Consider the following 120,187-nt stretch of genomic DNA (forward strand, 5'->3'; position numbering starts at 1 on the left):
CCCCAAGTCTGTGACACACTTTCCTAAGAGGACATATGGGGTGCACAGGAAGGGGGGCTCCTACTTAGAGCACAAGTGATAAGAGGGTAAGCACAGCTACTAGCTACTAAAAGTCTTTTTTTCCTGTGGGGAGATACTCATAAAGTTCTCTAAGCATGGCATAACTTCTGCTCCCCCCTTATAGAGTCCTGTGGTTGTCTTTCCTCAGGATACTTAGCAGATTCCTCATTGTGGATGTAGAGACAACACCAAATGATGCTGTCCCAGAGCCACTGCAGGATGCTGATCCACTGGGGTTCTGAGGTTGAGGGCCATCAAAGGCACTCTCTTCCCCCACAACCTCAGGTGGTTGGCTCTCCTTTCTACCACCAGAGACTTGAAACAGGACCATTAAGTTTTGAATTGATGGGATGCTATATACAACCCCACCCCCACCCCCAGGGCATGAACAAGTATCTTCCACCAATAGGAGTTGTCTTGTAATTGTCCTGGAGGATTCCTAAATGGATAGAGGGTTTTTCATGTCCAATTAAAATGCCTTTTGATTGACTAACTAGAGGAAGCTTCATGTAGGTGAGCTCATTCCTCTTAGGTGGGGAATCAGTTGAGTGGACCCAAACCATTACAAGTATATTAGAGGGCTGTCAAACAGAACGATCTGGGACGTCCATTCAAGGCCACAGCAGAGTTGAGAGGTTTTCTCACACACAGACACAGACACAGACACACACACACACACACACACACACACACACACACAGACACACACGGGAGCTGACACTTGACAGTCCTTCCAGGTTGGCTTCAACAGCTTGAGGCACTTCACACACAGATGGATGGGGCGGGTACGGGGAATGGGGGCCATCCAGGTTGTCCAGAGAATCAAGTACACGGAGGGGATAAAACTGGTGGAGTTGAGGGAGAGCAAATGGAAAGAAAGGAAAGTGGACTTCATTTCCATATCAGTGCAACCACCGGTCACACGTGGACCCCAAGAGCTCCTGGTGGCTATTGACTGAGTAGGAATCCCAAAGCATGTAGGCCCTCAGCAATGGCCTCCTGGGAACCAGCCTACATTCCTCTGTGGGATTACTCAAATGGTCTGCCCGGCTTACAAGGGTTGGGGGGGTGGGGACCACTTCACAACCCGAGGACTTTTCCGGGCCTTATTTGTTCATGAATCCTTTTAGGCTTTCTCAGGCCCTTGGGAAGAGCTGTCTTGATGTCTCTAAGCACTCCTCCTTCAAATGAGTTTGATCCCAGCCACCGAACACTCTTGGGGCCAGGACAAGGCTCGTTTGGCCCAGTTAAGTGAGCTCTGCCAACTAGACCAGAAAGCTCCTTGTGGTGCCATCAGATTTTCCAGCCAGTGATCTTCCTGTTTGAAGTAGGAGCTAATGGGGGACTTTTTCTTCAGATGATCTCAGTTCCCAGAGACTGCATCGTATAGCAGAGCCAGAAAGGACCTTAGAGACCATCGATTCGCTCCCCCTTATTTTACAGAGAGGAAACTGAGCACATGATTCGACCAAAGTCACGCTGCTTTGACAGGGGTTAAGGTTTAAAATGATGTTCCCAGCTCAGTGTCCTAACCACTGTACCACACTGTTTTTCCAACTTATATTGAAAGCTTGATCGATATTTTTGTTAGGAAGAGGTCAGTGATGAAACAAACCACAGGATTCTGGGTGCTGCTTTCTCTAGGATGGAATTCCTTCCACGGATCCACTTCCCTCCGAATCTCAGGCTTGGCCTCCCATCCATCACTGGTTCCTAGGCACAGATTACAGATCCTATGCTGCATTCTTCTGAGAGAGAACTAGTAAACCACTGCAGTATCTCTGCCAAGAAAACCTCAGACGGGGTCCCAAAGTATCAAGCATGACTGAAAGACGACTAAAACAACAACACGTTTCCAGGATAGAAGATTCTAACTGTGAGTCATCACCTGTGCATGTACAAAGGCCAGGAACATAGCATAGCAGCTGGCTGAAAGAATGACCTCATTTCCTGGGCATAAGTTGCTTCTGCTCCTTTCTTCCATCCACTCAGTGAAATGGGCAAATAAGAGCGACTTTGAGTTTATAACTTGGGCAACCAGGAAGCCCAGAGCTCTTTGGCCATTACCTAGATTCTGTCCAAGTCTCCAGAGCTGAAAACTGGACAGTCATCAGAAGGCAGCGTGAGGTCTCCGACTCATGGGCTGAGCCCATTTGTGCTTGTTGGTGGATCCCTGTAGCTTGGCGTGGCCTAGGAGTTAGGAGTTGGCTTTGGGCCCAGATGATCTCCAAGGTCTTTTCTGGCTCTGATATGCTTTGATTCTGCAGTTCCTGGTGCTAACAACAGGCAGCTGATAAAGAAACTTGAGCCAACCAGCCTGGTGGAGTTGCTTAGCTCACTAGGGGACAAGTAGGGAGACAGAGGTGTAAAACGAAGAGTGAGAAAATAGGAGTCGCAGGTCCTGGGTTTGAATTCTGCCAGTTTCCTCAACTGTAAAATGAGGGATTGGTCTAGGAGTCTCTGCCATCCCTTCCAGCTCTAAATAATAGATAGAATTTGCATGGAGGTTTCCAAAGCAGTTTGTTACCATTCTCACAACAACCGAGCCTATCTATGATCTCCCATTTCTAAAGAGGAGCTTAATGGAAGGGCTGGAAGATGGGTTCTTACAGGCAGCAAGGGTGGCGGAAGGCCTTCTTGCCCCAAGGAATGGGGCTGGACCTAGAAATCAATGATTTTTCACTTGGAGGAAGAATTTGGCCAAGGAGAGTCTTTGCAGGAGGCGCGTTGACTTCCTTCCGAGCATCTTTGAGTCATTTTCTTCGAAGTCTGGAGAGAGCTCGGGAATCCCGTTTAAGGAAAACAATTCCAACAATTTCCAGCATTCTCTCGGTGATCTCACAAAGAGGCAGACAAGGAAAACATTCACTGCAGGTTTGGACAGTTTGGAGTTTCAGGGTTCGGGTTTCTGGAGCATTTGGAGAATGCAGGAAGAATCTGAGGGAAATGCCAGCCTGGACTGCCCAAGGTCCAGGAAAATGGGGGAGTGGTCGGGGCAAATCCATCTGAGAAGGGCAGGGGGCACGGCAGAGGGAGCCTCCCTTGCTCCTTGTGAGCGGTCACGGATTGTGGTTAATCAGTGAGTGATTAAGAAATCCTTTTTTGCTTGTTTACTTACTCAGTTCTCTTAGTGGAAATAAGCAAAAGACTATTGGGGCAAAAATCCAATTTGGGTGCAGCTAAGTGATTCAGTGGATGGAGAGCCAGGCCTAGAGACAGGAGGTCCTAGGTTCAAATCTGGCCTCAGACACTTCCCAGCTGTGTGACCCTGGGCAAGTCACTTCACCCCCATTGCCTAGCCCTCACCACTCTTCTGCCTTGGACCCAATACACAGTAGTGATTCAAAAATGAAAGGTGAGGGTTATACAGAAAATCCAATTGGTGGGCCTGACTTTGTCTGCCTTCTCTGCCTAGAACTAGGATCAGCCCCAGAGGGGTTATGCAGAAGTGGGAATGCTGCCATGACTGAAATCAAAGGACTCAGGTGGGACCAGGAATCTGATTTTGAGGTGAAATCAATCCTGGAGGACCCCTCATGGTACAACTGGAAAAAAACTAAAACCTGGAGAGGGCTAAATATGTGTAGGTTGCATAGTGGTTAGAACACAGGAAAACCAAGTTTAAATCCAGGTTCAAATATTCACTAATCATGTGACTACAGGAAAATCACTTAACTGCTCTGCCTCAGTTTCCTCAACTGTAAAATGGAGCTAATAATTGTGCTGTATTGAGGATTAAAGTATGACAATATTTTCAAAGTGTTTAGGTCTGTGTCTGGCACATAGTACAATAATGACTTGTTCCTTCCCTTTCCTTTCCAAAGATCAGAGATAATGAGTGGCTCAGCAAAGTTTTGAATCCAAATTCTCTGAACTCCAAATCCTTAATCTTCCAATGGGTTCTATGGTCTCTCACTCACTATCTGTGTGATCTTAGGCAAGCTAAGGCCTCTTGCCTTGTAATGTGAGGAGTTGGACAAATGAGACAACCACAGCAAACAAAGTGAAGTGACTTACCCAGGGTCACACAGTTGGTATGTGTCTGAGGTGGGATCTGAACTCAGGTCTTTCAGACTCCAAGTCCAACACTCTATCCACTGTACCATCTATATCCTGTTAATGTGGCCCCTGGAAGTTCGGCAGAATCATATCTTTACAATTAAAATGGGAAATTATGAGATGGTGACCCAGATTGAACTTCTCTCCTTGGATCGAGTTTAAAGCCTGCCCCAGACATTTACTAGCTGTGTGATCAGTCTCCGCCTCTCTAAAATAGGATAATAATCCCATCTCTCTCCTAGGGTTGCTGTAAGATCAAATGAGATAATTTCTGTAATTGTTCTGTCCATTCTAAAGCCCTATGTAATGCTAACTCATCCCTTGTTGCTTAGTTGTTTCAGTCATGCCTGACTCCTCTTGACCCACTTCTTGAGGTTTCCTTGGCAGAGATACTGGAGTCATTTGCCATTTCCTTCTCCAGCTCATTTTACAGATAAGGAAAATGAGGCAAACAGGATGAAGTGACTTGCCCAGGGTAACACAGCCAGTAAGGATCTGAGGCTGAAATTGAACTCAAGTCTTCCTCACTCTGGGTCCTACGCTCTCTCTACTGAGTCACCTAGCTGCCCAAGCTGTTATTTTACCCCTCACCTTCACAGTAGGCTAGCTATTTTCTTTTCTTTTTTTTTTTAAACCCTTACCTTCCGTCTTGGAGTCAATACTGTGTATTGGCTCCAAGGAAGAAGAGTGGTAAGGGCTAGGCAATGGGGGTCAAGTGACTTGCCCAGGGTCACCCAGCTAGGAAGTGGCTGAGGCCAGATTTGAACCTAGGACCTCCCATCTCTAGCTCTGGCTCTCAATCCACTGAGCTACCCAGCTGCCCCCAGGCTAGCTATTTTCTGGTGGTTTTTTGGCCCTCAGAGGGCTTCCTGTTGAAGGGCTGGAGAGTCACATAAAAGAATAATGAATGCTCTTGAATGGAACATAACTCAGTGGTAAATGGCTTGGCTTCTGCCTAGTGCTTGGCCAAGGGAGAGCCTCCTTCCAGGGCTTCCTTCTTTGCTGCGAAGGCTCGGAAGCTTGCCTACACATTATGGAGCTCTGGAACAGCCGTCAAGGGCTCCTGCCCTACTAATTGTCTGACTGTGTGGATACAGAACCCTTGGCTTATAGCCTGAGTGGATAACTGGCTGCTCTCCTGCACACTCCCCAATACACAAACGCGGCTCATTCAGTTAACTGCTTTCCTTCACCCACTGGAGAGTCTTGGATGGAGCCAACAAACCATAAATCTCTAGCCAGACAATGAGGCTATTAATGGGCTGGAGAGCCATTTATTTCCTTTCAGCTTGTGAAACTCACATTCTCCCTGGTTAGTGTCACTTGTTAAAGCAAAAACTTTCGAAGAAAAACTACCTGCCTAAGTCTCTGCAGAGACATGGAATGCTAGAACTGGAAGAGATCCTTGGACCAAACTGCTCATGGTGCAGAGGGGGAAACAGGGCCAGAGCAGTAGAATGGCTTGTTTTAAGTCTATAAGACTTGTTGTTCAGCCACTTTAGTCATGTCCAACTCTTTGTGACCCCCTTTGGATTTTCTTGGCAAAGATACTGGAGTGGTTTGTTATTCCTTCTCCAGCTCATTTGACAGGGGAGGAAACTGAGGCAAACAGGATTTAGTGACTTGTTCAGGGTCACACAGCTAGGAAATATCTAAGGCTAAATTTCCCTCTTTATTCCTTGATTTCTAATGATCTTTAATAAACCTCTGTAAAATATAATACTTTTATTATTAGAGATTATTATTTAATTTTTACAACTTGAACTCAGGTCTTCCTGACTATCCACTATGCCACAGAGCTGCCCATAGAACCAGCCTTTAGGCTATAATCTGCTATTTAGATTTAAGATGAAGAAGGACCTTATGGGTGATGTAATCCAACCACTCCATTTTGTGGATGAGGAACCTGAGGCATAAGAGAAGTGGCTTATCCAAGATCAAAGAACAGGTGAGTGGTAGAGTCAATATCTGAATCCAGACCTTCTTACTTAAAACCCGCTATTCCAGGGGCCTTGCTTCCTCTAGGATTCCCACTTAATACCAATGGGGGCATCAGAGAAGAAGCTTCTAGTTATCCCTGTCCTATCCTTGGCATCCCTTGTGTCTTCTCACCAGGGGTACCAATTGACTCTAAGTCTTCTCCTGAAGCCAATGAAGTCAATCTACTCTTTTGCACCAGAATGGATTAGTGCTGAAGGGAGAAGGAGGAGCAGGAGGAATCCTTGTTATTTCCCAGGCAGAGGCCTTGGGAGACAGAACCATCTGTATTCAAATTCTACTGCAGGAGCACCTGGGTTGTACTTAGTTAATTATCCACACAGGAAAGACCCAGTGGATGAAGAGTGCTTTTTGTCTAGTAGGCCATTTGCATGGATAGCCCAGACCTATCAAATATCTTGGGTGGATACCCAAGTGGGCAGGGCCCAGAACTGAGGTGGAGCAGAGTAGATTAGAGAATTGTGAGGAACTTTTAATGATGCCACACATCTCCCTCCACCATCTTTAGTGCAGCGACATCTTTCAGCAATGCCATGTGGCTGGGATTTGCAGAATTCCTTCCAAAGACTCCAAAAGGTTCAATTTAAAGGTCCCACAAAGATCGATGGAAGAATAGATAGTAAGTACATTGCAAGAGATTTTCAAGCAAGAACTGAGCAAGAGAAGTGATAAGGAAGATGAAATCATTAGAGAGATGCAGGACTGAAAAAGGAGATTGACCAAGTCATGTGAGAGGAACAGAGTCACAATCAATGGATTGCTCCATGAATGAGTTCCATTGTTGTCTTTTTGATGTGAAGATATGTCTTTCCCTCTCTAAGTGACCTTCCATCTATTCTTCATTTATCTTGTATATTCTTATCTATCTATGAATCCATGTATCTATCTGTCTAGCTATGTGTCCATATATCCATCTATCCATCCCTCCCTCCCTCCCCCTCTCCCTCCATCTATATATGTATGTATCCATCTGTCTGTCTGTCTATCTATGTCTGTTTTGCTATCTGACTGTCTATCCATCTATCCATTTATCTATCCATCTATCCATCCCTCTCTCCCTACTCCTCACTTGCCATCTATGTATGTATGTATGTATGTATGTATGTATGTATGTATCTATCTATCTATCTATCTGTCTATCTACATATCTATCCATCCATCCATCCCTCTCTCTCCCTACCCCTCACCTTTCTTCTATGTATGTATCCATCCATCCATCTATCTATCTATCTATCTATCTATCTATCTATCTATCCATCCATCTATCCACTCGTCCATCCATCTATCCATCCCTCTCTTCCTACCCCTCACCTTCCATCTATGTATGTATACATCTGTCTGTCTGTCTATCTATCTATATATATATATATATATCTGTCTGTCTGTCTATCTACATATCTATCCATCCATCCATCCCTCTCTCTCCCTACCCCTCACCTTTCTTCTATGTATGTATCCATCCATCCATCTATCTATCTATCTATCTATCTATCTATCTATCTATCTATCTATCCATCTATCCATTCATCCATCCATCTATCCATCCCTCTCTTCCTACCCCTCACCTTCCATCTATGTATGTATACATCTGTCTGTCTGTCTATCTATCTATCTTGCCTCCCCAATTTGAATGTAAGCTCCTTTAGGGCAGGGACTAGCAAAAGCCCTTTCCTTGCATTCTCAGCACCTAGCACAGTTCCTGACACATAGTAGTGCTTATCAATTGACAAGAGCTAGAGGAAACCTCCAGCGTGATGGGTGAGGTCCCTATGTTTTTGTTATGAAAGGGAATGGACAAAACTAGCTCAGGCTGAGAAGGTGTAGACAGGTTGGGATAGTCATTATTGTAGGGAGTAACCATATCAGTGAGATCATGGGGTCTCTGAAAAATTGAAGGATCCGATTGTGGTGAATTTTGCATTGCATTGAATTATACTGAATTCCATTGTACTGGGCTGTTGGGGCTTGTGTTGTCTTGAGATGTCGAGGCCCTCCAGTTCCTGAACTTCACTTTCCATTCTGCTGTTTCCTTCTCAGTTCTTCCCGTCTCCTGAATTTTCTCATCTTTTGTGGGTGACAATTTCTCAAAGCTGTCTGTGTGTACACATGGATATGTACCCAGCTGGACATATGCATTTTCCGACCAATTTAGGAACTTGATACTGGCCAACAGCTGGTTACAGCTAGAAAATGAAACTCTTAGTTTGGGGAAATTCTACATGGGCCATAACAAACTGGGGAAAAGTCTCTATTGTAGACTTGCATATGATTTGACTTTGTCTATATTCCTTCTCCCAACAAAGATATTCCCAAGAAAATTCAAGTTGACCTGTGATGCTGAGAGGAAAGCACCCGGTCAGAGACTTCATACCTGTCACTCTCTCAGACCTAGGAGGCAACTTTCTGTCTTCTGTCTTTCTGTCTTCAACAATGAAGAGGGGGAAGAGAATTCAGAGAGGGAGGAACAGAGTGAGTTATTAAAGCAAATCCTTCAGAGAGGGGAAAGTATGGAGTAATATTAAAGCAGACTCTTTTGAGAGAGAGGAATACAGAGAAACTTAAAGCAGACCCTTCAGAGAGGTGGGATCGTAGCATAATTTATTAAAGCAGGCCCTTTAGAGAGGGAACACAGTGGAATTTATTAAGGCAGATCTTTCAGAGAGGATCAAAATATAACTTATTAAAACAGACCTTATAAGAATGGGGTCTGCTTTAATGTTCTCCAACAAAAACCAGCCAAATGGGTCTCTGACATTCCTTCTGCCTCTAGGTCCCTTATAGGATAGGGCTTTTGTTGATTCCTCTAGCCCTCTGGCCATCTTCAGTCATGCCATGATGCTTCACTCCAAAGTGGTGCTCCAGTTCCCTTCCTCAAGTCTCTCCCTGGGACTCTGAGCTTCTGACCAGTTAGTTTGCCATGGCAAGCTTAACCCAAGCTCAGCAAGCTGCTCTCTGGCCATCTTCATGCTATTCTATCACATGGTATACTCTTTCCTGCTTTCTCAATCAACCAGAAGACCAACCAATGAATGTTTGCCAAACACCAGCCATATGCCAGGCTTTGTGCTAAGCCCTGGGGATATAATCACAGTTCTTGCCCTCAAGAAACTCACAGTCTAATGTGAGAGACAACATGGCAAAAACTAGGTCTATACAAGCTATTTGGAGAGTTGTAGAAGGTGATGGGTTGCCATGTTGAGGCTAGGGAAGGGATATGAAGGAAGGAGGAATCTCCTACCTGCCCCAATGTCATTAAGGATACTAATCCCATCCCAGTTCCCCTAACCAAGCCCACTACAAAGTAGTTCTCCTTTAGAGATAATATTGGTCAAGTTTTCTCACTCCCTGCTCTATGGTTCTGCCTACAGAAAACACTGAAATGGGAGGGAAGACTTAAGGCCCAGAGTAAGCAGCAATGCCTTGAACTCAGTCCATCAGCACCCACAGAGAAAGAACGAGCTGCATTCAGGGACCTTTGTCCCTACACCCCCCTACCATTATTCAGACCCCTATGGAAGGCAACAGGGAAAACGGTAAGGGGACATTGCTGCCTCTTCCATCCAGCTCCTAGATTCTGCCACTGGGCATTTGGCTACTTGCTACCAGCTCTCAATACCCGCTGTCTCAGCTTTAATGTTTCTGGCTGATGGTGATGCCCATTTCTCATTCAGATGACTGGGTGCTGGGGTGTAAGAGAGCCCTTGGGTGACATGGGACTCTGGTCCCTTTTCTTCCATGATTATAGAACTGAGACTGGAGGACAGGATTGAGTTTTCTAAGTTGTGCCCCCCCCCCAATCTTTGTCCTTATTAGTATGGCCAGTCCAGGCCCAAATGGGCAGAATTTAAGACAGGGATCTTTTAGAGGAGATGCGCCCTATATGGCGACCAAAGAAAGCTATAATTAGACAAGGAAGGGATATGCTGGGTTGTTTTTTTAAGAGAATGGGAAGAAATCCAATTCTGAATTCTGTTACATGCTTTGAGCTTTGAGCTAGGTGGCTTGTGTCAAACTACTGGCCAGTTAAAAAAAGCTGATATTTTTGACATAGGACTAAAGTGGTCAAGCTCTTTCCAGCTGTTACCAATATGGGCTAACTCCACTAAACCTGGATCATCATTCTCCTCTGCCTTTGGGGCCCAGGAACCTGGAACCAGGCCACCTCATCACTTGCTGGCTATTTCTAAATCATGCCCCTCCTTCTCACCTCTCCCCCACCCACTGAGAAAGCAAGCAATATGACATCAATTATTCATGTGTAGTCATGTATTTCCGTGTTGTTGTTCATCCATTTCTGTTAAGTCTGACTCGTTCCTCACTCCCTTGAGGTTTTCTTGGCAAAGATGCTAGACTGGTTTGCTATTCCTTCTCCAGCTCATTTTATAAATGAATAAACTGAGACAGTGTTAAGTGACTTTCCCAAGGTCACATTGCTAGTTAAAGCCTGAGACCAGATTTCCTCCAGATGGGAGGTCCTGGATTCAAATCTGGCCTCAGATACTTCCTAACTGTGTGATCCTGGGCCAGTTACTTAACCCACATTGCCTTACCACTCTTCTGTCTTGGAAAAAATATACAGTATTGAGACCAGACTTAAACTCAGGAAGATGAGTTTTCTTGATTTCAGACCCAGGACTCTTTCCACTGTACTACCTAGTTGCCCTATTTCCATATTAGCCATGCTGTGTAAAAAATAGACTCGAATACAGGACTACAATCCCCATGAGCCTTTGCTCCACTTCCCTAGAATGCCTTGTAATCTTACCTGGGCCAAGATCGAGAAGGGATTTAAACTGATTCAAAGGCTTTTGAGGGGCTCTCGGCTCTTTTGGACTTCCGTTTGGAGCAGGCGAGTCTCTTGCGTGATGTGAGGTTATTTTGTCTAGGCCTCTGGCCTAGGCACATGTTTCTTACTTGTATATTCTTTAATCTTTAGCCTTTAATAAACCTCTAAAAAATATAATACTCCTTGCAGAGAGAACTAATTTCTACCTCATACCGCAGTCTCCCCATATTCCATAAATTTTAATCTTTACAACTGTTAAAATAAAGTAAGAACAAGTGAGAAATATAAAGAAAGTTGAGAAAAATATGTTTCAAGCTGTACTTAGAATTCATTAGATCTCTCTGGAGATGCATAGTGTCCTTTTAGTATTTGGTCCTTTGTAATTGTCTTAGATCATTGTATTGCTGAAAATGGCTGTCATTCATAGTTGATCATCATGCAATATTGTTTCTGTGAACAATGTTCTCCTGGTTCTGCTCACTTCACTTTGCATCAGTTCATGTAAGTCTTTCCAGGTCATCCTGTTTGTCATTTCTTATTGCACAATAGAATCACATCACAATCATGTACCACAATTTGTTCAGTCATTCCCCAGTTGATGGACACCCATGCAATATCCAATTCTTTGCCACCACAAAAAGAGCTGCTATAAAGGTGTTTGTACATATGGGCCCTTTTTCTCTTTTCTTTGATGTCTTTGGGATATAGACCTAGTAATGATATGGTTGGATCAAAGGATATGCACAATTTTATAGACTTTTGAACATCATCCCAAATTGCTCTCCAGAATGGTTGAACTAGTTTACAACACCACCAACAGTGCATCAGTGTCCCTATGTGCCTACATCCTCTCTGGCATTTGCCATTTTCCTTTTCTGTCATATTAGCCAATCTGATAGGTGTGAGGTGGTACCTCAGAGTCATTTTAATTTGCATTTCTCTAATCAACAGTGATTCAGAGCATTTTTTCATGTGACTATTGATAGTTCTGATTTCTTCTGAAAATTGTCTATTCAATATCCTCTAATCATTTATTAAATGGAGATGGTTCTTATTTTTATAAATTTGAAACGTTCTCTATATATTTGAAAAATGAAGTCTTCAGCAGAGAAATTTGCTGTACATTTCTTTCCTCCCCACAACTTCCTGTATTCCTTTTAACTTCAGCTGTATTGGTTTTGTTTGTGCAAATACATTTTAATTTCATGTCATCAAAATTACCCCTTTTACTTTCTATCATCCTCTCTAACTCTTATTTGAATATAAACTCTTATCTGTAAATCTGACAGGTACCATTTCCCAAACTACCCTAACTGACTTTGTGATGTCATCCTTTATGCCTAGATCTTTTGTCCATTTTGAACTCATTCGGTGTAAGTTGTAAGATGTTTGTCTACGCCTAGTGTAAGACTCTAAGGCTTACAAGACTCATCCACAGGGTCGGCCAGTCCTGTGACATCCTGTTTGGGGTAACGAAAAATGAAGAGTAACAAAAGAAGAAATGGACACTATATGAAAAGAGAGAAATAGTGCCAATTTTATTTGCTTCACACAGAACTTTTATAGGCAAAGACTACTTAGACAAAACCCACAGGAATTTATGATTCTTCATTCCAGAAACCCTAACCTAGGTCCAGGGATAGGTAGGTGTTCAAAGGTTAACCTACATTCTTCGTTTATTACAAATACAAACAAGGGGAAGAGGGGCAGACAAGGGGATAGGCGCCCACCTAATCGCAATTTGCCTCTCATAAATGTTATCCCGCAGCCTTCATGTTTACTGTTCCATCCTTGGTCCCAGGATGGGTGAAGGTCAATCCTCATCTTTGTCTGAAGCAAAGACAAGCAAGTCCACAACTTTATCTTAAGCAAATATAAATAAAGAAAAGAGGAGGTATTCCTCGACTACAGCCTAGTTTCTGCCCAACAGCTCTCCAATTTTCTAAGCAACTTTAGGCAAATGGTGAATTCTTGCTCTAAAAGCTTGGCTCTGGGTTTATCAAACACTTGATCAGTGTGGCCATTTACTGCTGTGAATTGTAACCTAATCTCTTCTAATGCTTATCTGGTACCAGATTGTTTTAATAATGACTACTTTGTAACATAGTTTGAAATACGGTATTACTAAGTTACTTTCCTTCATTTTTGTTTTGCATTCATTCCCTTTATTTTCTTGACTTTTGTTTTTCCAGATGAGTATTATTATCATTTTTCCTCAACTCTTTGGCAGTTTGATTGGTGTGGCACTAAGTAAGTAAATGAATTTAGGTAGCATTGTGAGAGCACTGAAACTTATGAAGAATTCTATTAAAGTTAGAGTGATCACCACCTACTCTGCTAAAGGAAAGATTTTTTACCAATTCAACATTGCTCAAAGGGACAAATAGGAGCCATAGTGATGGCCAAGAGTTAGGATGACATGAGTTCAAATCTCGCCTCAGACACTAGCTTTAACTGTGTAACTCCAAGCAAGGTCTCTTAATTGCTGTTTGCCTCAGTTTCCTCATCTGTAAAATGTGGACTCTAATTGACTGTTGTGAGAATCAAATGGACTAATACAGGTATCCCTTCATATCTTGAGAGTTAGGGGCACAGGACCCCCTCCATTTGGAAAATCTACATAAGAATTTTGGCCGTCCCTTTGTACCAGAGAAGTCTATTCCCCCCCTTTTTTCTTTTATGGAGTGTTTGCAGTCCCTTTTTGTAAAATTTGGGATAAACTTTTGGGCATAGACTTTTATGCTTTTCTGAGTTTCTAAACTTTTCCTGTGTTGTCCGCTGGCTTTCACATGTCATCTGTGGCTCCCACAAAATTCTCTCCATATTTCCATTTAATTTCTTATGCCCACCCATGATATATTGAAACTGTGATTGGGAAGGTCTCCATGTGGAGGGCACATTGTAATTGTAAAGCACTTCACAAAGAATCTGGCACATAGTAGGTGCTATATATATATAAATGTTAACTATTATTTTGTTATTATTATTATTATTATTGATTGAATGAGATAATATCTGTAAAGTGTTTTGCACAGAGCCTGGTACATAGTAAGTACTTAATAAATATTTGTTCCTTTTCCCCTTGAAATGTAAAGAATACCATCATAGAATGCAAAAATAATATTTCTCTCAACAACCTAAAAGACAAGCAATTGGAAGAGCACACAAATGAGTGGCAAAGGGATGAACAGCATCTATCCATTCATGTAAAGGCAAGGATTGGAGCTGTGTATTAGGAACTCCCAGGTGAGTAAATTCCTTTTGTCAATGCAGGTTGACACCATCTCTGTGATGTAGAGGCTTAGACAGTGGCCCAGAGCTTATCTGTCTTGCCCAGGGTCTCATAGCCAGTATGTGGTAGGGGCTGGACTAGTATCAAGTCTTCCTGGCTCTAAGATCAGTTCTTTATGATTTTGTCTTTTCAATCAATCAATAAATAAACCTGGGTTAAGTGCCTACTATTTGCCAGGCATTGTGCTAAGTGCTAAGGGATACAAAAAGAGACAAAAGATAGTCCCTGCCATCAAGGAATTTACAGTCTAATTCCAGATCATGCAATGCACAATTATTTGTGCAAAATGAACTTGTTGGCTTTTTGGTAAGAAGAAAAAAATGGGCTTTTTTAGCTTATTGCTTAGTTGAACTGAAACCCTCAAGGATGTGGTAATCCCCACACAAATCAGAAAGTTATTGCCCACATCTTTAGAGAAGAGCGATCTGAATTTTTGGTGACTCGGTTTGTTGTTTAGGTTTTTTATTTTTGTGGGGTTTTATTTGGTGCTAGCTTTATATATTGGTAGTTTGGTACAATTTTCCTTTGAAATTTTGCAGTTCAAGCTTCCTTCTCATTCTTGACATCTCGTACCCTGGTTCCTGAAGAATTCTTCAACTCTGCTGTGTCAGACACGCACGTGCATGGGACAGCTGCTGTGGAGGAATCCGGATGGCTTCTGTCGCCATCCTTCCTTCAACATTTCCAGCCTCAATCATGGGCCAATGTCCTGTGTGAAGTAGCTTTGAATGCCAAGTCTAGTGGGAAGCCAGTGTGGTGCATGACACCCGGCTGTGGCTTTTCCACGAGGGGGCCAAATAGCTTCTTGGCATGTCTGTGCAGTGTCACTGTCATAAAAATGCGCAGTAGCGTCTGCTTCTATGCATGAATGCATATGGTGCCGAGAGCCTCCAATCACATCGATGGCTCGGCGAGTACTGCTTAATATGTGAGCTCGTGGGGGCAGTTCAGCCCCACTGCTCTTGGGTGGCCCAATGGGCCTTTCCTGACATCCTCCTTAGACGCTCTCTCCAAGTAAATTGAACAGGGAATGCCTTTGCCTCCACTAGGATTCGGTGAAAGATGCCCACCTCCATCCACACTCAGCTTGCAAATCAGAAATCCCAAAGCAGAGCAGGCTCAAACCATGTGACAAGGGAATACAAATGAGGCCAGTGGAAGGGGACTTCTCTGTAAAAAGAGCCATTGACCAGGCCAAGTCATGAGAAATCTCCCTTTGCCCAAGAGAAAGAAGAGCAACAACAATCTGCTGCCCTCATGAGCCACTGTCACCTTTGAAGCAGGCAGCCAGGTAGTGCAATGGCAGAACACTGGCGTTACCAGTCAGGAAGACCTCAATTCAAATGTTCCCTCAGCCACTGTGGAGCTGGGTGACCCGGGCAAGGTGTATAAGCTCTCGGGGCCTCAGTTTCCTCATCTGTAAAACGAGGATGATACTAGCACCTGCCTCACAATGGCCATCTGAGGATCAAATGAGATGAAGCACTCTGAGAAGGCTGGCTACTATTATAGCTGGAGCCCCCCCCCCCATCTTAGCCCCATCTGCCAGTTGAAGCCCCCCAGATTTCAGGGGGAAGCTTGGCATGCTGAGTCCTGGACCTCTCTGTGGCCTGTTTACCCTATGGGACGCCCCCTTTCCCTGCTCTGACCCCGCTCTGGGAGTGTCTCCCCAGGCTTGGTGGATGCTGCTGCCTGCCAGCCCAGCTGTGCTCCCATGGCAGCGGAATGCAGAAGCAGAGACCCGGGCCCTGGGCCACCCAGATGAGAGGTTTGAGTTCTGAGGTCCCTATATGGCTGTGTTAGCCGGAGAGATGAGGCTCAAGCCTGTCTCTGTTCCTTGTTTGGGAAGCCAGTGGGAGGAGAGCAGGCCAAGGGACTATATAACCTAAGCGCCTTCAGCTTTCCAGGACAAACACCCTTCCCGAGGAGCAGCCAAGCCCAGCAGCCAAGCTCGGTCCCGGTAAGTGCCATCGGCCCGGGAGGGGGACTCGGGGACCCCTGGAGGCCAGGGGCCGGGGCTGGGGCCGGGGCAGGGGCAGGGATGGGTGGGGGAGAGCATTCACATGCTGGGTGTCTGCATGGAGTTTCACTGGGAAAATGAGTGTGGGGGGAGTGAGTCCTGGAGACTTGGGGACTTTGGCCAGGATGGTCTGGGGGCAAGGAAGGTGGGGCTGGGCCATGCACGGCAGCTGTACATCTCCAGAGCGGCTGCCAGCAGAGAGCAGAGAATGCAGCCAGCTGTGTGGAGGCTGGCTGAGGTTTCAGGGAAGGCTCCCGCCCCCTCCACTGGGTTTCAGTCAGGCTGAGGCTTACATTGAGCAGAGAAGCTTCCACCAATCTGGCGTTGGGGCTGGCCTTCCCCCGGCTTCTGGACATGAAGGGCTCGTCTCTGTCCCTGCTGTCTGGTAGAGGTCCCGGGATCTATCCTCTACTAGGCTGGCATCTCTCCATAAGGGAGTGCCAGGGAGCCAGTGGTTAGAGTGCTGGGCTTGTGTTCAGATCCCACCAGGGCACTTCCTAACTGTGTGGCTGAGCAAGGAAGTCACAGAGCCTCGAGGACCCTCCCGTCCTCTCTGCCCAATGGGAATCCTAGTTGTCGTGGTACCCAACCCTACCAGGCTGCCAGGGGCTCCCATGAGATGATGAGAACGAGGTGGCTGGAAAGCTTTTAAGCCCTCAGGAATGACTGCGAGTTCCTAGGAGGTGGATGGCGAACATTCAGCCAGGCTTGGCTTCTGGTGGTGGGACCTCTCTGAGCTCATCTGTAAAATGGGGCAAATCCTTCTCATAACTATGTGGAGTGGTTTGCAAGCCCTGCATGCCTGTCAGATGGTAGGAGACCCCTGGAGTCTCTAGCCTCGAATCTGGAGAATCGGAAGCCCTGGGTCCTGAGCTCCTATCCAAAGCCCCAAGTCCCAGCCCTGCCTCTGGCTGTTCAGTCTTGGGCAAGCCACCTGCCCTGGCTGAGCCTCAGTCTCTCCAGTTGTAAAATAAGGGGACCAGCTCTCCTGGTCTCTGATGTCCCCCACAGCTATAAACGACTCAAACGCTAAGTGTTGTGGATGAGGTTAGACACTGTACAAGAAGGGAGGCGGCCAATGGATGTGGAATCCAGGGTTCCAGCCCTGGTCCATAAATGGCAGGGCTCACCTGTCAAACAAAGGGGCTGGATAGCTCTCCCCTGAGGCTCCTGTGCCCATCCTGTGATGCTCCTTTGGGTGCTTCCTGGGAAGAGTGGTGGCTCACTCCTGCAGGGGGCCTGGTTGGGCTCCTGCTCCTAGACATTGGGACTCCTGATGGGTGGCTAGACTGGCCCAGGACAGGGCAGGGCAGTCCTGAGCAGCAAGTCAGACCTTGGCCTTTTTCATGAGTTGATTTCTTTCTCCCTTTTCCCACTTCATGCCTAAATATGGTTTGCTTTTGGAGCCTGGCAAGCCTGGGGCTTCATGCAGCATTCCCTCCCCTCCTCCCCAGCCTGCCCCCTCCCCACCCCACCCCTCTCCCCTCCTCCTCTGCATCCCCCCTCCCCCCCTCCCCTTGGGCTTTCTGGCACAGGCTGAGCTCCAGTTGGTTGGAGTAACCCCACCCCTCCACCCCCTGCCCTGGAACTTGGTTCCAAAAGCCGAGATTTCAGCGCGGATTGCCTAATTAGGAAGTGGCTGGGCCCAAACCCGCCCCCGCCCCCGCTCATTCAGGTTAGCTCCAGCCCTGCCCCGCTCAGTGAACGCCTGGCTGGAGGCGCCCCTCGCCCCTCCCCTTTTTTACTGGACAGCGACCAGAGCTCGGGAGAGCCTCGGGAGGACCCCGGGGAACCCAGATCAGCAGTCCTATCTTGTAGCCGAGGAAGCGGGGGCTCTTCCCCATCACACAGTGGCTAAGGCTCGGAGACCGGGCGCGAACCTGCCATTCTGCCCTGCGATCCTAGTCCAGCCCATTTCAAGGAGCCATTCATTCCCCAGCTGCCTCGCCAATAAAACTCCCTGAATGTTGTTTGTGAGGTTGGCCTTTCCTGAATTCTCTGGGGTGGCTGGACAGCACATAGACCCTGCAGCAACCTGACCCGGAGGGCCCTTCCTTGGAGCTCTGCTCTGACATCCCGGGCAGGGCTTGGGGAGGGAAGAAGGGCAGAGGGAGGGGCTGGTACTTGCTAGCTGTGTGACCAGGTTTAAATCTCTTGACCTCTCTGAACCTCAGTTTCCTCATCTGTAAAATGTATCCACTCCCAAACAGACTGGACTGATCAGGGAAGTGCTTTGTAATGATCAGGGAAGTGTTTTGTAAGTCGTAAAGAGGCACGGAAATGGAGGCGTTCTCATTTCCATAAAGATTCTAAAAGGTTTAATCCATGCCTTTTGCTCTAGAATAGACCTTTCCTTGGGGAGAGAGCCCTCCCCCCCCCCCAGGCATGCCTGGCAACAACACATGTTTAAAAGGGGGAAATACAAGGAGGCGACTGCAGTGTTTGGGGATGAGCCTTGGCTCTCACAATTCCACAAAGTATTTTCATTTGGAGTTCCCCGTCCTGTGTGTGTGTGTGAGGGTTAGTGTGAGTCTGCCGTGTCTGTGTGTGTAGCCTTTGAATCCTGAGCCACTCTGGGCTTTTGTGACGCTGGGAAAATCCGCACCACACACCTGGGTACCTCAGTTTCCTTATCTGAACAATGATGGGGTTGGGCCAGAAGATGCTAATGGGCCTTTTACCTGAATCCGGGAGCCCAGGATCTTCCCTCTGTTCTCTTCCTCTGCGGATCAGATCTAGCCAGGAAGTGGGGCAGGGCTGGGGCCAGTGAGGGAGGGAGCCGGTGTCCAGTCAAGCCTGGGATGCTGGCAAATCAGCACTTGATTAGGGTGTGGTGTAGGGCTGTCTAGACCTAGGAAAGTGGCAGGGAAAATACTAATAATGAAGGTGCAACTAAAAAGTGGGGCATCCTCTTGGGGGTGACAGTTGATTGTTAAACATTTACCAGTGTAGTCCTGGGTGAGCCAGGAAGTGGGGCACGGAGGAGCGGGCAGCGTTGTGGAGGGGAGTTTGATGGGGAAGGGCAACAAAGCATTAAAGGAGCCCGGAGGTTCTTGAGGGTATTTTGGAAACCCAGTGCTTTTCCTAAAAAGGATATTCTCAAAGGGAAATGTGTCCAAGTCTATTTCTCTGGGGGCTGATTCTCCTGCAGGGGCAAGAACCCCTTTGCTGTGGCTTCAGACCTTGGGTCTGCTGCCTATTTATTACCACTGTCATCTTGGCCAGTCTTCAGTTTCCCGGTCAGTAAAATGGGTGTAATAATATGTGCTGAGCTTGTCCCAGACAGATGAACTGAGTTATCTATATAAATGTCAACTGTTACTATTACTAGTATCTTCTTTAGTCCATAAGTCTACATGTTAGATCTGTGTTAAATGATGGGTACAGCAAGACAGAAGTGAAACAATGCAACAATGCCCCCTCCCCCCCCCCCCCCCCCCCCCAGCTTACACTGGCTGGGCATGTATAAAACAGGCAGTGACTGTAGTGATACTGGAGGTTTTCCCCAGCCTCCAGCCTAATGCCTGCTGGCACCTAGTGAATGCTGAGGACATATTGTCTGAATGTGCAGAATTTTTACTTATTCTCACAAAGTACTGAAGAATTTTGAGAGATTAAACTAGAAAGATCACTCTCTCCTGCTGCTTGTTTGGTTTCTTTTTATCTTCATCTTTTTTTTCTCCTTGTCTTCATTTTTCTTATTTTTCTTTCTTTTTTCCTCCCCTTCTCTCTTTTTATTTTTGTTTCTTTATTCCTTCCTTCCTTCCTTCCTTCCTTCCTTCCTTCCTTCCTTCCTTCCTTCCTTCCTTCCTTCCTTCCTTCCTTCCTTCCTTCCTTCCTTCCTTTTTTCCTTCCTTCCATCCTTTTCTTTCCCACCTTCCTTCTCCTCTTCCTCATTTCTTCTTCCTTCTTTCTTATACTTAACCCTGATCCTAAACTGACTGATCCAGAAGAATTTTTTTTTAATTATCTTGTGGGGGCAGCTAGGTAGCTCAGTGGATTGAGATCTAGGCCTAGAGATGGAAGGTCCTAGGTTCAAATCTGGCCTCAGACACTTCCCAGGTGTGTGACCTTGGGCAAGTCACTTAACCCTCATGGTTAGCCCTTATTACTCTTTTGCCTTGGAACCAATACCTAGTATTGATTCCAAGATGGAAGGTAAAGGTTTAAAAAAAATTATCTTGTGAAAGGAAGTGCTCCTAAAGCTTCAGGCTTCTGGCTCCCTCTGGGACCACTTTTTGGATCTATGAAACCCATCATTATCCCATTCCCCAAACTGAGTGACTTTTACATTAAAGTGGTCTTCCCAAAAGTCACTTTAACCAAGTCACTGGTAGCCCATCCTGCTTAAAGAGAAGAATGCTTAAAGAAAGAGCATTGACTTTGGCATTAGAGACCCTAGGTTCAAATCCCATCTTTATGAAGTTAAAGTCACTTAAACCCAGCTCTTCCTCCATTTCCTCCTCTGCTGGACTAGATGACCCTGAGGTCCCTTCCAGCTCTCCAGCTAGGATTCTATGACCTGCCAAAACCTGAATTCTATGGTATTAGTGGCAAGACTTTTTTTTTTTCTGTTTTCAAGCCTTTGCATGTATCTCTTTTCTATTCCTGTCCAGTATTGTGGGAGGGGTAATGATCTGCAAGTCAAGAGCTTTGGATCCTAGGCATGACTCGCCACTAACTTGCTGTACCACCAAAGACAAATCCTTTCCCCTCTCTGAACTTTGCTTTCTTTATCTTTAAAATGAGGAGGATGGACTTCATGGTCCATTCTGGCCCTGTCATTGGCCCCACTCTATTCCTGCTCCTTGAAAGTTTATTGAGCTATCCTGCCATTAGCTTGGGATTTTAATGAAGTGGGAAGAATATCAGTCATTTATTAAACAAACAAGCATTGATTAAATACCTCTGTTGTTATTTGGTCATTTTCAGCTCTTTGTAACACCGTTTGGGGTTTTCTTGTAAAAGATCCTGGAGTGGTTTGTCATTTGCTTCTCCAGCTCATTTTACAGATGAGGAAACCAAGGCAAACAGGGTGAAGTGACTTGCTCAGAGTCACACAGCTAGGAAGTATCTGAGGTGGGATTTGAACTCTTCTTAGCCTGACCTGGCACTCTATCCATTGTGGTGCCACATAGCTGCCCCCTGCTAGTTACTGGTGAAACAGAGACCATGAACAAAACCATCCTTACTCACACTGGGCTTACATTCTAACAGGGAATTGCTCTGTCCTGCAAGGATGAACGGCAGATGCTCAGATAAGAAAATACATCCTCAGAGGGTGTTGCTTGGGCTGTTCTTGTGCCTGGAACAGTCTGAATCCTGGTGTTCATTGGTTTTCTCATTATTTAGCTTCCAGGGTCCAATATCCATGCCACCTACTCCAGGTAGCCAGAACTGATTCCCTCCCAGCCAGTGCCCAGTCTCACAGTTGGATCACATAGAATGTTTTGTTTGTGCCTGACACATGTCCTACTTGACTGGAGATGATCAAGGGCCATGTCTGGTCTCAACTTTGTATGTCTCTTGGTGGGCATTTCGTCATGTTGGTTGAAATGAATTTAATTTTTTTGCTGCTAAATTGACCTGGTTTAGTCAAGGTGAAGGATACAACATTAAAATGACTTCTTCAGTACTTAGATGGAAAGGTAATGTGGCATGATGGTTAGAGAGCTGCCTGCTGAATCAGGACAACCTGGGTTCAAATTCTGCTTCTCACACATCTTAGCTGTGTGATCTGGGGCAGGACATATCACCTTGCAATGCCTCAGGCAGGTCTCCAGGACTCAGAATAGGAGCTCATCTGCATTGGCACACAGAGTCTTCACACACTAAGAAATCAGGGTCTGAAATGGAATAATTTAGAGGAGATTTTACTTTTTAAAAAATACGTTTTTCTGCCTTTTATACATGTATTGGTTTCCAAACACTAAACTTTATCTTCCTTCCTTCCTCCCTACCTCCTTCCTTCCTTCCTTCCTCCCTACCTCCTTCCTCCCTACCTCCTTCCTTCCTTCCTTTCTTCCTTTCTTTCTTTCTTTCTTTCTTTCTTTCTTTCTTTCTTTCTTTCTTTCTTTCTTTCTTTCTTTCTTTCTTTCTTTCTTTCTTTCTTTCTTTCTTTCTTTCTTTCTTTCTTTCTTTCTTTCTTTCTTTCTTTCTTTCTTTCTTTCTTTCTTTCTTTCTTTCTTTCTTTCTTTCTTTCTTTCTTTCTTTCTTTCTTTCTTTCTTTCTTTCTTTCTTTCTTTCTTTCTTTCTTTCTTTCTTTCTTTCTTTCCCCATATTCTAAAGTCACCTGGCTATTTGTTGGAGTATTTCTTTAAATGAAAAAAAAAGAGGGAAATAGCGAATCAGGTCTTGTGGCCAGGTGTTTTTCATGGCTACAAACAATGTTGTGAATGGCTCTTTCCTAGAGGGCTTTCAAGTTTACAAGGTGCTTTCCCCACTACATCTCTTGAAGGGAAGCATCCTTAACCCCATTTTTAAGGTAAGGAAACTGAAATCACAGTGACTCATCTCTGAATTCACACAGCTAGTAAATCTTCAAGCCGGGAGCCACAGCCAGGACTTCTGACTCCCAAGACTTTTGTTCCCTTTGTTGATTCTCCACGTGTGGAGGGTTGCCTCACCAAAAAGGCTAGATGGCCAATACTGAAGTGGTTGACCTCTCAGGTCCTTCCTAGCTGTGAGGTAGGTCCTGAGGCTGATTTGGGGTCTGCTCAATCCGCCTGTGACTTACTCCCATCCAGGTCTGGTCCATCATTCCAGTATGGCTAGTGAAAAGGACACTTGGTGCCCATCACGTGACTTGCCCTGAGGCTGATCATTGACAGATGGGCTGGGTTTCTTCTCTCTCCATGTAGGACTGTGTGAACACAATAGCTGTAGAAGATGTGTGAAGAGGAGGACAGCACTGCCCTGGTGTGCGACAATGGCTCTGGGCTCTGTAAGGCAGGCTTTGCTGGGGATGATGCCCCCAGAGCTGTCTTCCCTTCCATCGTAGGGCGTCCCAGGCATCAAGTGAGTAAAGGCCTCTCTGCCTATCAGGGAGAGTGAAGGGCTTCAAACATTCCCATAGATCCAAAGTAGCAATCTGACCTCTTCTTGGCCCCAGAGGGGAAAACTGGGACAATGCCTGGAAGGTCAAGGGATTGAAGAGGAGGGGATTGGGATTAGTGTTGGGGAAAACGTCTGACCAGGGGGAGTTGGCTTCTTCACCCCTGGGGAGCTCCAAGCTGGATGGTCATTCTGGGAGTTTCAGAGGGGATTCTGGTCCAGGTATGAGATGGGCTGCTAGTTGGCCAGTTGTGAAATGTGGACGTGTTCAGCAACCCACAGAGACACACAGACGCTTTCCAACTTCTGCCTCCAGGAATCTAGCTGATTTGGGGGTTTATTTCTAAATTACCTGGCGAGTGCAGCCAGCCCATTTGAGGTAGGTCAGTGCCTAGCAGATGCATGTTAGCCAGGGATTAACTGGAGCTTTTCATCCTATCGTCTCCTCCCTCACTCTCTGACACTGCATGCATCACAGTCACCACCAAAAACATTTACAGATTCTTCCAATTTACTTGGCCCTCTCCTAGCTATGGAAACCCACTTTCCTCACCCTGAAGAGCTGACTTAACAGTCATGTTATTGTGCATTGACAAAAGATAGCCACGTGCAACATCATTTTGGTTTTGAGGGAGAGAGAAAACAGAGAGAGAGAAAGCAAAACGTTTGAGGAAGTCATCAGGGGACCAACACCATTCATGAATGGAGCAGGCACAAGAGGCAATGTGAATCAGCACAACCAGGGCATGGGAATGGTCCAGGGGCAGCTCAGGGCTGGACTGGGGGAGGTCGCCAAGATTTCTGTCTCTAGTAGGGCTCAGGTATTTGAGGAAGACAAGCAAGACAGCCCTTTCCTGGGAGGAGCTGATCAGCCCATTGCAACTCTGAGCATGATGAATGAAATAATGGTTGGAGAGGAAAGGATGGGATCAGGTGGGACTCCTAGGGCAGGAAGGCAGCACATCTGCACTAGGCCTGAGCCTCCAGAGAATTCTCTTTTCCTATGAATACTCCTACTATGACATCCTGGGGCAGCCCTAAATATGGCCGTGCTATGGAGATCCCCATAGAGGCCTCAGCAGAGTAAGCCCATGTAAGGATGTTGCTGGTAGTATTTCTGTACCTGCAGGTTCAGCAGAAGCTACTGATCTGAGTGGTAAGCTTGGCCTCTGCTCCCTCCTCACAAAGAGTTCCTGATCCTAGCTAGAGACATGATCAATGGAATGGTTCTAGATCTTGGTATCAGAACATTGCCCCCTAATATCTATATTTAAGAGAAAGATTTTTTATATATTGGGATTAATATCTTTTCTTTATATCATTACATTACATTCCTGGGGTCAATAAGAACCCAGGATCACTGTCATGCCACATAACACATAAGACTCAAGGCCTGCGTTTCAATGTTGGCCTTGGGAAAGTAATTTCCTGCTCGTGGATCTCGGTTTATTCATTTGAAAAATTGAGGATTTGGATTACCTGGTCTTAATGGTCCCTCCCCACCCCAGTTCTAGATTTCCAACCCTGACTTTGCAGTATTTTTGTTATCTGGGGCTGCCATGGTGGCCAATGTGGTCAGTGCAGCTGGTTGTATAACAGTGACAAAGAGTTGACTTGAAGATTGGGACTAATGTTGAGCACAAAAACCTCCTGCCCCAGCCACACACTCCAACAAGATTTGGAGGCTCTGACGTGGGCATGCTCTCTCTTGGTGTCGTCCATGCTCAGGGCTGGAAGCACATCCCAGTATTTGATGGCAGTAGCTAATCAGGGGCCGTCTGAGTTCCAGGGGGAATTGTTCTGGCCCTCCTCCTTTCAGTCACGTCCATTTCCACATGCCCCATAGCTTTTTCAGGAGCTCATAAGAGTCCAGAGGCATCTGATGACCCTGTTCCCTTTGGAATTGGGGATTGAAATGTCCTTCCTTAGAGAGGTTCCACTGCCTTTCACTGATGCCTTGTTGTGAGACTGAGATGCCCCAGGCTCTCAAAGGCATCTCATTGACCTAGTAGAACACAACCGGAAAGGTGTTTAGGGCTAATGACTTTACCCAGGGGTTGTTGCATGAAACTTCATCCAGAGGTCTTCCAAGAATAACTTTCCCTTCCTTGTACTTCTCAGGGGGTGATGGTGGGCATGGGCCAAAAGGACAGCTACGTAGGGGATGAAGCGCAAAGCAAAAGAGGAATCTTGACCTTGAAATATCCGATAGAGCATGGGATCATCACCAACTGGGACGACATGGAGAAGGTACTGGCAGCTCCACTGAGGGCTCGGCCCATTGTGAATGGGCAGGTTTATTTTAGCTCTGGTCTCTAGGCTGGTTGGCTCCTGGCCTGCCACTGGACCAGTCTTTAGCTGACAGTGAAAGTCATTTGAAAAGATTTCTCAAGGGAAGTCCACCTTGTTCAACTCAACTCAATGAGTGTTTGTAAAATTTCATGGGAATCCAGAATGAGGCTGGGTTCTTGGGGTGCAACACAAAAGTCAAACAGGCTTTGAAGGACTTGGTTCTCTTGGGAGGGATAGAACACATACAGAGATAACTAAACACAAAGAAAATCCCCCTCCTAGAGCATGACTCCCCCCTTTCTAGCATCCACTCTTCCATGTCTTCACTTAAGGGTCATTGATGAAGTGTCAGCTCTGTTCAGCCTTAGGCATAGATCAGACTGGCCCAGGATGGCAGGCAGCAGATGGGCTGCTATCTGCCTCTCCAGAGGGAATGACCACAAGCAGGAGATCACAGGGTCATCCAAAATAGGGGAACATTTAGCTCTTAGAGGGAAGGAAATGTATTTTTTTTTGGTCAATTTACCCATGGCATCTAGCACAGTATAATAATAAAATAATCATTAACGTTTAAGCTTAATAAATGATTGGTGTGCTACTATGTGTGAGGTCTTGGGAGGTGTTAGAGGGTTCACAAAGAAGAAAGCCCCTGCCCACTTGGAGCTTCCAATCTTGTTTTTATTTACTTAAATGTTGAGTTGATGCTCTAACCTCCCAATGACTCATTCCACTCCATTCTTTAATAGTACACTCTCTAGTAACAAAGTAGTAAAACTGAGCTAAATTAATCAACCTGTTGACTGTGTCTGGCAACATGTGCCTTCCTCCCCATTCATAGGGTGCTACCTTGTAACAAGAAGCAGGAGACAGAGCTTAGAACCCAATGGGGAAAACAAAGCACAAAATCTCACTTGTAAAATGGGATCAATACTTCTACCACCTACTCACTTTATGCCATACTACATGACAGCCTGTTTTAAAGCCCAATGGTGATGCCAAGATTAGATGGGGCACTTCCCTGCCCCCTGGGGCCCCATCAGGATCTCCTAAGGTTGTGCAGCTGACAATCACTCCTGATTTCTTTTTTTCTCTTTCCTGATTCCTGGCAGATTTGGCACCATTCCTTCTACAATGAGCTGCGTGTGGCCCCAGAAGAGCATCCTACTCTGCTCACTGAGGCACCCCTGAACCCCAAGGCCAACCGAGAGAAAATGACCCAGGTACAGGATAGCCTGGGACCCTTCATTCAGTCTTTTGTGCGAGAGTGATAGATCTTATGAACTGGGATTTGTGGCAGGGGAGCAAGGGTAACTCAGCTAGACACAGACTGTCAGCTGGCCCTCAACCCCTGGCTCCCACCTGACCATGGTAGGCAGGTCCAGTTCCCAGAACAGGAGGGTGGATGCTTGGTAGTCATCACTGGGTGGTTTGCTGCCTCAGATTGAAATTTTACACATTCTAGATACTTGGCCTTTGTCTTTCGAGCACTCACTCCAGTTCCACACCACTGTATTCTCCAAGGCTGGGAGGGAGCTGGGAGCAGGGAACATGTTCTCTACCCCCTCCCCACTTTGGTTGGCCAGAAAACTAAGGATGATAGTGAAAGAATTGTTAAAATACCCCTACCAATTCACTCCAGGACCTGGCAGAGTGCCTGGAATATTTATAATAAATGCATCTTGAATTCAATTCAAGAAACATTTATTAATGACCTCACATAATGTGAAAAGATAAAACAATCACCTCTGCCCCTCCTGGAGATCTCATTTTATCCCCAGGGAAGGGAGATTGGTTCTTTTTGTTTTTCTTCATCAAATAACTCATGGTCACTTGAAAAAAAAATGACTATGATAAAGGGCAGCTAGGGGGCTCAGTAGATAGATAGAGCCAGGCCTAGAGATGGAAGATCCTGAGTTCAAATGTGACTCAGACACTTCCTAACAGTATGACCCTGAGCAAGTCACTTAGTCGCAATTGTCTAGTTCTTATTGCTCTTCTGCCTTGAAATGGACATTAAGTATTCATTCTAAGACAGAAGGTAAGGGTTAAAAAGAAAAAGAAAATGACCATTACTGAAGTTTTCACTTTTTTCAGATTATGTTTGAGACTTTCAATGTGCCAGCCATGTATGTGGCCATCCAAGCTGTCCTGTCTCTCTACGCTTCTGGACGTACAACTGGTAGGTGAACAAAAGGGACCAAGTAGCCAGTTTGGAGGAAGGGACAATTCTTATTATATTGGCTATAATTACACATGGGAATCTCCCATAGTGTACCTGTCCAATAGCCCATTGTGTCCTAGAGGAGAGGCTGAGCTCTTGGAGGCTCCCCCCAGCCCTGGATCCCAATTCTAGATGCACCATTCAAAGAGCAGCAGCAGAAGTTTTTGGCCAGAGCAATTCAGAAAGGTAGTCCACCAAGCTGTAGAGGGGTAGTAATCTGCATTAGTGAATAAACTGTCCACACTGACAGATAGAGAGCCTTAAGGAATTCAAGTCAAGAAACATAGGATGAGTTGTTCACGAGGCGTAAAAAGCTTGATGCCTGGCCTCAAGATCCACCTGGAAAACAAAGCTCTGACCAGTGAAGGGCCTGGGCTAAAAGTATTCCATCGGAGGAGAAAGGGCCTCCACTCCCTTCTTAAGCTCCCCATGATGATGCCCCTCTCTGTGGCTGTCTTCTCAGGCATCGTGCTGGACTCTGGAGATGGTGTCACCCACAATGTGCCCATCTATGAGGGCTATGCTCTGCCCCACGCCATCATGCGTCTGGATCTGGCTGGCCGTGATCTCACCGACTACCTCATGAAGATCCTGACCGAGCGGGGCTACTCCTTTGTGACTACTGGTATGGAACACTTGCCTCGACTCCTTCGCCACTATGGAAAAAGAATTAAATGTTTATTGACATCTTTGTCTCTTGGATTGACGTCATTCCCCAATATCTGTGTGCCGCCCTCCCTCCCAGACCTTTGTTGTAACAAAGAATGACCAGGAAAGAGGGGAGGGAAAAAGCAACTGAGAAAAACTCATCAATACATGAAGTCTTACAGTTTATGCAGTGTTCTGCATCCATGGTTCCCCACTCTGCAAAGAAAGAGCTAAGCTTGGCTACTATTATTTCCCTCCCCACTTTCAGGGTTCATTTCCTCTGTGGGAAGGAAGGGAAACATCTCCATGTACTTGGCCTCATGGTGTCATGAGAGATAGAGAGAAAGAGAGAGGGAGAGGGAGAGAGAGAGAGAAGGAGAGGGGAGGGGGAATCAGAGAGAGAGAGAGAGAGGGAGAGAGAGAGAGTCAGAGAGAGTCAGAGAGAGAGAGAGAGAGAGAGAGAGAGAGAGAGGAGAGAGAGAGAGAGAGGGAGGGAGAGAGAGAGAGAGAGAGAAGGAGAGGGGAGGGGGAATCAGAGAGAGAGAGAGAGAGAGTCAGAGAGAGTCAGAGAAAGTCAGAGAGAGAGTGAGAGAGAGAGAGAGAGAGGAGAGAGAGAGGAGAGAGAGAGAGAGAGAGAGAGAGAGAGAGAGAGAGAGAGAGAGAGAGAGAGAGAGAGAGAGAGAGAGAGGAGAGAGAGAGGAGAGAGAGAGAGAGAGAGAGAGAGAGAGAGAGAGAGAGAGAGAGAGAGAGAGAGAGAGAGAGAGAGAGAGAGAGAGAGAGAGGAGCTAATATTAGGCATGTACATCAGGGCTCTTCTCTCTGGAATACTGAAAGTTGACTCTTGTTGACAGCTGAGCGGGAAATTGTGCGTGACATCAAGGAGAAGCTTTGCTATGTGGCTCTGGACTTTGAAAATGAGATGGCCACTGCTGCATCTTCCTCCTCCCTTGAGAAGAGCTATGAGCTGCCTGATGGCCAAGTGATCACCATTGGAAATGAGCGTTTCCGCTGCCCAGAGACCCTCTTCCAGCCTTCCTTCATTGGTAAGAGCCTCTATTGGGGCCTTTCTTGGGCAGCAGCCTTGTCCCTTTCCTTTGTGTGCTTAGTAGAGTGCTTGGCACATAGTGAGCACTATCAGAATGTTAGTTATTCTTATTTCCCACAATTCTCTATATTCACCATTGCTGTTATCCTTGATGAGGAGGAGGATGCTGTGAGGAGTCACCACTTTTTAGTCCTCAGTCAGGCTGGCTAATTGGGACTCCTGTTTCTGGAATGCTTCAAGATTTGCACAGTATCTTTCCTTGTGGGTTAAGCTAGCCAAAGATTGTTATCCTCACTTTTCTGAGGACTCTGTGGCTCATAGAGGAAAAGGGAGTAACCTACAATCACACAGCCAGTAAGTGTCAGAGGTAGGATTTGAACTCAGCTCCTTGACTCCAAGTTCAGTGCTTTTTCCTCTATGCCATTCTGAATACACTGGGTAGTAAAGAGAGAATGAAAGGCTAATTTTGGGTTTTGTGCCCTTTTCTATAGCCATAAAACAAATCGAGGGATTTTTAATTTTTTTATGTAGTGGAGATCCAGAAATGATTTGTCTAATTGAAAAAGTGGCTGTTCTCCCTTGAAAGGAACAGGATTATCCTAATGTTAAGCCTTCTTTTTGACCTTGTCCATATTCCAGCCAAACTAAAAGATTGTTTGTTCCTCTGCCTGGAGGGGTTGCTGTATCCACACCTTTGCTCTATTTCCTCTGCGGGGAATTCACTCACTTTCCTTCATTGCCTATTGAATTCCTACCTCTGAAATCTAGTTCCAAGTCACCCCCTCCAGGAAAGCTTCCCCATGTCCCTCCCAACCCTTTGCTGCTACTTTCCTCTTGGGATTTCACCTAGCATTTGGCTGCCTCCTCTCCAATGCTCTTAACAAATGTGTAATTAGACAATTGTGTGCCCTTGAACTATATCTCCCAGCATCCTTTTCCTCTTTACCCCCACGTTTGTGTTTGTGACTTGTGCCTATAGTTCTGTAACTCTGCCCTAGCTCTTTCTCTTTTCCCGTGTTCATTGCTGGGTGAGCTCCCTCTTGTTCTCTAGCTTTTGATTTTCCTTTTTGTTTCAAGTTATTATTAATAAATCTTATTAAATATAATCCTTGGAGTATTGTAGAGATTTTTTTAATTTTATTTTTTAACTTAATTTAATTTATTTTTTTTAATTTTTAAATTTTTAATCTTACATATTGTTGTACAGCTGGCAGGGATCTCAAGGCTCACTAAATTGAGCCACCTTATTGACAGGTGGGGAACTGAGCCCCAGAGGAGAAATGTCATGCCCAAGGCCCCATAGGTAGCCACATGGGCTCTGAAGACTCTAAGCATGTAATAAGTGTTTGGTGGTGGGCTCTTTGGTAAAAAGAAATCCTCTGACTTTGTAATCTCTGTCTATGGACAGGCTTACTTTTCTTACTCTGACTTCCCAACCTCCTCCCATTACTCACTTCTGGCTGGGATGTTTGCTGTTCCACCAGAGCTTCCCCCCACCCTCCCCTCAATGACATGGCCCCTGTGGCTGTCTCCTCCCAGGGATGGAGTCTGCGGGCATCCATGAGACGACCTACAACAGCATCATGAAGTGTGACATTGACATCAGGAAGGACCTCTATGCCAACAATGTCCTGTCAGGGGGAACCACCATGTACCCAGGGATCGCTGACCGGATGCAGAAGGAGATCACAGCTCTGGCACCCAGCACCATGAAGATCAAGGTAAAGAAAGATGTTTTGCCCCCCCCCCCCAGTCCCCTGCCCCTAGAGCCCCAACTCTGCAAAATCTCACCCTGAGCAGAACTCAAAAACCACCAAGGGGACCCTGAATGGTTTGTCATCATGCCAGAATGAGAAGAGAAATTCTCAGAAACCTTAACAGTATCACATGGAGAATGGGAAAGGAACTTAGAGATCGACTACTTGGGCCTTTTCTTTTTTAGATAAAGAAACTAAGGCAGGGAGAGAAAGAGACAGAAATGGGGGGGGGGAGACAGACAGACAGACAGACAGACAGACAGAGACACAAAGACACAGAGACACAGAGACAGAGTGATAGAGACATACACACACACACACAGAGAGAGAGAGAGAGAGAGAGAGAGAGAGAGAGAGAGAGAGAGAGAGAGAGAGAGAGAGAGAGAGAGAGAATTTTATCCATGGAGATATATCCTGTAAGTAGCAAGGTAGAATTTGAACTCAGCTCCTCTGAATCTGAATCCAGGATACTGGAGACATTGCACTATAAGGAAATTGAAGCCTAAAGAGCTTCAATGATTCTTTGGAAAATGCCAGGTCTATTCTGAGAGAAGTCATTTTCATCAACAAGGAATGAGTGTGTGGTCCTCAGACTTCTGAAGGAGTTTGGATAGCTTTGGAAATCAGTGACATTTGGCAGGGTCCTTAGATAAGGGCTGCAGTAGAGGCATGGTACACTAGAAGGAGTCCTGGATTTGGAGCTGGGAGTAAGGGGTTCGAATCCTGCTTCTCCCATTGACTGCCTGTGTAAACTCAGGAAAGCCCTGAACCGCCTTAGGTCTCAGTTTCCTATTCTGTAAAATGAGGAGTTTGGGCTAGATGAGTGTTGATCTAGAACCTGAAGAGAACTCAAGAGACTACATAGTCCCAGACTTTAAAGCTGAGGAAATTGAGGTTCCTTCTTGCCCAGTTAAGCAGGTAGCCAGTAGCAAAAGAGGGTCCTGGAGCTGGTCGCCAGGGCTCCCAATCCCATATTTCTTGGAATGTGCCCCACTGGCCTGGAGGCAGCGCCCTCTCTCCATCAGTTCCCTCTCTCTGTTCTTGCCGTCTCTCCTACCAGATCATCGCTCCCCCAGAGCGCAAGTACTCCGTGTGGATCGGCGGCTCCATCCTGGCGTCCCTGTCTACCTTCCAGCAAATGTGGATCAGCAAGCAGGAGTACGACGAGGCCGGCCCCTCCATTGTCCATCGTAAATGCTTTTGAGCCCATGCCCTTTGCCGCCCGTCTGTCCTCTGCACACAACTGTGAATGTAGTCAGGAATCCCCGCTTGCAGCTCCATTCCCAAACTTTCTGAATAAAGGCTCTCACTGGACACTGCGTGCGTCTTAATTGGCCCCCAGCCATGAGCCTGGCAATGAGCATGATGGCTCCCTGCCATCCCACATCCCAGCCACTGCCCTGGAGGCGCGCCCTCTTGTGGAAGAGCTGTGGACATGACACCAGCAGGTGCCTAGACTTAATCTGGGACTGAGGGGGGCCACACCCACCCCAGTAGTACCAGAGATTTTCGCGTGAGTCTTAGATCCCCACCCCCAAGGGCCTTGGGTGCTGCTACACTGCCTCTGTGACATGCGGAGGTAGAAGTGCCCATCGTGATGCAGAAAAGCATCTTATTTAACATTCGTTCTTACATTGCAAATCTGACACACTTTACAGATCAGAAAACGGAGACTCAGGGGAGGGAGGAAGGAATTTTCCTGAGGTCACACAGTTCAGAGGATCAGAAATTTAGAGTTGGAAAAGGCCTTAGAGATCATCAAATAAAAACCCCTCATTTTACAGGGGAGAAAACTGAAGAATTCAAGGAGATGAAACCACTTGACCAGGGTCATACAGCCTGTGACTGAGACTGGCTTTGAACTCATATGCCTAACTCCAAGTCTAGTTCTCTATATACAACTCCAGCTAGAATGTTAGTAGCAGGGCTAGAATTTGAACCCCAGGCTTCTCTGATGGACATGCTCAGAGCTCTTTTCATGGTGCCATGACTCCAGGGCTGATTGCCTTGTCTCCCCTTCCCCTTACTCATTGTATTCACGAAGAAAGAATCTAAAGGGCCCCTCACCAGGTGTCTTCTTTGTCTACCAGGTAGACAGGACACTTTCATACACTGACTACAGATGAAATTCTATTTTATCAGCCTATTCTAAAATGATGAACTTCAGGCTATATCAACTCCTTAAAATATATGTGAAAATCCACAAGTAGCCTGGACTAACTGTCAGATGAGACCCTTTGAAATCACTAGCCTGTCTGACTCTCCCCAGCAGGGAGGCAGGCATTGATGCTGTTCCAGTGGGAGGAAGCAGAGGCGCCTTCTGGTAGCTTTTCTCTCTCTGGGAGTAAGCTCTCAGTCCCAAACAGCTTTCTTCAGGCTCACAGAGGTACAACCAACTTCTCAAAGTTAACTCTCACAGATAGTCCCAGAGAAAAATCTCCAGCAACCTGCTTAGAGAGAGAGTTCAAGAGACAGGCCAGGAGTTCTGCAACTGCTTTCCCAACATGCAAATTTTCTTAAAGTGCCCACAGCGATTTCCCCCCTGGCCTTTCTTGCCTTGAAGGGGACTGGGCAAAATCCTTTCTCTGGTATTAATCTCTGCTTCTAATTAGACTAGATAACTAATTAAAATCAACAATGCTGATAGTGGAACTCACTTTGCAAACATTAAAGCACCAAGGGGAGGTCAACTCCAATTCCTACCTACACAGAAGCAATCACGCATACCCTCAGGAATTTGATGCAGAAAAAAGTAAAACTTTTTCCTAGAGAGGGGAGAAACAGCTCAGCTGCCATCCATGTGGGGAAGTCATCAGTATTATCTATCTATCTATCTATCTATCTATCTATCTATCTATCTATCTATCTATCTATCTATCTATCTATCCATCTATCTATCTATCTATCTATCTATCTATCTATCTATCTATCTATCTATCTATCTATCCATCCATCTATCTATCTATCTATCTATCTATCTATCTATCTATCTATCTATCTATCTATCTATCTATCTGTCTGTCTGTCTATCTTATCTGTCTGTCTATCTATCTCTCTATTTATCTATCTGTCTGTCTGTTTATTCATTCATCTATCCCCCCTCTTTAATATAGACTCAGATATGTATACCTATATACACATATATCTGAGTCAGGTTCCTTCAAGGGATGACTAATGCAGCCTCAAAGAGCCCAAGGGATATGAAGAGCTTGAGTGAATCAGACAGTAGATAGCCCTTCTTTAACATTAACCCCCTCTTGGCACAGTGGATAGAACTTTGGGCTGGAAGTTGTGAAGATCCCTTTCCTCAAGTTCAAATCCTGCTCCAGATACATACTAGCTGTGGGGCCCTGGGCACCCTTAACCCTGTTTGCCTCAGTTTCCTCAAATGTAAAGTGAGCTGGAGAAGGATTCAGCAAGTCCCTCGAGTATCTCTGCCAGGAAAACCCCAATGAGATCAGTCAGACACAACTGAAATGGTTGAGCAACAGGTTGGACAGAAGAGGATAGAGGATATGCCTCCTTCAGGGGAGAGAAGAGTTCCTCTGTTTCCTCCTCCATCATCTCTAAGTTGCTCAGGTTGCCATTTCCTTGTTGAAACAGCAGAATAGAGACCAGGATGGGACAGCCAGAGCTCTGCCCTGAGGTACTGGCATAATCATCCAATCAAGCAACACTGATCAGTGCCCGCTATGTGCCTGGTAGTATGTTGGGCACTGAGGATGCAGCAGTCCCATCATGCCTTTCAGGTGAGCCTCTCCACTCTCTCTGAATGCCCAAACCATTTCTATGCTAGGGTTGTCTTGTTAAAGAGCAGCTCTTTCAGTGAGACAGCAGCCCTAACCCAGAAGCTTGCAGCTTCCCAGGGATGCTCCCTAGGCTGGTTGCTGTGGAAACAGTAATAAATAACGTCAGGCTTCTTTCCTGGAGAGATCTATTGCCTGGCTCTACCGAGTTATCCCCTTTCAAGCCAGAGAGGGCAGCAAAGAGCCATGCAGGCAAGTCCTCGAGGAATTTCCCCATTCTCAAGCTGCAGAGTGCTGCCGACAAGCCCAGCCAGCTCTTCACACAGAAGTGGATTCTGCTTTCTCCAATGAGCTCCCACTTTTACAAAGCTCTCCTCCAATCAGAACCGCCTCAAGGCTTGTCTGTTCTCAGTCAGTTGTCAAGCTGTAGATGGCGCTGGAGAGCAACGTAGAGAAGCTCAGCCTTCCTCCACACAGCTCTCGGCGGCTCCAGGGTTCTCCGGGGAGCTCGAAGCACGAGCGACAGATCCTGTCTGGCTTCCGGCAGTTCTAGCAGCCGCTCTGCTCTATTGTGCTCTTCTCTGTCTCCGCCAAGCCCCAGAGAGCAGTTTCTTCTCTTGGCTCCTGCTCTCTTTCACCTTCCCACTGAGCTTCTCACGGGTTCCCCCCCCCCCCCCCACGCCCCGCCCCGCCCCTCTCCCTGCGTGATCGGCAGGGAGGCAGAGCTGTGGCAAGGAGGAGCTGGTGGCAGGATGCCAGGGAGGAGCAGGCCCCCACCATGGGCTGGGGAACTGGGAGGGATGCGGGAGTGCTTCAGTGCGAACGCCTCCACCCTGGAAACTGGCAAGTGCTACACGTCAGTGATCTAGCCCAAAATGTGAATGATGCCGATTAGAGTGAAAAGCATGTCTTAGAGCTGGTTGTTAAATATTTATGAGAATCCCCCCATCCCCTGCCGGAAGGATGGCCCTCACTGGCACAGTTTAGGACATCCTTGTGACCCTGGCTGAATCACTAAAACTCTCCGACCCGCAGTGCCCCGCTCTGTGATGGGAGAATAATGCTAACAGCAATAGTACCGGCTTCACAGGATTGTGGAGAGGCCCAGGCGAGACAAGGCTCCTAAAGCGCTCTGCCGGCCTTAAAGGACACAAAGCCCAGCCATCATCATCTCATTAAGTAAAGATCCAGAGTCTCTGCGTATGCATTGTTTCATCCCTGAAATGATTCACAAGCAAAACGCTTCATTTGGTCCATGTGGCAAAGGGATGAGGCCCCAGGTTTTGAGCAGGAGAGATGGGATCTCTGAACACCTTTCAGAGACAAGAAAAGGAGGGCCAGAGAGAGGGAGAGACAAAGAAGCCTCATTCCTCTAGCTTAGCCAGAGAGGCTGAGTCCAAGTTCATTGGAATCAGCATCATTGACTCTCAAATATGGAACAAGCCATAGAGGCCTGCCATAGTGAGGAACCCCTCTTCCCTAATATCTAGGACAAATAGCTCTCCCGATTTTTCTTTCTCTTTGTCTGTCTGTCTTTTCTTCTTTCTCTTTTGTCCTCTCTCTCCTTCCCTCTCTTTTCTGTCTCTTCTCTCTGCCTCCTCCCTCTCCTTCCTGCTCTCTCTCCTTTTCTCTCTGCCTCTGTCTCTCTCCTGTTTCTCCCTCTTCTCTCTTTTTGTCTCTCACTGTCACTTTCTCTTCTTTTTGCTTCTCCCTTCCTCCCTTTCTCTTCTTTTTCTCCTTCTTCTCTCTTTTTTACCTCTCTCTTTTCATCTTCTACTTCTCTATCCCTCTCTATCTCTTTCTTTCTCCTTCTCCCTCTCTAACTGTCTTTCTCTTTCCACCTCCCACCACCTCTCTCTGCCTCTTTTCTTTCTCCTTTCTCTGTCTCTGTCTCTCCTTGTCCTTCTTCCACACCCCAACCCTGCCTCCCTCACATCTGAAAGAACAGAATATTTGAGGAGAAACATGTTTCACTTTCCCATGCCCAAGATGGATGTACCCATTGCTCTTTATATTGAAAAGAAAAGTTGGGGCTCAGCTTCCTTGACAAATGCTCATTGACTTATTAACTGAATTGAGTTTTAAATAGAAAACAATAGGGTCTCTTTATTGGGAGGTGATAGGGAGCCATAGGAGTTCTTGAGCAGAGGGGTACTTTGGTTGGATGTTTTGAGGCTCACAGGAATGAATGGGCAGCAGAGTATGTAAGGCTTGCTTGTTAATGGTAGTGTTTGCCCTGTCTTAATGAATTGGCACAAAGCAAGCAGTTACTTGTCACTTGCGGTGCTTGTACAGTCTTCGACAAATTGCCTTTCCCCCATTTGTCAAATGCTTGCCATGTACATGGCTTGGTGGGAGTGAGCCCCCTCTGCCTCAAGAGCCCCACTGAGAAGGAAGGGGAACCTCTGGGGTAGGCAGCCCATCAGTTCACTCCCTTCAAATCTTTCTTACTAACAGGGAACCTCATTTTCATTCAAATTCATAATTGGCCTATTCAAGCTGGCTCCAGCATGCTCCTGACTGGGGTCTTCCACCGTTCTGGTTGTTCTTCTCTGGACACCAAATATTGATGTGCTCCCTCAAACAGAGTCCACAGAACAGACCATGGCACTCCAAGGGGGCAGGTAGGTGGCTCAGTGGCTAGAGAGCCAGATGAGAAATCTTGGGTTAAAATTTGGTATCAGACACTTCTTAGCTATTTGACCTTGGACAAGTCACTTAACATCCATTGCCTAGCCCTTACTGCCTTGAAACCAATAATTTCACAGTCTTGCTTCTAAGATGGAAAGAAGAATATGGCACTCCAGTGGTAGCTGAGTGGCTCAGTGGATGAAGAGTTAGGCTTAGAGATGGGAAGTCTTGGGTTCAAATTTGACCTCTGACACTTCCTAGCTTCTGTGACCCTTCCCCCATTGCCTAATCCTTACCACTCTTCTGTCTTGCCACCAATCAATACACAGTCTTGATTCTAGGATGGAAGGTCAGGGTTTTAAAAAATAAAGAAGGAACAAGGCACTCCAGGTATGGAAAAGCCCGGCTAGAGAACACTGTCCAGCTCTCCCCAAACTGGACAGTGTGCCTCTCTCAGTGTGAGCTAAGTCCCCTATTGAAGAAGTTTTGTTGCTCCCTAGGGTCTTTGGGGTGAAATGCATTCAAAGCCCTTTGCCAGTTGGCTCCATTTGATCTTTCCAGGTTGATTCTGGGGTACTGCCCCTATTGACTCTAGGTTCTGGCCAAACTGGCCTGCTTGCTGCTGGTCCACAGCATTGTCCCTGCCCTGCTTTGCAGTGCAGGCATGGGCATAGCTTCCGCCATCACCAGAAGATCCTCCTTCCTCATGTCAGCCTCGAAGCATCCCCAGCTCCTTCCAAGCCCTGCTTGGGTACCAGCTGCTGCAAAGGATATGTTGTGCTCCTCCCAGCTCTTGTTCTTGCCCTCCCAATCAGAAGTTACTTAATAGATATTTTGTGTGGATTTCCCTGTGAAAATGTTTCCCCTCTGTAGAATGGAAGCTCCTTGAAGGCAGGAATTGTTTCACTTTTTGTGTCTGTGATGCCAGCAGCTAGCGTAGGTGTAGATGAACACAAAGCCACTTAATAAATACTTGTGGAATCGAACTGTTAGCTTATTTTGGCCAACATATCACAGCATTGATACATCCTGAGCTTGCAGTCCACTTGTCCCTCCAGATCTTTTTCAGATGAACTCTTATCCAGTTACATCTTTCTCACACTGTACTTTAGGGCATGCAGGTATACAGTGAATAGAGCTCCCAGCTGGAAGTCAGGAACACTCATCTTTCTGAGCCCCAAATCTGGTTTTAGACACTTTCTAGCTGGGTGACCCTGAGCATGTCACTTAATCCTGTTGGCCTCGGTTTCCTCATCTGTTTTGTGAACTGGAGAAGGAAATGGCAAACCACCCAGTATCTTTCTCACAAAAATCCAAAGAGGGCCACAAATTGTCAGCCATGACTCAAATGACTGAACCATGACAACATATTTTACTTTGGAAAGTGATTTCATGTTAGTAGATTTGGCCAACATTCCCTATTTTGTGGATCCAGATTGCAATAGTGTGTTGCCCATGATGACAATGTGTCATCAGTCATGGTGATATGTTGGCTGTCATGACAGTGTGCTATCATGATATGATAGTGCACTAGCTTTCATGGTAATGTGTGGACCATCATGCAGTTGTGCCAGTTATCATGCCAATGTGCCAGCCATCATGATATTTTGCCAATTATCATGACAATAAGTGGGCTCTCATGATGGTGTTTTGGCTTTCTCTCCTTCCTTTGCCATCTCCTACCTCAATGGACTAATCTTCTGTGCCTACAACACATTCTCTCCTCATCTCTACCTTTTCAATCCTTCTGTTCCTTCAAGGTTCAACGTAACTGCCTTTATAAAGTCTTCCATCATTCTTCCACTTGGAAATGGTCTCTCCCTTACATCATACCTTTCAAATTCCTTTGAAGCACTTGTTAGGTTTGAAATTGTTGTATTTTTCTGAAATACACAAGAGGATAGGTTTTAAAGCTAGAAGGGAGCTCGAAGGTCATCTGGTCCAATGCTCACACTCCTCAGGTAGGCTAATAGAAGCCCAGGGAGGTTTCCTAGAGAAGGAGATAACTTAGGTCAAGGCAGGAGTTCTCCTCTCCCCACCTTCTAGGCCACCCCTCAATGGAGGGAGTCACTTTTAGCTCTTTCCCTACCCCAGAGTAAAGAACCAAAAAGCAGCTACCAAGAGACTCGGAGCCACCTCTCTAGTTCTCAGTCAGATGCAGAAGGTCCCTGCTGAAGGACAAAGTCATAAAACATCTTTTTTTGGGGGGGTGTTGTAGACACTCTGAGGCAGCCCCAGATAGACTTTTGCCCTTTGGGCAAAAAAGCACATTTTTCAAAAGAAGAAAACATGTTGTCAAATTTCTTTATCCTGTGTCTGGATAGTATGCTTCTGTCCTGCTTTGGTGTGCCAACCCCCCCCACCCCACCCCGCATTCTTGATAATTACTTGGTTTTTGGCAATGCTTGTCATTTATCAGTCTCTTCTTAGGCCCACCTTAGGGTTTTGAACTGGAAGAGACCCCAGAGGCCACTGAGTCCAATTCTTTTCATTGGTATTCTGTTGGCCTTCCTTAAAAGACAACCTTCTCAGAACTGACCCTAACAAAGCTCTACTAGAAAGTCTGGTTAATTAGGTTCCCCCTTCCCCCTCCCTTTGTGCCACAATTTCAGGGCTGTCTTTAGAGGGAGTTGCCAAGAGCAGCAGTATGTCCACTTCCTTTTCAGGAATCAGAAAAGTTCTACCAGGAGGAGGCCAACTCTCTCCTAATTGGCTCTTCCAACGGGATGCTGGTGGCTTTACCTAGCAGCATCCCTATGCCTCCCTTGTGGGTCTCTCTGGAAACCAAGAGGCAAAATGTTCTGGCTTTTCCACTCATTGGTGTTGGGCCTCTTGTTCGAGCTCCTCACCAACTGTTGTTGTGCTCTCAGCTTCTTACCTTCCAGATCACAGCCGTTTCCGGGACCAGTAATAATAACTGGCTGTGAGAGATCGAGAGTGAGAAGAGATGGACCTCAAAAGCTATCTCCTACCCCTTAGGTGTGAGCTGTCACTTACACTAATGATGGAAAGAAAATCTTTTCTCCTTGAACTTTAATCAGGACACCAGGGAGTTCAGCCAGATTTGGGTGCTGAAGGGGCAGCCAGACTTGGGTGCTGAAGGGGCAGTCAGACTTGGGTGCTGAAGGGGCAGCCAGACTTGGGTGCTGAAGGGGCAGCCGGACTTGGGTGCTGAAGGGGCAGCCAGATTTGGGTGCTGAAGGGGCAGTTGGACTTGGGTGCTGAAGGGGCAGTTGGACTTGGGTGCTGAAGGGGCAGCCGGACTTGGGTGCTGAAGGGGCAGCCGGACTTGGGTGCTGAAGGGGCAGTGGGACTTGGGTGCTGAAGGGGCAGTCGGACTTGGGTGCTGAAGGGGCAGTCGGACTTGGGTGCTGAAGGGGCAGTCAGATTTGGGTGCTGAAGGGGCAGCCAGACTTGGGTGCTGAAGGGGCAGCCGGACTTGGGTGCTGAAGGGGCAGTTGGACTTGGGTGCTGAAGGGGCAGCCAGACTTGGGTGCTGAAGGGGCAGTTGGACTTGGGTGCTGAAGGGGCAGCCAGACTTGGGTGCTGAAGGGGCAGTCAGACTTGGGTGCTGAAGGGGCAGTTGGACTTGGGTGCTGAAGGGGCAGCCAGATTTGGGTGCTGAAGGGGCAGTTGGACTTGGGTGCTGAAGGGGCAGCCGGACTTGGGTGCTGAAGGGGCAGCCAGACTTGGGTGCTGAAGGGGCAGCCGGACTTGGGTGCTGAAGGGGCAGCCGGACTTGGGTGCTGAAGGGGCAGCCGGACTTGGGTGCTGAAGGGGCAGCCGGACTTGGGTGCTGAAGGGGCAGCCGGACTTGGGTGCTGAAGGGGCAGCCAGACTTGGGTGCTGAAGGGGCAGCCAGACTCACATACAGAGGGGACAGCAGACTTGTGTGCTGAGATCTCTCCAGAAAGACATTGGGGAGCTCGGAGGGGCCATGCAAACCAAGGAAGCCACATTCCAAAGCTCTTTGAGTATGGTGGCTCTCTATCCCTTTCACTTCCTAAGCTTTCCAGTCTTTGAAACCAGCTAAGAGGCCAACAGGGGGGATGCAGAGACTCAGCAGGGCTGTCCACCTCTCATTTAATAGATGAAGAAAATGAGTTGCAGAGAGGGAGAGGGTGAAGCATCCCCAAGTACTGAATGGCAGAGGAAGGATCGGAACGTGGATCTCCTGACTGGGTCTACTGCTCTTGACTGTCTGTGTGAATTGATGAGATAACTCTTCGGAAGAGCAGAAAGCCTCCTGTGTGCATTCCAAAGGAGGGGGCTCACCCTTACTCCAGATGGCACTGGATAAAGGTGGGGGGCTATAGGTGAGGCACACGGTGAAGCGCTGTCCAATACAGCAGCTGTGTTGGCAGGTTCTGCTGAACTTTTTTCCTCTTTCCTTTAGGCTTTGTTATAAGGGAGGGATGTGGAATGACAGAGACAGAGATGGAGAGAAAGATGGGGATTTGGAATCAGAGATAACATGAAAACTGAACAGAACAATAAAAGAACTTGTAAAAACTGCAATGAACAATTGGCTGGAGAATGTAAACTGTAACAGATGCCAGGGTAGCTGAGCAGAACGATACATAATAACAGGGCAGGAAAGCCCTCTCTTATCTTCCCACTCCTCTCTGACTTTAGGTCACAGAGTCCCAGAACCTTTTTGCTGAAAGAGACCTTAGAAATACTCTAGTCCTGATTTAAAATCCAGCTCCAGATATTTACTAGCTGTGTGATCCTGAGCAAGTCACTTGATTTCTCCTAGCCTCAGTTTTCTCATCTAAAAAATGGGGACAGGGGGCAGCTGGGTAGCTCAGTGCATTGAGAGCCAGGCTTAGAGACAGGAGGTCCTGGGTTCAAATTCCCAGCTGTGTGACCCTGGGCAAGTCACTTGACCCCCATTGCCTAGCCCTTACCACTCTTCTGCCTTGGAATCGATATTCAGTATTGATTCTAAGATGGAAGGTGAGGGGTTAAAAAATAATAAAAATTAAAAATGGGGACAAAAGAGCATCTATCTCACAAGGTAGTTGTGATTGAATGAGCTGATGATCATCATCAAAGTTCATGAACTTATTAAAAACATATTTGATAACTATTTCGACATAATTGGATTCCTTTGAAATCCCTGAGAAGGGGATCATAGGCTTTACCAGACTGCCAAAGGGGTCCCCGGCACCCAGAAAGATCCAGTCCACCCCATCCCTGAAAGTGGGTCCCATTTACCGGGTCTCCTACAAGCAGTCATCTAGCCTCTGCTCAAAGACCTTGGGGGACGGGGAGCCCCCCCCCCCCCCCCAGGCAGTCCACTCCACTTTGGGGCAGTTCTAGTCATCAGAAACTTTTTCTTTTTCTTTCCATTGGCCCTAAATTAGCATCTTTGCAGCATCTACTATTCCTCCTTCTTCCTTCTGGGGCCAAGTGGAATGAGCCTCTTCCTCTTTCCACAGTGGAGCCCTTCAAGCCTTGAAAGCCAGCCAGCACGGAGGGACAAAATCTTCTCTTCCCTCGATTTGTCTTACCATTCCATATTCTTTTTTTTAAGCACTTGCCTTCTGTCTCAGAATCCATCCTAAAGATCTGTTCCAAGGCAGAAGGGTAATAAGGACTGGGCAATGGGGGGTTAAATGACTTGCCCAGGGTCACCCAGCTAGGAAATGTCTGAGGCCAGATTGGAACTCAGGCTTGGCTTTCTATCCACTGAGCCAACTAGCTTCCCCAAAAGATGGAGAAGGAAGCCCTTGGATCCTTTTCTCTACTTTTTTAAGCCCCATTTCTTGACGAGGCTTGCAGGTCTCTCCCTAAACATTCTGGTGTCCATAGACATGAAGTATCTCTTTTTAGGGGTTCATCCTTTGGCTATGGGGAGCTCAGCTCCAATTTGGATGCCTCGAAGCCGGAAACTGAGCAAAATGGTGGCAGAAGGGCCTCAGGGTCCCCCATGAGATGTCTTCCTGTTCCCCCCTCCCGCGAGAGCTGTCCAGGGTATTTCCTCAGCAATTTCATTTAACTCTGGTTTAACACTTATCAGGGCTGGGGGCTGGGGGTGGGGGGGAGGCCAAGACCTCAGTGAAACAGCCCAAATCTCCCATGGAAACCCCACTGCGACGGTGCTATTTGCCACTCAATTTATTATTCTGGGTACACTGCGGGAATTCCAACTGACCGTTACCACCAGCTCCACCTCGAGTTGGATCATTCCCAAAAGAAAAGAGCAAAATGTCGGAGAACAATAAATACCAAACCATCTGATCTAAACGTACAAATATAAAACGTCAGTTCTGGAGACATCTTGGGAAAGTCTGGCAGCCGCGTGTCCACAGGGGCTGGGCATCTGCCTGGACGCGTCTGTCCATCCATCCTCAGGCTGAGATCACCTGAGATCCAGCAGTGTGATGCTGCGATCTTGGTCCACCACATGCTGGCAGGTCTAGGCAAGAAAACAATTGGTGAGAGGTTGACAGGCCCCAACCCCGGATCTGCCAGGGTTTCAATCTAATACTAAAGAATGCGGCACCAACAGGCTGGTTTTCCTCAGGGGGGGAAGGGTGGTGGGGAGTGAGCGAGTGTGTGTCCTCCTTACAGCCAGGAGAAACATGGATTTCTACCCAAAATATAGTGGCAAAGTATCATGGGGGTGGATCTGTGATTTTATTGCTGAAGGAACTTCCAGGCCAGGAACTCCCTTTACCAACGAGGCCAGCACCTTTTCTGGACCTCCTGGTCTTAGAGAAAGGTCTAGAGCACCCAGGGTCACCCAGCCAGTGGGAGTTAGAGGCAAGACTGGAACCCAGGACTTCCTAGCTAGGAGGCCAGCTCTCTCCCCACTATGATACACTTAAGATTGATGCAAATTCTGTGCCTTTTCTCAGATGGTGTGGGTGGACTGGCAGCATCCAGACCTCCAGGAATCTGATAGGTAAATGGCTCTTGGGTTCTATGGGAAGGCTGCTCAACATTACTCCAAAGCAGGAAGAAGAAGAAAAAAGAGGAAATGGCGTCCGGGAGCAATCTGCTTTTATCTTCATGACACCAAGGAAGCATTTTTCACATTATGAATACATCCCCCCCCCCCTCCCTCCCATGTAATCTGCTATAGCCTCACCACGGAACTAACCCTCCTCTGTTATGGTACTTCACCTAGTGGCATGTTTCCATGAAGCCAACCACCAACACTGCGCCAGGGTGGTGGAAGAGTAGGCCTAGAACTGACTCACTGGGGGCCACTAGGTCAGAAACCCATGATGGGAGACATGAGGCAAAGGGCTGCGTCACTGTGAATGATGCCACCCATTCAACAGCAATGATGGTGCCATATTGAATTGCTCACCACACAAGGGAGCTTAGTTTAAGCTCCCAGGTGAACATCTCCACTATAACAGACTGCAAATTGTCTTTGCTTCAGCAGGTAAGTTCTAGAGGGATTTGCTTAAGACACAGAGGGAAAGTCATTTAACTAGGGACACTTAGTGGGATTTGAACCCAGGGCTTCCTGGCACTCTAGCCTCCAGAAAGGATCCGATCCTCTACTTACACTGAAGAGCCTGGGATCCTTGGTATGAGGATGGAAGCCCTTCTTTTTACAAGCAGAGACCTCCAGCATGCCTGCATTGGTGAGCCTGAAGACACCGGTGCTGGAAGGAGAGAAAAACCTCTGATCTATGTACACATGCAGTGAATAAAATGCCTGCCTTCAACGAGCTCCTAGTCTGACTGGCCTCTGCCATGGGCCTAAGTAGATGCAGACCAGATGGAGACTTGGGAGATGGAAGGGAATTTCAGAGAAGGTTACAGGGGGAGAGTTTCTGGTTCTTCTCTTTTCAGAGGTCAGCTCAGGAGAGAGCAGCCATCGTGGCCACAACTGGCCATGGCTGGTGATGTCTACCCTATATCTCCCAGGATTATCTGATCCAATCTGACTCAGCAAACACTGATTTGGGCCAAGGCTCTTGGCTGGGGAGTGAGTGCGGGGAAGGATACAAAGACAAAATAAAACATGGCCCCATTTTTCAAGGGATTTCCATTTGTTTGGGAGAAACCACAGGCCCAGAGAGGAAAGATACATGCACTCATCTTAGGAGGGAGAAATCAGGGAAATCATGGGGGACTACCTGTAGGAGGTGGCCCCAAGTTCCTTCTTTGAAGGAAACATGGGCAATAAGGAGTGGGTGAATACCACTTATTGGGGACAGCCTGTACAAAGGCCAGGATGTGAGGAATAAAGTCTGAGGAAGAGCAAGCAGATCTGTTTGGTTGAAACTTAATGAGGAATAATGAGTAATTAGTCAGTCTGGGAAGGAGCCAGACAGTGAAAGCTGCTGTTCTCTGGGGCCACTGATTTAGAGCAGAAGTAGTGGACTGACTACTTCCTTTAACCGAAAAGGAAACTGAGGCTGGGCACAATGGAGAGAGCGATGGGCCTGGATTCAGGAAGATTTGAGTTCAAATTTTACATTTACCACTTAACCCTGGTTTGCCTTATTTTCCTTATCTGTAAAATGGGTATAATGACAATAGCAGCTCCCTCTCAGGGTTGTTGTGAGGATTGGAGGAGAGAATAATTGTGATGTGCTCAGCACAAACACTTGTCTGAGGTCACTCAGGAGCAGATGTAAGAGGCCACTTTTGACCCCAGGTCCAGTCCGTTCTCTAACCCCCTACCCCTCTCTGTCTCTCTGCCTCCATGCAGTCCCCATGGATGGACCTCCATTCCCAGGGGGCCCCCAGACTCACTCCTTATGTTTGGGTGCACAGACTATAGCGATGGCCTCTGGCAGCATGAGCTGGTAGGAGCAGTGGGTGTGAAGGTCCACACTCGACAGGAATGCCGTCTGCGTTGGGTGTGTCTATGAAAAAACAAGGAAAGCTTTTTCTTGAGAAAACCCTGGGGGGGAGGGTTCCTTTTCCTCTGTGAATTTTACTTTTACTCCACCCTGCTTACTCTTTAGAATTCTAGCAACCAGGAATGTATACACCCCCACTTAAGGATTGAATGTCTAGGAGGATGGCCTATGACTGACATGTGCTAGCAAGTGACAAATCAGAAACATCTGACTGACCTCCTGGGCTGTCCTAAGCCAAGCTTAAGCTACTTGTACATGTGAGACACAGGAAGTGATGTAAAGAACTGCCTTCATATTTCACGTCACTTCCTGTGAGTGAGAGCTTTTGGTGGAGTTGTCCCTGGAACTTGAACCTGGAGGAGCCCCTCAGACTGCTTCCTTTTAGATGGTCACATGGTGAGTGATAAGACTGACTCACTTTTCCCCTGGCTTTCTGGAGAGGCCCCTTGGCCAAGGCCTCTGAATTCCTGCTTGGCTCAGACTGGGCCAGAGCAGTCCAATTCCCTTTCCTTTCTCTCTTCTTAATTTCTTCCTACTCTTGTAATTAAACTACCATAAAAATCCCAAACTGACTTGAGTATTTTATTGGGATTGAATTAAAATCCCTGGTAACCACTAAAATAACATATTCAGTCAACAACCCTAATTTTACCCCTAACAGTCTGGCTAATCTATGAAGGTTGTGACAAGTACCCTCAAATCTCTGTGAAAACTTTCTTTCTGCTTTCTCTCTTTATTACCTTTTTTAATCAATCAGTCTTTTAAGCATCTAACTCAGCAGTTCAAAACACAGCTACGAGATCAGGTGAGTATAAAACATTTTTCTCTTCTCCATAATTTGAATTGAACACAGCTGTTTTTTAACCATAATTGGCAGGACCCTGAGGTCTTAGCTGGGGAAGCTGTTTCCAGACCTCCCTTCCCTTAGGGAGCAAACAACCCAATTAGCCAACCCTCACTGACAATACTAGCTGGCTAGGTTATGCTTAACTAGCAGTGAGAAAAACCTGGAGGAAGTTTTGACCTTGTCCTGCTCCCCACGTGTCTCTAGTTTTTAAAAATTAAGTGAAAAGTAAAAAACCTGGTGAGACCAGCTAGGAAAAGTGGAGGCTTTGTTCAAAGAGGGAAACCCTGAAGAGGAAAAAGAGAAGGCTTGTGACCCCTCCCAAATTAAACAAGAACTCAGCCTTAGCTTCAGGCAAAAGGCTTTGTTTTCTGTCCTTTTTTTGGCCTATATAAGTTGATTGGATTAAAAGGCTCTTTTAAAGGACACTACACCCATATCTTTTGTTTTCACTCCTTGACTTTAACCCCTAGCCAGTAGTGATATCTATTAAAACCAGAATTATAAATTTATAAATATAAATATACATACACACACATATATATAAATGAATACTACATTCTACGAAATTTTCATGGTATTTGAAAAATCAGGGACATTAAAGATTTCAGAATGCCTCCCAATTCTTATGTTTTTAGGTCATTTCATTTTTATACTACTAAATATTGTGTCAAGAAATGCTACCTTGAGAAAATTTGAAGCTAAAATTCAGAAAAAACATACAAAACCACTTGGATAAATACTTCTCACAGGATCAAGTGGCAAATACTGAACCAAAACATGTCTGACTCTTACAATCCTGTTTCTGAACCTCTAAATGAGGCAATTCCTTTGCCCAAAATGGAGATGGAAGACACCTCTCCTATAGCTCAGCTGTTGGTCTGCTTCTCGTGGTCTACAAAACTTGGCTGAACTTACTTCCCAAGACCCTTCTCCTGAAATCCCAACTTCTGAAATCCCAGTTTCTCCTGTTCCTTCTCCCACCCCAAAACCAATTCGAGCCCCAAGGAAATTTTGTCCTTCTAAAGAAACTATTTCTAGTCTGACTCACACGTACCAAGTTCAACTAGAGGCCTTTTTCCTCTAAGAGAAGTACCTGAAATAGGACACAATGGGGATATGGTGACTCTAAGGCACCATATACTGTTTAATCCCCAAGAAATAAATGAATTCACACAAAATGTTCCCACATATGAAAAACATCTCTTTATGGTCATGAAAAAGATGGCAGACATATTTTTTCAGTATAATCCATCTTACAAAGATGTTGAAAACTTACTCCAGGCTTTCTTAACTGAACGCGAGAAAAATAAAATAATTTCTCATGTCAATAAAGTCTGGGGGTGCAATGCAACCCACTGGCCATCTCGGAATGCTGAATGGGACTATAACAACTCTGAGGATTATTTACAACTATATTGTTATAGGGAGGCCATTTTAACTGCTATGAGAGAGTGCTCTGAGAGCATGGATAAATGGATGGAATTTGAAAAAAATTAAGCAAAATGATGACGAGTCACCCTCCAGATTCATGGATAGAATAATTGAGCTATCTAGATTTTGACCTTTCTAAAGAAAATTACATAAGACAAATTAAAAGGCACTTTGTCAATAACTCTTGCAAAGTGATCAGGGATTACTTTAGAATTCATTGCCCAAGGTGGCCTGAAATGGATCTTGTGTAAGGGGTAAATTTAAAGGTTTTTGACTAATATGTTATACTAACGGTAACCAGGGATTTAATTCAATCCCAATAAAAATACTCGTCAGTTTGGGAATTTTATGGTGGTTTAATTAATATAGAGGGAAGGAATTAAGAAGAGAGAGGGAAAGGGGTATAAGATTTCTCAGGCCTAGCTAGGCACAAGGCCTCCTCAGAAGATAAAAAACAAACAAACACTAGCTTGGCTTCCTAAGAGGATAATGTTTTTGGAAGGTAAAGGAAGAAAAAAAAAGGAATCAGTCTAAACTCTGAGAGAGCTCAGGGAAGATGCCTCACCTGACCCACACCAAGACACCAAGATGCCAAAATGTCTCCCAGCACAAAGAGCCAGCCAGAGCAAGGTCCCCATGAAAGACTCAGAGTTCAACGCCTCCACCACCAAAGAGGCCGGCAAGAGGAAGTGATGCAAATATATAGACTTTTTTTTCACATAACTTCCTGTGTCTCACATGTACCAATGGTAGCTTAAGCTTGACTTAGGACAGCCCAGGGGGTCTGGCAGCTGTTCCTTATTTGTCACTTACTAGCACATATCTGTCATAGGCCATCCTCCTCAACACTTAATCTTTAAGTAGGGGTGTTTACATTCCTGTTTGTTAGGATTTTTAAGACTAATTAGGTATCTCAGTGGATTTAGAACCAGAGCTAGAGACGGGAGGTCCTATGTTCAAATCTGGCCTCAGCCACTTCCTAGCTGTGTGACCCTGGGCAAGTCACTTGACTCCCATTGCCTAGCCCTTACCACTCTTCTGCCTTGGAGCCAATACACAGTAGTGACTCCAAGACAAAAGGTAAGGGTTTAAAAAAAAGACTAATCAGGGCATAGAAAATTTAAAATTCACACTTGATGATTTGAGAAAAACTGCTATATATGTTTCAAAGGGAAACAAAGAAACAGAGGAAGAGAATAATAATCTCATAGAGAAAATGGGGAAATAATTGAACTATTTAAGAGATAAAATTGATAAACTGGAAAAAGGGCATGATACTCAACCAATGGCACTTGCCCCTCTCCAGGAATCTATCGATCCATTCTGCCAATTCTGTGAGAAGAAGGGCCACAGAATGACAGAGCATAGAAATTTATTCAAGGTAATCAGAAATAATATGCAGTTTAATAACAACTACAGAAATAATAATTCTAGAAATAACTTAATAATGATAATAGAAACCACAACTTTAGGAATGATAACTATAGGAACAGAAATGAGGGAAATGATAACTCAAACCAAATGACTCCACAACAATATAACTTAAGTGGAGCTTGTCCAATAAATAGTAAGAGTGCTACTGCCCCTCCATGTGGGACAGAGGGTGGTGCCCCTTAGATTCTATTGTTTTTGTAGATATTAACCGTTTTTAGTTTTGTCTCTCCTCCAAATAGTAGCAAAGAATAAGGAAGATAGAAGAAATGGATTTTTGAATACAGCACCCCTGTGATTATGAAATATATACATTTTAAACATTTTTGTTTTTCTTCCCTATTGATGGACCTGTACTATTTCATTGCACTTTACTTGTGCCATACAGTATTTGATTTTTTTCTCTCATTTTTTGCATTTGAATTTGAAGCAAATGTCACCAGTATTGAGACTGATTGACTGTATCCTATCACATGCATTGGAGATAATAATCCATAGACAAGTGGATACTGTTTTTGTGGAGCACATAGAATTTTTGAATTCTATTTTATTATTGCTTTTCTTTTGATTAAAATACTTAATTCCCTTTCTCATTTCTTGTACTTAAGGTACATACAATCAATATTATTATTTTTTATTCTGCAGTAATATAAATTAAAAAAATATATATATATGTGTGTGTGTATGTATGTGTGTATGTGTGTGTGTGCTGCAATATTAATGCATACCCAAAAGTTTTTCATTTATTGATAAAATGTTATGGGACTGTGATTAATGTTTGTGTCTGATTCTAGGAAATGGGATCAAAAAGGAGCTCAGACTCATCTATACAGTGCCATAGGAGCACATACTTAACCTGAATAGTGCCAAAAAGAGCACACGGGTCAAAAACAAAGAAACCAATCCAGGTAGGATTGATGAACTTCTAAACCATTACAAAGGGACTTGAACCTCGTGTGAGACTCGAGGTTGCGATGCTTGACATATGTTAAATCGTAGGACTTCCTTGTATCCATACTCTTTGTGAAATACTCACAGACAAGTACCGAAGTTTGGCTATCATTCTGGCTCCCCCTATCCCTGAGAATGACAAAACAATCAGACCAAGGAATGACACTTCCCTACCACACATAAAATTCTAGTCTTTTTCTCTCTTATAGTATGACAACTTCCTGTAGTCTTGTCTGCAAATGGGTAAGTGAAATATTACTGCATTCTGTCCTACAGACTTGTGGAATAGAAATTGCTTTAATTGGACCCTAATACAAGGGCTTGTTAGAAATTTATTGGACCCTAATACAAGGGCCTATTATGAATTTATTCTTGTTTACTCAAAATTTTATATACATAGATTTTGATATTTTGATTCTGATTTTGAATTTTTTTCTTTCTCCCAAAAATTTAACTTTCTTCCATTTTTCCTTTATGTTTTTGGTATTTTTTCTTCTTTTCTTTTGATAATTGACTCATATATCCCCATAACTCAACATTGCATCCAGAGCTGAAATGGGTGACACCCACTTCAGGGGGAGATTGTATTTTAATAAAAATCCAAGATTTAAAATTTTTGTTCCAGAAAGATCTTCAAGGAAGGAAGCTTGCTAACTCCTAAATCCAGAGAATGAATTGTTTACATAAAGATGCCTGAAAAACCTACACTATATCAAGAAGATCGAGAATGAACTTTGGGTGTGAACTGAAGGTTGTGTGTGTGTGTGTGTGTGTGTGTGAACTTGAACTGAAGGTTGATTGAACATTTATTTTAAATGCATACTCTTATGCCAAAAGGGGACTGCTCCCAATTGGTTTTTGTCAATGCACCCTGCAAAACATTGGTTTTTCTGTCTCTTCTATTCCCTTCTTCTCTCTAACTATGTCGTTTCCTCTTAGAAGGTAAAATTTGGTATGCATCTGCAGTTAGAAGAATTTAGAGGTGCAGGATGATTATGTTTAGTGATCAACTGGGGAAACTAGTCCCCCAATCATCATCAGGGGGGATTGTGAATTTTAGTTTTACTCCACCCTGCTTAGTATTTAGAATTCTAGCAACCAGGAATGTATACACTCCCCACTTAAGGATTAAGTGTCAAGGAGGATGGCCTATGACTGACATGAGCTAGCAAGTGACAAATTAGAAACATCTGACTGACCTCCTGGGCTGTCCTAAGCCAAGCTTAAGCCACCATTGGCACATGTGAGACATAGGAAGTGATGTAAAGAACTGCCTTTATTATTTCATGTCACTTCCTATGAGTGAGAGCTTTTGGTGGCGTTGGCCCTAGAACTTGAGCCTGGAGGAGCTCTTCAGACTGCTTCCTTTTAGACGGTCATGTGGTGAGTGATAAGACTGACTCCCCTTTCCCCTGGCTTTCTGGAGAGGCCCCTTGGCCGAGGCCTCTGAATTCCTGCTTGGCTCAGACTGGGCCAGAGCAGTCCAATTCCCTTTCCTTTCTTTCTTCTTCTTAATTTCTTCCTACTCTTGTAATTAAACTACCATAAAAATCCCAAACTGACTTGAGTATTTTATTGGGATTGAATTAAAATCCCTGGTAACCACTAAAATAATATATTTAGTCAACAACCCTAATTTTACCCCTAATACCTCTCAGGTCAAGGTCTCTTCCAAGGGGAGATGGAATGGCAGCTCCTCCTGCTCCTCCTGGTAAAAGAAGGGACTGTTTCCTGCCATACTTCAGTTTTCTGTCCTCAGGAGAGAAGCCAAAACCTCTGGCATGGCCAAGGGCTGTGTAATGCATCTGTAGAATGGGCTTCCCCAGGCTAGAGCAGACAGTCCCACTGGAGCAGTAGCCATGTGTTTGCTGCTAGGCAGGGAGGCTGTCCTGTCCATATTCCTCTATACCCCACTTTTTCCTTCCTGGCTTAGGACTGTCCTCCCCATGTCTAGGGGCTGGCACTAAGGAACTATCCATCAATGGTACAGGAGGAAGGAGTAAAGTCCAAAATGGTGGTTAAGCCAGGGCTGAGGGAATCAGAGCCACAGATGACCCTCTGATCCCTTCAGGAGATCCCAGTGACTTCCCACCTTAACATTGTGACCCTTTTTTATTCACTTTTTAAACATCTCCTGGGCCCCTTTATACACAAAGACTGAAACCCAGACACCAATGCCTTCCTGTAAGGTGCCTCCATTGACTCCCTCCGTGGAATTTATGAGAAAGAACCCTATCCACATTCAAAGGGAAAATTGTGGGAGCAGAAATTCAGAAGAAAAACAACTACTTGATTGCATGGGTCAGTGGGGATATGATTGAGGATGTAGACTTTAAATGATCATCCTAGTGCAAACATCAACAACATGGAAATAGGTTCTGATCAAAGACACATGTACAACCCAGTGGAATTGTGCATCAGCTATGGGAAGGGGTGCAGGGAGGGGAGGCAGGGAAAGAATATGATTCTTGTAACCAGGAATAATGTTCTAAATTGACTAAATAAATTTTTCAAAAAATAAAATAAGACAAAAGAAAAGACTCCCTCCTTAAACATTTTCCACTTGGATGTGCAGGATGGAACAATTGCTCTGAAGGAAGGGAGATGCATTGGGGCAGCAGCATTGCTCAGATTCTGACCGAATGCAATGACATTATGTCCAAGTTAGTCAAGAAGCTGCTTCAATCATTTCAAGTGAAAATCTCAAAACTGAGTGAAAACTAGCTGTGCTGGACCTTAGATGTTTGTGCAATAACACCCTCTCCTTTAATTGGCATCTTTCTGGGGGTATAAATTGACCAGAAATGATTTAATTTAATATTAAATATAGTAGTCAAGTATTAGAGAGAGGTCTCAATGACTGTATCCCTCCCCTCCATTCCACTGCCAAGGACATGTCCTCATCCCAAGATGATGAAAAATAACTTTTACAGGAATCCTGAAGAAGAAAAACCTGCCAAAAACCAACAAAAAACCATCCAGGACCCTTTGTTTTACAGTAAAAAAAGGGGCAGATGAAGAAATGCCTCAAGATCTTTTCTGATGTTGCTGTTAAGTTTATAAACCTGGTTACTATTGGTTTAAAATTGAATGCAAAGGGAAGCCTTCTCTCTGAATGGTGGCCCCAAGCTGCTCTTGTCATAAATAGTCTCTTCCACAGTAGTACGTAATTGGAAATCTTGTGCCTTTGAACTACATTTCCCTGGAGCCCACTGACTTCCTGTTATTATGTGTTGACGTAGATAGGAGATAAACTGGGTGGTCTTCCGTGGCTAGCTTTCTTTCCTTCCTGGGCTGAGACATTTGTGGAGCAGGTTGTTTGAGCATGTAGATTAGCCATGGGCACGTGTTTTTATTTTGTTACTTCTAGTGATTATTAATAAATCCTATATAATATTTGAAGTTATTGTATATTATTGTATATTGTTATAGGGACAACATGACTGTTTGGCTTGGGGATGTCACCGATAGGACATTTCTCTCTGAGGGACAAGGCAGGTCAGTGTCCCCGAAGAAGTCACCCAGGACTTCCAAATAGCTTTATCTCTAAACCCGTGGATGGAAGCCAAAGCTGGTTCATCTTTGTGGCTAGGCAGACCAACTTCTGCATCTGAAGCACCCTGGGCAAATACATGGTGGGAGTGGGCCCAACTTTAGGAACCCATAGACGAGGAGAAGCTCCTGGCTATGCTTCAGAATTGGCTTTCTTCAGGAACCACCATTCTCAAGGACTTTGATTCTTGGAGAACTGGCTGGCCATTCATTCGTGAAATGTACAGGAAGGTTTCCAGGGCTGAGTGGACATTGCATGGAGAATTCAGGAAACTAGTTTAAGTTCTTCTTCTGATGCTTACTGCCTGTTTAACTACAGGGATCACTTAACTGTCCCGTGCCTCAGTTTCCTTTGCTGTAAAATGAGGGTGATTGGGCTAGATAAGCCGTTGGGTCCCTTGAGTGTTAGATCAAGGGTCCTCCAGTCCCATGAAAGGACAAAGGCCAAACAGCATCCCCTGAGCTGGAAGGTGCTTCAAAGACAATTATCCTAAGCTGTATCTGAACAAGAAATCCCCTGTATAGCATGAGCCATTCAATAACCCACTTTAAAATAACAACAAACCCCAACTTACCTTCCATCTTAGAATCAATACACTGTATTGGCTGCAAGGCAGACGAGCGATAAGGGCCAGGCAAGAGTGATAAGGGGTAAGCCCCAAGTCACCCAGGTGGGACTTATATTCCCCATTTGGCAGAGAGGGAAATTTTCTGGGGTTCGGAATAGAGAGCAGTCTCTGAGGTTCGTCCCAGCTTTAGATTCTGTGCTTCTGTAACATGCTTGTGAGGAAGGTCCTGCGGCCATTATTACCCCTTTTTACTGAGAAAGAGGTTCCAAGAAATGATGGGACTTATGTCTGTGGGCATCTATCTGGGAATGGCTAGCAAACTCAGGCTTTCTCTAGGTCAAGGCTTTGCCACTATGGGTCACTGTGGCCTCTCCAGCATTTATCTGAAGTAATTATCGGGAGAACTCAAAAGAAGATGGCTCTATCTTACCACCATGACTTCACGGGCAAAACTGGCAAGACTGAAGGTACAACCCTGGACATTGGGGTGGTGGGAAGTGTGAAACTTACATGGATCCATCCCAGGGTCAGAAGGCTGTGCTGGTCCTGGACGCTGAAGAGCTCTTCCACGTTGGCTACGTCACAGTAGTCTGGGCCAGCTGACTGCTTTGGCACAATAACGTGGGTGATGGCAAACTCATTATGGGTCTGGGGGAAGGTCAGTGAGAAGGCACTCATCAGAAATCATCCTCACACCAGAAAACAAAGGAGCATTGTCTCCCTGGGCAATTGGGAGAGAACCCTGTCCGCTGCCAAGGTTAGGTGCCAGCCCAGGAAGTACCCAAGGGATAAGAGCCTTGTACCCAAGATCTGAGGCAAAGCTTGTCATTCAAGGGGTGAGTCTCCTGTGTGACCCAGAGCCATGCAACAACATCTCCCGCCCACCTTTGTTTGATTCCTTCCTTCCTTCCATCCATCCATCCTTCTTTCCTCCCCTTCTTTCTTTTCCTCCTCCCTCCCTTCCTTCCTTCCTTCCTCCCTCCCCTCCTTTCTTCTCTTCTGTACTTCCTTTTCTTCTTCCCTCCCTTCCCTACTCTTCCTCCCTCCCTCCTCTCTTCTCTCCTTTCTTCCTCCTTCCCTCCTCCCTTCAGGACTATTTTATTCTGCAATACTGGTTTTGAAAGCTAAAGGTGTTCACTATCTTCCTTATAAAAAGATTTTATTTGTGATCATTCCATTAGTGATGAGGATACAGCCTTTGCAGCCTATTCCCTAACAGAGGATTTGAGGCTAGATTGTGAGCACAAACAAGGAAGCTTGTCAGCCCTTTGCTAAGCTTAAAGGACTCCTGGGAGGTCCATGCTTACCACCATCACTAGTGGTAGCAGCACCCTCTGCTCTGCGCTTCCCACAGTGAAGCTCAACACCCTGCCTGCACAGAGGAACGTACCAGTTTTCCACAGAGAATTCCACAGGTTTCTATCCCCCTCACTGTGTTTGACTCAGCCAGCAGCAGGAAGCGGGGGCAAAGATCCCTGGGCAACAGGACACATCGAAGACCCTCCACCACCAGGTCTAAGAGAGAAAGGAGAAACGAGGACCTCAAGGCCAGGCCCATGCAATGTCCTGGATCATTCTTAGGGCAAAGCACATGGAATGAGTACCCCAGGCAAAGCCTAGTCCTAGTTCCTACTGGATTTCATTTTGTGTTAAAGAGTGCAGAGTAGGGGCGGTTAGGTGGCTCAGTGGATAGAGTGTCAGGCCTAGAGATGGGAGGTTCTGGACTCAAATCTGACCTCAGATATTTCCTGTGTGACCCTGAGCAAGTCACTGAACCCCCCTCCCCCCAACCTCCTAGCCCTTACCACTCTTCTTGCCTTGGAAATGGTGCTTATACAATTCTCTCTCTTTTCTCTCATCTTCCTCTTGTCTCTTTATCTCTCCCTTATTTCTCTTATCTTTCTCTCATCTCTATCTCTTTCATCTCTTTCTCTATATGTCCCTTATTTCTCCTTTTCTTGTATCTCTTATCTCTCTTATTGCTATCTCTTTTATCTCTTCTCTTTCTCTACATCTCATATCTCTCCTTTTCTTGTATCTCTTATCTCTATCTTTTATCTCTCCCTTATCTCTCTTAGCTTTATCTTTTTCTCTCATCTCTATATCTGTCTTATTGCTCTCTTATCTCTCTCCTTTACCTCTTTCATCTCTCTTAGCTTTATCTCTCATCTTTATCTCTCTCCCTTATCTCTCTCATCTCTCTCTTTCTCTCATCTCTATATCTCTTGTCTCTCTCCTTTATCTCTCAGCTTTATCTTTCTCTCATCTCTCTCTCCTTTATCTTTCATCTCTCTTAGCTTTATATCTTTCATCTCTCCCTTATCTCTCAGTTTTATCTTTTTCTCTCATCTCTATCTCTCTCCTTTATCTCTTTCATCTCTCTTAGCTTTATCTTTTTTCTCATCTCTATCTCTCTCAGCTTTATCTTTCTCTCATCCCTCTCTTTCTCTCCCATATCTCTCTCATCTCTTAGCTTTATCTTTTTCTCTCATCTCTCTCTCCTTTATCTCTCATCTCTCTTAGCTTTATCTCTCTCATCTCTCTCTTTCTCTCCTTATCTTTCATCTCTCTTAGCTTTATATCTCTCATCTCTCCCTTATCTCTCAGTTTTATCTTTTTCTCTCATCTCTATCTCTCTCCTTTATCTTTCATCTCTCTCAGCTTTATCTTTCTCTCATCCCTCTCTTTCTCTCCCATATCTCTCTCATCTCTTAGCTTTATCTTTTTCTCTCATCTCTACCTCTCTCCTTTATCTCTCTCATCTCTCTTAGCTTTATCTCTCTCATCCCTATCTCTTTCTCTCCTTTATCTTTCATCTCTCTTAGCTTTATATCTCTCATCTCTCCCTTATCTCTCAGTTTTATCTTTTTCTCTCATCTCTATCTCTCTCCTTTATCTTTCATCTCTCTCAGCTTTATCTTTCTCTCATCCCTCTCTTTCTCTCCCATATCTCTCTCATCTCTTAGCTTTATCTTTTTTCTCATCTCTATCTCTCTCAGCTTTATCTTTCTCTCATCCCTCTCTTTCTCTCCCATATCTCTCTCATCTCTTAGCTTTATCTTTTTCTCTCATCTCTCTCTCCTTTATCTCTCATCTCTCTTAGCTTTATCTCTCTCATCTCTCTCTTTCTCTCCTTATCTTTCATCTCTCTTAGCTTTATATCTCTCATCTCTCCCTTATCTCTCAGTTTTATCTTTTTCTCTCATCTCTATCTCTCTCCTTTATCTTTCATCTCTCTCAGCTTTATCTTTCTCTCATCCCTCTCTTTCTCTCCCATATCTCTCTCATCTCTTAGCTTTATCTTTTTCTCTCATCTCTACCTCTCTCCTTTATCTCTCTCATCTCTCTTAGCTTTATCTCTCTCATCTCTATCTCTTTCTCTCCTTTATCTTTCATCTCTTAGCTTTATATCTCTCATCTCTCCCTTATCTCTCAGTTTTATCTTTTTCTCTCATATCTATCTCTCTCCTTTATCTTTCATCTCTCTCAGCTTTATCTTTCTCTCATCCCTCTCTTTCTCTCCCATATCTCTCTCATCTCTTAGCTTTATCTTTTTCTCTCATCTCTATCTCTCTCCTTTATCTCTCTCATCTCTCTTAGCTTTATCTATCTCATCTCTATCTCTCCTTTATCTTTCATCTCTCTTAGCTTTATATCTCTCATCTCTCCCTTATCTCTCAGTTTTATCTTTTCTCTCATCTCTATCTCTCTCCTTTATCTCTTTCATCTCTCTTAGCTTTATCTTTTTCTCTCATCTCTATCTCTCTCCTTTATCTTTCATCTCTCTCAGCTTTATCTTTCTCTCATCCCTATCTCTTTCTCTCCCTTATCTCTCAGTTTTCTTTCTCTCATCTCTATCTCTCTCCTTTATCTCTTTCATCTCTCTCAGCTTTATCTTTTTCTCTCATCTCTATCTCTCTCCTTTATCTCTTTCATCTCTCTCAGCTTTATCTTTTTCTCTCATCTCTATCTCTCTCCTTTATCTTTCATCTCTCTCAGCTTTATCTTTCTCTCATCCCTCTCTTTCTCTCCTTTATCTTTCATCTCTCTTAGCTTTATATCTCTCATCTCTCTCCCTTAATTCTCAGCTGTATCTTTTTCTCTCATCTCTATTTCTCTCCTTTATCTCTCTCATCTCTATCTCTCTCCTTTATCTTTCATCTCTCTTAGCTTTATCTTTCTCTCATCTCTCTCTCATTCCTTCCCTCCCTACCTTTATCTCTCTCATCTCTATCTCTCTCCTTTATTTTTCATCTCTCTTAGCTTTATCTGTCTCTCATCTCTATCTCTTTCTCTCCCATCTCTCTCAGCTTTATCTTTTTTTCTCATCTCTATCTCTCTCCTTTATCTTTCATCTCTCTCTGCTTTATCTTTCTCTCATCTCTCTCTTTCTCTCCCATATCTCTCTCATCTCTTAGCTTTATCTTTTTCTCTCATCTCTATCTCTCTCCTTTATCTCTCTCATCTCTCTTAGCTTTATCTCTCTCATCTCTATCTCTTTCTCTCCTTTATCTTTCATCTCTCTTAGCTTTATATCTCTCATCTCTCTCCCTTAATTCTCAGCTTTATCTTTTCCTCTCATCTCTATTTCTCTCCTTTATCTCTCTCATCTCTATCTCTCTCCTTTATCTTTCATCTCTCTCAGCTTTATCTTTCTCTCATCCCTCTCTCTCCCATCTCTTAGCTTTATCTTTTTCTCTCATCTCCATCTCTCTCCTTTCTCTCTCTCATCTCTCAGCTTTATCTTTCTCTCATCCCTCTCTTTCTCTCCTTTATCTTTCATCTCTCTTAGCTTTATATCTCTCATCTCTCTCCCTTAATTCTCAGCTTTATCTTTTTCTCTCATCTCTATTTCTCTCCTTTATCTCTCTCATCTCTCTTAGCTTTATATCTCATCTCTCTCCCTTAATTCTCAGCTGTATCTTTTTCTCTCATCTCTATTTCTCTCCTTTATCTCTCTCATCTCTATCTCTCTCCTTTATCTTTCATCTCTCTTAGCTTTATCTTTCTCTCATCTCTCTCTCATTCCTTTCCTCCCTACCTTTCTCTCTCTCCTTTCCCTCCCTGTCTCTGTCTGTCTCTGTCTCCTTGGCTCTCTGGCTCTCCCCCCACCCTTCCTCCTTTCTCTCTTAAAAAGAAAAAATGATGCTTAGCCCTGATTCCAAGATGGAAGGTAAAAACGTATCCGAGCTAGATGAACAACAGCCCTGAAGCACACGCACACATGAGGGAGGAGGCAGGCAGAGAGAAATGAGCGAGCGCGAGCTCATGGTCACGTGCTCAGCATAGGCCAGGGGTGTCCAGCTGGAATAGAAATGGTGCCACCAGGCCACACTAAGGCCCTGCCGTCACATACTGAGGGAGCGAGCCACAGCTGAACATTGCTCTGAACAGCTCCCTCTGCTGGCAGGTCCCCCCAACTCCCCCAGTTTCCGGTCCATTTCTGTGCTTAGCGGCACCAGCCGGGGTGTGGAAGGGGTCGTTATTCACGGTCCCATTGGAGCCTGGTTCTGGCCCGCTCCGGGGGGCCCCAAGGAAGCCAAGGCTCCAGCAGGCTCGGTCCGAACCCCGCCCCCCATCCGCGCTAGAGGCGCACCAGTATGGCGCCCACAGCATAGGGCGGCCCCTCACTTACTGTGCACGGCGCTCAGCGTGGCAGCGGGCTTCAGGGCTCTGGTGACCGGCGGGGACTGGCCCGGGTCACTCTTCGGGGACTGGTCGGGGCAGACACCGGGCCGCCGCGGGAAGCAGGGCAGCGCGTTGCCGTCGATCTGTTCGGCTAGCATGGCCGGGGCGTCGGGGCCGCGCAGCTGGTCCCGCGCCAGCTCCTGCTTCTTGAGCTGGTCCTCAAAGAACTGGAATTGCTCGGTCTCCAGCTGCTGCTGCCGCATCTGGGCGATACGCCTCTTCTCCGCCTCGATAAGGCGCTGCTGCTCTAGCCTCTGGGGGAAGTCGGCGTTGTAGCGGTCCTGAAGGGAGCCAGGCTGTCCTAAGCGGCGGCCACTCCCCAATCCCCACCTTCGCTCTGAGGGGCGTTCCCACAGAGACCCCAAGCTTGCATCATCTTTCTTACACAGGAGGAAACTGAGGCCCGGGGGGGCGGCGGTTTCCCGGATTCACAAAGGGCTAGAGGAGCTGGGCTCAGGTGTGAGGATGCTCCGGGGGTAGTTGGCCATAGAGCTACCCCAGCGGGCAGGAGAGCGGGCGGGCGGGCGGGCAGGAGAGCGAGCGGGCGGGCAGGCAGGCAGGCAGGCAGGCGGGCAGGCGGGCGGGCGCAGGCTCTGCCTCTCTGGACCCGCCTTCTCTCCCGGCTGGCTCTAGGGGTCTCCGGGCTCTGGTAGAAGCTCCTGAGGGCAGGGATTGTTCCCGACTCTCTTTGTATCCCCTGCCCGAGGCAGGCAGGCAGGGACCCTGGAAGCCCCAGCCCCAGCCCGGTGGCTAATCCATGGATTGGTAAATATTGATTAAGTGACTATTAGGTGCCAAGCTCCGAGCTAAATACCCGCAGAGCAAATAAAGGGAGAGGCGGTCTGTGCCCTCGAGGAGCTGCCAGTCTAAGGGGGAGACATTATGCAAACAAAGATAGACAAAGCCAGCTCCACCCCATGGATGCTGAGACAAGATACCCAGAGCCCAGGGGAAGAGGGAAAAGCCAAGGAGACCCGAGTTCAAATAACCCCAGATACTAGCAGTGTGGTCCTGGCCAAGTCACTTTAACACCTGCCTGCCTTTGTTTCCTCAACTGTAAAATGAGGATCATCATAACACCTCCCCCCCTTCCAGGGCTTGTTATGAGGGGCACTCTTAGCACAGAGAAACCATTTAATAAATACTGGTCAAAAATTGTTTTTTAATTAAATTTAAATTTAGAGCTAGAAGGGACATTAAAGGGCATCAAACCCAACACTCACCTTTTATCAATGGGAAACTGAGGTCCAGGGAGAGCCCCAGTAACTGACTGGCTCAAGTCTCACAGTAGTAAGACAGAGAGGCAGGATCTGAACCCAGATCCTCAAACTGAAAACCCAGCATTCTTCCAACTGAACTCTGTTGCCTCAGTGATCTCACAACCACCCAAATCAGCCTTCCTGCTGGTGGTCTATTAGGGCTTCTTTCCCTCTCACTACCTTTTGAACCTTTGGCAGGATGGCTTCTCTCTCCTTTCAACAGATCAGGCCCCCATATCCCTTTCCACTTGGACTAGCTGGTCTCCCAAGTGGCCTCCACATCCCTCCCCATCCCTCCCAACAAGCTACCAAGGAGAACTGACTGAAGAGCAGGTCTGATTGTATTGCCTCCCTCCCCACCCCAGCCTCCCATGGCTCCCTATTACCTACCTACCTACCTACCGAGAGCCAAACTTTTTTGGCTCTCAAGCTCAGCAGGATCTGGCCCCATTTTGGCTTTTCCCGCCTCGTCCCCATTTCTCCCACTCCCACCCCGCACTGGCCTCCTGCCTTTCGCCCTCCATCTTTCCATCCCTCCTCCCTGGCATCTCTTTTCTCCTTCTCTCCATCTCTCACCAGCCCACTTCCCTTCCATAATCGAGGCCAGGGTTGCCTCCTCCCCGAGTCTGTCCTGAGCCTCCTCTGCGCCTTAGATTCTCTTGGCTGCGCGGAGGGGCCAGAAGCCCTCCGAGGTCAAGGAGGGTTGGGCAGCTGGATGGAGGGCGAGCGAGCACTTCACGAAGGCTTGTGGAAAGGGTGGGGCCCAAGTCCATGTGGAGGGGCTGCTGTGACAAAGCGAGGGAAGCCTCCCATATAGCGTGCCTCGGGGAAATGGCAAAGCAAGCGAGGTCCTTCGTGCTGGGGAGTCTGGGGTCTTGGCAAGGGGCCACTCTCCTTCCCCCTCCGCCTGGGTCAGGCTTCTGTCCCTGCCGGCAGGGCCCAACGCCCAACCTAAACGCTGCCCTCGGTGACTCCTGACCCACCAACGGCTGAGCCTGTCATGAGCCGACGCTGGCTCTGGGCTCCCTCCTCTCCATCGACCCTTGCACCAGGGGGCAGATGGGGCCGATAGCCTTTTCCTAGCGCTTGGCTTTATTGGCTGCAGGGAGAGACCAGAGCCGGGGGAATGCCGGGTCTCCGGGGGGCCTCCGGGCCTCCGGAGGGGGACGCTGGGCCTCCGAAGGGGGGACAGGGGTCTCTCACGGGCGTGACTTCGTCCCGGAGCTCCTTTTTCCTCAGAACACCCGGAATTGGAGCTGCGCATCCCGCAGGAAGGAAACGGAAAAGCCCGCGAGCGGGAGGCCGAGGCGGTGCCACTTACTTGGCTTTGCAAGCATTCTTGGTACTCTACGCTATATTTCCTTAAAAGATCCTTTTTCAGCTCGTCCGTCCTCGGGAAGGCGACCTCCTTGAGTTTCTTTTAAAAACACACACACGTGAGCGGTGGTTAGTGGGGACCCAGCAGCCGGGGAGGGCAAAGGCAGAGGCCACGCTGGACCGCCCAGGGCTCCCAGCGAGAGCTTGAGGGGGACTCGGGGAGCCTGGAGTCCAGTCCTTCTCGCACAGAGGGGGAGGCAGACCTGGGGGGCTGGGACCGGACTCAGAGGGGTTAAGAGGACTCCTCCAAGGTCACAAGCCGATGAAATCGCCGAGGTAGGATCTGAACTCAGGACCTGGACTCCAGTTTGGCTTTTCACAGTACAGCTCAGACTCTACCAGGTGGTGAGCGGCAGGGATTCAGGCTTGTTCTGATTCTGACTGGCAGCCTCCTTCCCCTGGCTGGAGGCCGAGGGACGGAGGGCCTCTGGCCAAGGTGTCAGGAACAGATGAGAAAGTTCCCTTCTCTGATGGGTTCAGCTAACATCCTGGGACAGGGAAGTGACTCATCCAGGGTCACAAGGACTATGAGCCGGGTTCAGAGATGCCATGGGCAGACCCAGGGGCCACTTGGACCGTGGACTTCCCTCTCCCATAAAAGAACCACCTGGGGAGAATGGAATAGAATAGCCGAAGGAGCCCCGGAGGAACGACTTCATATTTACATTTAGAAGCATCCTGGCTACCGAGCTGGCCTTGGAAGTGGGAGGTCTTGAGTTCAAGTCCTACGTCGGACACCCATGGGCTGTGGCATGGGGCCAGTCACACAGCCTGTCGGTGCCCCAGAGTGACTGACTCTAAACTGCAGAGAAGGTAGAAGGCGTTTCCTCAAGGGGGGTTCTGGATTCTAGTTCCGACACTCCTGGATCCCCTCCAGCCTCGGGGGCCTCCCCCAGCCCCAGACTCTCCCCGGCCAGCCTCGGTGGGAGCTCCCTGAGGGCAGGGGCTGTGCCTCGTGCTCGTGTGCCCGGGGCCCGGCTGGGCGCTTCGCTGAAGCCTCTCGGCCTAGCGGAGAGAGTGGACACCGGCAGGTCCCTCCCTGGACACGTCTGGGTCTCTCTGCAAGGCTGGAGGAGGATGGCATCGAGGGCCTGGCAGAGGGCATCCGGGCATGGCAGGGATGCCAGGGGACGTCAGCCTCTGGAGAGCCGGGAGGGGCTGCCTGGGGTTCTCCCCGCCGGCCCTCCCCGAGGGGTCCCCCTTGCCCTGAGGAGCCCCTGGGGGGCTGGAGGGGGGGGCCCAGTCCGGCTCTGCCCTCCAGCCTCCTTCCAGCCCTTCAGCCACGTCTGCACTCTGGAACACAGCTTGGCTCGGCCCATTGTGGGCTTTGGGGCGCCATCTCACGGCCCCGACCTCCTGAGGGAGGGGGCCGGCTGCGAGTGCGAATGGAGCGAGCGGAAGGAGGCGCCTCCCTCCCTCCAGTGACTGACTGGCCGCCCTCGGGGGCCCCTGATGTCTCCCCACCCCGGCCCAGGAAAGGGGGGCGGCAGGCAGCGGGCTGGGGGCCGCCGTACCTTCATGATGTCCTGCTTCTCCGGGATGGCGCATTGCTGGTAGTCGCGGTGGCCGGGCAGCTTCTCCACGAACAGGCTGGACAGGGAGAGGAGGGAAGCGGCACCGTCAGGCGCACGAGCCCGGCTGGCTGGGCTTGTGCCGGGGGGATCCCCTCCCCGGGGAGGCCGGGGCTGGGTGCCGGGGGGGGGGGTATCCGCTCCCCGGGGAGGCTGGGGCTGGGTGCCGGGGGGGGGGGTATCCGCTCCCCGGGGAGGCTGGGGCTGGGTGCCGGGGGGGGGTATCCGCTCCCCGGGGAGGCTGGGGCTGGGCTTCGGAGAGAGAAGTCCCGGGTTCAAGTCTGTTCCCTTCCTCTCCCCGCTGATGGCCCAGCCCGGAGGCTGGAGTTCCCTCCTCAGAAGCCGGGAAGGGGAAGACGGTTCAGGGACAGGCAGCTTCCCCAGCCAGGTGGGGAGGCGCCCCTTCCCTGAGCCAAACACCTGGGAGGTGAGAGGCCCGTCCAGGCCTCCTCGGGCTCCCCTCAGCAGGGCCTGGTCTTGCTTTTCTGCTCTCTCTCCGGCCCCAGGAGGGCAGCAGGGATGCCCCCCTCCTAGCATGCCCAGCAGGGGCCCCGCTGGCCGAGGGACGTCCCCAAAGCTGGCCACCACCACCACCATCAGGCCCAGAGCCCGGCCCATGGGGGCAGGATCTGAACTCGCCTCACAGATCTGAGCTGTCTCCCAGCCTGCAGGGCTCCCTCTCTCCCCGCCTTGCCTCGGTTTCCCCATCAGTCACAGGGGGTGACGATGGCGGCCCCGACTCACGTGATGAACTTGTGGTAGAGCACGAAGGCGTTCTCCAGGTTCCCCTCCTCCAGGTACACAGCTGCCATGCGCTCCATCTCCACCCCGGAGCGGAAGTAGCGGCGCGGCGTGATGTCCTCGTTGATGGACACGTTGCGGCCCAGCTTGCTCAGCGCCCGCACTCGCTCCTCCGGGCTCAGCGACACGTCCGTGTGGTCCGGCCCCGCCGCCAGCTTCTTCTGTAAGGCAACAGAGGCTCAGAGTCGGGGATCCCCCCCCCCCTGGGACCTTGGGCTGACGGCATGACGGGGACACGCGGCAAAGCCACGCCGGCGTCTCCAGAGAAGTCGGGGAGGGAACACTACCGGGCAGGGAGGGAGGAAAGCTGCATCTTTGTTTAAAAATCTCTACTGGGGCTGCCCCTTCGCCTTCTGGGCCTGGGTTCAAATGCTACCGATGGCGATGCCCAATGCCAGGTGATCGAGGCTGTCCTCACTGGTAAAGTGGGCCAACTAGATGGCCTTAAAACCAGATTAAAACACGTCAAGAGCTCTTCAGGGTTCTGGGGGGCACCCAGGGGGCCTGGAGGGGGCCATCTCATCTTCCAGAACTCAATCCGGCCCCAAACACCACCCAGCCGTGACCCTGGTGAGCTGCTTCCCCTCCTGCTGCCTCTGTTCTATGATCTGTAAAATGGGGCTCACGAGGGCAGCATCTCCCTCCCAGGGCAGTGCTGGGATGTGGGAGGGTGCTTAGCGCACAGCCCGAACACAACAGAGACCTCGTCCATGCCACTTCCTTCCTTCTCTCTTCTGAGGTGTCCGGTCCAAGCTGGGGGGCCCCAGGCTCCTCCCAACCAGGGCTCCTGAGCCCCCCCCCCCCCCGCAGGGGCAGGATTGCACAAGACCTGGGAAAGCCCTTTCTCCCCCCTCCCAGGGGAAATATGTTATCAAAATGAAAAACAAAAATATTCTATCTTGTTATCAAAATAGAAAAGAAACAAACACAGAGAAAAGGCAAGTCCGAGGCCTGAGTAGGAATTCTGAGTCATCGGATCATCACAGTAACCCAGAGGGGGAAGCCATGGAGGTACCCTTCGTCCCATTCTACAGAAGAGGACACTGAGGCGACTATCAAAGGCAGGATTCACATCCAGGCTTTGATGGCCTCCAAAGGAGCCACCTTCTGCAGGGCTTCTCCGTCGCTCACTCGAGGCTCTCAATGAAAAAGCAGCTCCTGCAGGCCTGGAGGCTGCACCTGGGCAGGGAGTTTGCTGTCCCTTCCAAGAGAACTAAAACATGGGCAGCCACAACGGCATTTGGGGAGGAGAAACAACAGCGGGTGAGCCAGGCTCGTCCTGGCAGGGAGCTGGGGAGCTGCTTGGTCAGGTTTCGGAACCAGGGCTGGGAGCTGGACTTTCTTGCTGAAAGAAGCCAGGCTCCCCGCCTGGAAGAGGTCCCTGAGGTGCCTGGGAAGGGTCTGGAGCGGCTCTGGGGGTGCCAGACCATTTGGTGAGGGTCTCAAGACACACAGATCATTGTGGCCCATCAGACCCCATGACACAAGCCCCCCCCCCCTCACTGTCATGTGGAAGAAAGAAGGAAGGAAGGGAAGGAAGGAGGGAGGGAGGGGAGGGAGGGAGGGAGGGAGGGAGGGAGGGAGGGAGGGAGGGAGGAAGGAAGGAAGGAAGGAAGGAAGGAAGGAAGGAAGGAAGGAAGGAAGGAAGGAAGGAAGGAAGGAAGGAAGGAAGGAAGGAAGGAAGGAAGGAAGGAAGGAAGGAAGGAAGGAAAGAGGGAGGGAGGAAGGAAGGAAGGAAGGAAGGGAGGAAGGGAGGAAGGAAGGAAGGGAGGAGGGAGGGAGGGAGGGAGGGAGGGAGGGAGGAAGGAAGGAAGGAAGGAAGGAAGGAAGGAAGGAAGGAAGGAAGGAAGGAAGGAAGGAAGGAAGGAGGGAGGGAGGGAGGGAGGAAGGAAGGGAGGAAGGGAGGAAGGAAGGAAGGGAGGGAGGGAGGGAGGGAGGAAGGAAGGAAGGAAGGAAGGAAGGAAGGAAGGAAGGAGGGAGGGAGGGAGGGAGGAAGGAAGGGAGGAAGGAAGGAAGGGAGGGAGGGAGGGAGGGAGGAAGGAAGGGAGGAAGGGAGGAAGGAAGGAAGGAAGGAAGGGAGGAAGGGAGGAAGGGAGGGAGGAAGGAAGGGAGGGAGGAAGGAAGGAAGGAAGGAAGGAAGGGAGAAAGGGAGGAAGGGAGGGAGGGAGGGAGGGAGGAAGGAAGGGAGGGAGGAAGGAAGGAAGGAAGGAAGGAAGGGAGAAAGGGAGGAAGGGAGGGAGGGAGGAAGGAAGGGAGGAAGGGAGGGAGGGAGGAAGGAAGCCCCCAGGAGTGACCATTCTCTCCCTGAGAGCCAGACTCAGGCGCCTGCAGCCTTATGCAGAGCAGCCCCGGCTATTTTTAGTCCCAGGGAGTCGGCAGCAGCATTATTAATCACTTCCTCAAAGGAGGAGCTGGGGAGGGTGCCAGGTGGCTGCAGAAGCGCTCTTAGAGGCAGCCTCATGGCAAGAGGGCAAGAGAGAGGGAGAGTGGGAGGGGCAGAGGGAGAGAGAAAGAGACCCATACAAAGAGGGAGTGGGAGGGTGAGAGCATATGTAAGCACGTGTGTACGTGTGAGAGGACAGGAGAATATGATGCGTGTGTGTGTGTGTGTGTGTGTGGAAGCGCATGCACAGTGTCACCTTTTGAACAAGGCCAGCACGAGCTGGCGACATACCAGAGAGCTCACAGTCAAAGGCTGCTCCATGATGGTGGAGGCTCAGTTTCTTTTCAGGCTCTGCATCTGCTGACAAAAGACAGAAGCAGGGAAGTCAGTGCGAGGCCAGGAGAGCAGGGACCGCAGCAGTCCTTTGCGGAGGGTCTGCTCCACGCCAGGACCATGCTGGGGTCTGGGGAGAGAGCAGAGGCCGAAGGGAAGACGCCGCTGGCCTCCAGGAACCACCTTCTCCTCTAGAAAGCTCTGACTGGCCAGCAGGAAGCGGCATCGGCCCTCGATTTATCTCTGCTCTGAACGTTGCTACTTTCTAAATGAATGCAGGGGATGCCCAGCCTGGGCCGGGGAGGGGGAGACCCTGAGGCTCGAGTCCTGGGCAGGTCACCTCCCTTCCCCGTGGCGCAGGCTGTAAGAGGTCCAGCCAGTGGGTGCAGCCTCTCCCTGGGAATACATCAGATGATCTTAAAAAGAGATCCGAGATCCCAGCGATACGGAAATAGGTCTGGATTGATGACACCCGTCACACCCAGGGAACTGCTCGTTGGGTGGAGGGGAGGGAAAGAACACGAAGCCTGAACCAGGGAAAATCCTCGGCAGCCCCCTCCCCGGCACCTTTGGGGGCGGCTCTCATCACGAGGGCGTTTTCCTTACAACCAGCCCTCACTGAATGCCCTGAATGCCCGCTCTGCATCGGGCTCTGGGCTGACCCAACAGGAGGCCAACAGCTGCTTCTGTGGCCGTCCTGAGTCTTCTCCAGGCTGAAGCCCTCCAGATCCTTCAGGAGACTCTGACAACGCCAGCAAGAGCCTCCCTCCTCCCAACCTTGCCAGCTCCTCCACTGTAGGAAACTGAAGCCTCCTGGTCCAAAGCCGGATGGTCTCGGTCCAAAGCCAGAAGCTCAGAACGTGCCTCAAGGAGGCCAAGGCTGAGAGCAGATGTTTGGAGGGCTCTGTGTGGGCGGCCGCAAAGGAAGGGTGCGATTTGGATGAAGAGGGACCTCACTACAGGAGAGAAGGGCCCAGGGGCAGGCCCAGTCCAGAGCAGGGACTCCAGTCTGCACCCTTCGGCCCCATCAGCCTGAGGCAACCTAAAAATAGCCTTTGGGCCCAAAGCAAAGCTGACTCAGGTCTGGGAGCCCCAGGAAGCCAGGCCAGGGAGAGGCCTCTGCTAAAGCCCACCCTTCTAGCCTTAGTGAGTGCAGGCAGGCAAGTTTGGGGAAGTAAGACCTCCAGAGAGGGGGAAGCTTAAATGGGCCCAAGAGTCAGCCCTATACTGGAGGCGCAGGGGAGCTTTGGGAAAAACCTAAAATGGAGGTTCCTTCCCTTCTTCCCTCCCTCCCTCCTTCCTTCCTCTTTTCCTTTCTTCCTTCCTCTCCCTCCTTCCCTTCCTCCTTTCCTTTCTTCCTTCCTCTCTCTCCTTCCCTTTCTTCCTTCCTCCCTCCCTCCTTTCCTTTCTTCCTTCTCCTCTCTCCCTCCCTCCTTTCTTCCATCCTTTCCCTCTTTCCCTCCTTTCCTTTCTTCCTTCCTCTCTCTCCTTCCCTTTCTTCCTTCCTCTTCCTCCTTCCCTCCTTTCCTTTCTTCCTTCTCCTCTCTTCCTCCCTCCTTTCTTCCATCCTTTCCCTCTTTCCCTCCTTTCCTTTCTTCCTTCCTCTCTCTCCTTCCCTTTCTTCCTTCCTCTCCCTCCTTCCCTTTCTTCCTTCCTCTCTCCCTCCCTCCTTTCTTCCTTCCTTTCTCTCTTTCCCTCCTTTCTTCCTTCCTCTCCCTTCCTCCTTTCCTTTCTTCCTTCCTCTCCCTTCCTCCTTTCCTTCCTTCCTCACCTCTTTCTAATTTCTCTGCTGATCTCATCACTCAGCTGAAAGAGTCCTCTCCAAGATTACCAGCAGGCTCTTCATGGCCTTTTCTCATCCTGGCTCTTGTTTCCCTCTGCAGCATCCGGGACTCTAGCCCACTCTTGCCTCATGGACCCTCCCTTTTCCTGTGGTTTTCAGGCCTCTGTTCTCTCTTGCTTCTCCTCCTCCCTGGGGGAATGATTCCTTCTCATTCTCCTTTGCTGGTTCATCATTCACATCATTTATGACAAAGTGGCCCACAACACTCCCAAGTGTGGCCCAAGCCAGATTAAAATGTGATTGGAAGGGAGCAGCTAGGTGATTCAATGGATTGAGAATCAGGTCTAGAGACAGGAAGTCCTGAGTTCAAATTTGACCTGAAACTCTCTAGATGTGTGTCCCTGGGCAAGTCACTTCACCCCTATTGCCTAGCCCTCATCACTCTTCTGCCTTGGTATCAATATACAGTATCATTTAACCTCAGCCTGCCTCTAATTCCTCATCTGTAAAATGGGGGTAATAATAGAACCTACCACACAGGCTTGTTGTAAGGATCAAATGAGATAAGAACTGTAAAGTGCTTTACTAACTTGAAAGCACTATGCAAACGTGAGCTATTAATAAGAATTAATTCAAGCCTCGGTGCCCCCCTCATCCCATCTCCTCTAGCCCCCCAGCTTCACATGCAGATCTTTTCCCACAGCCATCCCCAAACTTCAGTGCTGGAGAGTAAAGCCACCACTCCTGGCTTGGTGAGCTCCGAGGCTCTTCCTGCTTCCCCCTGCCTCCATTTCTCCCTTTCTTTGCCCCTGAACCTGAAAGTTCGCCCAAGCAGGGAATCCAGGAGGCAATTTGCCTTCTCTGGGCTCTGAGCTGGCCACATTTGGGCACTGCTGCCAGGAGAACGGACCTGGGGCACGCCAGAGATGAGGCACGTGGAAGACACCTCGCCAGCCCACCTAGGGCACCCCCCTCGATGCCCCAGCTCTACCGCCTCCCTGCCACAGAGACGGGTCTCTGGGAGCAAACTCGGGGGGCTGGGGATGGGCCTGGGAACGAGGGGATTTCTCCATGTAGGAATCCCAGTGAATGACTTCCCTGCTACTGGAATTTGGTTAATAAACGAAGGGGGCAAAGGCTCTTTTCCTGGGTACATGTTGGATATGGAAGGGATGAGACTCTGAGGGATCCCCTCCTAAATTAGCTGTTTACTAACTTGGGGTGTCCTGGGACCTTCAGGGGAATAATGAGCCCCCCAAGTATATCTTGGCACCTGCTTGTGTCACTGGCCGATCAATAAATGGATTTCTTACCCCAAGTCAGTCCCTCAAGGAGAGAGGGAAGGAGGAAGGGGGGAGGGAGAGGTGGGGAGGGAGAAGTTAATTAGACGATTCCCCGATTTCTCGTGTGCCTGCAGAGGGAGGAGCCTGGCATTCCGAGGTCACAGATGGTGAACCAGAACTTTGGAGAGGCCACCCAATTCAGTCTTGTCACTTCAGCTAAGGAAACTGAGACCAGGGAGACGGAGCCACTTGCTGCTAATGGTCACTCACATGGTGAAAGCTAAGGCCAGTCCTGGAATCCAGGGCTTTGGCCTTCTAATTAGGGCTCTCACCACGGCCCGACCCTAGCACTCTTCTCGGAGGATCATAGACATCGCGTTGGAAGGGCCTTGAGCGGCCATCGAGCCCAGCCTCCTCGTTTTACAGGTAGGGGCCCCAGGCACCCAGCTCTGATCTGTCCCATCCCAGGTCAGGCTAGTAGCAGTAGCCAGTGGCTGCGGACCTTGGTCTCAGGAGGCCCGGGTTTGAGTGCCGGTCCTGCCAGGCCCTAGAGGAGGGGCCTTGAGGAAGGTCTCTTACCTCTAAAATGGAGCTAATGCTGGGGAAATGCCCTCCCAGGCGCCTGGGAAGGACATCTGTGAATCTTGCAGCCCCACAGAAATCTGATGAGAGCCTTCCGGTTCCTTTCATTGGCATTCGGGCCACAGAAGAGTTTCTTGAATAAGAAAAGGGGCAGGACTTGAAGAGCATAGAGGAGAGAGCCTGCCTGAGACAAGGGTGGCCAGTGTAGAATGGGAGGGTGCTGGCCGGGGGAGGATGTCTGCAGAGTTCCTTTCCTGCCGGCAGAGCAGGGGCCGGCCACGTCCTGGGGGAGCCATCCTGCCTGCTCTCTGGGGAAGCTTCGGGCAATGACTCCCTAGGAAATACTGATCAGAGGTCCTACGGCCAAGGGGACTCGGGTCATGGAAGCACCCTTTTAGAGCTGCAGGGAATGGAGAGCTCGTCCAGTCCAAACTTTAGAAGACAGAGACTCAGACTGATATTCCTCGGATCTCACAGTCAAGAAATGGCTGAGGTGTGTAAACCTTAAAATTTCTTAGACTTATAAATGTTGGAAATTTCACCATTGGGAAATTTCATACTTGGAAAATTTCTTACTGATAGTCTATTGGAATGTGAACCCCATTGGCATGGGAGGTTCCTTCTCCTCCCTACTTAAGATTACTTTAGGACAGAAACCTTTTGCTGAACAATGGAAAGGGCTTTGACCTATGCTTAAGCATAGAACAGGAAGTTCTTTGAGTCATGATTGATTTTAGAATTGATACAATAGAGATACTTGGAATGACAGAACCAGGTCTTGGAAATTAGAATCTCCACCCTACTCAGTCCTAACAGGATTTAGGAAGGGCTGCAGCATAGATAAAAATTTAATTATTCCAATCTCCACCCTACTCAGGGTAACAGGATTTAGGAAGGGCTGTAGCAAAAGATCAAGATTTAATTATTTGAGAATATGACCTTCAACAGACATGTGCAAAGCCACAGACCTCTGGGCAGTTTTGGGTTAAGGTAGAGCCACCATTGGCACAGGGAAGACATGGACAGTGATTGGTAGATGTGAGAACTGAGGGGAGGGAACTTGGATGGCTTCCTTAAAGATAGCGGGGTCTGAGGATGAGAGGGTTGGTTGGAGAGTTTTTGCTCTGAGAGGTTGTGCTCTGAGAAGCTTGCTCTGAAGGAAGCTGGAGGTGGAGGCCCCTGAGACTGTTTCTCCATTTTGGTCACGTGAGTGATAGGGACTGATCTCCTTTCTTTGCCCCAGCTATTTAAGGGCTTGGACCTTTTGGCCCAGCCTAAACAGAAGGGGTATTTAAGCCCTATTCCCTTCTCTCCCCTTTCTCTCTCCCTCTCTCTCTATCTCTAATACCTTTCTTCCTCCTGTTTGTAATTAAACTCCATAAAAGGTTGACTGCTGACTTGAGTTTTCATTTAGGAATTACATAGCTGAATTCCTTGGCGACCTTAAATTAATATATATCAGTCTTTTAAAGTGATTTCCTTGTCACAGGTGGAATCTGAACCCAGGTCCTGCGACAACTCTCCCTGAAAGCTCCCTCTGAAAGGGGTCAGGCGGCAGGGAACCGTCATGAAAAGCTCCCTCTCCCTCCTTCGCCCTCCATCTCTGTCCAGTTCCAGATTCCCTCAGTCCCCATTCCCTTGACAGGCTAACCCCACTGCCACGTAGTGCAGAAGACAGCCTGAAGGGAGAACCCAGCTGGAGTCTACACTGTGGACCAAACACCACCATGTCCTTGTGGTCCATTCAGCTATGAGGCTCTCCGAGGCACACAGTGGCGTCACTGAAAATGCCAAATTGCCATGATGTCATCCACAGGGGATTGTTGGCAGCAGCCCCGGCCCTCAAGGAGGGCCTCTCGTTCTAATGGAGAAGCCAGCATGCCAACAAACAACTGTACATACAAGATGGTGACGGGGAAGGAAGGAGGTAGGACTGGAACAACCTGGGCTTAGTCTCCCTGTGGACACTCTGTTTCCCCTCTGTAGAACTGGATGACCCTTAAGACTTCCCCCTGCTCATGGCTCCTGGTTAGAGCAGAAGGGACCGGATTTGAGTCTGTACATTGCCACTAAGCCCTGAAGTTAGACCTTGAGCAAGACCTTTCCAACTCTGAATTGCAGTTTTCCATGAAGCGAGTGTGGGTGGGCTAGATGCCCTCGAAGGCCCTTTCCATTTCTCCCAGAGGGCTCTATAAATAAGGAAGAATGGAAAATTAGGTGGCCTGGGGGAGAAGCAGGCAGCCCTCTGACAGGAAGTCTTCTAACAGGAGGATGTCCTGTCCCCCGGGGGAGCCAAGGAGAACGAGGACACAAGCCTGAGTCTCGGTCTCTTGGAAATCACCTCGGAAGCTGGTGATTTTGGATAGGAGACACCACAGCCTGAAACAGAGCCAGCTGGCGGTCACAGCCCTCTTCCAGGGATGCTGGGTGGCTGTAAGGCACAGGACATCCCACACCTGGAAGCCTTAGAGTCAAGGGACCCCCAAAGGACCCAGCTCACTCCCCCACAGCCCAGAGGATGCCCAAAGAGGAGCCAATGAGGCGATTAAGTGAGATAACGGAGACGAAGCACGTTGTAAGCCTTCCTGCACTGGACAAAAGGAGCTGTTCATCTCACGACTATTTCTACTCCTCGGCCTTCGTCTTCCAGGGGAGAAGACCCCCTGCTCCCCGCTCACAACAACATGTTACATGCAGGAAGTGATCGTTCTAGCGAGATGAATCAAACCACAGAAATCCTTCAAGTCTGGGGTTTCAGGCCTCCTCCTGGGGCTGTGAGCTGGGGGGGATGGATGCCGAAGAGGAAGGGAAAGAGAGAGGAGAGAGACAGAGACAGAAAGGGGTGGAGTGTAGAGGGAGAGAGAGAGACGGGGGAGAGACAGAGAGAGATAGAGGGAGTGAAAGAGAGAGAAAGAGAGGGGAGGAAGAGAGATCAGGGGAAAAGAGAGAGAAGGGGAGAGACAGAGACAGAAAGGGGTGGAGTGTAGAGGGAGAGAGAGAGAGACGGGGGAGAGACAGAGAGAGATAGAGGAAGTGAAAGAGAGAGAAAGAGAGGGGAGGAAGAGAGATCAGGGGAAAAGAGATAGAGATGGAGGAGGAGAAGAGATGGAGATGGAGGGGGAGAAGAGATGGCAGAAGGAAAGAGAGACAGAGAGAGAGAGGAGAGGCAGGCATGGATGGGGGAGAGCCAGAGCCAAAGCCAAAGTGGGTGCTGGTTCTCTCTGGACCCTCGTGGTGACAGAACAAACAGGAAATTTCCCCACAGTCTGCCTGGTCATGAGGAAGGGTTAATGAAAAATGACTAATGGCAGATCTCCCGTTTCAGAGTGAGTGGAGATAGTCCAATCAGACAATGTGGAGGAGGGCCCGGTGCCCAGTCCATTAACCAGCAGGGCTAATGGAAAGGGTGTGTGGCTGACTCCCTGGAGCATGTGTGCAAGGGAGGAGGGGCCCTTTTGGGAAAATAAAGTCATCGGGGGCCCTTATACACAAGACACGATTTCTCTGCCTTTACCAGAAAGAGAACAAGGAAGGATCCAATGAAGGGCCAGGCGCGCTGGGTTGGAGCCTTTCCTGGGCTGCCACGGAGATAAGGGGGGCCAGCCTGGCTCTTCTTGGCCCAGAGGGAAGGACCAGGAACAATGGTGGAAGATACAGAGATTGATTTGGGCTTGGAGCCAGCAAAAACTTCTCGGCACTTAGGGCTCCCCAGAGGAGTCTTCAGTCAGATACTGGTCGCACTAGGTAGCCTCAGTGGGCTACTGTCTATCTGATCCTGGGCGACCATAGACAAGCCCTGTAACTTCGCCAAGCCTCAGTTTCCCCATTGGCAAAATGAAAAATTTTGTCTCGATGTCCTCTGAGGTCTCTTTCAGCTCTCAATCAATGTCACAAGTGACAAATTCTGGAAACCTCAGCATCCTTGCATGTAGAATGGGGTTCACACTTGCTTGGTCAACCTCACAGGGTCCTCTAGAAGATTAAGTGCATTGAGATCCTATTTGGGAAGGAGAAGTCTGATCATCATCAGATTGAACCTTCTCTTCGATGTGGCTTGCCAGGAAAACTGCAAATTGAGTCCCATTAAAGATTTAGGATGAGCAAGAGGATCCTGAGGCTGAATCAGGAGACCTGAGCGTTCCAGCGATCACTGATGAAATACTGAGATCATGAAACCAAAAGGGAGTTGGTTCCGGAGGCAGAGGAATTGGGTTCAAATCCAGCCTCTGCTACTTACTGTGTGATTTGGGGTGAGTCATTTAACTTCCTTGGCCTTCATTTTCTCACCCATAAAATAAGGGATTAAACTACTGTTTTAATAACTATGTAAAGAATTTTTAAAAAGAGCAGACGTCCAAGATGACATCAGTCCATGAGGACAAAAGCATTAAGAAATTAAAAAATGCAAAGGGTCAGTTGAGACGAGCTTTCATGCTTTTTCTAGTTCTAATCTCAGACGCTGTCTCCAAACTCGAACTCAGTCTTCCTTCTGCTCCCCAAAACCAATCAAATCAATTTAATAAAATGCTTGAGGCGCCTGCCACCTTCTAGGCGCGCTGGTAGGTACGCGGGGTCCAAAGGCAAAACCCAAACCATCCCTTCCTGGAAAGGTTTCACTTTCCCTGCCTATGTCCTCTCATTTCAGTCCGGGGAGGCTCCTGGGGAGCACCCATCGCCACCTCTCTTCCTTCCAATACATCCCGTCCATGGCAACCAGATGCCTCGTGCTACACATTCTTCATCCCCCGCACCCAGTCAGGGAAGCAGAGAGGCACAAGGTAGCCCGTGAGTCCCTGGGCTCGTCTCCTGTCCAGGGGCAGCAGGCATGGACGCGATGGGGTTCCAGAAGAGCTCCGGCTTTGGCCGCCATGACACCCTGCCCAAGGATGGCCCAGATCTCAGGGCTGGAAGTGACTGCTAGTCTGGCCTGTCCCTGAAAAGGGATCCTCTCTATCACACTCCTTTATTCCAAATGCATTCATTCACCAGGAGAATCACGCTGGGAGCCAGAGTGCAAAGACCCAAACCAAAGCACCCTTTCCTCCAGAAGCTTCCATCCTACTGAGGCTTGGAAGCAGACCCTGAGAAATAAACAATGCCACAAAGTGGTGAAGCCCAACGGGATGCAGAAAGAGCCGCCTACTGTGGGGTGGCTGCCTGGGAGCCAGAGGGGCGTGCATCCCTGGCTTGGGGCACACGGGGCCTTCAGGGATTGAAGGAAGACGATTCATCCTCATGTGAATCCAGTGCTGCCTTCTGTGTTTTAGGTTCGAGTCTGCCAGAAAGGCCTTTATTTAAGTGATTTATCAAATATCCCAGCATTTCTAGCATGGGGAGAGGCCAGCAAGGAGCCCAAGCCTTAAGGCACGCCTCTCTCAACTAACAGTTATAGGAATCCTGAAGAAGAAAAGTCTCGACACATAAAAATACAGTTTGGGGGAATGTATCGCTGAGCATTCGAGCCACCATTCTATCCCTTCCTGGGCTCCTCCTCTCCGGGGACCGATGGGGGATCCGTACTGGGGCAGAGGAGACCCTCCCCCTGGGATGGATCAGAGAACACTTCCTCCGAGTGGCCTTGGCTCCACCTGCTTCAAGGGTGTTTGGCTAGCCCCTTAGTCCATTTCTCCAAGGCAGGCCACCTTTGGGTCCTTCCTGTGGGCTTGGCCAAGGATCTTGGAAAGGGAGTTGTAGAGCCAACCAATATCACCTCTTAATAAGGGAGGCTTTCAGGACTGCTTCCAACACAGAGAGCAGGAAGTAAGTTAGTTTGATGAGAAGGGAGATTGCATGGATGACTGACATGTGGGAATCCAAGACCTTCAGGGAGGGGTTCTTCACAAGCCCCATTACCTAGTGACATACTCTCAGGGCCCCTCCTCATCCTGACCGAAGTCCTCTGAACATCCCCAGCTTTTCAATGCCTTTCCCAAATGGCGGCATCCAGAAGGAAATCCATCAGACATGGTCTGATCAGGCCAGAGGACACTGGCTCCTCCCACGTTCTGAAATACTAACAGGCATGATAGAAGGAATGACCACAGGCAGCCCACGGGAGACGATGCCTTTCCATACTTTTGGGCTGGCCCTTGAAAAGGAGACCCAGTCAGTCTGTCTCCCAGCTCATCCTGGAAGCCTCTCGGCATTGCTAAACCCAGCAGAGTTTGTGAGACCTCTGAGAAGAGCTTCCAAGAACCCTCGGTGACTTCCTTGGCTACCTCCTTGCCCCAATGGCCCATCAGAATACAACTTCACTCCATATTTGGCTTGTTCTTTAGTGCTCCGCCATTTTGCAGACTATCGTCTATGAAGTCCTGTTTTCTCCATCTCGGGATATGGGAAGTGATTTTTGGGGACCAAAGTATAAGACTTGCTCTCGCTCCGTGAACTTCCACTGCTCTGACTTGCTAGACTCCTTTGGGATCATGACGCCATTGCCCAATATGTTACCCATCCCCTAAGTGCCTTTTCAACATCCATAACCTCAACAAGCCCGCCATCTTTATGCCTTTATCCAGATCACTGATGATAATGACAGAAACAGGCTGACAACCATCCATGAATTAAGCCCCTCTTGTTACAGGCATTTGAACAGCTTCCCCAGCACCTAAGTGTGCAGCCATTGCCCTTCAGACCTCCCTCTAGTGCCCACGAGAAGAGCATGAGGGAACGAACTGGCCAAGAGCTTTGCTGAAATCTTGGCTTTGAAGAGGATACGAGAAAATGCGTTTCTTTCTTCTTGGTACAATTGGGGGACGTTGGGAGTGAAACATGGCATACATGTGCTTGGCATGTTGGTTTATTTAACTGAAATGCTTGCTTCTTTTTCCCTTTTAAATTCTTTGTTACAAGGGATGGTTCCCTGGAGGAGGGGCCTTCAGAAATAAGAGCAGAAAAAGTAGAAATCCATACAAATGTTGAAATTGGGGGAAATTGGAGCAAACTTCAAGGTGATTCTAAAAGGAACACAATCTTAAATCTTCTTAGAGAGTCTTGGATGAGGAGTTGAGACCAAAGAGGAGTTAGGTGACTCTGGAAAAGTCATTTCTTTCCACAAGTCTTATTTTCCTCACCACCAGAGCTCCCTATTACTTGTCAAATTACATTCCCTTTCCTGGCCTTCAAGGCTCTCTAGAGCCTGGTCCCATCAGACCCATCCAATCTCCTCTGTTCCATCTGTCCTAAGCCCACATCTTCAACTCTGATCCATCCCACCGTCAAGCCTGCTGAATTCCACATAGAAGCTTTGCTCCTCCCCCAAATATTCTTCCTTTTAGACCTTTAATTCCTACTTGCATCAAATCCACAGGCTGATCTCTGCTCTCAGGAAGAAGCAGCAGATTTTAAAGGTAAGAAAACTGAGGCCCAGTTAAGGTCAATAGTTCACCCACTGGTACAGTGAGAGGATTTGAACCCAGGACCTTTGAGTCTGACACTTGAGCTTGGGAATCAAGGGATGTTGGTTCAAGTCCTCGCTTGGAGTAGGTGTGGAAAGAAGGATGGGCTTGGAGTCAGAAGAGACAAACCAGATCCCTGCTCCAACACTCACACATTATGTGATTTTGGGCCCCTCCTGGAGTCTCTAAAGCTTCGGTTTCTCCATTAGGAAAATGGGGATATAATCCTTTCACTATGAGCAGCTCACTTGTCCTGGTTTCTTCATCTGTGAAATGGGACCGTAACACCTCCCTCAAAGAGCCTGGGAAGAATTAAAGCCCTGTGGAGAGAGAGAGGCCAGCAATGACAGGGGACAAAAGGAAGAAACGCATCCTTTTCAGGCTGAAGGTGGCACAGCCTCATCTCCAGGCAGAGCGACATCCTGCTCCTCAAAGGCAGTCATTCATGTTTTTAGAGTCTTTTTCATCTGACAAATTATTTTCCTGAAAGAACTTTGAAGAGGCAACTTGGTACGACGAACACTGCTAGATTAGGAGTCAGAGAACCTGAGTTCAAATCTCCGCTCTGCCCCTTGCTAGAACAGTAACCATGGACGAGCCACTGGCCCTGTCTGGGTCTTGGTTTTCTTACATTTAAAGTGATGAGGTTGGACCCTGAGGTCCCGTCCACTGGCAAATCTAGGATTCTTGAAGTCAGTAACAAAAGGGTTCTATCTTCATTCTCCTGATGGAGAAACTGAGGCTTCAGAGGCTTCGTAAGTGCTGGAGTGGGAGTTTGGACGTGTGGCTCCTTCTGCCTCAAGCCCACCCTCTTTGCACTTGGGGTCAGGCTTCTGCCATGATACTCGTCTCCGGCACGCAGGTTACCAAGGAGGCACAAACCTCACCCTGAACCCACGTCGCTAAGCAACCTGCACCGATGGGCCAAAATCATGTGGATTTGGTTATTTTTAACTTTAGGAGTAATTATGCAGAGAATTTTAACAGCGAACTCTGGCTGGGAATCGTGGCCTACAGCCTCCTTGACAAGTGGCTGAATCAGGGCATGTGGGGGGTATCTGTAGGGGTGGGGGTGAATGGGTCCCCCTGCCCAAAGGCCTACACAAGGAGAACCATTTCTGAATAAGAAGGCCATGTGGGTTGAGAGTGCTGGCTCTGACAGTGTGACCCAGTTTCAAATCCCACTTTGTGACCTTGGGCAAGTCACCTAAATTCCCTAAGCCTCCATTTCTTCATCTGTAAAATGAGGGGTTTGGACAGGATGGACCTCGAGGCCTTTTCTGGCTCTCAATCTCCCTGGGAAGGGGAGAGCCCATCGGGCCCCCTCACACTCCCTTCCTGGATGCAGATGTGCCAGAATCTCTGGGATTCACATTCAGTCAATAAACCTTTCTTAAGTACCTACAAGGAGCTGGGTTTGAGGGTGATATCTACTGAGAAGCCCTCTGGGATGGGTGAAGAAGACCTGGAGTCCAGGCTTGGTCCTGGCCTCCTGACACTTAGGAGAATGAAAGGGCACTGAGGCTATTGATCTGAATTCCAATTTTGCTACTTAGTCCCTGTGGGATGTTTTGCCTCTGGCCATGGATTGGACTAGAAAACCTCCAAAGCATCTTCCAGGTCCTAAGCATGTGATTGTGGCTTTGTGACCTTGGATAAGTCAACCCCCCTCTCTGAGTCTCAAGGACCTTCTCTGTTCCATGACCCATGGGGCAAGGGGAGATGGCTGTGTTTCCTAGTTAACCAGTGATGGCCGTGGAAGAGAGTTTGTCTGAGTACATGCTTTAATGCCCCGGCTTGTGAATCCCTGAAGGGGGAGGAGAGGCCCACTGTGGCCATGGGACACTTAGAAAGGCACAGGAGCCTTCAGTCAAGATTTCCCCAAAGAGGCATCCTTGTCCTGAGGAAAAGGCCCAGGCTGGGAGTTAGGATGCCTGGGTTCTCAGTCCAGCTCTTCCATGGGCAAATCTAGGATTCCTGAATTGATAGCAAAAAGTTTATATCCCCATTGTTCTGATGAAGAAACTGAGGCTCTCGAGGCTCCGAGAAGTGCCCAAGTTACATGTACTGGAGCAGGGATTTGGCTATCTGTCTCCTTCTGCCTCCAAGCCCACCCCTCTTCCACTTATTGCCAGAGTCTAGCTCCCTCCCAACTCTGGGCCTCCAGGTCAACCCCTGCAAAACAAGGGAGGGCTCCGATCCAGCTCCAAAATTCTATGCCGGCCTGGCCCCAGAGTACTGCCGAGGGAGCTAAATTTAGTGGCGGAGCTCCCAGCATTAATTGGAAAGTGGCTCCAAGGCCCAAGAAAGAGAAGGAAGGATGGAGAGAGGAGAGGAGAGAAGAAAGGCAGGGAAAGCAGGCAGAGAGGGAGGGAGCCGGCCAGAAGCCCAGACTTGGGCACAAGAAATGGAAACGAAAGCAGAGAGACAAGAAGGAATAGAGGAGTAAAACGCCAAACTTTGGGGAGAAAAACTCAGCAAAACTCCTGGCCATTTGCTGTTTACTCCCCTCCCATAATAGGAAGGCCCTGGACCCAGGGCTGTGGCAGGGTGACCAGCAGCATTCAGGGCTGGGCGCTCCATCCAGAAAACAACTCGCGCCCCACATCATTCAGCTCGCTGGCCAGCATTGTGCTCACGCGTCAATAACAGTTCTGTGGACCGGAGTACAAGATCATTCTCCACGCTGCCTCCAGCTCCTGACTACATGACCTTGGGCAAGTCCCAAGCCCCAAGGAGCAAAGCGGGAGGGAGGACTTGGTGAGGTCAGGCTGCCTCCCTGCTATTCTGCGCTAATAAAATATTAATAACACGAAGAGGCTTTTTCATCCCCAGGGGTGGAAGCTTTGGAATCGAAGGCAACAACACAAAGGGGTAATTTCGAGGCCTCCAGAGAAGTCCCAAGTGAACGCTCCTCCGGCGTCTCCGCGGAGACAGTCCTGACGGCGCTCAATTAGTGTTTAAATTATTGATCGGGAGCAGGAGGAGCCGGGAGAATGGCTCCGGGACTGCTCCGACCCGGAGCCCAGGGACCTCTTCTCCCCGCCTCTCCTCACACTCACATCCTCTCCTCCACGCTACTCTCACACACTCATAGCCACACTTACTCTTACACGCACACACGCACGCACACACACCAGGGCTGGTCCGGAGCGTGGCAGGCTGGGTAGCAGACCCAGCCGGGCTCCCCAAGGGGCCGCAGCCCGCTCGCTTCCCTCCCCAGAGCGGCCACAGAACGGCTCAGCACCGGCTTGGGAGTTGAGCTCCGGGCCTGGCTCACGCGTTCCTCTCTCGGGGTGTGGGTGACCTTGAGCAGGTCCCCTTCCCCTACTTGGCTGCCTCGCTTCCTTGCCGGGACACCTGGGTACTCCGTAGCCACCCAGGAGGGAGGAGGGAGCCGCCGGCACTGCGCACACTTCCGCGCCGCTCCTCTCCTCTCCTCCCCTCCCCCCGAGCCCCCGCCCGCAGAGGGCCCGGCCCCCGGCCCTTCCCCCAGCCCCCCCCTCAGTACAAGGACACACGTGCAGAAGTTCGGCGGACAAGCGCCCCCCGGCCCCACGCACGCACACGCACACTCATAAACATAGGCACACGCACTCACACGTCAGCTCACCGGCAGCCCGGGATGCGCAGAGTCCCTCGTCGGGGCCCGGGGGCCGGTCAGTCCCCCGCGGGCCCGCCGGGCATCAGAGGGCCTCGGGGAGCAGAGGAAGAGCCGGGACGCCTAGCCGCTCCCCAGTCCGCCAGCGGCCGCAGGATCCCGGGGCGCCTACTTCTTCCTCCCCTGCTCTCGGGATGGCAATAGTGCGTCCGGGCCGGCCCCCACCCTCGCCTCCGGCTCCAGCTCCGGCTCCGCCTCCTCCCGGACCCCTGCCCCGAGCAGCTACCTGCGCCAGAGGCTGGCCAGGACCAAACCTCTTCCTCTGCAGCCAGACTCCGGGTACTCCCGGGCCCCCCGTCCGGCCCCGCCCCGCAGCCGCCTGAGCCCGGCCCCGCCCCTGTCCGCCCGCCTCCTCCTCCTCCCCCTCCCAGGGGCGGGGCCGCCCCCTCAGCATCTCGAGGCCTCCAGCAGGTAAATGGAGGTACCTTCCTCGGGCTCTGGGGCTGGAGCTGAAAGTGGCTCGGATAGGGAGGAAGGGGCGGGGAGGCTCCGGGAGCGCTCCTAGCCCCAGGACGGAGCGGTGGGCTGCTGCTGAAGATGAAGCAGCCCGAGGAGGGAGGTTGGCCTCCAGCGGGGCAGCCTGCACTGGCGGAGGGACTTTCCTGTTCTTTTCACTCTCAAAGTCACCAGGCAGTCCCTAGCTCGGGCCCCCGTTGTTCCCGGGGTCCGAGCCCGCCTCTGCTCCCTAAAGGCTCCTTCATTGTTGGAACCCGCCTTCGTAGTACTTTCGTCTTCAGAGAAGAGCCTCGACGGTCGCCTTCCCACCGCCCGCTTGGAGGTTAAAGAGGAAAAGAAAACTTTTGGGCCCCAAAGCCGGCTGGTCTGCAGCTGGAATCCAGAGCCCCGCAAGAGCGGCGGAAGTCCTCAAACTGGCTGTAAACGAGGCGGCGGGACGGCGCAAGGTGGGCAGCCTCGCTCTCTTCCAGAGCCCAGCGGCCCGGAGCTGGCCGGGCTCAGAGGATGACCTGGGGGGAGCGCAGCCTTCTTGGCTGGGGTTCTTCTCTTGCCCGTGCCTAAGGCAGGCACCCCGCTACCTCTGGCGGCTTTGAGACCTGCCGGGTACCCTCGAGACGGCTTCGCCTCCCTGCCTGCCCTGAGGGTTTGCCTGGCTGTGGCTGCTGTAAACGCTCCAGCTTCTTGGCTGTCAGGTGGACCCCCCCCGAAGGAGAAAAGTGCCCCAGAAGGGCTTGGCCAGCCTTCCCAGCAGACGTTGGGGTTACTGCCTAATCCCTGGCTTCCTGCTTCCTCTGCCTGCGCTCTTGCCCAGTTTTTGTGTCTTCCCGGGTTTCCCGGAACCCCCCTTTTCTCATTTCTTTCATTTCTTTAAACCTTTGCCTTCTGTCTTAGAAGCAGTGTGGGGTCCAAGGCAGGAGAGCAGCAAAGGCTAGGCAATGGGGATTCAGTGACTTGTCCAGGGTCACACAGCTGGGATGGTCTCCCGGTCCAGCTGCCTCAGAGAGGTGAGGGGGAAAGTGAATGAGCTGCCCAGCTAACCCCGAAATCCAAAAGCTGTGATTTTTACACAAGTCCTTGCAATGAATGGAGACGGAAATCCTCTCTAAGGAAGCTGGTCTATTCAGTGTTTAATGACTCATTTGAAAAGACCACCAAGAAGATAATTCAGGCAATCAGCAAGCCCAGAGTAAATATTCTAGGCGGGGAGATGAAAAGACAAGAAGGAAATGGGCCCAGTGTTCTCTGGAGGAGGGAAAATGTCTACGGAGATGTAAGTGTGAACAAGACACAAAGCAAATCCCAGTATCTGGGAAGTTGGCACTAGCAGCAGAGGGAAATCAGGGAAGACTGCAAAGAGGAGGTGGCATTTGAGCTTTGAAAAAAGCTCAAGACTAGGGGGAGATGCGCATTGCAGACATCAAGGAGGAAGTCACCTGAGATGCAGTGTTCTAAATGAAGATTATCATAGCTTAGACTTCAACATCTAGGGCCAAGGGTGGAAGGTAAAGGAATCCTACAAAGCATTTGATAAGGCAATCCAGAATGAATCCAGGCAATAAATAAATGTCATAATACCTCCCTTCTTCCAGATAAAGTAAAACCAATGTCTTTTTTTTAAAGGGATCTTCCTGTCTTAGAATCGATAGCACATATCACTCCAAAGAAAGAGTGGTAGGAGCTAGGCCACTAGAGTCAAATGACTTGCCCAGGGTCACACAACAAGAACATGTCTGAAGACAGATTTGAACCCTGACTCAAGGCTTAGCATTCTATTTCTTGAGCCACCTAGCTAGCTGCCAGCATCTTAAGAAATAGGAAAAGTAGTCTGCATGCAGTTAGACCCTTAATTGATTAGAGATAAAAGAATCTGTAGAAAATAACAAAGATAAGGAAATGGGGCTTAATGTTAAAGAAAGTAGCAGAGTAGGATGGAAACAGTGGCTTTGAGTCAGAAGTTTGAGTTCTGATCCAAGCCTCACCAATGTACTACCTTGAGGAAGCCACTCTATAACCTCATTTGTAAAATAAGGAACTGGACCAGGTAGCCTCGGAGTTCTCTTCTAGCTCTAAATAGCTCTAAAAACCATAAAATAGGTCAATCCAGACCCACTTAAATGAGATTCTGAACATGGGAAATGGATAAAGTAACAGATAACAATGGAGACTATCACCATTTACAGAGTCCGGCTACTGCAGTTTCCATCACAAGCAGGCCAACAGAACCTAGAAACCAACCAGCAAATGCTTGTCCCCTTGCCAAGTGGAGAGATATAGCAGCCAACAGGGGACACCAATTTAGAATATAAATTGATTGGCAAAATCTCATGGAAGAATAAAATTGTGAAATCATGAATAACCCTGACTTAAAACAACAAGGAATGGTGGAGTAAAAAGTGATTTTGCAGAAAGGTTGGCATGGAGCCCAATGATTTGAGCCAGATCATCTCCTTGTAGGATGAACCTAGAAGAAAGACAAAAGGACAAAAAAGGGGATGATCCACTGACGTTTCTCTAATATTTTCTTTATCCATAACAGTGGAGTCACTACACTTGTCCTTTGTTGTTGCTAAGTCATTTTTCAGTTGTGTCTGAATCTTCATGGCGCCACTTGGGGTTTTCTTGGCAGAGATACATGGTTTGCTGCTTCCTTCTCCAGCTCATTTTACAGATGAGGAAACTGAGACAAACAAGGTGAAGTGACTTGCCCAGGGCCACTTAGCTGTTACGTGTCTGAGGCCAGATTTCAACTGAAGAAGATGAGTCTTCCTACCTCCCTGCAATTGCTCTATCCACTGTGCCACCTACCTGCTCAAGTCTACTTGTACTATGGGGACAAAATGGTGAGACAGCCAGAGTGGAGGACTAGATTGTTGCAGAGGATGGAGGGAAGGTGTGGGTCTGATGTCTAGGACAGTCAGTCAATAAAGTCACCTAAATGGGTCAGTCTGCTCATACTCCATCACCAATCAGTGAAAGGGCCCTAGAGAAGGGGATATTAAGTCAGAGAAGGTGCAGGCTGTGGGACAAATAGCAGCAGTCTTCAAAGTGTTTGAAGGAATTCCATATGGGGCAGGGAGCAGTCGGCCTTTTTCTGCTCAGCCCCAGAAGGCAGTCTAGGAGCAGAGGTGGAAGCCATCCAAAGGAAGCTGTCGGTTGGATGTCAGGGAAAACCGCATCATACTCTGAGCTGTCCCAAGGACCAGTGAGCTAGCGGAGGTCTTCCATCCTTGAGTCAGATGGTCATTCCCTGGCAGTGCTAGAAGGGGATGGTGGTTCACATATAGACCAGTGCAGACTGGTGACGGGAGTCCCCTCTGACCTCCCTGCCTGGGATATAAATGTTCAAGTTTGGCTGGCCTTGTCCTCGGGCCTCTGTTTTCCCTTTGGGATCTGTGGGCTCTTCTATTCATAAATAGAGACATAGAGGAAGCACCTGGGCCGGAAAGGGATAGCAAGTCCCCCCACTGTCCCTCTGCATGGGACTTCCTAAAAAGACACAAGTTGCTTGCTTGGCTATTGCTGATGGCTTCTGGGATGGAGTTGGGAAGACCTGGCTTCCAGACATGCCTCCCCCAAATGTGTGACCCTGGGTAAGTCACTTAATCTCTTAATGCCCCCCAGGGCCACTTTCTAAGATTTTATCACATGTGAATTACTGGTTTACTTTTGCTTTAGCAGAGGGACTTTCCACTTGAGGAATGCTCTGCTCTGTGAGCTGGAGGGCAGGTTCCTTGCCTTTTGTTGAATGCCCAGCTTTAGAATGGAACAGAGTAGGTGCTTTAAGATTGCCATTTGATTGACTCTCTGCCCTTTTCCTCCACCCTCAGTCCCTGAGCTTGGTACCAGGGACAGCCCAAAGGTTAAATAAGAAGATATTCCTGATCTCCTGGAGTCTACTAGGGAGAGGTGGCTTACGTGTGTGTGCATGCATGTGTATGTACACACACAATTGCAACACACATGTTCTTTTATAGTTGCATTCAAGAAATGACAGCAAAGTACTCCGCTCCTGAGGGGAAGGGCCTTTGCCAACTCCTAGGCCTGTGGCTTTTACCCTCTGGGCCACACGGCCACACCAGGCTGCTCTCTAAGCTTTGCTCTTCCTGCCTCCTGGTCACTTGGCTTCTCTGTTGTGTCTGGAAGTTCTGGCTCTGGACCCGTCCTCTTATTGGCAAAATGGGCACTGATGGACAAAGCCCACGGCCATGACGAATGGCCAGCCACCAACCGCACCAGCTCTTGTCCTCAAACCTCCATTTCCTCCCCACATTTCCAATGACAAAAGTATCCCGGCCACTCGGGCTTTGGGGCAGATTTACCTCCAGCTCTAGTCATTAGGCAGGACCATTTCACAAGCGCCTTCCCACCACTTCATTGGACCAGAGGGTTGGAGCTGGGAGAGGCCTTCCAGTCGCAACCATCTACATGGAGTTGGGGTTGGAGGGACCTTAGAGGTCAGATCCCTTCTTTTCCTGAGCAGAAACGGAGGCCTGGTAGGCAAAGGCATTTGACTATTGGCTCTGGCATGCACGAGGACACAAGGGAAAACTCACAGATTCCTTGCAAGTCCAAGAAACATTCCATAGTTTTGATTTTATTCCAATCAAGTCACCCGTCCTGGGCTGCTTAGCAACTGAGCGTCCCTCCAAGAATGGCGAGCCAGAGTTCAGCCTGGGTGCAGAGAACCACAAGGGCCAGTTGGTGGTGGGATCCTCATGGGACTTGGAGGGGCTGCGGTGGGGGAGTGGATCAGTGATTGCAGCGGCTACAGGGCAGGAGGACTTTGGGGGCAAGATGGTGTGGTCCAAGCTGGCTTTCTCTACCAAGGAAAATGACCTTCAGACTGGGGAGGAAGAGGGAGCTACAGGGATCTTCCAGATGTCAATGAACGAATGGAAGAAAAAGTGTTTATTGAGGACTTACCATGTGCCAGGGACTGTGCCAAGCTCTGGAAATGAGACTTCACATTCCATTAATGGAAGACAACCCATGTAAGAGGTCTCAGCCGGGTGTCAGAGGGAAAGTCTTCAAGCCCCTTCTGCTGCTGGGTCATCTGCACTAATAAAATCTTCGCAGTTTCTCGTCCTGAGCCATTTGTCAGAGCCACGGACCAGGGTGGCCAGAGCCTTCTTTCCTTCTGAGTCTTCAGTAGCTGGGGCTGCTGGGATAGGTGCTGGGGAGCAGCTACTTGCATCTCCGCAAGGATGGCTCCCTGGAAGATATGTGAGTAAAAAAGGGCAGAAGAGAAATGGTTAATAGGAAATGGAAAGGCAAATGAAGTGAGGAGGGACTCAGAGGATTGCCAGCTGTCTTCAGTGAGTTCAAATCTCGAGCCTGGGGAGAATGACATCTAAGGGACCCAAAGGACTGGTCTGTGATGAGCTTTGAAAACAATGGAGAAGAAGGAATGAGAGAAGCTGCACTGGCCAAGAGAGGCACCAATATCTTTTGTTTATGAGAGAGGTGACTGGTACATCTCGCATATTTTATGCAAGGATTCAAGTGGGTTTGTTTATTAATTTGTAGAACTTTTTTTCAAATTTACATTAAAGTTCTCAATTTGGAAACTATTCTTGGAATTAAAGAGTTTCTCAATTTGGGGAGATGATGAATATAAATTGGTATCATGTTAAATAATAAAATTGTTCTCATTCAGTGCTTTTGGGTATTCCTATGCTGTAATCATACTTTGTATTCAAACGGTTTTCTCTTTGTTTTTTGCCTGATGTATTCGGTGTCCTCCCCCCAAAAATTCACAATTAATCCAACCATTCTGGAGGGCAATTTGGAATTATGCCCAAAGGGTGCTAAAAGAAGGCCTTCCCTGTGACCCAGTCATAGCACTGCTGGGTTTATACCCCAAAGAGATCATAAGGGAAAAGACTTGTACAAGAATATTCATAGCTGCGCTCTGTGTGGTGGCCAAAAATTGGAAAATGAGGGGATGCCCTTCCATTGGGGAATGGCTGAGCAAATTGTGGTATATGTTGGTGATGGAATATTATTGTGCTGAAAGGAATAATGAATTGGAGGAATTCCATGGAGACTGGAACAACCTCCAGGAAGTGATGCAGAGGGAGAGGAGCAGAACCAGGAGAACATTGTACACGGATACGGATACACTGTAGCACAATTGAATATAATAGACTTCCCCACTGTAGCAATGCAATGGTCCAGGACAATCCTGAGGGTCCCATGAGAAAGATGCTCTCCACATCCAGAGAAGAATGGTGGGAGCAGAAATGCAGAAGAAAAACATAGGATCGATCACGTGGTTCGATGGGGATGTGATTAGGATTTTGATGCTAAAAGATCATCTACTGCAAATATGAATAACATGGAAATAAGTTTTGAACAATGATACATGTATAACCCAGTGCAACTGCTTGTCAGTTCCCAGAGGCAGGAGAGGAAAGAAGGGAGGAAAAGAACATGAATCTGTAGCCATGGAAAAATATTCTAAATTAATTAATTAATTTAAAAAAAAAAACAGACGAGTCATTAGAATAAAGCTTTGTTAGAAAGTGAAAAAAGAAATTCATAAAGTTAAAAAAATGATCATCAAACAGGAGACAAATATGGACCCTATAAATGCTTAGCATACAGTAAACACTTAATAAATGCTTGTTGACTTTGGTCAGGGAGCTTGACTGATTCTTAGCAAAATTTTAGAAAGGAAAACACTGACCATTGAGAACCAGCCTTTCTTGTTCAAGAACTAGTAAAGCCAGATTAAACTCCTTTCCTTCTCTGATAAGGCTCCTAGACACAGATTGGGGGATTGTGTAGTCAGTTTATTTTGATTTGAGCAATGCATTTTTGACTAAATCACTCTTGCTGTCGCTGCAGCTAGGAGAGAGAGATACAGGCTGGATGCTAATAGAAAGAGTTTGGGCCTGGCTGAATGGCTAGACCCATTGATAAAATCATGCCCACCTGGAAGGAGTTCTCTGAAATGACCCAGGAGTCTTCTTGGCTATAGATTGTTTGATGCTGACATAGTGACCTGGATAAAGAGAAGGGTGCCATGTTTCTTAAATTTGCAGATGCCACAAAGTTGTTTAATAATAGAATCAGGATCTCCAAGGAGTTTGATTGGGTAAAAGTTGAGTTCGATGGAATCACATGACATTTAAGAGCTATAAATATAAAGACTCACACCTAGGTTAAAAAAGCCAGCTGCATGCATACAGATTGAGAGTGTCAGGGCTAATTCCCGAGAAAAAGTGAACTTCAGACACATTAAGAGTTGACAGGAAAGGAAAAGAAAATGGTGAACTCTTGGGCTCCGTTGATCCCAGCCATTGAGCCCATATGGGAGTTGGCCCTGAAGGTGTGGACTGATCTCCCCAGAAGGAATGAGGATTTCAGGCTTCATGGGGAGCAGTGGAAAGGAAACCCCGGAACCCCAAGGGAGCCTCGCTCATGCTCTGAAAGGGGAGCCCATAGTATTCTTCTCTCTGCCTGCCAAACCCAAGCACCAAGTCCAGTGCTTGGTGTCACCTTGTGGAATGGACATCGATAAGCTGGAGCAGAGAAAGGTGAATGGCCAGAAGGTCAAAGGCCTGGAATCAGGAAATCCAAGGAACTGGGGATGGTTAATCTGAGAAGACTTGAGCAGGGAGGGCCAGGGAAGGGAGTACCACATCTGGCCTTCAATATGGAAGGGCTGACTCATGGAACAAGGATTGGGCTCCCCCTGCTTTCATCCTTTAGGGCCGAATGAGCAGCCCCAAAGTGGAAGAGCCAGCCTCATGAGGAAGGGGATGAGTTCCTCATCAGAGACACTATCACCAGGAAGCTGTGTGATCATTGTCAGGGCGGCTGGAGAGGAGAATGGGCTAGACTAGATGACCAGATGACCTCTGAGGTCCTTTCTAGTGCTGAGAGAGAGCGCCTGAGTCTATGAAGGCTAATTCGAGGGAGGGAGTCATGTTAGGTCAAACCAGAAGGCATTGTGGCTAAATAAACAAAGCCAAGGGGTGAGATAAGTGTTGGGAAAGGAGGTCAAAGCTGAGTGAGTCAGCTCAGTCACACGTGGGAAAATATTACCCAGGAAGAAAGGCAGTGAACTGCCTCATCCAACTGTATGTCCTTTTGGGGTCGCCCCATGCCAGTCATTCTCTCTCTCCCTCTCTCCCTCCCCCTCTCTTTCTCTCTCTCCCCCTCCCTCCCTCTCTCCCTCCCTCTCTCCCTCTCTCTCTCCCTCTCTCTCTCTCTCTCTCTCTCTCTCTCTCTCTCTCTCTCTCTCTCTCTCTCTCTCTCTCTCTCTCTCTCTCTCTCTCCCCCTCCCTCCCTCTCTCTCTCTCTCTCTCTCTCTCTCCCCCTCCCTCCCTCTCTCTCTCTCTCTCTCCCTCTCTCTCTGTTTCTCCCTCTCTCTGTCTCTCTGTCTCTCTGTCTCTGTCTCTCTCTGTCTCTGTCTCTGTCTCTGTCTCTCTCTCTCCTGGGTTGGCATCCCTGTGACATATACACATGCACTGTCTTCTCCATGAAAATGGCAGGGACTATTTACCTTCTATCCTTGTATCCCCAGAATCTAGGACAGTGCCTGGAATGCAGAGGTGCCCAAAGGATGCTTGGTGATTGATTAATGTCCATTCTGAATATGCTTATATATGTACTAGAATGTAAGCTCCTTGAGGGCAGGAACTCTTCACTTCTGGCTTTGTATCCATAGCACCTAGCACAATGTGAGTACATAGTAGGTGCATCATAAATGCTCATTGATTAATGGATAAATTGGCCCAAATCGTAGCTTGCATCACTCTGGATCTAGGTCTTTATTATAAGCCATCCATCTAGAACCAAATCTGTGCCTCCCTACAGTGACCATGGAAGGAGAATAATTCCTAATCAAGGAAGTACCAGACGCTTGGAGGTGTTGGGGGCAGGGCCGTCGACCTATCAGAGGAGAGCTACCTATCAATTCCATATTTCTGAACTGGCGAAGGAATTCCATTGCCACCAGCTCAACCAATGGGGCTCCAAGAACCAGAGTGACATTCCAGATTAGGAGGACAAATGGTACCCACTACTGTGAGCAGCAACCAAATGCATGTGAGCTGATCAATGGTGCTAGAGCAGAAAAGCCTCATTGCAAAGCCCAAAAGATGGGTCTCACTCCCTGTGCCCCAGTATAAAAGGCAGAAGATGCTTCAGCCACTTGTGACAAGTGAATTGGCCCCAGGACCGGTTTTTCTTCTGCTCTAGAACTTGCTGTCAGAAGTGACAAACCACTGGGTTAGATTTGGAGTTCCATGAACGATGTGACTTTGGAAAAATAAATCATCATGTCAGTGAGCCACTCAAGATGCACAAATTAGGAGAGCCTCTATTTCTTCATCTGTCAAATGGATGTTTGGGGCTGGGTGACCTAAATCTGTGGCCCTAACAATTGCCTCATCTCCTGGCTCCCGATTTGGCTCTTTCGACCCTGATCTGATAAGGAGAAAGGAGAGAGTGCTTCAGAACCTATTTCACGATTTAAAATGTTATTTAAGTAGCCATTTCACTCTGGGTAAATCATCTTCCCTCTCAGAGCCTCACCTTATACATATTTGAAATGGGCATAATAACACTAGAGAACTACTGCCTGCCTCTCAGGGTTGTGGTGAGGATCAACGAAGATTCCAGTGATTTACAAAGCTCAGAGCACACTCTAGGGTAGGTGTGATTGAGTAAGTGGGGAATGGAGAGGGAAAAGAGCTGATGGAAAAAGAAAAGAATCGAATAAAGTTCCTTTTCAAAGAAAGAACCTTCGGTAGCTCCCAGTTGCCTCTAGGTTCTTCCCTTTGGCGTTCACAGTCTTCCATGATTAGGCTGCAGCTGGTCAGGTACCTTGCATGAGACTCCCCTTCCTGCACTGTCTGGCCCTGTCCCACTGGTGTCTGAACTTGCTATTTCTTCTCTGGCATCAGCCCTGGAATGTGCCTCCTTCCCCTCTCTGCCTCTTACAGTTCTTTGCTTCCTTGGAGGCTCAGCTCTTAGGCTTCCTCCCACAAGAAACCTTTCTCCGCCCCCCTCATTTCCCTTCTCAAATTCTCTTACACCTACTTATCAGTTTCCATATTTTGTCCAACTAGTAGATTAGAAGCTTCCTGAAGGCAAGAGTTCTTCCACTGGGGCAACTAATGCTGGACCTGGAGTCAGGAAGATCTGAGTTCAAATTCAACCCATTATACCTATTAGCTATATGACCCTGGGTCAGTTACTTATCCTCTGTGTGCCTCTGTTTCCTCGACTGTAAAAAAAAAAAGGACAATAACACCACCTTCCTCCCAGGGTGGTTATGAGGATCAAATGAGAGAATATTTAGAACTACACTTAGCACGGTGCCTTAGTAGACACTATATAAATGATCATTCCCTGTTTCCCCTCTCTGCCTTCATATTGCTGGCATCTAGCATGGTAGGTATCATATGTTTTGTTGTTGTTCAGCATTTTAGTCATGATTGACTTTTCATGGTCTCATTGGGGTTTTTCTTGGCAGAGATACTGGAGTGGTTTGCCATTTCCTTCTCCAGTTCAGTTTAAAGTTGGGTAAACTGAGGTAAACAGCAGTAAATGACTTGCCCAGGATCACTCAGCTAGTAAATATCTGAGGTAGGATTTGAACTCAGGTCTTCCTGACTCCAAGCCTGGTATTCTATCTACTGTGCCATTTGACTGCCCCATCATATACATAGTAGGTGCTAATTAAATGCTTATTGGATGGATTGGAGATTAAACTTTTGTTGAAGCTTTTTTCCTTTAAAAATTCAGTCGTTCCCAGATATACTTCATCTCCACCCCTCTCTCCCTCCCTTTCAACCCACTCCCACACTCAATGAACCCTGACTGGGAGAATATGGCACATTCCACACTGGGAGTCCCCCAACTCTCCCCCAAAAGGAAGAGCGAACATTTCCTAATCTCTTCTCTAGAAGAGTTTGGCCATCACACATCACAGCATTCAGCCTGGGCTGGTGCCCATTCTGTTTCCATTCTGGCCATCACTGTGTATATTATTTTGCTGGGATTAGAAAAACCTTTGGTTTATCCCATTAAATAGGCAGATTTCCATTTCTGGGCTTGGTGGGGTCTCCTTCATGGCCTTTTGATGTGTTCCAAGCTGGACAGATTCCTGCAAATGTCCTACAGTTTGTCCCGAAATGTCATTCTATATGTGATCTTTCAAAATTGTTGGATGAGCGCTCATTGCAAATGAGACACAGCTGGAGACTGGCAGGATGGGAGGTGGTTGCATAAGCCGTGCTCCATTCATTTTTCAGAGCTCCAGGCTCACCTCCTTTTTCTTCTGTGTCCTCATGTCCACCCTCCAGATATTTCCAGCACTGATACTGTTCTGGGCCACATTGTGCAAAGAACCCGCCCACAGCAATTCAGTTGAAGATCGTTGGAGACTGTGGTAACTCGGAGCTGTCCCCCTGGATGCTTTCTCTCCTGACTTTGTCTCTGGATCCCTAGCCCTCTTCTAAGCTCCCACCCACCCAGCTGGCCCTATTCTCTTCACTCTCCAATAATCCTTATTTGTTTTGCCATTCCATGCTTATTCTTGCACTTGTTGTCTTCCCCTTCCTCGGAAGGCCTGGCCTTTCATGGTCTTCTCAGGGCTTCAAGGTACCTCTGGTGTAGCAGATGCTTAGTGAATGCTCCTCAACTCCCATGGAATCCAGTGTAAGACCTCGTTCACCCCAAATCGTGCATCCTTCCTTCTCCCCATGCCTGGAACACCTGCTCCTTTTGTGTGAGCCCTGACCGCTGTCCCCTCTTTGGACACTCACAGAGCTTTCCATCTCCAACATCCATGAGTCTGGATTATCTCCTTGGGCTCACAAAGGCATCTGAAACCAGCTGGTTACCCAGAGAGAGAAGCCCCTGGGCAGCAGGAAGGCCGGCTCAGACTCAGGAGAGACCTGCCTTTGAATCCAGTCACAGAGGCTTATTGCTTGGCAGATCGTGGGTTAGAGAGTCACCCAAGTCCTTTCTACTTCAGTTGCTTCTGATGATAAATGGGTATCAGACATCCTGGAATAGTCACTTGCCAGAAGCCAAAGAGAGCAAATATTTGTGAGGAGCTTTGGGGAAATTGTAAAGTACTTTGTGGCAGAGAAGGAAGCAGCAAGGAATCTTCGGTTCCTTCCATTCAAAGGGCCTCATCACTCTGTGTCATGGTCCATCTTCTGCCCATCACAAAGGCTGTTGGGAATTTGCAGTAAATGGCTTTTACAAGGGAAGTCTGTTTCTCCTGGCACCTTCCCACCTTGGCCAAGTTATTGCGTTGCATATTGTGGGGATTGCACAGCGTCTTGGTGCCAGAAGGGGGCACCCTGAGCTAAATGGCAATAAGACATGTCCAGGGGTCAGAGAACCTGGAAGAGCCCACTTGTTCTTTTGACAGATTCAGGAGGGGATTTAGGAACCCTCTGGGGGTCTCAGGAAGTTGGCTTTCCAAAGAAGGCCACCCAAGAACAGGAAGCTATTGTTTTGGGGAGGCAACCAGAAACCAAGTCAAAATCCTTTTAATTTAATCATAAATTAATTTGTAAATTAGACCTACTTTCAGCTTCCTCTTCTGCCCCTGCCTACTTATATCATTTTAGGCAAGTCATTGAAATTGTCTGTGCCTTGGTTTCCTCATCTCTAAAATGGGGTTAAGAACATTTGTAGTACCAGCTTTGCAGCAGTGAGTCCTTGAGCAAGTAGGTAAAATGAGTGGGCTGGACCAGGTGACATCTGAGGTCCGTTCTAGATGGAAGTCTATGAGTCTGTGAACTGGAACTCAGAGATGTGTTCTGAGACACGGATCCTGGGACTTGGCGTCCTCTGTCTACCGGAGGTAGGATCCTCAGCCTGGTAGACCAGCACTCTCTAATCCTACATGATCCCCTGCATTTGATGCAAGTTACAGGCAGATTGGGTAGAGTAATGAGGCATAAATTAAATTTGTTTTAACTTATACCACACCCAAGAAAGCAAGGACACAGAAAAAGAGGGTGTGTGTGTGTGTGTGTGTGTGTGTGTGTATTCCTTCTTCACCATAATAAAGACCAGCACTGAGTATTAATCCTTTGGCTTTCTTGAACTTTCTCCTCCCTGGCTTTGCTCACTCTTGAGCTATCAGTCTGAGTTAAAGGCTCAGGAAAGTACCAAACAAACAGAATGTTTGTTCTTCACTAGGAACTACCATACATATCTTCCCCAGCTAGCTCTTAGAGACCCTCCATCAGGCTGATTTTTTCTTGTCTCTGAGAGAAGCCCCAGATCTTCCCTCTGACCCTCTTGGCACAGAAGGAAGGAAAGAAACAAGCATTTATGTAGTGTCTACTATGGGTCAGAAACTGTGCTAAGTGCTTTATAATTATTATCTCATTTGAGCTTCACAGCAACATTGAGAGGTAGGTGCTATTCCTATTCTCATTTTATAGTTGAGGAAATGGAGGCAAACAGAGGTTAAGTGACTTGCCCAGGGTCACACAGCTAGTAAGTGTCTGAAGTCAAGTGCCTCGTCTTCTTGACCAAAGGCCCAAAGCTCTGGGCCACTTGGACTCTCTTCTGCCTTTGATGGTGAAGGCCCCTGTTCCAGAAGACACATTTCAGAGTCTTAGGTTGGTTCTCTTTCCACTTGACCTTTTTCTCTCCACCCCCTAGCCCCATCCCAGTGTTAAGGATTTCCTCTGGTCTCTTCTTAGTCCCAACTAAAAGCCTATGTTCTACAAGAAACTTTCTCTGATCCTAAAGCCCTCTGTGATCCTTCTCAATCCTTCTTGTGATAGAGAAATGTCAGCCAGGATAACTCATTCCACCTGTTTCTTGTCCCTGTGCCTATGGGGAGGGCAGAATTTCCCTTTCTTTCTCCTTTCTGCTGCCTCTGAAATAACCCCTTCTTAGGGCTCCTGGAGGATTTTTCTTCTGGTCTCTACAGGGAGACAAAAGGGTTTTGATAATTAAGAAAAGAGGAAAGCTAGGGAGGTATAGGGAGTCTCTAAATCCTATTACAATGAAGAATTCTGGCCATTGTCACTGGTCCAACATTAGGGACTTTATACCCAGGCAAGTCACTTAACCTCCCTGGGCCTTAATTTCTCCATCTGTCAAGTGAGAAGGTTGGACTAGATCAGCGGTTCTCAACCTCTCAGTTTGTAGCAATGAGAATACATAATGCATAATGCATATCAGGTTGAACCAGCAGGCTGCAAGGGGGAAGATTTGCAGTAAAGGACCTGGGCTCTGTCACGGAGGAGCTGTAGAGCCTTGGACAGGCGGACTCTTCTCCCCAGGCCTGTCCCTTGAAGGGATTGGCCTAGAAAGCTCCCAAAGTCTCTTCTAGCTCAGAAGCGATGCCCCGTTTACCTGCTCGGCTGAATATCCCGGACCAGCTTTTCTCATCCCATGCTTCGCTCAGCACATTTCTCGGCTCCTTTTTGGGGGTCAGGACTTGGCCTTTGTGGGGAAAAGCACGGCTCAGAAAGGAAAAATGCCCACCTGGCTGCTGTTGTTGGGTTGAATTTGCCAGCACAAATGATTGCTGGTTGTCAGCGGATTTGGGAATTTCTGAGACTTGCTCTTTGGGAGAATCTGGGGAATCGCCCAGTCAACACTTCCAATGGAGGAATATCCAAGGTGTGGTCTTGGCTCTTTGGGGGGGGGGGTCCATGACTCAACATTGTCCCCTAAGGCTCCTGACTCCTAAGAGAATAGAGCCCCCGAGGGGAAGCCAAGAGGATGGATGGACAGTTGAAAGAATGGGGAACGTTTAGCTCAAGCAAGAAAAGGTTCAAGGGAAACATGATGGCTGTCTTCAAGTATTTAAAGGGATGAAAAATCCTGGGGTCTTAACTTGAGGCTGGAAGGGGCCTTAGAGCCCACACAGGCTGCCCTCCTCAATGACCAGATGAGGAAACTGAGTCCAGTGAGGTAGTAAGGGGTTGGCGGGGGGGGGGCATATTTGAGCCCAGGTCTTCTTGACTCTGAGACCTGTGACCCACATTGATGAGAATGTTTCTGTTTGGACCCCAAGGGAGCAACCAGCAATATTGGGAGGAAGTTGCATGTGCTGGTCCAGATTAGTGATTTCATCAGTAAAAGGAAGGCTTGGGGAGAAAACTCTTTCTCCAGTGCAGGTTGGCACCTTCTCTGCAACCGGCAGTTCTAGAGAGTTGTCTGGGGCTCTTCCAGGGTCAGAGGCAGGACTTGAACTCCAGGTAGAGTCTTAATCACTGGAAAATGCAGGCAAGTCTCCAAATAATCATTAAGACAAATAAGCAGGGGCAGCTGCCGTTATTGACTGTTATATGTATATACATGAAAAGCTCTTTGCATCTGTTATCTCATTTGATCCTTTAACAACCCTGGGATGTAGGTGCTATTATTGTTATTATTCCTGTTTTATAAATCTGGGGAACTTGCCCAAGTGATGGAGCTCTCAAGTATCTCAGGCTGGATTTGAACTCAGGTCTAATGCTCTATACAATCCACCACTGGGATTACAGAGTAATTATATCACTGTGAAGGTAGTGTTGCCTAATGGCTAGATCCACTAGGGCTTGGACAAGAAGATGGCTGCTAACAACTTGCCCATGATGCTTTCTAGCTCCAAGGGTCATTTGACTCCTTAGTGCCTTGGCCAGCTGCCCAGGATTTATCTCCTAAACCCCAGCTGGGTTTTGTTCTGCTGAGGTGGATGGAGTTGCCACACTGGGAGGTCCTAGATTGATGAGTCAGCAGCCACCTGGACAGGAGGTGTTCCCCGAAGGTCATAAACTGATGATGACAAATTCTCCAGGGTAGGGAGAGTTTCATTCCATTTTAGCACCGATTAATGCTTAGCGTCGTAGGTGTGGAATAATTGCTGTGACTGGCGTGTTGAAATGTTATGTAGCTAATGAATAAATGCCCTCACCCATAGGGGGGGCATACAGGAAGCAGGTAAGAAGGGCCTTCAGCCAGATGGCACAGAGCACATGACCACGGGATCCTGAGACAGGCAGGCACCTAGAGGCCACCCAGTCTGCACCCATTTTACAGATGAGGGAAGTGAGGGCCGTCTCCCATTAAGTGACTTTCCCCAGGCATGTGGGTAGATATTTGTGCCCTGATGGCAAAGGGGAATGGGGGTGAGGGTGGACGTTTACAGTTCTTTTGTCCAATTGTGTGTAGAAAGAAGGCATTTCCTGTTTTGTTGGCTGGTGTGAAGGGCAAGCTAGAGCTTGACAGGATCTTTGCAACGAAGGAGAAGGGAGGGTCAGTAAGGCTGCCTCTGCTTCTTCTCCCGCTAAATGGAGCATCACAGATGCAGCTGCTCAGAGTAGGAGAAGAGCTGGTGAAATGACTAAGGCGCCTCACAAAATGGGAGTCCAAAGATCTGGGTTTGAGTCTTTCCTCTCCCACCTCTCCTTGGAGGCTCTTGGGGGAAGTCACCACTTATCTCTAGCTGTCAGCTCCCTGAGCTGGAAAATGGGGAGCTTGGTTAGATCAGGTAACAATCTTTAAAAAATCCATTCTTTCTATCTTAGAATCAATTCTAAGCATTGGTTCCAAGGCAGAAGAGTAGTAAGGGCTAGGCAATGGGGGTTAAGTGACTTGCCCAGGGTCACACGGCTAGGAAGTGGCTGAGGCCACATTTGAACCCAGGATCTCCCATCTCCAGGCCTAACCCTCTATCCACTGAACCATCTAGCTGCCTCACTGACCAGATAAGCTTGAAGGTCCCTTGTAGCTCCAAATATAATCACTGCAAGCTTAGAGGGTTCTCCAAAGCAGTCTGGTTACTTGTGTGTGTGAGGAAGAGGTCCTCAGCCACAAATTTACCATCCTGCTTCCACCTCCCTTTCTGGTCATTCCTAGGACTCCCCAGCCCCATCCTCTGTTCTAGTCTCCTTCTTGCTCCCTGTACTGAACATTCCATCTCTTCCCTTTGCACAGGTTATCTCTTCCATGTCTGGAGTGTCCTCCCACCTCTACTCAGCCTCATAGAATCCCTGCTTCCTTTTTGCACAATTCTGGTGCCACCTCCTACAGGAAGCCTTCCCCAATGTCCCTATCTTCCTGAATTCCCAATTTCTTTTTCTGCAAGTGACTTTGTCTTATTCTGTATTCATTTTCTTGTTCCCGTATGGTTTCCCACCCAGTAGAATATAAGATCTTGGAGGGAGGTAGGGACTGTTTGGTTTTTGTCTTTGTACCTGGTAGGCCCTTCATGAATGTTCATTGGGTCAGCTGGACCGGCTTGCTTTGCCTTGATGAAAGGATGATGGGCCACTGAGGTCTAGTCTCTGACCTTTCAGCACTGGCTGGTGTAGACACTCCCTCACATCCAGGTGATGGCTGATCCTCCTACCAGCTGCCACCTTGAGTCATCATTCCCAACGAGGGACTCATTTCTGAGGCCACATGAGCCAGCAGCTGCTAAGAGCATCACCAGTGAGTCAAGTCTCAGTTTAGACATAGAGCCTAGAATAGGATGTCAGGACCATTTCTGACATGAAAGATAAGGTAGCCCGGCCCCTCCATTTCACAGGAGGAAGAATGTGGGTTCTGTGAAGGCAGTGCCAAACTCAGAGTTGAGAAGCCTGGCTTAGAATCCTGCCTGATTGCTCTCGAAGCCCTCAGTCTCTGCATCTGCAAAATGGGCACTCACTTCCACCCAAGACATATTATTAGCACCGACCCCTTTGTCGAGTCCCTGGGCAGAGAGTTCTTCATAAATGGCGTGGTCCCCGTTATTTGGAGAGGCTGAGTGGTGTAGGGAAAGGTGTACTAGATTGGGAGCTAAAGACCTGGGGGTAGAATGCCATCTTTGCCACCACAGTTCTGATTAGTCACGCTGATACCTAGGGATATGTGCCACAAAACACATACAGGACCAGCCCAAATCAGATTAGGGAAGTAGGAGACCTAGGAGAGACGAGCTCCCTGGTGGAGGGACAACAGGAGGCTGCTGCTAGGGGTGTGAGCCAGGTGGATGCAGGTTAGGAAGGAGCTGGCTTGGGGCATCAGGGTGAAAGAGGGGATGGGAGTAAGCCAGCTTCCAATTTAACCAGTTTTTCTGAGCACCCTCTAAATTTCAGCACAGTGGTACAGAAGCCAAGCTGTCCCATCGCAGTTATAGTTTCCTGAGCACTGAAATCTTGAGTCAATCACTTCCTGCTCTGGCCCTGAATTTCCTCCTTTGTGACTAGATGCTTTCTGGGTCTCTGACAGCCCGGAATCTGAATGTTTCAGCTCAAAGGGCCTTGCCCAAGACTGTCCAGAGCTCAGGAATTGCACTTTGCCTATCAGTATGCATCCTTTTAATTTTCCAGCCTGCTTTCCCAGATTCCACCTGGACAGAACCACGAAGGTCTAGACTGAAAGTGGGAGGAAGACAATTGTTTCCCAGAGCAGCTACAGCTTCAGTACAGGAAATGGTGCAAACCCTGTTCCTTCTTTCCCTCCTTGTGGCAGCCATCCTGGAGGGTCTGGGGGAGGTGAGGCAGATGTGCACCTACTAGAGGCTCTAACTGTCCTCTCCAGGTGAGAGAGAGGGGAAGGATGAGCCCCAGCAGGGAGAATCCAGTGGAATGCACATTCTTGAGGGCAGTCTTAGTATTCCCCATTGCCAACATGGTGCCTAGCACATAGTAGTGTGGTGGGTGAATGGATGGCGAAATAGAGGGAAACATTCACAAGGGCTCCTGGCTTGGCTAAATAAGCTTCTCACCCCAAGCAATGCTCCTGGTGCTTTGTGTTGGCCTTCCAGGGGGAGAGACTCTAGGAATGACACATTTTAATGGGACAAATAGTGATGGAGTCCTGTGAGAGGGAGGGTGTGAGAGCTAGGCTTGAAGGAAGAAAGACCTCTATCCCATCTGATCTCTAACATCTCCTAGAGGGGTGGCCACAGGAGAGTCACTGGAGCCTCAGCCCACTCTCTGAGACTCAACTATGGAGTCAGGGAGGGATTGCAATCTGAGCTGGGGAAGGGAGTTCCCATGAGCAACAATAATCACAGTAATAAAAATAATAACAACATGTCAATATAGAAGCATCTGATAAGTGGCTGAGTCATTTTGGCCTTGTTTGTTAACAGAAACAGAAACATTTATGACAACAATGTGAGCCCAGCTCACCAATACGGGAACTACAGAGAGGTCATTCTCAGGGAGTTCAGATGAATTCATTGGCTAATTAATTAATCTGTTTAGTTGTTACATTAAAATACCTAGTTAGCTCCCGCCCTCCTTTAAAGAAGACATCACTTGACAAAAAACCGGATGTGTGTATGAAGCCACACCTTCCTTTTTTCTATTAGTTCTTTCTTTGAAGGTGGATTTACACATAGGCCTTCTGCAAGCACTCTTTCTATTGCTGTGGGAGGAGATTTTTGTAAACAATTTCTCAGAGAGAGATCTCATGTCTAAGCTATGTAGAGAACTTGGTCAAATATAGAATACAAGCCATTCCCCAACTGATAAACGATCCAAAGGTATGAACAGACAGTTTTTGCATGAGGAAATCAAAACTAAATATAACTATATGAAAAAATGCTTTAAATCATTCCATTATTATTTTAATAACTTAAATTAAATAGTTTTTGATTAGAGAAATGCAAATCAAAACAACTTTGAGATACCATCTCACACCTATCAGATTGGGGTTCTGATTTATTGACATGTACATTTTGCAAGGAAATAGAAAAAATTGAAATTTATCACTACTATTAGGAAAAAAACCCTCCCTCTCTCCCTTCCTTCCTTCCTTCCTTCCTTCCTTCCTTCCTTCCTTCCTTCCTTCCTTCCTTCCTTCCTTCCTTCCTTCCTTCCTTCCTTCCTTCCTTCCTTCCTTCCTTCCTTCCTTCCTTCCTTCCTTCCTTCCTTCCTTCCTTCCTTCCTTCCTTCCTTCCTTCCTTCCTTCCTTCCTTCCTCTCTCCAAAACTAGCCCTATCTCAACAGTTACATTTTTGTTTATTCATCTGTTCACCAACTACTGCATTTTTTGTCTATTCATATGTGTTGTGGGTGTGCCCCTGGCGGAGTCTGATAAATCCTTCCTCCCTCTTTACCCTGGCATGAATTCAAGTTCATGTCCTAGTTCACACATGGAGCTATGCCCTTGGGCTTGGCCTCTAAGTCAGCATCACTTGGACAGAAGAAAACAGAGCAAAAACTCGACCAGGGACACATTCAGTTCCTAAGAGAAGTGCCAGCACATCCATGGTCATTGAGGGAACCCCTCTCTAGAGAGTCCAGGGCAAAGGGCAATGGGATCCCCACCCCAGGTGGCAGAGAGCCTATAGGGCTATTAGGCTGTCCCAAATGGGTGTGGGTGTGGATAACGCCTTCTCTAATCCCATAAGAAAAGAATAAAACGAATGTTCTTTTTTCCTCTTGATTCATGTATTTATTTTTAATTAATTTGTAAATGGTTTTCCATGGTTACATAATTTAAAATTAATGTTCTACATAAGCTTCATGGAAGGAGGGAGAGAGCGCTCCCTTGGGAGTCTAGAGGTCTCTCACTCAATTTGCTCAGGAATAGCAAAGCTTTCTTAGAGACTGCAGAACTGGTTTTTAGCCCTGAGGCCACTGGCAGGTTGTCACCAAACCAAGAACAGATTCCTGAGTCTGAAGGGTGCAGCATCCATAGAGCTGTCACCTCCATATATTTTTTTCCTTTTTTAAATCCCTTTCTGTCTTGGGAACTACTCTAAGACAAGGGCAAGGGCTAGGCCAATAGGGTTGAGTGACTTGCCCAGGATCACATATCTAGGATGTGTCTGAGGTCAAATTTGAACTCAGGTCCTTTGAACTCTTGGTCTGGAACTCTATCTACTATGCTACCTAGCTTCCCCCTCTTCTGTGAGTTTTTAACATCCATAAATGAACTGGGTACTTCATAGCTTGAATTGTTTCTCCCAGTAATGTGACAGAGCCCGGGGAAATGTAGCCTTAAAATGTCTCACAGACTTGGGGTTCTGGAGTCCTATTTTCCAGTGCTGTGGAACCTGGGGCAAGGGGCTTCTCCTTTCTGGGCCTTACTCTCCTTATCTGTAAAATGTGTGAGAGGGTCAAATCTCCTTTCAGTTTTAATCTTGGATCTGATGCTCCTATTTCTCTGAGTTTATTATATTGGTAAAATGGACATCATAAAAATATGGAATGGTGGAAAGCCCACTTGAGTATCAGCCCAAGGTCCTGGGATCCAATGAAAGGCTCTCTTCTCATCAGCTCTGTGAATCTGGGCAAATCCCTCCCTCCCCCTGAGGCTCTGAAAAGTGAGCATTTAAAGGAAATGCTATCTGATGGCTTCCTCTTTTGGGAATCAAATGTCCAAAGATTCATGGATGAGATTGTAACAGGTTACCAAGAAGAGACAAGCAAGAATCGAGCGACATAGAAATGTCAAGGGAAGGTAGGGATGAGCCCCAGCTGTTGGTGGGACCTTCCGGGAGGAAACTGGGCACATGGGTACAAATGTCCTAGGGAGGGCAAACATGGGCAGGCTGAAGTCAACATTCTGGATGGGAATGTCCACATGGAGGAGTTCCCCAATTCTTCCAAGCATTCCTTGGTGGACTTTCCCATTATAGTCAGCTTCCCTTATCTGGCTGGTTCATTTCAGGGCCCCTCCAGAGTCTTTCTTGGACCCAAAGGATCAAAACTAAGTTTCAAATTGGCAAGATGTTTCGAGTGTTGGAAGTGTCTGTTAGTGTAAAGCAAACATGATTATAATCAGAACTCAGAGTCCCAGATCTAATTTTATAAATATATTGAAGCGGGACACTTCACAAATGAGTCCAAACACCTAGAATATTGATTATTGGAACCATAATTTATTAATAAAAGAGAGAAATAAAGAAACTACCAGCTGGGATCGAATTCCCTAATGAAATACTGCACAGGTTCGGCATTAGGGAACAAATAGGTTTCCCAGATACAAGTTACACATACAGGTTCTTATCTGACAATAAACGGACCTTAATGCAAGAATTTTAGGTAGGAGACAAGGAGTCCATCCTGGGTTGTGATCCAAGGAGTGCTTATCTGTACTAAGTCAAATATCAGCTTGCTGACCCTTTGATGTTCCTGAAATTCCTCTTTTGTCTCTTGCCACCCAAACTAAGCAGAAAGCATTTTGTTATCTGCCCCAAACATCTTGTCCTTCTGGAGGGAAGGAAAAACCAGGTCTGTCCCCTAAAAATGCAGACAGGGGTAATTTTTCCATCTTGGGCCTTTCTGGGGCTACTTCAATATAAACTTTTTTATTGGTTCCTTTTTTTAATTCTTCACTGGAGACATCTTTGGATATTGGCCTTCCCACCAACTCTTTGTAAACAAGTAAAACAAGTAAACAGTAAAACAGAAAAACAAGTAAAAAAAATGACCAGCACAGTGGCTGTATCTGACGGCATATACCCCATCTCACTCCTGTGGCCCCCCCCACCTCTCAACTGAAAGCAGAAAAAACTGGTCATGGAATGATTGAGTCCAACTGGCTTTTACTATCATTTTAAACTCCACGATTGGATCTGCATGGATCATCCTCCTGGTTCAGCTTCTCTTGTCTGGTATTAGTTTATGCAGACCCCAAACCTAATGATAAGTGATTGAGGAAGGGCTGTGGGCAAAACTCGAGGGAATTCAGAAATTCGTCAGGGTCCTTCCAAATGGAGCATATGTTGCTAGACTTGTTGATCATGGCTTGGGAGCAATTAACAAGGGCTCCTCTTAAGAGACTATTGTGTAGGGGAAGCTGGTTGGCTCAGTGGATTGAGAGCCAAGTTTAGAGATGGGAGGTCCTGGGTTCAAATCTGACCTCAGACATTTCCTGGCTGTATGATCCTGGGCAAGTCATGTCACTCCCATTGCCTAGCCCTTTTACTGCTCTTCTGCCTTGGAACCAATATACAGTAGTGATTCTAAGATGGAAGGTGAGGTTTAAAGACCAAACAAACAAGAGAGGACCACAGGTTGGGCACAAGTAGCTTGAATGAATGAATGGGATAGAGATGTCTTTAACGTTGCACATTTTGAGTTTATTTTGAGCTACTACAATTCTTCCTTGCTCACAGAGCCTTTTCTGAGGTAGGCACGCCATACTGGATTGTCCTGCCTCGGTGTCTCCCATGTCTCACAACTGATACTGAAGTCCTTCAGAGAGACTTTGAGAGGGTCCTTGTGCTTCTGGCCTTTGGGTGAGAACTTCCCTTGTGGGTGCCCTCTATAAAACAGTGTTTTAAGCCAAGGTACATTTGGCTTTCAAACTCCTTGGCTAGCCCATTGGAGCTGAGCTGTGCTCTCTGCAGGAGAATCTGAATGCTGGGCAGTTCAGCTTGAGAAAGGACCTCACCTCGCAGGTGATCTTCAGAGTCTTGCTGAGAGTCTTCAATTTCCTGGCATGGCACTGGTCGGCTGCCCAGTTTTGACAGGGGTATGATGATGAAGTCAGCACAACGTCGACCTTCCATCTGGTAGGCAGCCCAATGCCTCTTCTCTCCCCACCTGCCTTCCTTAGGAGCCTCCCAAACCCTGAGCCAGCTCTGGCCATGTGGGCACCAACCTCATCATCCATGTGGGCTTCCCTGGGAAGTAGACTGCCAACGGGAGGGAACTTACCCACAGCGTTCACAGTTTCTCCACTGCTGTGGCCAGTGGTTCCCGGTATGGCAGGAGCAGTGCTGGCTTGTGGAGAATCTCTGTCTTCTCATTGGGCCACAATTAGCACAAATGTAGATGACAGACACAGATGAAAGACAGATAGCCAAAGACAGCTAATTCGATGGATGGATGGATGGATGGATGGATGGATGGATGGATGGATGGATGGATGAATGTACAGGTATGGTTCAAACTGTATCAGGTTCTGATGACAGTCTGGCATCCTGTTGCCATCACCATCTTGCCTTGTTCCCCTTTCAGAGTTTCACAACTTAATTAGCAATTCAGAAAGATGGAGAGAACATTTAATAAGAATGTGTTCATTCCAGGCACTGTGCTAAGGGCTGAGCCTACCAAGGGGGAAAAATGCTCAACACAAGCAAGTTAGTTCCTGCCTTGCAGGCTCTGGAAGTTTACACTCTAATTGGGAAAAAAAAATTGATATATTTTTGTTTGATTTTGATAGTTGATACATATCTTTGACAGCCTATAAAAGGGAGAGCTGAGAAGATGGTCAGAGACAGGGATCGCCTGGAAGTGGTGTGCTTTAAAAATGCTCAGGATGGGGCAGCTGGGTAGCTCAGTGGATTGAGAGCCAAGCCTAGAGATGGAAGGTCCTGGGTTCAAATCTGACATTAAACACTTCCCAGCTGTGTGACCCTGTCACTTAACCCCCATTGATTCCAAGACGGAAAGTCAGGGTTTAAAAAAAATTCTCAGGAGATGATACCGAAGCCTGGTTAGTTCTAGGCAAGAATAGTGCAAAACCTCATCTATCCAAGTCCTGAGTCCATGGGCCAGACTGAAAGGTCTCAGGGCCAAGAAGTGATTGTAAAAAATTAAATTTTCCTTGTGTGAATTTTAGATTTCTCTACCCTACTTAGTCTAACAAAAATCAGGAATGTCTTGTGAACTTTAAATTACTCCACCCTACTTAGATCTTACTTTATGGTGAAGATGAAATTGTAATCTCCTGATTAAACAATAAAGGTACTTAGTTCTTAGTTTATAGTGAAGTTAGAACTTTAAGGTTCTTTACCGCAACAAAACTGTTTGGTCTGACTATCAGCCTCAGCAAAACAGAGGTGCTGTTCCAACCTACACCTGGGAGACCAACTAACCAGCCGTGCATTACAAGCGACGGCAGGCAGCTTTCTAACATCAACACTTTCAAGTACCTGGGCAGCACCATCGCCAACGACGGGTCCTTAGACCACGAGATCAATGCCAGGATCCAAAAGGCCAGCCAGGCACTCGGGCTGCTGCGCTGCAAAGTTCTCCAACACAGGGGAGTAAGCACTGCGACAAAGCTCAAAGTATACAACGCAGTGGTCCTCAGCTTGCTCCTGTACGGTTGCGAGACATGGACACTGTACAGGAAGCACATGAAACAGCTGGAGCAATTCCACCAACGCTCCCTCCAGTCAATCATGAGGATCCGATGGCAGGACCAAATCACTAACCAGGAAGTCCTCGACAGAGCCAACTCCACCAGCATCGGAGTCCTGGTCCTCAAAACCCAGCTACGATGGTCTGGACACGTCATCCGCATGGACCCACAGCTAATACCAAGACAGGTATTCTACGGTGAACTGTCAGCTGGACTCGGGAAACAAGGCTGACCAAAGAAAAGATTCAAGGATCAGCTAAAGTCCAACTTGAAGTGGGCTGGCATTACACCAATGCAACTAGAACTCGCTGCCTCTGACAGAAGCAGCTGGCGAACCCACATTAACCATGCCACCACCACCTTTGAAGATGAGCGACGTGGGAGGTGGAGTCAAGAAGGCAGCTTAGCAAGCAGCAAAAGTTCAGACCTCGTGGAAGACCCTTCCTTAACCGATACAGACTGAATGCTCCTAGGGCACCGAAATTCAATCTGAACAACAGGATAGAAGCGGGGAACCCTCCTTCTGGACTCAAATCAAAAGGTATGCCCCGCAAAAGCCGGAATCCAAGAATACTCAGGGCTAAGGGGAAGGCAGACGGTAGGTCCCAGGACCCCTCCCCCACAACCCAGAGGGCTGAGCCCCCAGTAGCAGCGGGAACCTCTGAGCAGGCAAAGGTGCTGGTTTGCAGGGTCTAACTTGTGAGCAGTGGGGCTCCAGGCTCTGAGCATCCAGCTTGGACAGTGGGGAGGAAGCCAGGGAGAGACGGCTGTGGCTGGGTCCCTCCATTGGGCTCCAGTCTCACCATTGCCTTGGGGCACATCCAGACCAATCCAGTTGAACATAATTCCATCAGAACTCCTCAGAGTTGAGGGAGGCGGGCAAAGGCACTTGCGGACAGCGGAGAAGCAGCTAGAGAGAACTGGAGAGAGCCTGGGTGGCCCAGCCTTCCAGGAGTCTTCAGAGCCTCAGAGCTTCATACCACATACAGCCCAGCCCAGTTGAACTCAATCCAATCAAAAGCCTCCAGAGGACAGGGAAGCTAACATTCCTCCCCTAGAGACTGTACCAAGAGATCTGACAAAGCTCCAAGAGGGGAGACTGATAGCCCCAAAACCAAAACAAAATGAGAGGAGCAAGAGCACAGCCAAATACGGGGAGCAAAGAAGGGGTAAACTCGAGCAAACAACAGAAAAAGAAGAAATAAATTACAATAGACAGCTTCTGCACAGGTAATGAGCAAAGAAGGAATGAAACAGAGGAGGAGGACCCAGCAAAGGAAAAATCAGAAATCCCAGGGAATTGGATACAGGCTTTGGAAGAACTCAAAATGCAATTCAAAACACAATTAAGAGAGGCTGAAGACAATTGGGAAAAGAACTTAAAAACTAAGATAGGTCATCTGGAAACAGAAAATAGTGTCTTGAAAGCCAAAATCAACCAGCTGGAAAATGAGGCAAAGGAGATGAAAGATGAGGCAAAGCAGATGAAAGATGAGGTGAAGAAGATGAATGATGACCTCCAAAGAAAATCCGACCAAAAGGAAAAGGACAACCAAAAAACTAAGGATGAAATCCAGTCTTTAAGAACCACAATACAACAACTAGAATCGAGAAACCTCACAAGGCAGTAGGACACTGTAAAACAAAACCAAAAGAATGAAAAAATTGAGGAAAATATGAAGCATCTCATTCACAAAACAGAGGATTTAGAAAATCATTCAAGGAGAGACAATTTAAGAATTATTGGCCTACCAGAAGACCATGACAAAACAAAAAGCCTGGACATTATATTACAGGAAATTATTAAAGAAAACTGCCCCGAAATCCTTGAACAAGAGGGAAAAGTGGAGATTGATAGAATCCACAGATCACCTCCTGTACTTAATCCCCAACTGACAACACCCAGGAATGTTATAGCCAAATTCAAGAACTATCAGACCAAAGAAAAGATATTATAGGCTGCCAAGAAGAAGTCATTCAGATACCAAGGAGCCACAGTGAGGATAACTCAGGATCTGGCTGCATCCACACTGAAAAAAAGAAAGGAATGGAATACGATATTCCGGAAAGCAAGGGAACTAGGTCTGCAACCAAGAATCAACTACCCAGCAAAACTAACTATATTCTTACAGGGGGAAGTATGGTCATTTAACAAAATAGAAGAATTTCAAGAATTCGTAAAGAAAAGACCAGACCTGAACAGAAAATTTGATGTCCAAGCACAGAACTCAAGAGAATCATCAAAAGGTAATTAAAAAAGAGGGGAAAAAAGAAAAACAAAAAAATTTTTTAAGAGACTCAATAAGTTAAAATGATATGTATCCCTATAAGAAAAGAGGTCATTGATAACTCTTAAAAACTGTTGTTATTACCTGGGCAGCAAAAAGAAGTATACTTAGAGGGAACAGCAACAAACTGTATAGGATGAAAGGACAAGACATAAATAGGTATATAGATATATGCATGCAAAAATACATACACATGAGTATGCATATATATATATATACATAACTTGAGCTTAAAAATAGGTTAATATTAAAAGAAATGGGAAAAGAAACAAATGGGGGTAAATTTATAGGTCATAAAGAAGCTCATGGTGGGAGGGGGGAGAACATCAATACACTGGAAGGGTAAAGAGGTCAGAGACAGGAAATACTCAACTTTTATGTGCTTTGAAAGTGACTCAAAGAGGGAAAAACAATCCAATCCATTGGGGGCAGAGAATATATTTGCACCCTATAGGGGAGTAGAAGGGTAACAAATGGTCTGGTGGGGAGGGAAGCAGTACAAGAGAGGGAGGGAGTGGGGGGTTAATTTTAGAAAGACTACAAGGAAAATAAGGGGGGGTAAATAAGGAAGTGGGTAGAAAGGGAAGTAAAATAAGGGTGGGAACAAGGGGGACTGTTCAAAAGCAAACATTGGTGTAGAAGGAAATAGTGAAAGAAGAAAAGGCAGGTAAAGGAGCAGAAATCAAAATGCTGGGAAATACACAGCTAGTAATCATAACTCTGAATGTGAATGGAATGAACTCACCCATAAAACGCAAGTGAATAGCAGAGTGGATTAGAGTCCAAAACCCTACCATATGCTGTCTACAAGAAACACATATGAGAAAGGTAGATACACATAGGGTGAAAGTAAGAGGGTGGAGCCAAATCTATTGGGCATCAACTGACAAAAAGAAGGCAGGAGTCGCAATCATGATATCCGACAAAGCCAAAGTAAAAATAAATCTAATTAAAAGAGATAGGGAAGGTAATTACATCCTGATAAAAGGCAGTATAGACAGTGAGGAAATATCTGTACTCAACATGTATGCATCAAATGGCATAGCATCCAAATTTCTAAAGGAGAAACTAGAGGAACTCAAGGACAAAATAGATAGAAAAACTATACTAGTGGGAGACCTGAACCTTCCTCTATCCGAACTAGATAAATCAAACCAAAAAATAAATAAGGAAGAGGTAAGAGAAGTGAATGAAATCTTAGAAAAATTAGAGTTAGTAGACATGTGGAGAAAAATAAATAGGGACAAAAAGGAATATACCTTCTTTTCTGCAGCACATGGTACATTCACAAAAATTGATCATGTATTAGGGCATAAAAACATTGCAAACAAGTGCAAAAGAGCAGAAATAATAAATGTAACTTTCTCAGATCACTATGCAATGAAAATAATAATTAGTAAGGGAACATGGAGAGGTAAATTGAAAATTAATTAGAAATTAAACAATACGATTCTCCAAAACCAGTTAGTTAAAGAACAAATCATAGAAACAATTAATAACTTCATTGAAGAAAATGACAATGATGAGACATCCTTTCAAAACCTATGGGATGCAGCCAAAGCAGTACTCAGGGGGAAATTTATATCCTTGAGTTCATATATTAACAAATTAAGAAGGGCAGAGGTCAATGAATTGGGCATGCAAATTAAAAAATTAGAAAGTGAACAAATTAAAAATCCTCAGATGAAGACTAAATTAGAGATCCTAAAACTCAAAGGAGAAATTAATAAAATTGAAAGTCAAAGAACTATTTATTTAATAAATAAGACTAGAAGCTGGTACTTTGAAAACACAAATAAAATAGACAAAGTACTAGTCAGTCTAATTAAAAAAAGGAAAGAAATAAACCAAATTGACAGTATCCAAGATGAAAAAGGAGACCTCACCTCTAATGAAGAGGAAATTAAGGCAATCATTAAAAACTACTATGCCCAATTATATGGCAACAAATATGGCAATCTAGGTGATATGGATGAATACTTACAAAAATATAAATTGCCTAGACTAAAAGAGGAAGAAATAAATTATCTTAACAACCCCATTACAGAAAAAGAAATTGAAGAAGCCATCAAAGAACCCTCTTAGAAAAAAATCCTCAGGTCCAGATGGATTCACAAATGAACTCTATCAAACATTCAAAGAACAACTAATCCCAATATTAAACAAACTATTTGACAGAATAGGCCAAGAAGGAGTTCTACCAAATTTATTCTACAACACAAACATGGTACTGATCCCAAAGCCAGGCAGGTCAAAAACAGAGAAAGAAAACTATAGACCAATCTCCCTAATGAATATAGACACAAAAATCTTAAATAGGATACTAGCAAAAAGACTCCAGCAAGTCATCACAAGGGTCATCCACTATGACCAGGCAGGATTCATACCAGGAATGCAAGGATTGTTCAATATTAGGAAAACCAGCTACATAATTGACCATATTAACAAGCAAACTGACAAAAATCACATGATTATCTCAACAGATGCAGAAAAAGCCTTTGATAAAATACAACACCCATTCCTATTGAAAACACTAGAAAGTATAGGAATAGAAGGACCTTTCCTAAAAATAATAAACAGTATATATCTAAAACCATCAGCAAACATCATCTGCAATGGGGATAAACTAGAAGCCTTTCCTAAGATCAGGAGTAAAACAAGGATGCCCATTATCACCTCTATTGTTTAACATTGTACTAGAAACACTAGCAGTAGCAATTAGAGAAAAAAAAAGAATTTGAAGGTATTAAAATTGGCAATGAGGAGACCAAGCTATCACTCTTTGCAGATGATATGATGGTTTACTTAAGGAATCCTAGAGAATCAACCAAAAAGTTACTCAAAATAATCAACAACTTGAGCAAAGTTGCAGGATACAAAATAAACCTGCATAAGTCATCAGCATTTCTATATATCTCTAACCCATTTCAGCAGCAAGAATTAGAAAGCGAAATACCATTCAAAATCACCCTAGACAATATAAAATACTTGGGAATCTATCTGCCGAGACAAACACAGGAACTATATGAACTCAACTACAAAACACTTTCCACACAGCTAAAACTAGATCTAAACAATTGGAAAAACATTGATTGCTCATGGGTGGGACGAGCTAACATAATAAAAATGACAATCCTACCCAAATTAATTTACTTATTTAGTGCCATACCCATTGAACTACCAAAAAACTTCTTTACTGAATTAGAAAAAACCATAACTAAGTTCATTTGGAAGAACAAAAGATCAAGGACATCCAGGGAAATCATGAAAAAAAATGCAAAGGAAGGAGGACTTGCAGTCCCAGATCTCAAACTATACTATAAAGCGGTGGTTATCAAAACAATTTGGTACTGGCTAAGAGACAGAAAGGAGGATCAGTGGAATCGACTTGGCGTAAATGATCTCAGCAAGACAGTCTATGACAAACCCAAAGACCCCAAAGTTTTGGGACAAAAATCCATTATTTGATAAAAACTGCTGGGAAAATTGGAAGACAGTGTGGGAGAGACTAGGTTTGGATCAACACCTCAGACATACACCAAGATAAACTCAGAATGGGTGAATGACTTGAACATGAAGAAGGAAACCATAAGTAAATTAGGTGAACACAGAATAGTATACATGTCAGACCTTTGGGAAGGGAAAGATTTTAAAACCAAGCAAGACTTAGAAAGAGTCACAAAATGTAAAACAAATAATTTTGACTACATCAAATTAAAAAGTTTTTGTACAAACAAAACCAATGTAACTAAAATCAGAAGGAAAGCAACAAATTGGGAAACAATCTTCATAAAAACCTCTGACAAAGGTTTAATTACTCAAATTTACAAAGAGCTAAATCAATCGTACAAAAAATCACGCCATTATCCAATTGATAAATGGGCAAGGGACATGAACAGGCAGTTCTCAGACAAAGAAATCAAAACTATTAATAAGCACATGAAAACGTGCTCTACATCTCTTATAATCAGAGAGATGCAAATCAAAACAACTCTGAGGTATCACCTCACACCTAGCAGATTGGCTAACATGACAGCTATGGAAAGTAATGAATGCTGGAGGGGATGTGGCAAAGTAGGGACACTAATTCATTGCTGGTGGAGTTGTGAATTAATCCAACCATTCTGGAGGGCAATTTGGAACTATGCCTAAAGGGTGCTAAAAGACTGTCTGCCCTTTGATCCAGCCATAGCACTGCTGGGCTTGTACCCCAAAGAGATAATAAGGAAAAAGACTTGTACAAGAATATTCATAGCTGTGCTCTTTGTGGTGGCCAAAAATTGGAAAACGAGGGGATACCCTTCAATTGGGGAATGGCTGAACACATTGTGGTATATGTTGGTGATGGAATACTATTGTGCTAAAAGGAATAATAAAGTGGAGGAATTCCATGGAGACTGGAACGACGTCAAGGAAGTGATGCAGAGCGAGAGGAGCAGAACCAGGAAAACATTGTACACAGAGACTGATACATTGTGGTACAATCGAAGGTAATGGACTTCTCCATTGGTGTCAATGCAATGTCCCTGAACAATCTGCAGGGATCTAAAAAATACTACCCACAAGCAGAGGATAAACTATGGGAGTAAAAACACCGATGAAAAGCAACTGCTTGACTACAGAGGTGGAGGGGATATGACTGAGGAGAGACTCTAAATGAACACTCTAATGCAAATACCAACAACAGGGAAATGGGTTTGAATCAAGAAAACATGTGATACCCAGTAGAATTGTGTGCCAGCTATGGGAGAGGTGGTGGGAGGGGGAGGGGGAAGAAAAGAAAATGATCTTTGTTTCCAATGAATAATGTTTGGAAATGACCAAATAAAAATTAAAAAAAAAAAAGAAGAAGAAAAAGATGAGCAACGTTGAAGTCTTGCTGCTGCGCGTGAATGCTTGAACGCGGACACCAGGCCACAACCGCACCTCCTGTAACAACTGGCGTCCCAGGCCCCATGTGCCACAAAATTTGCGCCTCAGCCTTTGGACTCCAAAGTCACATGAAGGTACACCGTAGATGAAAACGCAGAAAGACAACTGTCATTCTCGGTCACTGAGAGACTACCACTATAGAACTTTAAGCTGTCTATTTTAAGATCTTAATACAAAGAAGTGTTAAGTAACTCTAAAGATGTAAATCAAAGAAGATAAGAACTAAAGAATGGACATTGAGAGGAGGGGACACAAGGGTTAAAAGGTCTATATATTTGACTCACTTGCTCTCTCCCAGACCTTTGGAGCTCTTTCCCTGGAGAGGTGGCTCTGGCTGGCAGCGTGCTAAGTGTTCCGACATTTTTGCGTGGTGGCAGCTATTGTCCAGTTTGGTGGTGAATTTTCCTTGATACTATACAGGGAGAAGCTGAGTAGCTGGTTCAGGTTCAGGCATCTTAGCTGAGCCCTCTTGGAGTTTTAGGCTGATTCCTTTCTCCTTTACCTTCCAACACTATCCTCTTAAAAAGTCACTAATCTTCCCCCGGCACAGGCCAGGAGAGAGAAATCCTATACCTTCTCCTCTCCCTTCTTCTTACTTTCTTTCCTCTATATTAATTAAAATTACCATAAATTTCCAGCTGACTTGGGTATTTTATTTGGGCTATACCCTGGCAACCTAAAATTAGTTTAGGTCACAACCCTAAAATTATCTTTACACTTGTGAGCTTTTGAACCTCAGAAATCAACAAATGGTACAGATCAGAGTTTGATTTAGAAATCCATTGATTGTTTAGACCTAAGAAAGTGAAGGAGAAAGTGTCAACAATGCAAATGAAACTGAAAACTGTGCTGGGACCTTTTATTTCCAGAGTCCTGATTGTTAAACATTTAGCAGCCAGATGCAGAATGGGGTATGTAGCTCAGGCATCATGACCCCCATTTCAACCATGACGGAGTAGCTCCAAGTGACTTGCCCAGTGCCACACAGCTGCTGAGGGCTACAGGCTGGCTTTAAACCCAGTTTTTCTTGTTTTAAGCTAGTAGACTCCCCGCTAAGCAGCACTGAGCCAGAACTCAGCTAGAACTTATTTCTCGGCTCTAACTTCCTTATTTGAACTATTGATTTAGTCTTGATATCTTTGGCTCTTCATAAACAAACTTCCTTAACTGGAACTTAAGGCAGAGCTCCCAAATACTACCTGACATCTTGCCTTTTCATCAGGCAAAACAGAGCAAAAATGACTTCTACCTGAGGCTTCATGCCAGACCCAATCCTCAGCCCTTCCCTGGGACTAAGGGTCCAACTCTAGGCTTGAAAGATATCGTAGTTTCCTGATTGGACTTTTCTCTCTCAGGTGGGTCAGTCAGGTGGGCAGGTGATGGCATGAAAGCATCCTGGACAGAGCTCAGGAGACACCTACCTGGCTTCCAGTCCCCCTCCCTGCCCAGGATGCTTTTCCTCCTCCTTTCCACCTACTGGCTTCCCTAGCTTCTTTTAAGGCCCAACTAAAATACCACTTTCTATGGGAGACCTTCCCCAACCCCGCCCATTTCCAATGCCTCCATTTAGCCTGTAAATAGTGGACTTTGTATTTCTTTGTTTGCATTGTGGCTCCCCCATCAGATTGCAAGTTTCTTGAGGGCAGGCACTGGCTTTTGCCTTTCATTGCACCCTCAGGGCTTAGCACAGTGCCTGACACATAATAAATGTGCTTAATAAGTGGTTAGTAATCATAGAATTAATTAATTCTTATTTTATAGAGGAGAAAAAATGAGGAGTACCTCTTCATTCATTCATGTATTCACCCAACGAACAGCCAAGCCCTTTTTAGTCTGTACTAGGCGCTGTGGGAAGTGTTGGGGGAGATACAAAGATAAATAAACAGCCCCATCCCCTCAAAGCATCTATAATCTCCTTGGGGAGTGGGTTAGTAGAGGGTGGCAGGAAAAACAGGTTCAGAGATGAGCCCGAGTGAAGGCAGAGTGGATTAAAGGCAAAGAAAAGATTCAGACAGAGCGCTGAGAAATCTGAAGAGGAAGAAGGAGCATTTTTAGGTGGGGAACTCAGGGAAGGCTTCTTGGAGGAGGTGAATCCTGACTTCACCCTTGAGGGAAGAGATATATTCTAACAGGTAAACATGAAGTAAGTGGGTATTCCAGGCATGCAGTGGCCAAGGGAGCCTCCATGATTGCTCTGAGGCAAGAGAGATCAGGATGAGATCTGGCAGAAGCTTGCAAAGCTTTCCATATTAAATTTGGCTGTAATGAATAGGGGGTGTATAGAAACCCAGAAACTACATTCACTTTGGAAGCATAGCCCTCAGGAGGCTGTGCACGAAAGCTCCGAATGCAGAAAATTTTGGAAAAGCACCAGGAAAAGAAAGACTTTCAGAAGACAAGAGTCAGGGGCAGCCAGGTGGCTCAGTAGATTGAGAGCCAGGCCTCAGAGGCAGGAGATACTGTATTTGAATTTGACCTCAGACAGTTCTTAGCTGTGTGACCCTGGAGAAGTCACTTAACCCCCTTTGCCTAGCCCTTACCACTCTTCTGGATTAAAAACCAATATGTAGTATTGATTTTAAGATGGAAGTGAAGGGTTAAAAGAGAGAGAGAGAGAGAGAGAGAGAGAGAGAGAGAGAGAGAGAGAGAGAGAGAGAGAGAGAGAGAGCGAGCCAGAGTTGGAGAGAGAGAAGTTTTAGCTGGGGAAAGAAAAAGAAAATGACAGATATATGTGAAATCCTGGTATCTTGAGTAACTTTGACCACGAGAATGAATAAAGTTATGGCCTAGAGTTCCCATGATCCTCTGTTCCCCATGGCTAAGAAGCCCCATATTCCCTAGCTGGGAGGAGGGTTTGCTAAGAGATGACCAGTTTTCCCTAACCTTTGGTCCCCATGGGAGAAACACATCTCATAGGACCTGCAGAGAGTTTCCCCAACACCCTGTCCTATGAGTCAATTGTTACAAGGTCTTTGAGAAAGAATAGCTAATAGGAAGATGAGATGGGCACAGACCAGGAGACAAATATCTGTGAAGAGGTGCTAAGAACTTTCTTTCCTTCCTTCCTTCCTTCCTTCCTTCCTTCCTTCCTTCCTTCCTTCCTTCCTTCCTTCCTTCCTTCCTTCCTTCCTTCCTTCCTTCCTTCCTTCCTTCCTTCCTTCCTTTCTTTCTTTCTATTTAGAAGATTTTCCCATGGTTCCATGATTCATGATCCCCCCTCCCAAATCCAACAAGCAATTCCACTGGGTTATATGTCTATCATTGTTCAAAACCTATTTCCATGTTATTCATATCTGCAGTAGAGCGATCCTTTAACATCAAAACCCTAAACACATCACTATCACATTAGGGATCACAGATTTTTCTAATGCATTTCCATTTGCACAGTTCTTTCTCAGGATGTGGATACATTCTTTCTCACAAGTTCCTCTGGATCATTGCATTGTTACTAGTAGAGAAGTCAGTTACATTGAATCTGCTACAATGTATCAGTCTCTGTGTACAATGTTCTCCTGGTTCTGCTCCTTTCACTCTGCATCCATTCCTGGAGGTCTTTCCAGTTTACATGGAGTCCCTCCAGTTCATCATTCCTTTGAGCACAATAGTATTCCTTCACCAAAATATACCACAATGTGTTCAGCCATTTCCCAGTTGAATGGCAGCCCCTCATTTTCCAATTTTTTGCCACCACAAACTGCACGACTATGAATATTCTTGTATAAGTCTTTTCCCCTATTATCTCTTTGGAGTACAAACCCAGCAGTGCTATGACTGGATCAAAGGGCAGGCAGTCTTTTAGCACCCTTTGGGCATAGCACCAAACTGCCCTCCAGAATGGTTGGACCAATTCACAACTCCACCAGCAGTGCATTAGTATCCCAATTTTGCCACATCCCTCCAACATTTATCACTTTCTTTTGCTGCCATATTGACCAGTCTGCTATGTGTGAGGTGGTACCTCAGATCTATTTTAATTTGCATTTCTCTAACCAGGAGGGATTTAGAACACGTGCTTATTGATAGTTTTGATTTCTTCATGTGAAAACTGCTTATTCACATCCCTAGCCCATTTGTCAATTAGGGAATGGCTTGATTTTTCTAAATTTGACTTGTTTCCTTATATGTTTGGGAAATTAAACCT

The 120,187-nt window shown here is 47.2% G+C and overlaps 2 protein-coding genes across 15 annotated transcripts; one reads left to right on the top strand and one right to left on the bottom strand.

Annotated features, from left to right (window-relative positions):
• The first annotated feature begins 15,871 nt into the window (after positions 1-15,871).
• On the top strand, positions 15,872-32,545 carry ACTA2 (actin alpha 2, smooth muscle). Its single transcript, XM_056795431.1, has 9 exons — positions 15,872-16,155; positions 23,076-23,232; positions 25,390-25,518; positions 26,670-26,780; positions 27,655-27,739; positions 28,245-28,406; positions 29,281-29,472; positions 31,014-31,195; positions 32,292-32,545. The coding sequence occupies exons 2-9, from the start codon at positions 23,104-23,106 to the stop codon at positions 32,433-32,435; spliced, it is 1,134 nt and encodes a 377-aa protein (XP_056651409.1). The 5' UTR covers positions 15,872-16,155; positions 23,076-23,103; the 3' UTR covers positions 32,436-32,545.
• An 11,171-nt stretch (positions 32,546-43,716) lies between these two features.
• Positions 43,717-89,364, bottom strand: STAMBPL1 (STAM binding protein like 1). 14 transcript variants are annotated; one of them, XM_056795483.1, is made up of 11 exons: positions 83,297-89,364; positions 68,597-68,662; positions 65,866-66,083; positions 65,065-65,140; positions 63,495-63,590; positions 60,862-61,168; positions 56,617-56,741; positions 55,737-55,874; positions 46,336-46,448; positions 45,137-45,236; positions 43,717-44,032 (listed from the first exon to the last, which is right to left on the bottom strand). In XM_056795483.1, the coding sequence occupies exons 2-11, from the start codon at positions 68,624-68,626 to the stop codon at positions 43,976-43,978; spliced, it is 1,260 nt and encodes a 419-aa protein (XP_056651461.1). In that variant the 5' UTR covers positions 68,627-68,662; positions 83,297-89,364; the 3' UTR covers positions 43,717-43,975. The 14 variants fall into 14 exon arrangements, with proteins under 14 accessions (XP_056651461.1, XP_056651436.1, XP_056651464.1 ...); XM_056795458.1 differs by having other exon boundaries at positions 60,862-61,195; XM_056795486.1 differs by having other exon boundaries at positions 68,597-68,665.
• Between the last annotated feature and the right edge of the window lie 30,823 nt (positions 89,365-120,187).

This window comes from Monodelphis domestica, chromosome 1 (genome assembly GCF_027887165.1).
Source record: "Monodelphis domestica isolate mMonDom1 chromosome 1, mMonDom1.pri, whole genome shotgun sequence".
Taxonomy (NCBI): domain Eukaryota; kingdom Metazoa; phylum Chordata; class Mammalia; order Didelphimorphia; family Didelphidae; genus Monodelphis; species Monodelphis domestica.

Coding starts and splice junctions, on each gene's coding strand:
- STAMBPL1 (XM_056795435.1), bottom strand. CDS start 68,626: ATGGAGCAGCCTTTGACTGTGAGCTCTCTG. Junction 61,196..63,494: donor AAGAATGCTTGCAAAGCCAA/GTAAGTGGCACC, acceptor GGCTCCCTTCAG/GACCGCTACAACGCCGACTT. Junction 55,875..56,616: donor GAATTCTCTGTGGAAAACTG/GTACGTTCCTCT, acceptor ACCTTCCCCCAG/ACCCATAATGAGTTTGCCAT.
- ACTA2 (XM_056795431.1), top strand. CDS start 23,104: ATGTGTGAAGAGGAGGACAGCACTGCCCTGGTGTGCGACAATGGCTCT. Junction 25,519..26,669: donor ACTGGGACGACATGGAGAAG/GTACTGGCAGCT, acceptor GATTCCTGGCAG/ATTTGGCACCATTCCTTCTA. Junction 31,196..32,291: donor CCAGCACCATGAAGATCAAG/GTAAAGAAAGAT, acceptor CTCTCCTACCAG/ATCATCGCTCCCCCAGAGCG.